Source organism: Triplophysa dalaica, chromosome 7, assembly GCF_015846415.1.
Source record: "Triplophysa dalaica isolate WHDGS20190420 chromosome 7, ASM1584641v1, whole genome shotgun sequence".
NCBI lineage: Eukaryota > Metazoa > Chordata > Actinopteri > Cypriniformes > Nemacheilidae > Triplophysa > Triplophysa dalaica.
This window is the reverse complement of record NC_079548.1, coordinates 21,656,357-21,765,704: the sequence shown is the minus strand read 5'-3', so window position 1 is coordinate 21,765,704 and position 109,348 is coordinate 21,656,357. Positions and strand designations below refer to the sequence as shown.

Below are 109,348 nucleotides of genomic sequence, written 5' to 3'. Positions count from 1 at the left end.
ATTTTTCGTAACGTCGACTTTCTAAAATGCTTTATGTACCATGACAACGCACAGTTAAGGCGAAATAATAGTATTACTAACGTATTAACAGTATTTTAAGAAAAAATAATATTTTATTTAATTGATGAGCAAAAGCACAACATGCATGTTGTCACACTGGGAGTTTTTATGAAAAGAGTTGTCACTCGCCACTGACAAACATCCTGCTCCAGTCGTGGTGGAGTTTGTTGTGGATCAGCGTCTTCTTCGTCATCAGACTCGGGCTCAAAATCGCCGCCATCTCTATCTACACATATAATATAAATGACATCCAACCACATGTAAACCGTAATCCTGTAATGATAGTAGTGGGGTTCCATTTGCGACAAATGATGAACGCGTTTGACCAATAACAACAGACTACACCATCTGACCAATTACATGACACAAGGTTAGCGGGTAGGCGGGGCCTAGACGGATGAATCGCCAAACGAATCATTTGAGAGTCAATAAGAAGTAAGGTACGAATAACTGCCTATTATTACGACATTATAGTGTTTAAACACATTGTATGTACATAAACTGGTTGGACACTCCATAAACCAAAGTAGGGACTAAAAAAAACATATGCTAGGTACTCTTTAATAAAAAAGTTATATATTAATAAATATAATATAAAAAAACTGAGATTCAATTCGAAATACTAAATTAGTACAAATAGTATAATATTAAATGAATAGCGAGATTAATAACAAATCATGTTGTAATGTTTGTAGACAGACGTTCGAGTGCGAAGAAACAAGAAAATAAAATGCGTTCATATTGAGTCTATTTAGTAATTTTACGTCTATTTTGAAACTCCGGAAAAAATATTTCTGATGTCTTACACATGACAAAACGTTTGGCAAACGCTACTGTAGACTCAGTTCGTGCAAAGAGTGGTACGTGTGTTCTTGTGGCAGGAAGGAGTGCGCAGAAAAAAATTGACCCAGAATGCACCGCTTCAGGCTGACAAGTGGATCCAAGATGGCGTAGAAAGTAAAGCTAGGTAAGTGCAGACTTCCTCCAACACCTTCCAACCGTTCACCTCTCACGCTCCTCATCTCTTTCTCCCCTCGATCCCTGCATCGACATGCCGCTGTCAGCTCGCGTATTACTCACAATTGAAGTCGAATAATCGCTGCGTTGTTTAGCACGATTAATGTGATAATCATAAGGCCCGACCGCAGTTGCGCTACACACTAGCTGCTAACGTTACATCTGATTGTGTATAACTGCGAAAATGATATCTCATCCGTGCTATTCATCGCCAGCACACGGACAGATATATCCGCTTAGGGTGAAACGATCTCATATATCATGGAGATTTGCGTACATGTCGCAGAATAATACGAATATGAGTGTCTGGGGGCGGCTGGAGCTCAAGGCCATGAGAGCCGCGATCACCGCTGCAGTCCTGATACACATAAAACGATTTAAGGCAACGCTAATGGCAATTGATTCACGATAATCGACATCATCGTCTCTCTCTGTGCGTACATGTAGTTTAAAACCGCGTGCTTTTGGCTAATATTGTGTAATATTTGTGTCGCTGTGACATGCTCGCACGCAGTTGTTGTTCTTTCTAGATGGACACAAGCTGGGTCTCAAAACCCAGTGAGCTTCTTCACTAAACCGCATTATCTAGATGCGTTTTAAAGGTTTGTATCGTACGTTTGGTCGAGCAGAGCTTTACATTTGTCACATATAACGTTATTTGAGTTAAATGTTCAGAATGCGCCAGTGATGTCCAGTAATGCTGTCTATGTAGGCGGCTGGCGAGGCTTTGAGACGCGGCCACACACTCGTACTCAGGCGGGACATCTATTATTAACTGACCCGTAATCCAAATATAGAGTGTTTATATATTTTACCGTGGCTCTGTTGCCTTGTTTGGTTTGCTGGATGTTAATTAGACATCGGTTTGATAGGACGATGTGTTATAATGTGATTTCTGTCACATTCACCCTGATGAAGAGAGGGAGATCGTGTGTGTGTGTTTCATAATAAACAAATATCGGTAATTTTATGGTAATTATTGAACACATTTATGTCTTTTCTTCTGTTTAATTTGTTGCGTTTTTAATGGGCACTGTCTTTAAAAAAAAAGAATGATAAGAGAAAACGTGTTTGAGGATGAGCTCATGTTCCTCACTGTTGTAACTAGTGTTTGGTAGAATGGTGGTGGTGTTCCCGGGCTTTGTTTTTTTTGTTAATTGTTGTACCAATTGTTTAACATTGCTAAAAATATTTATCCTTAAATTATGTAATGTTACATTTACATTTATACATTTGACAGGTGCTTACATTTAAAGAGACAGCTCACCCCAGCATAAACAATCTGTCGTCATTTACTCACCCTCATGTCAGCCTCCAAACTTTGTCTTTCTTTCTCCTGCAGAACACAAAGACATGAAGACTTTGTTTTCAAAATGAGAGAACTCTGTTGATTTTATTTTCAATTTTTATTGTGTTTGTTAGCTGTGTTTTGTTGTTCTGGCTCAAAGTGTTACTTCACCCAAAAATAAAAATTCTGTCATCATTTACTCACCTACGAGTTGTTCCAAATGTGTGTAAATTTTGTTGTTCTGATCAACACCGAGAAAGATATTTGGAAGAATGGTTGTAACCAAACAGATCTTGCCCCCAATTGATTTCCATAGTAGGAAAAATATCGTTAACATTTTTTGTCATGTTGAACCAAGAAGACATTTTGAAGAATTTACTAAAGCAAACAGTTCTGGGGCACTTTTGACAACCATTGATCTTTCCTACCATGGTAGTCAATGGGTGTTGAGAACCGTTTGGTTATAAGCATCCTTCCAAATATCTTTCTCTGTGTTCAGCAGAACAAACACATTTATACACATTTGGAACAATTGCAGGTGAGTAAATAATGACAGAATTTTCATTTTGGGTGAAGTATCCCTTTAAATCAAAACAAACCAACTTCAGTTTGATTGATATTAATTGGAATGCACAATAAAAAACATGATTTTTGAAAAATATAAAAACGTTGTAGATTCATTTTGGAAATAAACTCTCCATATTTTGAGGAACATTGATAGCCAAACAACATTAGCCTCCATTGGCTTCCATTGCATGGATACAAAACAAACTAAGAGATTTCTCAAAATATATTCTCTGTTTCAAAGTAGGAAGAGTCATATACAGGTTTTGAACAACATGGGGGTTAATAAATGTTGACAGTACTTTCATTGGTGTGTAAACTATCCTTTTAAGGCATACATTTTTTTTCAGTGTGTGTGTTTCCGGGGAATCAAAGTCAAACCGACAGCCACTAATGCAATGCTCTACAAAAAGAGCTACACCAACCTGCATTCTAGGGATGCACCCATTATTCGGCCACTGAAAATTTTCGGCCCAAAAGTGCATTTTCGGTTTCGGCCGAAAGACTTCTATCACCGAAACAAAACGGCCTAAATGTTGTGATGATACAAACAGATACTGCTCCTTTGATGCGTCTGTAGCGGACGTTATTCCTTTAATCGCAGCACTAAAGCGTCTCCTAAATTGCATTCACCCTCAGGGCTCTAGAGTGCGACCAATATTCCTTTAAGTGTGTGAACCAGAGGTCGCGTAATCCCCAAAAGTCTTTGTCATTGACAGATTTTTTTTACCAGTGACGGAAAAATCTGATGGTCGCCCGTCATTCTGGCAGATTACAATGAGGGCAATTTGTAAACACCCGTTTCCCTTCAGCAGGATATGCACGTGAAGCTACCTACGTGTCGTTGTCATTTGTACTGACTAGTCATGTGATGCGATTTGGGAAAACCCGTCGGATGTCACGCTGGGACGCGGGAAAGACAGTTCACCTATCAAAGTAAACCACATAACATGAAGAATGAATAAGTATTAATGCACATTTTCCGCCAGTCCTGTGTAAACTATGGCATGCAAAGTTGTTTTATACAATGTTTTCTTGAGATGACAGAGCCCCCCATATACAGCACCAGGAGTTATGCCCGCTCCACTGCTCACGCGAGCCGGACCGCAATCGCAAAATATACAAGAGATGATCAAAAGTCCAGACACTATGCACATGATAAGCAGCGTAAAACTTGCTTCACTGCTTATTAGTTGATGTCCGTAATGTTTCCTAGTGTTGTAAGAATGGCAGAGCTCTCGTTCTTTAAGTGTGCGCAGCACCATTTTCCTTACTTTCGTTTTATTCCAACGGTTTTGTACAGTAATTTTATAGACTTCAACACTAGGAAATGTTTTTTTTACTAAATTGTTATTAGAGTAAGTCTCTTAACACTGTAAAGTGTTTTTTAATTGTGATATTGGACTGTTGGGCTTTTATTTGCATAACTTAACTTTAAACACGTTTTTCTCCAAATTCCCTTCCTGAACATCATAGCGCTTCAGATGACAGAATAAATTGGTTATTCTATTCTTACGCTACTTATTATCAACTTTGCACATCTGCAATTCTTGGTGCATTTGTTGTTGTTAAAGTTCTACAGTTAACATATGGGCTATGGGAGTCTTTGTTTTGATACACTATTATGATGTTTAAGGCCTACAGAGAAAATATTGTTGTATCTTTAAGCAGTTGCACTTGTTCTGAATGCACTTTCTTGTAGTAGTCCTACAGAGATTTTTTTTTTTAAATACACTTTACCTAAATGCACTTTGTTTTCATGAGAGAACATTTAATTGTACAACTTTTCAGCAGGCCAGTAGACCTGTACATTATTATTTAATATACACATTAGTGGGGTCAAGTTAAACATCTTAGTTTAATTTTATTTTATACTGTGCATTGTTGCAATGTGCTGAATAAATATTTGCATAATTTGTAATTGATTTATTCTTTGAAACTTTACTATTTATGCAATTGCAATGCCTTGATTTTATTAAAGTTAGTACACAGTCATAGCCATAAATGCAAGGGTACTAATAATTGGCATAATTTCTTTCGGTGTTTCGGTTTTCGGCCTTGGTTTCCTCTTTTTCGGTTTCGGCCAAGAATTTTCCTTTCGGTGCATCCCTATTGCATTCATTTAACTAATTAGCATATTTAGCCTTTAAGTCATAATCAAAGATTGTTCAAACGTGTCTGTCAACATAAAATCGTCACCTTTTACATTAGTGTAGAAACACAAACAAACTGCATTGCTGGTGTATAAGAGTTGATCCTGGAGTGTGAGAGGCGTTACACTGTTTGGATGTTTCACAGTGGGTTGGAAATTGTTGCAGTTGGATTATGATTTTTGGAGCGTTCTTTCACCGCCGATTCCCAAATAATGTGGAAAATGTGTTTGCAGCAGCCTTGGCTAACTCAGTCCAGCTGGATGTTCCAGCTGTGACCTAATTGTATTAGTGAGGGACATATAACTCCACAATAGAACATGATCTCCTCAACCAGTGTCCATCTGATTATGTGTAATTAAAAGAAATCAAGTTTTATATGCTCAGAAATTCAATGTGTTGGTTTTTCAGGTATATGAAGAGAAGTTTGCTTGGTTCAAGGAGTTCACCCTCGAAATGAAAGTTCTGTCATCATTTACTCATGGTCTTGTCATTTCTAACCTGTATGACTTTCTTTCTTCTGCAGAACACAAAAGAAGATATTTTGAAGAATGTTGTTAACAGCCCCAAATTCACTTGCATTGTTTATCAGTAGAAATGAATGGGGTCCAGTGCTGTTCCGTAAACAACATTTTTCAAAATATAATTTTATGTTCTAGAGAAAAAGAAAGTCATACACGTTTGAAATGACTAGAGGCCGTGTAAATTATGGAATTTTGGATGAACTTTCCCTTTAACCACTCCTGAACACTTTTGTGTTGATCTTTAAAGGGATACTTCACCAAAAATGAAAATTCTGTCATCCTTTACTCACCGTAGAGTTGTTCCAAATCTGTATCAATTTCTTTGTTCTGATGAACACAGAGAAAGATATTTGGAAGAATGCTTATAACCAGACAAATTTTGCACCCCATTGACTCCCATAGTAGGAAAAATTACTTTATTTGTTACTTGTTCTGTTGAACAGAGATGACGACTGTAACAAATCTCAATAAAAGGGAAGGAAGGAGACGGGAACCGGCAGACATTTAAACAAACATTTAATAAAGTAATAATAGCCGGCGGCCCCTCACGGACGACCGCCGGCGCAATAACATTAACATAAACATAAATACAAATACAAACACAAGTTCGGGCCCGGTCCTCTCTCTTCGACGGTCCGGTCGCTCGTTCCTTTTATGCTCCCATCTCCTACGTGATTCGAGGCCGGTGTGCGCACAGCTGGCGCTAATTCACAATTACTCACCGGACTCGAACCACGGTCTCGCCCCGCCTACTCTACTACATACCCCCATCACCCCTCACAGGCCGGGGGTACCCCCGCGACTGTGCAAGCTCCCTCCCCCTCCCTCGGGGGGGGGTGGGGTGGGGGGTATGCAGCGACGAGACGAGACAACGGAGACGGGAGCCCTCGGAGCGACCGGAAAGAGAGAGGGGAGAGAGGAAAAAAAAAAAAAAAAAAATCCGGTTCCCCGACATGCTGCCGCTCGTTCCTCAACCAGCCGGAGTACTCTCCTTCGCGGTGCCTTGCGGTGGCCCTGGGGCTTCGGTGGACGGCTCGACCGTCCGCCCCCTGGCGGCCGGCGGTGGCTCCTCCTTTATCCGGGAGTCGGGGCGGGTTCCCCGTCCCCTGTTCCTCCCCCTTGGGCGGACGGACGCAGGCTCCGGCCTCTGGCAGGCGGTGGCTCACCCGGCACTTCCGCCCCCTGCTCCTCCCCCTCGGGGGACGGACACAGGCTCCGGCCTCTGGCGGACGGCGGCAACCCCCCCGCTCCCACTTGGACGAAAGCCACCCCACCTCGACCCAGGGGCGCGGCAGCAAAGGTCGCCGTTCCACCGAAGTTTTGACGGTGGCCGCACTGTGCACTTCCGTTTCCCCAGAGCCACCGAACTCTCCGGCACCGCGAGGCCACTCGGCGGCGAGGACTCTCCGACAGCATGTCTCTCCTTCCTCCCGGGTTTCGGCACCAATGTAACAAATCTCAATAAAAGGGAAGGAAGGAGACGGGAACCGGCAGACATTTAAACAAACATTTAATAAAGTAATAATAGCCGGCGGCCCCTCACGGACGACCGCCGGCGCAATAACATTAACATAAACATAAATACAAATACAAACACAAGTTCGGGCCCGGTCCTCTCTCTTCGACGGTCCGGTCGCTCGTTCCTTTTATGCTCCCATCTCCTACGTGATTCGAGGCCGGTGTGCGCACAGCTGGCGCTAATTCACAATTACTCACCGGACTCGAACCACGGTCTCGCCCCGCCTACTCTACTACAACGACATTTAAATTATTCCTACTATTGGGTCAATGGGGGCCAATATCAGTTTGGTTACATGCATTGCTCAAAATATCTTTTATATATCATTATATCAAATATTTTTTTCTTTGTTCTATTGAACACAGAAGACGACATTCAGAAGAATGTAGGATTGACAACCATTGTATTTTTTCCTACTATGGGGTCAATGGGGGGAAATGTCTGATTATAACCATTTTTCCAAATATCTGTTCTGTGTTCATCAGAAAAAAGATATTTATATAGATTTGGAGCAACTGGAAGGTGAGTAAATGATGAGAGAATTTTCATTCTTATGTGAAGTATCCCTTTAATCATGAAATCAAAATGACCCTACTTATGTCTTAAATGAGTCATGACACAGAAGTAAATTAGGTTGCTATGTCCACCATATGCCAACTTTTTGTAAAAGGAAAAAAACATTAAAATGTGCAATAACTCTGTTTACAGATTGTTGTGTGATGAGGCGTCTAAACTGCTGTATGTTCTGTGACAGAAACTCTGTCCCAGAGTCATGGAGGACAGGAGGCCACAAAAGTCATGTGACGAGGCCATCGGATCATTAGTGAGGCAGGAGTATGAGGCGGCAGTGGCCCACAGCACAGATGCCCTGCTGGCTTTGGGGCCCAGGACCCCGACCTCCGGCACGGCCCTCCTTTACAAGCGTGCGCTGCTCTACCGTATAGCAGCTCGACTGCAGCTGGTGAGATGTCTGTTTTTTTGAAGATCTTTATAATGCTTAGTATGGCTTCTGTATTAGATATTACATGCCTAACACGCAATATTTGTGTCAGCTTCCTATTTGATAAAATTCTTTGGTTTGGGAAGAAAATCTTGCCAGCATTTAAACATTTTGCAATAATGAACTTGTACTTGATTTCATTTTACAGAAGGACTACGACCAGGCTGATGAAGACTGCAAGCATGGTGAGATAAAACATTTCTTTATTTACCTCAGTCTGCAGTTAAAGAGACAGTTCACCCCTCAATAAAAATTCTGTCATCCTTTTTTTCCCCTCATTCACTTCAAAACTTGCATGTGACTCCCATTCTTCTGAGGAACACAAAATATGATATTCAGAAAAATTTCTGTGGTTTTGGTCCATACAATTGAAGCCAATGGGGTCAGTTACCCACATTTTCCCAAAAGGTCCTCTCTTGTGTTCTTCAGAACAAAGAAAGTCATACAGGTTTGAAATGTCATCGGTGTTTTCTTTCAATTGTTGTATGACAAGTGTGAACGCTATTAAAAGAGGAGGAAAACTACAATATCATATCCAACATGTAAAAAATGCTATTGATGATATTGGCCATCGTTTTGTAACATCCTTGTGTTTAGTTGATGAAATGCTCTCATGCAGAACCATTCTTCTTATTAAACAGAAGAGGATTGTGGGACACCTTCTGTGTATGTGGGCTGGTTTGATCTGTGCGGGTGTGTTTTGTAGTGTTTGCTGAGGACCTGGGGGCAGGAGAAGGCAGTTTTAGGGCGGGGCTTCAGAACCTGCTGCTGGACGGAAGCTTACAGGAAGTGTGCAGTGTTCTCTCTAAAGCGCTCTATGGAGAACCGCTGGTAATTCAACCCACATTTTGTTTCCATACAAGTTTGATTAATTGCACTGGAAGTGTTCCCCGAGCACATAAGGATGTGTACCACCGATTTCATCATGCTTCTCTGCTGTATTTAGCTTTGATCTAATGTTTTTTTTGGCATTTTTCTTAGTTTTATTGCAGTACAATTGAAAACATGCCATTGTATTTTTATAAACAACATTTGTCTTATGAACTTTAAGCTTAAGATCAGATTTTGTTCTTGCTTTCAAACGGCTGTACAAAACATGTGCTTTTCCTAGAATGGCATCATGACTAAAGACATGACACGACTGAAGAGGCTGCTCTCAGAGATAGAGGTCAGTTTGTGTTTCTATGAGTGTGTTGTATTTTCATTTCTCAGTGTGTGAAACAGTGGTGTGGCCCTTGACTTTAAACCACTTTTCCAGATTCTCCATCTGTAGCCTTCACCCCAGCTTTCATACTTGTTCCAGATCATTTGTGTTTTTGCATATGATTCACAGAGCTTTTCTCAATCGCAGGGCGTGAGGAGTAAAATGGCATCAGAGATGCCTGTAGAGACTGAGGAGGGTAAATTCCTCTCCTCTTTCACAATATATGCAATATATCTACATTCATCTGTGACATTTTAGCTCTTTTGTGCGCTGATGTGTTCTCTCTCTTCCTCTTTTTTTCTGTGTGGTGTTTAGATGTTGAGGAGGGCTGGAAGTTTCGTCCTCCTCCAAGAGGAGTCACCAGCAGTGAAGAGTACACGCTGTGTAAAAGGTAAAGCACCGAATGTAGCAGAACTCACAGACAGCACTGAAAGAACACAGAATATTGTTTAAAAGAGTAGTTCACTTTCAAAATAAATGTTGATGATCATTTACTCATCCCCATGTCATCCAAGATGTTTAAGTATCTGTTTCTTTAGTCGAAAAGAAATGAAGGTTTTTGATGAAAACATTCCAGGATTTTTCTCCATATAGTGGACTTCAATGGACTCCAAACAGTTAAGGGTCAAAATGACAGTTTCAGTGCAGCTTTAAAACGGCTTTAAACGATACCAGATGGGTCTTATCTAGCGAAACGAACTGTCATTTTCTAAAAAACTAAAAATGTTTATGCTTTATAAACACAAATGCTCGCCTTGCTCTGTTCTGCGTGGCACGTTCATGACTCCATGTAATGCGTATTTACGTGGAAAACTTGCATGTTCAGCTTGTAAAATCCTGAAATGTTTTCATCAAAACTTTGAAAGAGAAAATACTCCTTTAATCGGTTATTTATGTCATGTATATTGTATTTAGATGTGACTGTATAATTATGACCAGTTCTTAATAATACTCCTATTAACGATTCCTGTTTATTGTTGCAATAATTGAATAATTGACTCATGCAATCTCAGATGCCTATGACTTTGTTTCTTCAACTAAACTCAAAATAATCTTAATTCTTTTGTAAAGAGACCCATGACTTCTATAAAGTCTGTGTATGATCCAAGATGTTGAAACTCCACCACATACAGTATACACTTACAGGGATTGATAATAAAGTCCCCGTGGACCGCAATTTTTTTTGTCGCATTTCCTAGTGAAATGGAAATTCGAATGAGAAAAATGGGTGTGGCTTTCGTATTTCTCTGCAATTTGATTGGATGCAAAAAAACACCCATTGCATTTTGAAATCAGCAGCTTTATTACCAAGTATGTTTACACACACACACACAAGGAATTTGACTTGACGACAGGATCTCAGTGCAGACAAAGGTGCTCACATGGTGAAAATATAAATTAAGATAGAAAAAATTAGAATTAAATGAAAACAATAATACACCTGGCAAGCAGACTGAGAGTTAAAGGGGAGGAGTTAACAGATGCTCTGCCCACGCCGTCTAACTTGAATCATTTAAGATGTATTAGAGCAGCGGTTCTCAACCCTGGTCCTCGCGCCCACCGCTCTGCATGTTTTTTGAATCTCTTTTGTTTAACACACCTGATTTAAAGGACCAGGATTGAGAACCGCTGTATTAGAGGATCGAAGTGCATTTTCAGATTTTAGTGCACATGAATTTTAAAAAGAGAAGTACCAACATTGATAAACTATCTACAATAAACGGTGCAATATTTCATGAAAAAGTAGGCATTGTTACTTTTCATTTCACTGGGACTTTAAAGTAATCCAAAAAATGCCGCATAAATTGTATATTTATGATTTTTTTTTTCTTTGTATTTTTCTTATATTACATTTAACCCTTTTTAACCGGACGTGTCAACGCAGTATTCATTTTACCAGAATTCTTTAACCATTGGGCTATAAAAAAAATTGAATCGTTTCTAAAATTAGACATACAGTGCTTTTTTAACATATTGCGGTATTGTCTTGCGTTCTGTCTAGTGGTGGGCATAGATACAATTTTTTTATCTAGATTAATCTAGATTAAAATGGCTCATTTGAATTCTGCCGAAGGCATTCAGAATATGTGTGCTACCCAAATAATGACTAAAAGTAAGTCTTTGAGAACGGGTTTCTCAAACCAGGTGGCGCATTAGACCAGGGGCTCATCTCCTGTTTCCAAAATGCATCACAAACTGCTTGAGAAAGCTGTTCTACTATGATAATTGGTGATGAAAATTATATTATGTTCAATAAGATGAACTTGTGTTTACTTCCGCATTAGCTAAGGGATGATTTGTGTTTAGGTGGTACTTGAGACTGGAAGAGCTCCTACAGTACATTTACATTTAGTCATTTAGCAGACGCTTTTATCCAAAGCGACTTACAAAGAGTGAGGGAGCAACAAGCGATATGTCATACAGGAGCCATAATACATTAGATCTCAATACAAAGTTACTGGTTTCAACTAAGGCTGGACCACTACCTGTTGAGAGAAAGTGTTTTTTTTAAACCAATTCCGCATTGCACAAGGTGCAAACAACCTTAGTCTTGTCGATGTTTCCATTGGGAAGCTTCTTAAAAATAAATATTCCCTGAAGCAAACCCGGCGGCTTCATAGCTGCATCCATGTTAGCACGTCACGTTTGATGCGGTAATTTCACAGTAACGTTATGTTGTGTTCAGACCAAACGCGAATGGCGTGTTAAGCGTGAGTGATTTATATGATAATGCAAAGAGCCAATAGACCTACCTGCTGCGCGAATCGCGCGAATGAAGCCCTGGTTATGAGATGATGAGGTGGCTTCTGCTTCCGTGAATGACGCGAATCACGCGAGTTGAAAAATCTCGTTCTCGCCCCGTACAGTGCAGTTAAACTGGTATACATCCGCGCTAAATCAAGGTATCAAGGTGAAAGTCATAATAGCTTGCGTAGTATAGACCCAGCTCCCAACCCAACTTTGAGAATAGATTAACCCACCACTAGTTCTGTCAGCCAATCGCTACCGTTGTCGTGGAGCGCGCTAATAAAATTAGCAAACAAAACATGACAAAGAGAGGAGATACGCAACAGAAGAGGAAATTGGGATGATTTTTGAGAATGAAACGTGTGATGTGGGCCTGTGCTTGCAATTACACAGAACTGCTTCAGACACCACCCCATTTAAGTGAATAGGGCAAAAAAAATACACCCGGAGAACAGGGGTAAAAATGGCACATGAAAGAAAACTATGTACGAGTGACACAAAAAATACTTTTATGCTTGTACTACAGTATATTTTTATAAGTCTGAAGTGCTGGATTCTTTAGTTTTTTGAGAATTTCTTGATAAAAATCATTGTTTCAATTTTCATATATTTGTCTGTTTAAAGGTTCAGTTTGTAAGAATTTTGCAGTAAAATATCCAAAAACCACTAGGCTAGTGTTGTATATTTTGTTCAGCTGTGTACTTAAAAGTATAAATAGAATTTAAAGGTACTTTAATTTTATTTGTTTGCTTTATAAAAAAAAATCCCTTTTACATGATGGCATTGACATGATGACATGAACCTATTTTTGCTTTAGGTTCTAAAGGGTTAATGTTGTTTATATTAAACGTCACATTTCATTATCATATGTATTCATTTGAAATATTTACCTCGCAGGTTTCTGGAGCACAAGCGTGCAGATCTTTAAATCCTATGCCGTGTGTTGAATGTGTTCAGGTTTTTGGAGCAGGGTCTGTGTCGGTACGGGGCTCAGTGCACATCGGCTCACTCGCAGGAGGAGCTGACGGAGTGGCAGCAGCGTTACGCCTCTCGACTCATCCGCCTCAAACAGCAGCAAGACGGGAAACATTTCACAGAGAACTACATGGAGGCGCTCATTGAGAAATGGATCAACTCCCTCACGCCAGAGAGAGTGGTACAGTCCTCTTTAAACACTGAATGTCTACACCCTTCTCTAGACAAGCACTATAATATCTTTATAGATGGATATTATATTTACAATTTTGTGATGCGCTTCATCTTTCAAATGTTCACTGGAGCTGTGAGCGCCACACTTTTATCGTGGCTAAAAGCGTTATTAGTTTATGCGGAAAGAAATGAATATCCTGCAGACACACGTTAAATGAAAGCCTAATGAATGAATGCACTTTTCTTTGCGTAATCTGACATCATTATTGTCTCCGGTGTCAAAGCTTGCCAGTCAATGTGACAGTCAAAAGCGTATTTTTAGTCAAACGATAAGCTATAGCCAGTCCTGTGTAGTCAATATTGTCAGAAGTGGTCAGCAGTGAGACATGCCAGATGTTCCTGCTCTTGTATTGATTTGGATGGTTTGTGGTGTCTTTCAGATGAATGACTGTGTGGACGGGGTTACTGTGAACCACAGCTCAGACCTCTCAATTACTGTCAACAGCAAGAAATCATCTCACTCCTGGACGTTCAACCTCTTCTGCAAGGTCTGGGAAATCTCCATACAGGACACATCTCATGGCCAGCATAACTGATCTGTTTGAATCTGATCTGACGATGAAATGCCTTTGATTTATATTCACACGGAAAATCTTTCCGTTACACAGTAGAAATATATGTAAACTCACAAAAATAAAGTTTTTATATATCTTTTTTACATCTAATTTACTAAATATCATCATGGACCACGATCCTTACTTAATAACCTAATGATTTTTGGCCTAGATGAAGAATCGATCATTTTGACCCATACAATGTATTTTTGGCTTTTACTAAAAAAAATTCCTGTGCTATTTAAGACTGGTTTTGTGATTCAGGGTCACAAATAGCATGTGCTTTGAATGTCATGTTGATTTTAAGCCCGATTGCTTGAGGTCTTGCAGCAATAACTTGGTTACAAACATGGTTTGTTTTGTCCCGAACAGCCGGTTCGTACACTACACCGCATCGCTCTGCTTTATGACGCCAATCGACCTCACTTCTCCATTGCGGCAGTCTCGGCCGGGGACGCGTCCACCCAGGTGCCCCAGGAGGTGGCTGAGGGGGGCTGTCAGGAGTGGAGCGCAGCCGGCCTGGTGCAGAACGGCATGGACCACTGCGTGTACACCGTGGTGGTCTCCTTCACCACGGAGATCTTCGGTACGTTTCGGCAGACCGTGGTGTTTGATTTCGGATCGGAACCCGTGCTCATGCATCGAGTGATGGTGGACGCTGCCTGCATTGAAGGTAGGGTGTTTTTTTTTACTTTTGCTTTTCGAGTTCTTATTAAACGAGATGTTTGGAATTTTGTGACTCGATTTGAAGCAAAAAATCTGGACTGCTCTTTAAATGAATTAATGCAGATGGTGATTTTTGTTGTCATGCTCCGAATTTTATTGATCCAATTGAAAACTACTAAACAAAATGTTTTTGTAATATTACAGTTTTTTTAATGGGAAATACTATTGATGACACAAATGTATTTTAAGATTAGTAGAAAGTAGTCCGCGTGACACATGTATTACATTCAGTATCAACTATTCATCACTTTCTATTACCCATAATGCCATAGATCTGGAGCATCTGATGCAAGCGCGGCAGCAGCTTCTGATGACGGCCAAGCGCTGGGACTCGTTGTGTAAAACCATTGTTGAGTTTGTCCCGAATGAGAACATGGAGCTTGAACGCAGTCTTCTGACCCGATATCAGATCCCGCTATCTGCCGATCAGCTCTTCACCCAGTCTGTCATGGACAAAACCCTCACCAGAGAAAACTATCAGTCCCGCTTCCACGACCTGCTCTACATCGAGGAGATCGCTCAGTATAAAGAAGTCAGCAAGTAAGTTTGATGTTTGCATGGAAGTCTGGTACACAAACCTGGGGACATATTACAGAAATGTTCTTATCTTCGGTCTAAATTAAGGATTTTCGTATTACATAAGCCAAAAAGTTTATTCAGGATAGTTATTTTATCTCTAGCTAGGACATCTTAAATCGTTACATTATGTTCAACAATCTACTCTCAGGTCTGTTTCCAAGCAACAGAGAATGTGCGAGCTGCTGCTGTGATGTAATATGCGATTAAAACACAAACTTATCATCATTTCTATTTCTATGCGGCAGAAAAAGAAGTTTAAATGGGCTGTGTAGAATATTTAGCTGGAGTCTGTAATTGTTTTGTTGTTGAGCTGTAGCACATCATCTTTAAAGAGTACCTAGCATATGTTTTTTGGTTTATGGAGTGTCCAACAACAAGTTTATGTACATACAATGTGTTTAAACACTATAATGTCGTAATAATAGGCAGTTATTCGTACCTTACTTCTTGACTGACTCTCAAATGATTTGTTCGGTGATTCATCCGTCTAGGCCCCACCTACCCGCTAACCTTGTGTCATGTGATTGGTCAGATGGTGTGTCTGTTGTTATTGGTCAAACGCGTTCATCATTTGTCGCAAATGGAACCCCACTACCATCATTACAGGATTACGGTTTGCATGTGGTTGGATGTCATTTATGTCAATACGTTAGTAATGCTATTATTTCGTCTTAACTGAGCGTTGTCATGGTACATAGAGCATTTCAGAAAGTTGACGTTATGAAACATTATTGTAGTATCACTCAAATATATCTATATAGGTGCATGTTCGGCAAATGTGTCAAAATGCAAAGTTAATAGCCAGATAAACAAACTGTAACACCCCAGAAATAACGGTACATGCTAATGTTAGCGTTATATGCATTAGCTAAACACAGACATAAGGTACAAAAATATTTCTAGAAGTTGAGACAAAAATGAATAGACACACTTACAGGTTGTGATTCGGTGGAGCTAACAGGTCCAAATAGAGTTGGTATTGCCCCCTCTTTAAGGATAGTCGTTTCACATATCCTGCATTGAACACGCCAAGATTATTAAAGCAATCTTCTGTGAAATGACGCACGCACAGTTAAAACCTGGGGTTATACTCCTTTTGGTATCTTTAAAAATATAAAGCGTGCATTCATGTTCACGTTGAGTGATCACAGAAATAAGTTTATAGTTTGTTTTTATATATTGTTGGATGACACAGATACACCAACGAATCTGAACGAATGTGAGTGATTTACTGTAGAATTAAAAGATGATCCCAATAGTAATTCCAACCCTAACATTAAGACGATAGCAGATGATGCTTCTGTTATACCCCTTTCCTATCATGTTGATAAATGTAAATAGGTGGTTGTTTAAGTGAAAAGGGCTCATATCTTCACAAAATGCCATCCCTAGGTTTGGCCAAAGTCCTTTATTCATCACAAGGCATGATTTATCCCTCCATGTCTTTGTTTTCAGTCATCATGTATGTAGCCAAAATAAGTGAAATTACATGCTGTTTAAACAATTCGTGCTATATTTTAAGGATGTTAAGTTGATGATGTAATCAAACAGCAACTAAATAAACCTGATGTTTATAATTCATTACTGTTTGTTACCACTAGAGGTCATTGTGTTCTTGCAAGTGTGTGTTTTCTTGGATCGTGTTACCATAACTACAGAGGTTTGAAACGGAGGTGTTGGTCGAACAAGAGAGAGTTCCCAAAAAATAGAAATTCTGGCATCATTTATTCACCCTCATGTCATTTAAAACCTTTATATACGAGTCTTTCTTTACACAATTTATTTTGAAAAATGTCTCTGTGGTTTTGGTCCATCAGTGGTTCATTACATTACATTAAGTCATTTAGCAGATGCTTTTATCCAAAGCGACATACAGATGAGGGAAACAATGGAAGCAATTGGAACAACAAAAGGACAACAAAAAGCATAAGTGCAATGAAAAAAAGCTGGCCTTATATAACCCAACACAGTACACAGAGCTACGTTTTTTTTTTTGTAGAAAAGAGATAGAAGTCAGAACTGATCAGTCAGGTGTTGATGGAAGAGATGTGTTTTCAGACGATTCTTAAAGATGGCTACAGAATACAGTGATGTTTGGTTACCAACGTTCTTCAATATATGTTCATTTAAGTTCTGAAGAGGAAAGTAAGTCATACAGGTTTTAAATGACATCAGGTTAAATAATGATACCAGACCAAAAATTATAATTCTGTCATCATTTCACACCCTCAGATTCTTCAGAACCTGCACACATTTCAATGTTTTGTCGAACAGGAAGAAAGATATTTAGAATAATGTCATATCTCGCCCCCATTGACTCCCATAGTATTTAATTCCCTACTATGCGAGTCCAGATCAGAAGAGAGTTCAGAATTTTTTCCAAATATCTTGCTGCGTGTTCAGCAAAAGAAAAACGAAATTGATACAGGTTTGGAACAATCTGAGGGTGAGTACATGATGACCGAATTTTTGGTTGAACTGTCTCTTTAAGGGAACCATTCCTTTAACCAATTAGGTTAGACATTCCTTAATGCACGTGTGTGCAAGTCAGTTTTGAGTTTCCTAAAACAACTTCTTTTCCTCACAGATTCAACATCAAAGTAAACCTGCAGCTGGTGAACAGCTTTATGTTGACTGGCATTTCTGGCGGTGCGAAGTACGCTCAGAACGGACAACTGTTTGCACGCTTTAAACTGACAGAGACATTGTCTGAAGACACTCTGGCCGGCAGACTTGTCATGACAAAGGTCCACTCCGTCCTGCTCCTGCCTGTCTTTAAGGAGCGAATGGGTCAGAACCAGCCGTCAGGAGCCAAGGAGCGTGTGTACGAGGCCGTGATCGAGGAAAAGACAAAAGACTACATCTTTCTACGGGTCTGTAAGAACTGCTGTGAGGAGCTGGGTCTTGTCGCGGATCAGGAGATGCAGGTATGATACATCATTTAAAGAAACAGTTCACTGAAATAAAAAACAGGAAATCTGTCATTTTCGTGCTTTTATTCCAATTCCAAAGTCGTATTACTTTCATTTTACGAGAAGATGTTAGTCGAAATGTTGAAAGAAATTTGTTTGTTGCATTACGTTGAAAGTGAATTGGGACTGGAGCTGTGAAATTCAAGAAAAATCAAGCATCAGGCCACTTAATATCAGGTTAACACCAAAGACTGATCGCAAAATCCTTTTTTTTCATGTCATTTCACTGCTATAGCGGGGATCTAGACTGCGACCAAAATGCTTGCGAATGCGATCGTTTTTTTATAACAGGGCCGGTTGAATTTCACATTGGTGAGTGCGTAAAATACATTTTTGCCCCGTCAAAGATTTATTTGAACATTTAATGTGATTTATGAGTGGTGAAGGTTGGAAGACAGAATCCATGTTTTATGTGTCGCATTCAGAGAATATTTTAGTTGAATTTCAGCTGCGTGTGAATGTGCTCAAAAACCTTTTCTTTTTTCTTCCCTGACAAGTGTTCCACACATGCAGCTGACATAATGGAAAAATCCTATCAAGTGAAGTGTTTTTCTTGTTAACTTCTATCTTTTGAGATGTCCTAACAGCTGTGCAAAAAAATGAACTTTGCATCAATGTCCGCCAATGTCCGATTCACGCATAATGACTCATTTGAACCGATTCAACTCATAGTTCAAACAGTGAATCAGTCAATCACTCGAAAACACATCAGAACACAAGCGTGCTTGCTTAGACCATTTAACGGGAGTGGTTAGTCATATTTAGTGTTTAAAGTTTATTTATGACAATGTGTATTAAAGAACATATATAAAAATTTAGTTCTGAGTTACTTCTCAGTTTGGAGCTAGCTAATTTAAATTTATGTGGTAAAAATTACAGCTTTTTGCATAGAGGACAATAAAGGAGGTTTCTGAAGAGTTCATGGCCAATATATAACTTGAATATAAAACCAAATAATAACAACTGTATGAAATAACAAATACAAAGTTTCTTTGCATTTATTGGGCTCGCAAGTGTTAAAGCGCATAAGTGACCCTGGATCACAAAAGCAGTCTTAAGTAGCACGGGAACATTTTAAGTAAAATACAAAAATACATAGTATGAGTCAAAATTATTGATTTTTCATTTATGCCAAAAATTATTAGGGTATTAAGTAAATATCCTTATATAATATACTTATGTTCCATGAAGATATTTAGAAAATTTCCTACCTTAAATATATTTTTGTGAGTGGTTGCCCTTTAACAGTGCCTCTGATTAACAACTTCAAAGGAGATTTTCTCAATATTTTGATATTTTGCACTCTCAGATTCTTGAGCTTTAAACTGTCGTATCTCAGCCAGATATTGTTTTATTCTAACAACTCATACATCAATAGACATCTTAGTTATTTAGCTTTCAGATTATGTAAAATTCTCAATTTCGGTAAATTTTCCCATAAGACTGGTTTTGTTCTCTGACCGATACCGATTTTTTGAAATCAGGCCAGCCGGTATGTTTGGCCAATTTTCTTTTTTCCACCTTCATCTCATTAAGTAATAAGAAGTGATACAAAATATTGAGAAAAATTGAGAAAGAGCGTTCATTGCAGGGTACATGATAGTAATAATACATTGAACAACACTTTTAAGCACCTTCTCAAACCGTTCTGAAGGATGCTTTTTATTTATGTTTGTTGGCAGACACTGCTATTAGTCAAATAGTCATAATTGAAGTTAAAAATAAAATACAAAAATTGCTCCTATTACTCAGCCTTAACTACAACCCATAATTTAGTTATATTAAGGTTTTCGCCTTTCTCTAGCCAGGAAAAAAAACGATATTGTTGTTGAATACTTTTAAACAGCCGCAAAAGACCGCATACGGTCATAATGTGTAAACAAGGGTACACAACAAGTCAGGATTAAACTTTGTCTGAAGACTTAAAAGTTTGGTTTAATGACGAAAAACCAAGCAAGCAGAACGTTTTCTCTCCATAACACTTAACCATAACACAGTGTGTCCCACGGCTGTCATAGCAGAAAACAAACTGCTTCCCTCTATGTTTATCTGCCCCGGTCGCATTAATTTGTAAATTGTGTGCACTTATTTCGTTCATTTGAAAGTTCGACCAAAACGCATCTTAATACCAAGGATGAACAGGGTCTGACCCATAGACCTCTACATATAATGAAAGTGAATTGGGACTGGTGTTGTCAAGCAAAAGAAAAAATAACTTGCGTGCTATACTCCAAGCTATAACTGTGAAATGATATGCAAAAAGCATGTTGTGTTCAGTCTTTGGCACTTAACTGATATAAAGTGGCCTGATGATTGACATTTGGAATAATTTTAGAAAACATTCTTTTTTTTTGAGAGCTCCAGTACCCATTCACTTACATGAAATCATGCTAAATTTGCTTGTTTGTTTTCTAGAAAAAACGACATATTTTGGAATGTCACAGCTTAATAAGCAAATTGTCATTTTGGGGGTGAACTGACTCTTCTAAATAAACAGCCCTTATGGTAAAATAGTGAAAGGTTGAAGTCATATTTAGTATGTGAACAATGAGGTGTGCAAGACTGTTTTCCATTGGTTGCCTACAGCTTTGTTTTCTCGTAACAGAGAGAATTCATGACAGGGAATTGGATTAAGCAGCCTTCACACAGTTTACCGTCGTAAATTGAATTGCCTTGGCAGAAACCCCAGGGTCTTTTTGTCATGCTGTCAACCTGCCAGCTGCCCCACAAAGAGTGGGATTTGACCCAAATTACCCCTTTTACCCAACCTTGCAGATCCTTTTTATCACCGTACCCTCCACCATAACACACACACACTCGTCATTGTATTCTAATAGTGTTGAATCCTTTTGTCTCGTGGAATCCCTGTGTGGGCTCGGGGCTTCTTCACTGCCGGCGATACATTCTAATGACTCCTTAGTTGATAATAATGTCATCCCTAACGTTACAAGGATAGAATATGAAATAAGCCGGTGGTTGGATGATAATGCATTTATTCCCACAGCTGTGTTAAAGGACCAAAAAAGTAACCCTTTTCTCCTTTTTCAAAAGGCATCCTTTATTTTCTCTGATGTGGTTTTAAGCCGAGTGTGTTTGTAACACTAGCGTTTGTGTGTATGAAGGTGGAGCTGCAGTTTCAGCTGAACAGACTTCCTCTGTGTGAGATGCACTACGCTCTGGATCGCATCCGAGATAACAGCATCCTGTTCCCAGATGTCAGCCTCACTCCCACAATTCCCTGGAGTCCCAACAGGTACGCTCACCCCTGAATCAGTTCAGCCACAGATGCACACACCTAGACGTCTGCTTTAGTTGTTTGTTGGAGTCTTCCAAGTAGAGAGCCAAAGTGCTCAATGATGTCGTCCAATGAACAAAATACATGCATCATAACTTAACTTTCATTATTTCTTTTAAAACATAAACTGACCTCCAGTAATGAAATGGACCAATCACAGTTGTTGAGGGCGTTGTGTAGATGCAACATTGATTTTGTTGCTTGTATGTTTAATGCAGAACCACTGAACGTTTGCATGGCTTTATAGCACTATTTTCTCTGCTTAAAATCATCAAAAATGTCACGTGACTTGTGAATATCATCCACTCTAGTGTCGATTCTGTATTTCTTTCAGTCAGCGTGTGCGTTCTCGTGCTCCGTGTTTCCGCAGGCAGTGGGACGAGCAGCTGGATCCCCGTCTGAACACCAAACAGAAAGAGGCTATTCTGGCCATCACCACCCCCCTCTCCATCAGCCTCCCTCCGGTGCTCATCATCGGACCCTACGGCACGGGCAAGACTTTCACACTGGCCCAGGCTGTCAAACACATCCTCAAACAGCCCGACACACGGTGAGAAGCAGTGCACGCTTCAAACACAGGACAGATTGGTTTGTTTTTGTTGCTTTCTGATGAACACGGAGAAAGATATTTGGAAGAATGGTTGGAACCATACATTTCTTGATTTATTGATTTATTTAGTGTGTTCTGTTGAACACAAACGAAGATATTTTTAAGAACGTAGGACAGCAAGACGTTCAGGGGCACTTTTGACAACCATTGTATTATTTTACCTACTATGGGAGTCAATGGTGGTCAAGAACAGTTGAATGGTCCAAATATCAGGAACAAAAACATTTATACAGATTTGGAACAGGCAATGTCAATGATGACAATCATTTTTGGGTGAAGTGTCCCTTTAAGGAGAGAATTGAAACTTATCACATGTGGAGGTCGGCAGCTTAACATACATTTTCTTGTTTCGTCTTCCTGTTTTTTTTATGTCTGGTTGTCGTGGACCTTGTATAACAGACTGCTTTTGTTGTATCTTATTTGTATGTCACTTTGGATAAAAGCGTTTGCGAAATGACCAAATGTGCATGTAACTCGGGACATTCATTTTATAGTCTTTTTACGATCAGCGTTATCGAACTTCTGTTCAAAACATTTGCTGCCTTTTGTTCCGATTTAATTTTGAGTTAAAAGAGATCAGAGTTATCTTCATCTCTGTACCGTTAGGTTGATAGTTTGTTTTCTTTGTTTCAGAGTTTTGATCTGTACCCATTCAAACAGTGCTGCGGATCTCTACATTAAAGATTATCTTCATCCATACGTGGAGGCCGGCAATCCACACGCACGACCTCTCAGGTAACCCGCCATCTGCTGAAAATCACATGACCTGATGATTTAAGCCTTTCTTTTGCATGTGATGTGACATCCGGGCTTCCATTAAAGGTGCAGTAAGTGATGTCTGAGAAATGCTGTTGATGTTTAAAATCTATTACCAAACACATGCCTGTCTTTATTGCTCCGCCCCATTAAAATAGCTAACACTTGTTCTCAGTCAGAGATTGTTATCGAAAACTTGCACAAACAAGCTCAGAATTGTCACACTGCGTGTGTCTGTCCAGGGTTTACTTCAGGAACCGCTGGGTAAAGACGGTACACCCGCTGGTTCAACAGTACTGCCTGATCTCCGGCGCCTACTTCACCTTCCAGATGCCCACGAGACAGGACGTGGAGCGCCACCGTGTGGTGGTGGTGACGCTCAGCACGTCCCAGTACCTCTGCCAGCTTGACCTGGAGCCAGGTGAGAGCATGCGCCATGCCGAACTTCACCGTTTTTTCTTTTTCCTGCTCTCAGCATGCTTAAGGCAATTCTTGCAGCTTGTCTTTATATCTGCACACATCTGATTAAAACAAAAAAGACAGGACAGAACGGTGGCGCAGCTGGACGCGGCTGCTTTAAATTCCTCATGCAGGAGACGTGCAACAGTTTATTAGGAGAGGCTAATTTCCTACTCCTGTGTGTCTGCATACGGGATCATCTGTTGCTAAGAGACCCGGCTCGCCTGTCGAACACGCTCAACATCATTACGCCCAGTGCAGTCTTTTTTATTTCGCCTCCCACCCCTTATTATCTGTTCATTTAAAGTCATTATTGCTGATTTCTGGCCTGATGTGTTTTTTTGTGGGGAGTGTGGTGGTGCTTGTTTGGTTAAATAACGGAAACCTTTCAGTATCTGCTGTCTCAGATGCGTGTTCGCATGTTTGGCTTTTTTACTCTTTGATTTTTGTCTGATGGCTGATGTAATGGTGGTGTGTAATGCCATTTAATGAAGGGGAAGGATAAACTAACAACATTTTCAAAAGAAGCCGAACACACAGGGCACACAATATTTATGTTTTATGTACTATTGTGACTAGGCTGCCAACAGATATTGCAACTAATGCAAACAAAATGAATCAAACTTTCAAACTCTTGGGAAAACTAGTCACACATTGTTATCGGGGGGAACCAAAAGCTAAATAAAATTTTGTAACGCTGGAAAAATGTTATTCACAATAATAAATGTATATCAGAGAACATTTATATTATTGATGTCAATTGTTTTTTTTATGGGATTAATCGCTATTAATTGCACATAACATCAATGTTTTTAAATATACTTTTACATACTAATTATTTCACATTTAATATCCCAATTAATCTAGAAACAACCGATTTCTTGAACAGCATCGTTTTATGACTGAAAGCCAACATTCTGATATTAGTACTGTTACTTATGTCTCTATTAAATTTAATATTTTGTATTTATTTTAACATGAATTATTGCCATTTAACAGCTCTCATGTCTAAAGGGAGGAAAGATACAGAACTTGAATGAAGTTTTCACACACTTTACCTTATTTAATGCTAAATTCTAAATTAAATACAGAATTAAAGCTACAAAACCAACAAATTCCTCTTCCTCCAAGCAGATCTGACGCCACTCCCATTTTCACAACTCTTTGCATTCATTTAAGATTTTATTTTACACGTTGAAGTGTGTGCTTACGAAAATGCTCAACAAAACGTGCTTTCTGACATAATCTTGTGTGTTTTTGTTGTATTCATGCACGAAAGAAAACTTAATACTGATGATGTGTGTGCTGTCTGACAGAGATTCACTGACGCAGCATTTAGCCCATGACTGTGTACACTAGACTGGACATCGCATTGCGTTTTGGGAGTCGCCAACACTGAATGTGTCAAACCAACCGTTTCAAATTGCACTTAACATGTGTAAGAGGGTGATTAATTAATGTAACGCTAGACAAAGGATGACAAAAAAACAGACCCTGAGTTAAATATTTTTAGCCTGTTAATCAGATATGATTAATCGCGTGTCTTAACACGTTAACGTCGACAGCCCTAATTTATCTAAAATATTTATGAGAATATAGCAGCCCTTATCATGTGTATATCCGAAAGTCTATATGTGTATGTATCTATGAGTTACATCTGTCAGTCACACACGTGTGTACGGGACCTTTCCTTCACCATCTAATGCAGGTCTTAGTGTTAATGGATCCTGTGTGTGTGTGTGTTTATCTATTATTAATAGAAGCAGGCTCTGTGAAGCTTCACGTAATGAATATTTCATTCCTGCGTGTGTGTTTCCAAAGGGATCTTCACACATATCCTGTTGGACGAGGCAGCTCAAGCCATGGAGTGCGAGACCATCATGCCACTGGCGCTGGCCACTAAGAGCACCCGTGTGGTGCTGGCAGGAGATCACATGCAGGTACCAGAATGATGATGACGTCAGGGGAAAATATTTTTGTCATAAGATCTACACCTAAAGAAATCATACTTTTTATGGGCTGATCCAAGATTGATTGTTAAAGTCCATGTGAACCGGAAGTTGCGATCATTTTTGTTTTTGTATTTTGAGGCATTTTCAAGTGCAATGTAATTTCTAATGATAAAAATGGTGGGCGTGGCTTTCGTCTTTTTCTGCGATTTGATGGGATGTAGAAAGACAGCTGTTGCATTTTGAAATGGCACTTGCAGCAGACTGACAGTTGAAGGGGAGGAGTTAACGGATGCTCCGCCCAAGCTGTCTAACATGCAACGTTTAAGATGAATTTTCATTACAGGAAGAAAGTGCATTTTCAGTGTGAATGAGCCTTTACATCTTTTCAAACCTCAAATCACGTCAAAGGAAGCACTTAAAGTAGAGAGAGAGAGCAAACTATATCAGCATATTAAAGGGATACTTAACCCCCAAAAAATTCTGTCAGCATTCACTCACCTTCGAGTTGTTCCAAATCTGTATAAATGTGTTTGTTCTGATGAACACAGAGAAAGATATTTGGAAAAACGGTTATAACCAGACAGATTTTGCCCCCCATTGAATACCGTAGTAGGAAAAATTACTTTATCATTTTTTTGTTCTGTTGAACACAAAAGACATTTTGAAGAATGTAGGACAGCAAACAGTTCTGGGGCACTTCAAATCACTTTTATTGTCACGTCACCAAAAGCACTTGTGGCGTAGTGAATGAAAAGCTTGGGTGCTTGCCCCAGACAGTGCAGACAACATTAGACTACTGTTGTATTTTTTCCTACTATGGGGGCAAAATCTGTCTGGTTATACGCATTCTTCCAAATATCTTTCTCTGTGTTCATCAGAACAAAGACATTTATACACATGTGGATAGGGATGGGTACCGAAACTCGGTACCTTATCGGTCCCGGTGTTAAATTATGAAAGACCGAAGTATCGATAAGCTCTGACGTTAACGGTTCTGCTGTCGGTACTGGAGAAATTAAGAAAAACATTTCCTATTTATTATTGATAAATAAACGTTACCTAGCATATTTTAACTGACCAACCATTTCTAATTTGCGATTATATTTAAGACATTTTCCTGCATTTTCGTTATTCGCAATCTCGCACGCGAAATGTCCGTCAGTCCCACACTACACAAACTCGCGCGCGATCTTTCGTGTTGTGCGTGCACGAGCTCTGTGTAGTGTGGGACTGACGGATATTTCGCGTGCGAGATTGCGAATAACGAAAATGCAGGAAAATGCACGACACTAAAGTTCGCGCTTAATAGAGTGACGATTGCGGAGAGAATCAAACGGTCTAAATTATGGTTACATTTCACTCGAGTGGATGCAAACAATGCTCGTTGCAACAAGTGAAACAAGATTTTTGCTTGAAAGAGCGGAAACACAATTAATCTGGCGAAACATCTTTCAAAAGTGCATTCTGTGCAGACAGATAAATGCAAAGATTTCGACAACCTAGTTACTAGTTCATCATCCATGTTCTGAGGTACGTATGCTAGCCTAGCACCGACATAAACATTGCATAAGGTTTCTTTAAATTAGTATGTAATAATTTAATAAACACACATTACATTAAAGAATAGCCTACATATAAATGTTTGGAGGTTTTTTTTGCAGTAGCCTAAATAAATCTTAAACATAGAAAATGCTTTCACAGTACTGCATTTAAAATGGATGAATAATAGTAAATTATGCTTAAGAAATTATAAAGCAGAGCTTACCTAAAAATTAATTTGTAGTGATGAAATACATAAACTTTTGTGTGTGTGTGTACGTTGCAAGAGTTTCCAAACCTGTATAATTTTAAGCCCAAACATGTTACACTGCACAACCAGGACAAGACCATGATTTGAAACGACATCTCATCTGATATCAAGGATTTGAATGTATAAAGTGTCTAAGGCATGAACCTGAGAGGGCCTGTTGCTGATGCATGTGCATGTGCTACACTACACACATCGTCACAAAAGAGAAGTTCTCCAGCCACAACACATCACTGGAATACCATTTCTTTATTATTAAACAACAACAAAAACACAAACAAACTTAGGCCCCCATGCATTTTTATTTTAATTCTCTATGAATAATAGGCGGGTATCAGTCATCTTTTACATGCATTAAGATATGTTAAGTGATTAAAGAATGTTTTAAAAAGTGAAAACAACTCCAGCTTTAGTTTTATCTTTGATAAAAAACACAACAAAAAGTACCGATAAGAGTACCGTTAAAGTACCGGATCGATAAGTGGAACCGATAAAAGTAGTAATACCGTTAAAACCTTAACGATACCCATCCCTACATGTGGAACAACTCGAAGGTGAGTAATTGATGACAGAATGTTCATTTTTGGGTGAAGTATCACTTTAACGGGGGATCAGAAGTGGACCTGTCACTGGTGAGCTCAGGCCATGATCAGAGCAACAGACTTTTTACGCTGTCACTTTCGGTCTATCCGCGCTGCCCTCGCTCTCCAGACTGTGTCATATTAGCCTCTGACTCGGCCCAACCGGCGCTGGCCGACTGGAACCAATGGGCATCTAATTAAATGCCCTTTAGATAGAAAACTCATCACCCCCCCACACACACACTTCCTGCTGTATTAATAATTAATCTGTGCACGGTGGCTTAGTGGTTAGCACGTTCGCCTCACACCTCCAAGGTTGGGGGTTCGATTCCCGCTTCCGACTTGTGTGTGTGGAGTTTGCATGTTCTCCCCGTGCCTCGGGGGTTTCCTCCGGGTACTCCGGTTTCCTCCCCTGGTCCAAAGACATGCATGGTAGGTTGATTGGCATCTCTGGAAAAATTGTCCGTAGGGTGTGAGTGTGTGTGTGAGTGAATGAATGAGTGTGTGTGTGTGCCCTGCGATGGGTTGGCACTCCATCCAGGGTGTATCCTGCCTTGATGCCCGATGACTCCTGAGATAGGCGCAGGCTCCCCGTGACCCGAGGTAGTTCGGATAAGCGGTAGAAAATGGATGGATGGATGGAATAATTGTGAGGAAGAGGTTCACTGACGTGGGCTGTTCTAGGGGGGTGCTGGTTTCTAGAGAGTGGGGTAGCAGATGGCTGAAGAGCCGTACTCAAAATTGCAAAGAAAATTACATTTTGTGCACTTGAAAGCATTTGAGAAATAGTTGAAGTAAGAAAAGTTCAGACTTTCAAGCCTACTGCTGTGTTTAATATCAGTTAATACATGAGATTCAAGCACTAGTTTATGAAATGTTCATTTGAGAGAGAGAGAGAGAGAGAGTTGCCTCAACTCCTGTTGACTCCAACGGAACAGTTTTTTCACCACAACGGCGGTTCATTCAGCCTCGCAATAGTTCCAGGACGTTACTAGTGATGCACGGAGCTGCTGCAAAACAGACCAATTGTAACATTTCAGCCATTTAAAGACGTCATTTAATGAATAAAAAAAGAAAATAAAGCATTTATAAAGAAGATATAACTTCCTGGAACTATCTGAAGGCTCCATGAATCACGTGACGCCTAAAAATGTTTAACTTCAGTTGACACGACTCTATCAAGTGTCCACGCCTTTAAATTATGCAGAATTTTAAGGTTTAATATGATTTAAACAGATGAGGTTTTTTTTATCAAATAAAAATGTTCAACCCCCTCACAGTTGTCATTAAGGGCAAAATTAGCTATAGAGACCAAAATCATTTTTTGTACCAAGCTGTTCTCTGCTATAAAGTTGTGCATTTTAACATGAGGCTCAATGAGATTCTTCTTTCTTTTGGAGCCAGCCTCTAGCGGCCAGTCTCTAGCGGAAGTCACTTCCATGTTGGTTTCACGAGAGAGACCGGAAGGATTACTGCTCTGGACAGACCACTGAGCTCTGCAAAAGCACAATTTAAAAGAATAATAAGAGTTATCTGTGATCCGTATGCATCCTGTACTGTGTTCCAGTCCAATCTGTGTTGCATCTATATGTGTACATCTATGATAAATACAGTGAGATTCTTTCCGTCCGCTGATGTTAAACGTGCCATGTGTCTCCTGTGTCCCGCAGCTCAGTCCGTTTGTGTACAGCGAGTTTGCGCGTGAGCGGAATCTTCACGTGTCTCTGCTGGACCGGCTGTACGAGCATTACCCCTCCGAGTACCCCTGCAGGATCCTGCTGTGTGAAAACTACCGCTCTCATGAGGCAATCATCAAGTAGGTGTGAACATTTTCACAGCACTCGTCCTGTGGAGAGATACGTTCAAACACACAAAACATAAACGGCTCCGACACAATTACTCTGGGTGTCGTAGGTTATACCAAAAACATTGTCTCAAAATTCTTATTTTTAAAGGCGGGGTGTCCGATTTCCAAATTACTCTCAAGGTGCACAGTGCACAGAATGGACATTAGTCGAGCCGAGCGCTAACGAAAGCGAAAGACGGGGGTAGGATTGTGTCTGTTTTTGTGATTTGAATATCATCAACGGCTATGAGAAATCTGACATCCCGCCATTAAAATGTTTGAGCCAATGAAACGGTTCAGAATGAAATCGATCACATTAACATCTTGATATTAAAATCACGGTCTAATATTCATTGAAATGGGATGTCACATTGAGAAATTGAAGTCACTGTAATTTCGTAAAATGTGCCATTGGTACATACTAAACCCTACTGAAGAAAGGCGGGATGGACAAACTGTGTTCGCTGATTGAACATTTTTTTATGGTTTCATTGAGTTAAACAGAAACTGACCCGGCGCACAACACGTTCAGTGTCGTCTGTAAGATATTGGCTGTAATTCTCCTCTCTGAAGAGCCCGCAGCGGGGTGTTATGGGATTGAGATCTGACAGAAGATGTCTTGAAGCCGCAGGGGGCATGTTGACACTAGTGCTGGGGCTCAGTAAATTGAGTGCCGGTCTGATTCGGAGGGATCCGGGCATTATTTGCACCCCCCATCCTCATGCCTCCTGGTGTTTCTAACACTTCAGAAGTTAGACAAACTGCCCTTGATTGGGTGTCACAATGTTAATTAAAGTGGATATGAGCATTTTCGGCGTCAGAATTGACACGGCATCTGATTTTATTGTATCGGTTTACATAAATTTGCATATATATGTTGCCGTTTGATGAAAGTTTGAGTGACTGACGTCCAATTGAAACTATTTAATTAATAAGATGCCTATTTCAAGAGCACCAGTCATGTAGATGTGTCGGCCATCTTGGAACAGTCCACTAACGTCACTCACAGTTTTCTAGAATACCCCAGTACTAAGCTGCGCAACCAGGGCTGTGAAAACCATAGGGATTTAAATGACTGAAAAGTGGGATAACTAACTAAATGTTTGAGTTTACACAACAATAAATATGTTTTCATAATCCTACAGTCAGCTTGTTCTTGAGTGTTGGCGGACGACCTACGTATAGAGGCCCATAGAAACAGATACTAATGTGGCATCTAGTGATTTATATCAATGGTTTCATCTCGTTTTATGGTTACGCCATGTTTGATCTGTAGATTCACTCGAAGCGATCCATAACATTTCTTACAGCAGTTACACTGAGAAATGTACCTACAGTTTAGAGTTCATGCGTTTATGTCGTTGAATGAGGGATTTTCTGTCTGACTGCAGCTATACGTCTGAGCTCTTCTACGATGGCAAACTGATGGCCAGCGGGAAACAGCCGCCCCATAAAGACTTCTACCCTCTCACCTTCTTCACCGCTCGCGGAGAGGATGTGCAAGAGAAGAACAGCACGGCTTACTACAACAATGCTGAGGTTTGACTTTTACCTCAGATACGTCTTTCGCAGTGTTTCAATAATATAAACAAGTACTGACCAAAGACAAAATGATCCATGACAATCTGTTTCTTTTTGAAGGTTGTTTTTAACAAAAGCAAGCCATTCAGGATTTCAATCAGTGGCTTGATCAAACTTGCTTGATCAGCGTTTGAGATAAAAACACATTTTTCATGTTTTATCACTGCATCAATGTTTTATCACTGTACCAAACCAAAACAGCACAGCTGTTTCATTTACAAGTCAAATAGATTAGGTGTGAACGTACATTATTTCTCGTGGGCTGTTCAGATCATGGAGAATCTAATGTGTTATTTTGCCCTCGTGCAGGTGTTTGAGATAGTCGAGCGTGTGGAGGAGATGAGGAAAAAGTGGCCGGTGGCTTGGGGAAAGTTGGACGAGGGGAGCATCGGGGTGGTCTCGCCTTACGCTGACCAAGTCTTCCGCATCCGTGCCGAACTGCGTAAAAAGAGGATGCCAGAGGTCAGCGTGGAGAGAGTGCTCAACGTGCAGGGTGAGTAATGGGGGTTGACCGATTGGTCTTTAGGATCAGATTGGTTATTCTCACTCTTTAAAGGGATATTTCTGCCATGTTTTACTCGCCCTCAAGGCTTAGATAACTAAAGGTACTCATTGATCGCTCGCTGATCATTACCGTCTGATAATCACTTCAAATAGCTTGATCGCTCAGCGGTCAGTATAACGGCCGATCAAAAGACACAAAATGTGCAGACCGTAGGATTGTTCAACTGGCGTGCAATCTCCTATCGAATTAACCCCCGAAAATTGCAGATTTACCAAAACTAGACGCAGTGTGTATGGAACCGAACTCAATAACTGTGTTCATGACGTATCTTAACACCCATCAGAGATGTGTTTTCATCTTTATGTGAGGTGGTAGAAAACAGCAGAAGTCTTTGCTTTCGGGGCCAATTTTAGCTGCTTTCACAAGCCCCTCGCTTCAGCGTTGCCAGATATTCATAGAAAAAACAGCAAACAAAGGCAAGTCCAAGATATATATTTTAAAAATACAAAAAAAATATTTTATAAGACCCAAAAATCTCTTATATCTGCAACTGACCGTTTTTAACACTTTTTAATCCAAGACCAAACAACTAACATAAAAGTGCTTAAATATAAATGAACATGGCAGCACTGCAAAAGAGCTCTCCAACAAAACACAGCACATCTGTCTGAGCTCCTTGAGTTTAATTGATGGGCAAAGCGAATCTTAACTTAAAAATAACAGATACCAAACGGTTTATATTCTTACAGATGCGAGACGCTAGAACATTGCCATGGTTACTAGTGTGTCCGTCACATGGAAGTATTAAGGCATTCACTCCCACATTTAAATAAAAATCAGACTTAAAGGAAAAAAAAAGTTAGAAAAAATTAGCTCATCGCACCACTTCTTGCAGCTGCTTAAATGATCCAGTCAGGTTTGGCGCATCAGAAAATGCTGAATATTAATGATCATAACGTAAGGAAAGTGGAACATATAAGGGCTGGGCAGTATGACCAAGCTTAATATAACAGTGTTTTTCAGATTTATGCCGATTTTCTGGTACATGGCGGAATTTTTTAACCACATTTTCTACTGATTGAGAGATGAAATAGTGCTGTTGATAGATTTCATATCCCCTTTTATACTGTCATGGTGAACGTATCACCTATCATAACTTCAAAGTTTAGACTTCTATAGCATGCGAAGGTAACTTGCGTACTTAATATTTAAGCAAATAAATAGGGAACAGGGCTCAAAATTAACTTTTTTTCATGTAACTACTGGTGCTCCTGACTACAAGAGTGATGGTCATCCACCCAAAAATTAAGTTAAGTAGTTAAAAACAAAATCAGAAGAGCTTTATTTTAGAAGAGCAGAATAGTAACAATTGTACCATTATAACATGCATGTGATGTCTGTTGTGTTTTACATGGTCACAATGGCTTCATGATTTCCTGAAATCATATTTTTTAATAATAAAACAAAGGCTTAAATAAGATAAGTGGGAGGAAAGCGATGGCATCACGCTGTCAATCCTCCTTACTGACCCTTATTTCTCATCATAGCATATAGAGAAACAGTTCAAACTAATAACACATCATATTATAGGCTTATATTGAGCAGATATGAGGAAACACGATCGTTTTTTGAAAATGTTTGTTCGTGAGTATATTTAATATAACGTGACGCACAGCAATTCCTTTAAACTAAACTCGCTGTAAAGTAAAGTAATAACTCGTGTTTATTTGTGTCTCTACCGATGTTGTTTTAAGTCATTTTTAAGTCAACATTAACTGTGTTTATTTTTCTAATCCACATTACTTTGCACTCTTTCCATCTGTAGGCAAGCAGTTCCGTGTGCTATTCCTGAGCACCGTTCGCACCCGCCACACCTGCAAACACAAGCAGACGGCCATCAAGAGAAAAGAGCAACTGGTGGAGGACTCCACAGAAGATCTGGACTACGGCTTTCTGTCCAATTACAAGCTGCTCAACACAGCCATCACACGAGCACAGTCCCTGGTGGCCGTGGTGGGAGACCCCATAGCGCTCTGCTCGGTGGGACGCTGCAGGTACTCGGATTCAGTTTTGTATTTTCAGTCTAATATCAAAATAAAATGTTAGGTTTTACATGACTAGGTATAGAATAAGGCTTGTTGCTCACTGCTGTCTGGTTGTGGCGAGTACCTGAGTTGTCAGAGTTCCCATGATGCACAGCTGTCGTCCCTGGTCTAATGCGTTCCTCACGCGTGGATGCTTCAGACGCCACGTCCGCAGCACAGACGTCAAATCATTTGGAAGCTCTCTTCAGGGTTTCTGTTTGATAGACGTGTGACGCTAATGAACTCGCACCCTCTTAACAACAGCACACTGTTATTTCATTATGATTGTGGTTTGCTATTGGCGCTGATGTACCAGTTTTATTCTGATTCATTAGATGTCATTTCATTTGAGTCTGAGGCAGATCCTACTTGATTTTACTTGCACAGGTGTAATGAATGGCTTCAGAAGACCATATAAACAGTAAATATGTTCAGATTTACATTCAATTTTCATCTCATTAAGGAATAATGTTCATTGAATCCGCTTTTATGCAGAATGACACTGGTAGTGTGGAACACATCTAGTGTATATCACCACTCACAGACTGTATTTGCCTTGCATTATTCATTAATGCGTTTTTTTATTTATATAAAAACGCGTCTACTGTGCATAGCAAGTAGAACCAAATGACCTACAACCAAATGATTTTTCCAAACTGTGCAATCATTTTAATATCTCATATGTCTACTGTTGGTTTAAAGCATAAAACATTTTTATTGATATCAACTAGACGCCAAGTGGTAAATTAAACATGTAGAGTAAGATCATAAAGAGGTTAATAGAGATTCTAGTTTCTTTCCATTTTGGCTAATTTAGTGTGACATGCAACAAAAAATATATCAAATAGTAGAATGTAACCGTTTCACTTTCTGCATAAAAAAATAGTAGGCAAATAATGCCGTTCTGACCAAAACCAAGTTTGATCTTAACAACATAAACAAACTTTGCCGCTACACATTCACAAACAATAGAGTGTCTATAGATTATTTTTTTAAACAATCTAAGAAACCAAGAAGAAGCATAAGTTGGCTAAACTTGTCTCTCCAATATTTAGATTTGAGACTGCGATAACAACCTCAACCACTAGACGTCAATGTAATATGTGCATTTACTCATCACGTCTTGTAGCAGGTCTTCGATCAGGTTATGGCAGTGTGTATTGCTGTTAGGCAGGGTTAGGCTTTCTGTCTGTCTGTTTTGTGTCTTGTTTGTTTGTTTGTTTGTGTTGACTCCCTCCGAGAGCTGCCTGTCACTTCACCAGCAGCCTGCTGCTCCGCCGGCTCTATCCTCCCTAGCTGCAGCTCCCTTGTCGCTATGGAGACAGACTCGCATCAACCAATCGCTACAGCCTGGCCATAGGAAATGTCAAGCCGAAGGGCCTGGCAATTATGTTTGTGTGTGTGTGTGTGTGTGTGTACCAGCGCTCAGTAATCCTGATGTTACTCTTATGACACACCTAATGATCAAATCACACTATGATATCTTTGATTCATCCTTTCATTTCAAATGTTTATTTCACAAGATGTGACTAATTCACAGTTCAACCTCGCAAACGCAAGCCATGTTTCATAAATGATATTGGTGAAGCGTTCTCTCAGTTTAATACACTGTTACAACTATGAGAAACCCATGATAAGTTGATGTTCCAACAAAGTGTAAAAACTAGGTTTTAAAAATTGTTAAGAGAATAACAGTAACAATAACTGTATCCACTTTTGTCTCCTTAAAGTCTGGTTTTTACGTTTCGGTAGCCTATAAAAACTTCTTTAGTTTGTTTACTGTACACCTTGTCACACAGCAGCTTTTAGACATTGTTCTATTTTTGGTATAATTCAGAAGCCGGCAATAGAAAGTCAATGGAAAGGGTTGGATTGTTTTCCCCTACGGTGTGGGCGTGGCCTAAATTCGCTTTGTGTCTTTGGAGTCCAGTAGAGATGACTTATTATTGTTGCCAAACCCCGGAAGCAAGTTAGCATTTTAAGTCTATGTTTTTTTTTTAATGTGTTTTCGATAAATCGCCTGAAATAAGATCTGTAGCTAACAAAAATATTTTCACTTTTTAATCTATGATATGAGACACACCAGTTGTAACCCGTTCATGGTGTTTGAAAGCTTTATAGTGTCGAAGGTTAGTAACAAGTTGCTAAAAGCGACTACTACCTTTGGCGAGACGTTAGAAGTCATTGCGCATATAAACCTCACAAATAATGCGACATGGGCACAAATCTCTCAAAACATAGATGCGGATTTATTCACAAAGTAATTGCTTACCAGGGAACATGTTTTTAAAAATGTATGATAAGGTTGTCGGAGGCTTGGTGGCGGTAATGTTCATATCTAGCGACCTTAAGTATAGTCTGCTTATGGCCTCGTGTAAGCTTTTAACTTCTGCTGATTGTATTTCGGCTTCAAAAGTAGAAAATATTGTATTTATCTGTAAAGATTATCTTGACTAACAAATGTTCATGATGTTTACACGTTTTGTCGGCCACAGATTTTATTCTTTGCGAACTTCCAAAGGTCTATGGGGAAAGCCGCGCGCTCTTCCGGGTTAGCCTACAGAAATACCTCATCTTTGAGCCACTCCATTGCTTTCACGTTTAATACTTTACAATAGAAAACTTTTATTTAGTTTCACTCATTTTAATTGATGTTTATTTCTGCAGTGAAAACATAAAAATGGGAAAATAAAATCGTACAAAAACAAGGAAAAGTATCAAATGCATTGTGTTTTAAAATACACTGTATTGTTCAGAATGAAAAAGAGGTACATTAGCGATACTAAAATAGGATCACCGTAAAAGCTAATGGGCATATCTGTAACTAAATCATTCAAAATATAACATCTTGTCTTTTGGAGTTTTGTGGTAAACGGATGCAAGCAGGACGTGTTCTTGTCAGGTTTTTGTGCGATTCACCTGTGACTGAAGACTGCCGTTACTTGCCTGTTGTCTACAATCTGTTTTGCATGTAATTGAGTCTGTCACTGTATCTTCAGCTTGTCAAGTCGTGATCAAGCTCTCGATTAGTTCAATCAGTTCTGCTTCCTCAAGGTCTCGTCACATTATCTGAAATGACTTCTGCTGTCTAATGGGAGGCGGCATTGGAAACCATCACTTGCCAACACTATTGCAAGCACTAACTCAACTTGATGTCTTTTGGTGTCTGCCGCTGATATCGCCGCCTGTGTTGCTGGTGAAATTGTGAGATGTGAGCGTTTTTAACACTGCTGGCATCAGGACAGATTGAAGTAGATTCTGTGGTCGGGTTGTTGCTATAGAGATTTGCACGGTGGGTTGACAGCACAGTATTAAGCGTGTTCAGCTTTAACATGTTGCCAGTTAATTTCAACCCTAAAAATGTTTATTATTTTGGATCAATTGTACAGATTAATCATCTCCAACTGTAATGAGTTCAGCAGATGTGCCAGATGCTTTCTTGTAATAGACTGAGACATCAACCAGGCTGATTTATATGCCAATATTGGGCTCTTTCAAACTGTTGGCATTGGCTGATAGCGGTATCCACTTTGACAATTAACTTTGTTGTTTACCCTCGTGTAAACAACAGCCATTATCATTGTCGACAGATAGTAAGCATTCACGTATCAAGGGAAGATCGCAACGTGAATTACTGAATATGTTGCATATGTGAATGATGCTGTTATACCAAAATAAAGCACATGTGTCTGTTCATTGCAATATTCTGGTTTTCTGCTTTGAAGACTGGGAAACACTTATTTTATATAGTTTAAAAATCTGCCAATGGGTTGAGGAAAATAAACTTGAATTTAGTTTTACTTTTTACTTCTCACCCCATTGGCAGATTCTTGCCTGTGTAAAACAAGTCCTTTAATGTCCCTAATTCTTATATTTTCCCTAATTCTAAATATCTTATTTTAATTTTCTTGTCAAGAAAATAAAGATATTTTTACTAGAAAACGAGACAGAAATGCTTAGTTAGAATCTCCGTGCAGAACTATTTGGTTACAGACATTCTTCAAAATATCTCCTTTTGTGTTTATTGCAATTTTTGGGTGAACTATGCCTTGAAGTTTGTTGCCTCGTATTACATAAACTTGGGATAAAAAAACATCACGGTCTTAAATCCGCAGTTTAGAAGATGGGTCTTATAAGTGTGATATTAAAGTGGGCTCTCTGTGGCCCAATGTCCTAGAATTGTCAAAGGCCCAGTGAAAAACTCATATCTGTGGACCACTAATACTGTCTGCACCATAAGGTTCATAAGTGAACCTTAAACTAAACAACTTCTTCCAGCTTAAAGAGATACAACACAACCTCTCTTTGGCCTTTTTTCAGAGGCAGAGATCAGCTGCTAAATTACATGTTGATTCATTGAGTCTCTCCAGCAGTGTGTGGTCTGAGATTGATGTCACCAGAGATGTGGATTGAGAATTTTCTCGTCCGAGTTGATGTGGATGATATATGGCTCTTAGCGAAACGATCTGTAATATTTTTGTACATTTCATGTGTCAGTTTGGGTCTTTGCTGGTCACGCATGTGATCAGATTTGGTTCTTGACGTGTGTTTCTCAGCTTGATGTGCGACATTTATTTTTGGAATTCATTTGTAACTCAATAAATTGATGTGCAGTGGCGCACAAGTTTTTTTCACTCTTGACCGAGTCTGTAAAATATGTGAATACAATTGACGTCTCACTTTGTTTTACAAGTGTTTTACTTGTCTGCACTTGTGTACTTGCTGTATTAATAATGCATTTTTTTCTTCATAAGGGAAACGATTTGGGTGAAATTCTCTGTGCTTGTCCGTGTTTTGGGGATTGATTTAACTTTTTTATTTTTCTGTCTTCATTTGGCTACAAATGTGTATGACAGTGAAACACAAAGATGATATTTTGAGAAATGTCTTAGTGTTCAAACAGTGGAAGTCAATGTGGTCAAGCGTTGTTTTGTTATCAGTGTTCTTCAAGTGTTCATCTTTTTTTGTGTTCTACGGAAGAAAGAAAGTCGGACAGGTTTGAAATAACATGTGGGTGAATATATGACGTAAGAATTTTCATTTTGGGTGAACTATCACTTTAAGAGGCAGGGGTAGAAGCCCCTCCCACAACTAAAAGACCTATATATCTTAGGGTGTGAATCATTGTATGCTTAATAGTTGGCAAAAAATGTAGGTTTGTTAGTAGTCTGTAGTGTAAGAAAGAATAGCCTACAGCTTGAGAGACTAAAGTTGCACGTAAGAAGTTTTCCCAATACTGTTTGTATAATGCTGCAGTTAAAACCTACCCAGAATCCCCCACCCGAACCCACTCCTTTCACACCCCACGTCATATTATCATATCCTCGGATGACAGCCATTGGGCATCACAAATCTGCTTATGGCTGCTTGTCTTTGTTAAAATACTAAGTGATTATGAAGAGTGGTTTTGTTCACACTATTTCTCACTGGGCCGGCTGTATAGTTTTATCAGATTTTGTGTTTTAAGAGATTTAATGTGGCTTAGTTTAGATTTGGGCTATTGATGATTATTAGTCACAAATAATGTTAAAGGTTCTGATGAAGTAGTTTATTTTTGTCTTTTGTGACGCTAAAAAGAATACTTTTGTGTTTTTATTCTTAGTTGAGCAAGGCTTACTAGATTTGCTTTTGCAGGCACAAGGAAATCGTTATATTTATTTTTGTTATGAAAGGCTTGTACTGTTAAGATGCTCAGTCCTTTAAACAACACTTTTTGTAAGAAGTCAACTAAAAACATAACAGCTGAGTTATTGTACATTTTAATGTAGTTTTATTCATATTTCAAATTTGCTTTAAATTTTTTATTCGTTCAAATTTTAGTTAATTTTATTTCATTAATTTTTTTTGTATCTTTTTTTTATGTGCTTTTGTTATGTCATTTATTTTCAATATTCAATTTTATTATTCGTTAATTTTATTATTTATTCCAGTTTAAATTTAGTTTTCATTTATTTCCAGGAACAATTTTAGTGGTTTAAAGGGATATTTCACCCAAAATAAACTTTTTCGTGACCTTATGTTTTCTGCAGAACACAAAAGATATTTTGAAGAAAGTTTTCAGTAGGGATGAGCGAGTACAGCATTATCTGTATCTGTATCTGTATCTGTTAACCATATGAATTATCTGTATCCGTATCTGTACTCGGACTGGGCGGGGCCTAACCAGGAAGTGGGCGGGATTTAACCCGGAAATTGGGTCGGGTTGTCTTGAGATGGGCGGGGCATTAACCGGTATGTTATTTTAAGCATGCAATTGATATGGGTTGATCAGAAATTGTTATATTTAATGCTGATTAGAAAAATATTTACATGACAGCATCACCATTGAGCTTCAGACCTAACCCCACGTTTACCAAACTCTACTGGTTAATAAGTAAGTACTACAACAAACCTGAAGCTGAAGAAACCCTAAACGTTAACGGAAAAGACCCGAGAACCTGAGTGACTGAGGGAGAGACGGAGAGAGAGAGAGCTGCGGACACAGTCAGCAACACAATACATCTGTATGTGTGTAGGGGAGGGGCGCTGTGACTACCACAGAACGCAGACACAGTCAGCTACCCAATGAGGATTTTTATTCAATCCGAGCACAGATATTCACTCGTATTACTCGCATAATACTCGTACTCGGCAAAAGTGCTTTATCCGTACCGGATACTCGTTTCAGCAGAGTTTCCGGCTCAACTCTAGTTTTCAGTTTAATTTGATTGAATATTTGGTTTTGGTTTTCTGAGCAAACGATAAATATCGTAAAGTTTCCCCTGATTTACAGAAGATGCCCACTAAAATGTCATTTAGTGTAAAAATATTGCCGGGTATATTTACAACAAAAATCAATTTATGACTTATTTAAAGACTAATTACTTTTACCCCAAATTCTACTTAATTTGTAATTAATTTTTTTTGCAATTTGCCACAATCCTAGGTTTTCCCCTCTTGTCAATAAGAATTGTTTACTCCATTAAAGCACAATAAAATGTACATATAAAAGAATAAGGGATCATCTTACAAGTCAGAATAAGCATGTTGTTTTGAAATATTGTGTTACACTGAATGATAAAGTACAATTATTTCAACCAAATTTTGGCATTTTATCCTCAAAAAACTTATTTGAAACCATAAAGTAGACATTTTATATAAACATTTAATATGCTTTCTATGGTTTTTGTACCTTTCTTTTTCTTTCCTTCACATCTTTGACACTTTGCTCGCTGATGCCCGCTCTTTTGAGAACAACCCACTCAGGTTTGGTGTCTATGTAAAGCTTAGAATTCTGCTTGCGTGTTTATCTTCCCTCCACAACTTCATAACAGCCATAAGCCAATAGAGAGCTTTTAAAACAAACCTGTTTCCTCTGAGCAGCTACAGCGCCTGTGATTAACAACTTAAAAGGTGATTTTTTTTCAATATCAAGATTTTTTTGCACCCTCAGATTCCAGATGTTTATATAGTTGAATCTCGACCAAACATTGTCCCATCCTAATAAACCGTACATCAGTAGAATGCTTATTTATTTGTCTTTCAGATGGTGTAAAATCTCAATTTTGTAGCGTCCACAACTGGAAAACAATACTAGTTCCTTGCAAGCACTGTTGATGCAGGAAACAAACTTCTTTCCATTTATATATTGAAACTGCATGTAGTAGCACATTGTGTTTAATGATGTTATGCCGACTGCGCTCTAAATCTCTGCATCTCTTCGGTCCATTACAGAAAGTTCTGGGAGACCTTCATCTCCATATGTCATGAAAACCAGAGTCTACACGGCATCACTTTTGAACAGATTAAGATCCAGCTGGAGGCCCTGGAGCTGAAGAAGACCTATGTGCTCAACCCACTGGCGCCCGAGTTCATCCCCCGCGCCCTGCGCTCGCACCATCTACAGGGTCCCGGCAAGCATCAGCACTCCCCACCAAAGGTAAGAGCCTCCCACCTGTTCCTCCCTCTGTTTCTCAGTTGGCCCACACTACCAAATGGAGAATATATCAACGTTACATCACCAGTGGTGTTTTGACTTTTATTTTGAGTTGTGCTCTCAATGATACTACAGCAGATCTTTTAAAAGCACCTTTAGGCCTCCTCATAATAGAAAGATATTCTCGGTGCTCCAGACGGGACAGTTTTAGCACTCCGTTTGTCTGTCGAGTCCCCGCCGAGGATGTGGCGGTCAGATACGGTCGAGTTTTGATGTGACGCGCTATGACAATCTCTCACAATCTCTCTCTGACATTAATAAAAGGGTTTGATTCTCCGAAGCAGCAGAGAGTATCCGTCTAAACGCTAGCAAGGTCTCGCATCCTCAAACAAAATAGTACACCAATCAATCATCAGTGCAGAAGGGAGAAAGGTAGACTTGTCATAATAGATGAGTGAAGGCTCGCTTTTTGTTCTTTCATTTTTTTTGTCTGTTTTTAACTAACCTGTTTCGTTTGCTCTTTCATTGTTCAAGTATAAATAGGAACTGGCTGTTTGACTCACAGAATCGGTCGAAAATATCTGTCCTGATAACTCAAATCAAATGGAAATAAATTCTGTTCTGCAAAAACGATTCTAATGAATAATTTTAATTATTTGATTAAAATACTTCAGCATAGGCCGAAAAACAAACTACATAACACATGACGGCAATATCTTTTGGTAAAAATGTGACTAATGTTGCAATGCGAAGTGAAATGTTATGCTCCAAAAAAGTTTGTAAAGACAAAATATGAACCAGATCTATTTTTCAGGCTTTGTAAAATTCAATAATATTGGATTTTTGGTTCCTTTTCTAAGAAAAACGTGTCTGGATGTCATGGGCGTCATGCGTTAACAGAAAGTGTAGATGATTATGGAGCATTGATGTGATTTGTGGTTCTTCTAAACCACAAAAGCCGCCTTTTCTGTTTGAGGTTATTTGATGCGACGATTAGCTCAGCATTGCCATGGCGACGGCCTACTTTTGTGACCAAAAAGCCTTTGTGAATGGGTGACTAGTGCTGTACACTGAGAGAAATGACGTTGATCGCAGTCCTGAACCTTTTGTCCTACACATGTTGTAGAAACTTCACACAATAGGCGTTACGTTATGGTCATCTCTCGTGCATAATCACAGACATCAGTTTCGTCCGTCTCTCGACAGGTGCATCCCCATTTTTTGTATGTGTCATTTCAAAGGTATTATACGGAATGACGCTCATCACACGCTATTGAAACGGCATGCGTGATTATGCGCTATCGGCAGTCGGTTTTGCGAGCATTCGCCGTCACCTCCGAGCAGTGTCGCTCGCAGACGCCAGGACTCAGGCCAGCAGAACGGCTGAATCGCCCGTTGATACCGTCTGTGTGCCGTTCTGGAAAGCACTCAAACCACATTGATCTGTTTTCAAAAGGGCCGAATTCCAGTCGACGGCGTCAGTGCGCTCTGATTTGGACGATTTTGGCAAGCAGGATTTTTCTCTGCAAGTCCAGATGCATTTCAGGCTGAGAGAACGTGAGCGTGTTCCACCTAAATGCATTTTTTCCAGTTCTTGCTGCGACTTTCTTAAAATTGCCCCCTTAACCGACCCTCTGCTCTCATTTGTCTCGAGCTTCAACCGCGTGGACCCAACACCCCTGCACCCACGTATCAAGAACGTCACGGATGAGCTCTGCCTGACCATGCTGAAGTAAAGTACTGTAACCGTTTGGACAAATCAGTGCCACCTCACAGCAATATTCAAGCGACGAGAAAGCATGACCCCTTAAACCACAGGCTATAGCTGTGAAACTACGGCCCAGGTTCACAGACAAGGCTTAATGCTAGTCCCAGACTAAAATGAATGTTTCAGCGGTCTAAAGAAAGGGATAATGTAAAGGCAGCTGGTTGTTATCACAGAAATAAGCCCCGATAGTGCTATCAGGACCCGGAGAGAAGCAGAGGGTCTTGTATCGCACTGAAGGGACTTATTTCAGCTGCTTGTACATAATCCCCCTTATTACACGGCTACTTGCCACATGAGAAAAAACTGGACATGAAATGTGAATTTGAAATATTATATATGCTAATTTTTACCAAATGCAGACCTTCTGTGTGGAAAAGCCGTTTAGTTTCGGTTTTAAGGTGAGAAACGACGTTCAAATGTCACGAACAGGCAAATTGGTTTAATCATTTGCAAATATAATGTCATTTATGTAATTTAAAGACATATTTATATTTAATATTTCAAAAGACCTGTCAAAATGATTTGCACTATCCCGTTTACCGTGTGATCTTAATTTTGAGCGGTTGTTATTTGGGAATAACGAACCTGCAAATGTCACGACAGGCCAGTCAGAATCAAGCATTCCAATGAGCCGTGTAATAACTGAATATAACTTGCCCTCACATATCTTAAAATAATCAGTGTCATTTTTTTGTCTCAAGATGGACACCAGTAATGTATTCTTCTTAGGCATTTTTTTAAAAGCGACATAAATATCTTAATTCATATAAGGCATAGTCCTGGTGTAAACTACGAAGAGTCTGTGAAACAGGGCCTAGATGTGTAAGACACAAACGCCTTCATCCTCCAGCACTGATTCACTCGAACCCTTCTCTTCCTCTCCTCCGCAGGCGAAAGTACAGTTGGCCAATCACACGGAGCCGTTCCCCCCTGAAGGCTTTGGTAAGACTCTCTCTTTGACCGCTTCCTCTTGAAGGCATGAACATTTTCACACATTTGTCAGGCACTTCCTTATAAAGCAAGTCTGCTGCCATTTTGTGTTTTGTAGCTTTGAGGTGCTACTGTCAGGATACCTCGAACGAATGGTTTACGCAAAAAAAAAAAAATCTGTTTGCACCCCTCTCATGCCATTGCATGTTATCGAGCGCAACAGGATATTAAATGTTCGGTTGTCCGTTGTGCAGCTAATCCACAAGAGTTTTCTGCTAAACACACAGACTGCAAAAAAACTTTCTTGCTTAGTATTTTTGTCTTGTTTTCCAGTACAAAAAAAAAAAATGTTGAATCAAGATGCATTTTCTGGATGAGCGAAATGACCAGTCCTGTTTTTATAAACAAAATATGATAGTTCAGTGAATTTGTGCTTAAACCAGCAAAAAAATCATCCAATCTCGATTTTCTTAGTCGTCCATTTCAAGATATTTTTTCTTACCCCATTGGCAGATTTTTTTGCTTGTTTAAAGCACACATTCACTGAAATTTCATAATTTTTGTCTTTAACAAGACCTACATTCTTAGGTCATTTTGCCTTATCAATATAATGCATCTTGAATCAAGAAATTCTTGCCATTTATACTGGAAAACAAGACAAAAATACTAAATAAGTCAATTTTTGCAGTGCAGGTGACCTCTTCAGTCAATCCGCGGGAGTGCCGATTTAAAATTTCTACCATTATTGACTAATAATTCCAAAAATATGTCTTAATTTCATTAGTCCATATATAACAAGCAATAGAAGCAGGAGGGCAGCAAATAAAATAAGCAACATCCACACCATTTCACCTGCCATGGCAGACAACAAATGAATAAGACATCGCTATATATTGCAATTTTGAAATAGCAATACATAAAAAACATAAAAAGATTGCAATATTGGCGGCACTTTTTTTATGCCTTCGACCTCTGATGGGCACTTTGGGGATATTATTGGTGTGATTTGACGGGGCTGCCTGGAGGAATCGAGGTCATTAGTTTGTAAAGCAGCGCTTGGCTGGATGTCATCGCCAAGCGAAAAGCGCCACAGGGTGTGTGGAGAGAGAGAGAGAGAGAGAGAGAGAGAGAGCCAGATGAGATCACTGAAGTGTATCTAGCTTCCTTCCAGTCTCACTGCTTGTCCAATCAAAACGCACTCTCGTCGATAATGTGCGGCAGCAGCGCCAATTCTCTCTGAATTACTTCCTTAGATTGCCCTCTGTGTCCGGCCAAATGACTTGAGCCAGGTGTGTGCGTGTGTGTGTGCTGTACAGTGCACATGAGGACGTTTCAGAGGTGGTTGTTGTGCGAGTTTACCAGTGGTTCAATCTGAAGCGGGGTTGACCCTGAAATTAGGTATAGATTGGGTCATATCAGGGTGTAGAGTTCCACACTCGAGCGTCAAGTATAGGTTCTGGCCCCATATACTGATCTATTGTAAAAGCTTTTCGCAGACCTGAGTGTGAAGTTTTGTGTATAGGTCATAGAAGCGCTTTATTTGAACTTTGTTTCTTTTTGTCAAAGTAAATATGTCATTATGGTTAAAGTACATCACAATTACTCTTATATTGAGCAAAGCACCAGTAAACCTTTATTTTACAGTCCTGTTTCCCATGTACACACAGAGTACTTATTTCAGTAAATATAATAACTAGGTACACATTAAGTGGTTTTGTGTCCATACAGTGGAAGTCAATGGGGGCCAATGATTTCACCAGATATTCTTCGAAATATCTACTATTATCATCGCTAAATAAATCCCAATGCATTTGTTTATTTCCATTATTACGGTTTCAGTTCATGTTTCTCTTTACCTTCAGTTCAGCCCAGTTCTGCTGTGTTGATGGGAAATTCCATTCAGGCATTCACCCCGCCGGGGGCAGGAGCTCCCACCTCGGGTAAATCCCCCAGTCCTGTCCAGAGAATCGACCCTGGAGCCAGTATCCTATATGTGCCTGCTGTGTACGGGGGCAATGTGGTCATGCCCATGCCTCTTCCTGTAAGTTCAGGACAAATTCCTGTAAGTTGTTGAACTGACCACATGTTTCTTAAAGACATAGATCTGTTTCCTTCTGATTTCAAAAAAAGCATCTCATTGAATAAACTGTTTGACTTTCTGTCTCTCCAGTTGCCGTGGCCCGGCTATCAGAGTCGCTTTGCTATGGATCCTCGCATCATGAGTCATCAGGCTGCCATGGCTGCGTACTTGCGACCGGCAGCCAATCGAACCTCACCTGTGCTGTATGGATTCGGTCATCCGTCTCCTCTGGGCCTAAACCAGCAGGCCAACACTGATAAAGAGCTTCTACAGGAGCCCAGCGGCAACGGTATCACACACACATCATTTTCTGTTTGACATTGGTGCTTTGGCTGATTTCCCTTGTTCGTTTTTAAAACGTTTGCTTTAAAAGTATTTGAACCCGTTGAACGCGGTTTGGGTTGGTCGTACGGTGCTGTAGGTGCGGCTCTACTTTTGGGTGTTCTGATTTTCCGTTTTTCTTTAGGGAAAATGGATATTAATGGAAAAGCGGAGAATTGCAGGCTGCTGACACCTGAGAGGAAAGCCCCTGAGCTGAAAGGAAAACAGGTACCATCTATCTGTCTGTTTCCAGATCTATTCATTTGTATCCTGTGTCGTTCCTTGTTTAACCTTAAATAAATCAACTCCTCTCCTTGTAACGTGGACCATTCAGCATTAAACGCTCTAAACATCTCGCTCGTTCACACTCTCGATAAGTGTCGTGTGTCGGTAGTGATTAGACTTTTTGCTCTCCTCAGGGAGACCCGGAGTCGGCGCAGAACAAGAGTCCCGAGCCCCAGTCCAGTGTGGGCTTCCCTGCCAGCCGTCTCGTGCGCAAAGACCCACAGACCCAGAGGGCCCTAAACTTCCATCTGGGGCCCCCGCATCCCGCTTTCCCCTCTCATCACCCGAACAACCAGTTCCCACAGCAGTACGGACTTTCCAGAGCCCCTCTCCGTATGCAGACCCCCATCCATCCCCAGCCCTCCTCTTTCCCCCCTTCATTCTTCGGCGGACCTCCGATGGCACACCGTGGACTTCAGTCACCAGTCATGGAGGGTTTGAAGGGCGAGGGCTCGATGGGAGCCATTCCAGGAGGTGTCTCTGAGGATCTGAAGGGTGTGGTGAGAGGTCTGCCTCCACAGACACACCAGCAGCCTCTGCGTCTCAACAGCTTCGGAGAGGAGAGTTTAGACTCTCTGCTGGGTGATACTCTGGGTAGGTACACACATGTCTGCTGTCTTGCAGTAATGAATCTTCTCCAACAGCTGTAATGGGCCGGACTGGCAAGTTTTGATATTGGCCTTTAGGTTGAGTCCGTGTTCCGGACATTGAATTATTTTGAATTTAGAAAATCAAAAAGACCTTTAGAAGATTTGAATCGTCTCTAAATATTGTGGTTTGTGTGTTTTTGTTTTGATTTCTCGCTTTTGTTCCTATTCTATTGATTATATTTGTAGCTACTATCGATATTGCACTTAACATTTGGTGTGAACAGGCTTTATTGCTTCAAATCATGACATTACCATACAGTTCTACCATTGACCATGTTTACTTGCGAATCAATAATGCGATTATTATATCCGTGAATGTTTTATAATTCTGACTGTTTGCTATAATGCACAGCACAAACCGTGATCTCAGATGTTTGTGCGGCTGGGTATTGTTTTATTACATATAGGGCTGTGATGGTGGCCGTGACAACCATACCACCGCGGTAGTAAAGTGCGATGACGGTGGTCAGCTGCCACCGACGGTAGTGCACGTCATAGTGACAAATATAAGTATAATAAAACGATAGTTGCGATCACCAGCCTTTCAGTTGTAGATGGTTTCATTTAAAATATTTTACATTAAAATACGTCATGTGGACGTTTACATAGGTAGTCGCATTATGAGGTTGCATGTAAACATAGTCAAAGAAATGCCTTCGTCCTTGCAAATGTGTTTGTCTACTCAAGTTCTCTTAGGTCTTGGCATTTTCTCAACATTCTTGTGTTGTGTTTGTCACAGACGGTCAGGTATCCTCAGGGCTGGATGCTCTGGGCCAGCATCAGCATCATGCTCGTGTGGGTCAGTGGGGTGAACACACCCCCTTCATGCAGCCTGCAGTCCCTCCCTTCCCTCTGCCACAGCAGTTGGCTCATCTCGGCCAGCCGGGTGTGCGGCTCCCCCAGCAGCTTCTCCGAGCCGGCTGGGGCCTCGGACCATCTGCGGAAGAAGAGCAAAGACCTGCCATGGCCAGGTGAAAAGAGACCCTTTAACTGTCTTCCTGAACAATATTTCATTATTTCTCTCCAAGTAAAACACATTGCCGGTGTCAATCATCGGCTAATATGCTAATGATTTGTTTATTCATCTGTGTTGACTTCTCTCTTCAGATATCCCAGTCTGTTGCGCGAGATGCTCCCCCAGGAGCATTATGAGCAGCGCGAGCCGGCCGAAATGCCCCCTCCGCAGTCTCGTCTCCTTCAGTATCGTCAAGTCCAGCCCCGAAGCCCCGGGGACCTGCCCTCGCCCTCCTCATCCAACGCTCCCAACCACAGCTCATTCTCCGCTCCGCCCTCATACCCAGACACCAGCCGAGAGCTGCCCATGGGCGGCCAGCCCTTCCAACAGCACCAGGCCTTCAACCAGGCATCCTTCTCCATGCCACCCGAGCACACAGCGGGTCCTCTTCCGGTGAAGTACCTCCTCCAGGAGGCCCACTGGCCTCACCCCAGTCTGCCCCAGAGCCATGTGCTGGGCCACGGCTTGCCCTACGGTCTGCAGGCGATGGCACACAGACAGGAGCAGGGCCCGCTCACGCAGGTCCAACACCAGCAGCAGAAACAGCAGCTCCAGGCCCCGCAGAGCAACCTGCACAGTGTAGAAGAGGTGAGGGGTTCAGACCGAACCGGGCTTTACCAGAGCCGTTGAAAAACAGAGTTGCGACACAATTTGATATCGCCGCTGCAGGTGGTTCACGGAGCTCTCAATTGTGACCCAACGCTCACTCTGTTTGAATGGGTTTAAGCGTGAGAGACAGTTGTTAAATGTATAATAACATTTTGTCTGATGAGACGTGTTAATCTGTTTTGTGTGTGTTTAATTTGACTAGGAAGAATGCATAGTGTGCAATACATTAGCGGTATGCATACATCCATCTGTTTCTTATGCTTCTATGATCATGAGTACATACCGATGTTAAATTATGTTAAGACATTCACGTAAAAATCTAAAGTAATTTATAATCAATGATAGCAAGTAAATGCACCACAAAGAAGGTTGAAAATGAACAAGACAAACAATTTCAGACAGTAAGTGATTTTATTATATAGTTTATGCAGGGAGAGAGTAGATAACATTTTATTAAATGAGGAGTCTATATAGAAACCCATTCAACCACTATACAGACACAGAAAAGCCATTTTTATTTAGCGAGGTCGTAACTCGGTTTTCAAGGGCTCTGAACGGAGACTGCACTCCCATTGGTTGACGTCAAATTATGTCAAGGCTCATTTATATTAGGTTAGATTGAAGGGACGATTCGCCCACATATGAAAAACCCTCATGTCATCCCGTATTTTAATCTTATTATGCGATCAATGGCTTGTGTTTCCTTGGAAACAAACCTATCTGTACACTGTATTTAAATACGGCGGCATTTGGATCTCATTGATTCCAGCAGGTTATTTTATTTTATTTTGTCAAAATAATTCTCATTCTGTTTCTCAGTATGAACCACGGGGTCCCGGGCGGCCTCTGTACCAGAGAAGAATCTCCTCCAGCTCCCCCCAGCCGTATCCGGATAGCCTGGACCCTCAGGACCACCCCACACCCTCCTACAGATACCCCACAGCAGATTTATGGCTAGGCAACAGCGGTCCCGGCCCGGGCTCTGCTCCTCTCCACAACATTCCATGTAACGGAGCGAGCCACCTCGTCCCCCACAGGGATGTTTTAGGTGCGCCTTTTTAGGTGTTAAAAGGACAGTTCATGCAAAAAAACATCAACCTTATGTCATTCATGACCTGTATATAAATAAGAAATTTTGAGATATGTCTTAGTGATTTTGTTAATACAATGGAAGTCAATTATTGTCAGTGGGGTTTGTTTGTCGTGATCTTTTAATAGATCATCATGGTCTGGGGGACCTAACCCTAACTAAACCTGCTCGATTTAGTTTGCAATATATCAAGAATCAAACATAAAAATGGCATTTATACTATACATTAATTATACAATAAATAAATTATGCACAAAATAAAAAAGAAGAGAAGAAAATGTGCCACAAAATGCTTTAATATCATATATATGCATGTAGTGCTGAATTAATATTGACTCGTGCTTCTTGTCCCTCAGTTTCAAAGGCAATGAGCGTCGCAGATGAACACGTCAAGCCCGAGCGTCTCCCGCAGTCACCTCACCCCGCTAGCACCGCAGCCCTCCAGCACCACGGACAGTTCCCACCCCTCATGCCCAGCAAACAAACCCCGCCAGATCCAGGAGGGGGCAACACCAGTCCCGGGGGCCCGCAGAGGCCAGGCAACTCCAAGCCCCCCACCATGTCCTATGCCAGCGCCCTCCGAGCCCCTCCAAAGCCCCGCCCGGTGCCCGAGCAGGTCAAGAAGAACAGCGACCCCATCTCTCTGTTACAGGAACTTAGCATAGGCAGTTCAAACAGTAGCAATGGCTATTACACGTATTTTAAATAAGTCAATATATATGAACTATATACACCCGATAAAAAGAAAACGATTGAAAAAAATAGTATAACGATCCAAAAAAACACAATAAAAATGTATTTTGATTTTGTGGAATAGTTAGACAATTTGCGTTTTATTATTTTTTACTCGCTTTAGTACTAGTTGGTTCTTTTACAGTTTGGCATCTGTGATTTTACAAACCGAATCAGCATATATATATATATATATATGCATAAATATATCATGAAAACCAAAACATTTTGGGAAAAAATCAATAACAAAAAAAAGATTTATGAGAAAAAGATTTTTAAAAACACCATGAATTGGTTGACCACTGAGCTGCCCGTCTCTCCTGTAATTTCATCTGCCCTCATTGCATCCACTCCCAGAAGTGAAACCTGTTGAAGTGATTTTTCCCAGCTGGCATTTTTTTATGATGTTTAGTTCTTGATCATTATTGGTGTGTTTTCTTGTGCTTGCAGCTGAGTGGTGAATCGACTCGGATCAAAAATATTATAAAAAGTTGTATAGATGTAGACAGACTTTTCTCAGCCCTGTACATATGAATAAATGATTACATGAGATCAAGAGTGTGTTCGACTAATTCCTCTACTGACACGCATGAACAGAAGCTCAAAACCTAGAATGGTTTATTTCAGGTCAAATGAGCCATACGAATATTTTGTAGGTTTACAAAGACATGTAAAAGAGGCTTTAAAGTCCCTGTGAAATTAAAAATAACTTTTTTTTTCATGAAATTTTGCAGAGTTCACAGTAAACCATTTTTCGATTTGGGGTATTTATTTATTTATTTTGAATTCATGATCTCATAATCTTCAGTTAAAATTTGAAAATGCACTTCTGCCCTGAAGTGACTATCCATCCCAAATGATGTAAATTAGACTGCTTGGGCGGACCATCTGTTAACTCCTCACCTTCAACTATCAGTCTGCTGCCAGATTCATTTCCAATAAAATGGATCAGAATCCAAAAGCCGTTTTTCCACATCCAATCAATTCGCAGTAAAAAAAACAAAGCCTCGCCCACTACTTTTCTCCTTTGAAATTTATTTTCACTAGTAAAGGCGTCAAAATACGGAGGTAAAAATGAACGAAACTTCACGGGAACTTTAACAAAGCAGATTAATTTGCAGGTATTTGATTTGCACAGAAAACATTAATGAGAAATGCAAAGAATCCAAAAAAAAAATGTTTTTCCAAGCCTGAGAATGTTTTTGTTTTGTGACCAGGGTGACATGCTATTGCTTCATTTCCTTGTAAATGAGTTAAGCCCCCGTGAGGAATAGCTTATCTGATGAGAGATGTTGGTGATGCTTTAAAATGTATCGCTGTTGTAACACTGCAATTTATTTACATCACCATTCTCATGCGAAAACAGCTTCATCTATACACAACCGCAACATTCATCAGTCGCAATGTTGAACTTTACTATTGTTTGAATAATGACCTGTTATTTCTCATTTTTATTTTTTGGGCAAAACATTCTGCAGTAGATTCAACACTAAACAGCATTTTGTTCAAAATGTATGTAACAATATAGAAGAATCAAAAATGTCCTCATGTCACAGTCCAAAATACTGGTGCACAGGGCAAAACAACAAAGAGTAAATATTCGACAGTATACTGTACACAAATAGCAAAACCATTTTGAAGCTGCTTATGTATGTAGTAGAGTAGGCGGGGCGAGACCGTGGTTCGAGTCCGGTGAGTAATTGTGAATTAGCGCCAGCTGTGCGCACACCGGGCTCGAATCACGTAGGAGATGGGAGCATAAAAGGAACGAGCGACCGGACCGTCGAGGAGAGAGGACCGGGCCCGAACTTATGTTATGTTTGTATTTATATTATGTTTTGTTCGCCGGCGGTCGTCCGTGAGGGGCCGCCGGCTGTTATATTACTTTATTAAATGTTTAAATGTTTGCCGGTTCCCGCCTCCTTCCTTCCATTTTATGGAGATGTGTTACAATGTAATACACTGATGTGAATCTACAGACCTCAAAGAATCAAAACTGCTCTTTTGTGGCTTTCAATCCATATCTGATTTGAACTTTATATTTAACAGCACAGTTAAAATTATGATATAAACTATTAGCAGATACTGTATATGCATTTAAATAGGACCAAATCTACATATTAATCTTTGCAGTAATGTCTACAAGTATTCTGTACAATACATTGATTATATAACAATAGCAATCTCCTCGCCCTAAATAGCAAGAAATAAATATTTTAAATATTTGCATATCTTTGCCTCTGACTGGTTTGGTGGCAAATCATGATTTAGTCAGGCAGTGGTGTAAATGACAGGGCATTGGCTTTAAAAAAGGAAAGAAGAAAATGTCCAAAGTCCTGTTCCCTGTAAGGAGGAAATTATTCTTAGAGGATAACTGTTTCATATTTTAACTGTTTTATAAATGTAGAGGTAAATCATTATAACCATTCATATTACATGGTTTAAAATTCCTTAAAAGTATAAATCTGTGCTACTTATACTGTTAATTCAAAAATAAAAAATTGCTCTATCATGACTTTTTCAGAAATTCACACTGTATTTTTTATATTATAAAGACTCTAAGTGTACATTCTAAGCCTTCATCTATTATTCATAAGCGCAAATGAACAATACTGCAAAACGTACAAAAGTGATGTTATAGATGCTTAACATGTAACTTAAGTACTTAGACGTCATTGTCAATGCTTAAGTGAATTAAAAGTATTAATGCATCTCTATCATCATCTATCAATGCACCTCGTCTCCATTGGCAGTGTACTAGTCTATGGGCTCCGGCTCGGCATCCATGCAGGTCTCCCAGGGGTTTCTGGGCATGTGCGGCATGGAGATGATGAGCAGGCAGAGACCGCTCAGGAAGAGAAGAGTGAAGGCAGCGCAGGCGCAGGTGAATGACCACGAGTAGTAGTACTCGATCCATATGGTCTCATCGCTGTCAACCATGCGCTTGACCGACTGCCTCATGACCTCCACGGAGATGACGATGCACAGGCCTGTGAGGATGAGGAAGGTCACGGAGGTCAAACGCAGAGAAAAGATGGTGGTTTTGTGGCCGACGTCTGGGGTTTCTAGACTATCGATTCACCTGCGCTAAATTACACTGCCTGTATGTCCTTGAACAGGTATAAATGCTCCAATGCTGGTTTTGACCTACAACTGGTTTAGCTATTGGTATATTAGCTGACAAATATAAGTTATGATCACTTAAAGTCCCAGTAAAATGGGCATGCAGCATGAAATTTGCAGCGTTTATAGTAAATAGTTTATCAATGTGGGTCATTCTCTTTTTAAAATTCTTGAGCCCTCATAATCTTTAGTTAAAATCTGAAATGCACTTCCTTCCTGTAATGACTATCCATCTTAAATGACGTATGTTAGACTGCTTGGGCGGAGCATCAGTTAACCCCTCCCCTTCAACTTTCAGTCTGGCAGAGAAAGGCGAAAGCCACGCCCACCATTTTTTCTCATTAGAAATTCCATTTCACTCGGAAATGCGTCAAAACACGTAAGCAAAAACGATCGCAACTTTTGTTTTCCGGGTTTTGCAAGCATCGAAAAACGGTACCAACGTAATACAAACACAATGTTGAGGCAGTTTGTAAGTATTTTATAAATATCATGTAGGTTTTTGAATGGTCTGTTTGCACCTCGTGATGTTTAGGTTTAGGGGTGGAGCTTCATTCTTGCTTTTATCCTAATAATCATATACTGGTTTTGATCCATATCATAAATCCATATAAAATCAGAAAGTAGTTATGTTTTCTTGTGAGATCAGTCTTTTTTGGAGATGTACTATCAGGGCCGGCCCAAGCCTTACGGGGCCCTAAGCAGAATTTTATTTGGGGGTCCCCCTGTGCCCCAATACTGTCGACTATTAATTCAAATCAATTCAAGTTTATTTATATAGCGCTTTTCACAATGTGCATTGTTCCAAAGCAGCTGTACAGGGGCAAACAGGAAAAACAGAAAGTTAAAACACAGCACAGTGCATGGTATTTATAGAACGAGCAAGATCATTCTAATACATAATATCTAATTAATAAATAAATAAATAAATGCAGTCTCCCGATGAGCAAAAAAACACTTCCCTGGAATGTTTGATTATTTGCACGCACACTTTAAACCTAACACACCAAATTCTTTTAGTTGTAGATATGTTTGGGGTGTAGGAATGTCATGTGAACAAGATCACAAAAACCTTGCATTACGTCAATTGTGATTGTCAAGACATGTGATGATTTCATTCAAAGATTACATTTTAAAATACGTTTTATTTTAACCACACCCCCTTGTACAGCCACACAGCCATTGAGGGTGATTTCATCTTTTTTAATTTAGAGTATTTTGACAAACAACACAGAAAAAATTGTGGGTACAGCCCTGTGTGAGAAAATGGATGTGTGTCGTGAATATATCACCAAAAAATTAATTTCATGTGCTCTTGGGGGCCCCCTAGTGACGGCGTGGACCTTAACAGCTGCTTAGTTCGCTTATAGGGAGGGCCGGCTCTGTGTACTATGGTGTTCTCTAAAGCAACAGTTTGTTAAGACTGCCCACTATTGAAAATAATGTAAGTGTCTCATAACATGTCCTTCACTTCATAGCGTCTTCAACTGAACATACATTTAAACACACAAGTCTTAATCTTTGCTTAAATGTGTCGACTTACCTGCAAAAGCGAAGAACATACCAGCTGGTCTCAGCAGGTAGTCTCTGCTCTTCCCAAAAGCCCCCAGGAGGCAGAGACTGCCCAGAGTCATGAAGGCCAGACTGAAGATGGCTATGGCAGCAGCTGAGATGTTGTACTCTGACAGAGGAGAATCAAAGACCACATCTTTATGAACCATAGCCAACTTCTGTTACTATATAATAAAATCTTATCCTGTGATAAAAGATATTCGTTTGACATTTTAAATCTGTTATAAATGTTATGTTGGTTGTATTTTGTTCAAATGTTTGTGGAGTGATAAACTGAATCAGTGAACCAGCGTTTGACCAGCTGATCATCTGAAGTGGTCTATAGTTTTACAAAATCTAAATGTTTGTGCACATATGCACTCAAGTATTGTTCAAGTATTATACTATTTAAATTGCTTATGATGACGTAAAATATATGTTGGGTATAAATGCAGTTATAATTAAACCATACACATTTGATAAAATCTAAAATATATAGTTCTGTGACACCTGCTAATAATAATTATGTCCAACAATCATCAAATCAAATAAGATAAATATCAAATGTACTTTTTTGTATTTTAAGAAACAATATTTCCCTTTTAAGGTCTGGTACTTGGCTGGACTGAAGGGGGGCTTCAGAAATTGTTTGGAAACAATTTCTCTAGTTATATACTCATAGTTCAATGCATGCATAAAAAAATTCTGTGATTAAATTGACAGATCATTATGGATATAAAAGTAAAACATTTGATTTTCTTTTCATCATCATCTGGACTTTTTGGAGGGCCCGCGGAAAATCTGGCGAGAAATTCCCCCTTCAGGACTTATGTTGACTGTAACCTCATGACAGTATTACTATGCTGATATGCTAAGACTTATTGTGCGACCTTGTAGGAAGGTTCCATAGTTCACGAGCAAGCAATATAATAAAAAGAGCAGAACACCAGCTAATAACTTATAAGTAATAGTTAAGGGCTCAAATGGGTTAAGACATTTTGGGGGGGATACCAACGCAATCTGTGTTTATTGTCAGAAAACTGTGCTCCCACTGTAAGAATTTTCTGTTAGATTTAACATTTACATTTACATTTAGTCATTTGGCAGACACTTTTATCCAAAGCGACTTACAGTGCACTTATTACAGGGACAATCCCCCTGGAGCAACATGGAGTAAAGTGTCTTGCTCAAGGACACACTGGTGGTGGCTGCTGGGATCAAACCAGCAACCTTTGATTTACCAGTTCAGTGGTTTAACCCACTAGACCACCATTTAACACAGATGCTTTAACACACGCCAAATGTTTTATCAGGTTTTCTTTAACGTTCATCCTCTGTCAACTAGGCTGTAAATCCTGATGAAATAAACAATAGAAATATTCATGGTTTACATTACTAATAGCATAATGGACCATCTGCTGTTTATATAACAAGTAGAACATTGCTGAATGTAGTGTGTTTTGGGTCTTGATCCAGTAGGATTTCATAAGGTTTGATTGGATCCTGTCCGCCAGATAACATCCCACCATTAAAACCCAACAAGTCACCATTATAGCTTCTATTCAAAGTAAAACTATTCCCATTATTACCATAATCCATTCACATTCCTGTGACGGTTTACATTGTTTATGGTTTAAAAGTTTCTTGAAAATGTTTAATCAGACCTGCAGACGCATGTATTCAGAATCATGCTATATCCTTTGAGAATTACTTTATCAGAACTCTTAATTAAGATAATCTGTTTAATCAGTCTGAACTCCAGACTAATGTTGCATTTAACAAGGGATTCATTAACAATAAAGACAGATCAATACCCTACTGTGGACGACTATTGACATTTTAGCACGCAAGCGTGATGGCGGAAACGGCTGACAACCAAGCATTCAAGCAAGGCTTCATGTCTCATTGCATTCAGCACTTTATCCTATTCGGATAAAGGTTTATTTCTTATAACTCAATGGCCGAACTGGAGCGTGAAATAGCCAAGATGCTGTCCGCTCAAAGGCCAATAGCTCAATGTGGTTGCAAGATTGCACTGCGAGAGGTCAAGAGATGCGCCTCTGGCCTGAAGAATGAGACACTATCTCAAAAAACATTTATGAATAATAAATAAATTAACTGAATTTTACATTACATTTCTAAAATTATATAATAAAATAAATATAATAAAACTATAAATTTAAAAATTAAACATTATTTAATTATTTAAGAATACAAAAATTATACTGAGTCAAAATAAAAAAACATCAGAACTTCAGGAAAATCTCTCGAGCCTCTGATCAATAACTTTTTCCTCTGGGGTGTACAGTATTACCTATTAAAGTGTGCTATTAATTGACCTTATTTTTAAATTGTTCATTATAGAATTACTAGAAATATTTGAGGGTTTTATGTGCGTCTAAATCCTTTTTCTTGATTCAAATATCTGCACGAACATATTTCTACTCTAAACAGATCTCGAAGCATATTTTTCGGCCCAGTTCCTCTTACGCCTGTTTGGTCTAAATTGAAACCCTCTGCAACCTCCACCCATGATATCAAGGAAGTAAACCATACCTTTCTGAGTCTTCACTTCAAAAACTTCGGCCTCCTCCCCTGATGTGAAGTGTTTGAAGTAGGAGCAGTTCTTCACTGAAAAAAGAGATGAAAACAGTGATTGTAGACGAGGGTTGCAGATGCCGACGTATTCTGTCGATACGATGCTTTTAAACTACCAATGAGGCCGCTTGACATTTCCTCCGGAGACCGTGGGCTCTCGACAACAAGCAAAGCATTTGTGTGCGTCCATGAGATGGATTGTGAATTCTTAATTACACGCCGAGGGCATAAATCTGTGATTACATTTCTGTTATTTGCTGTTATTAACAACAAAACCCTGTTTTAAGGTATCTATGTGCGCAAATTGTTTGCATGTTTTTTGGCGAGTGAGACAAATTAGCCTGTGAAATTTGTTCATCTATTCCGCCTCCACTCACACAACAAAATTACACTTCGTGTCGCGCATTGCAACATCCGCCCTTCAAGGGGCACTTTAATTAAACCTTTCCTCAGGTTACACACCCACAACGTTACAAAACGACCACCTGTCTGAGACCTTTGTCCTGTATCTGCAAGACCGAATGGAAAAGTTATGCAATAGTTCACACTGTAGACACCTCTTCTTTAGATTAAACTCCTAAAGCAAGCACGCCATCTTCCGCACCGGGAGAAACAGAGGAGCTGTTTGTTACGCTGGACCCAGAATCTCCACCAGGGTGGGGGGAGGTGGGAGACCTACAGTATCTATGGGTTACCTAGCAACAGACCGGTCTTAGCTTTGTTAGTAAAAGGCATACTGACAGCGGCTAGGGAATGGGATGCATCTGAGCTTTGCTGCTTTAGACTGTGATTTACTATTCCTGTCAAAGGCCCTTAGCGCAGGCTGTTTTGGATGAGTTCATCTCACAAATGGCCTTGGAGAGCCTTTAACTGCCCTGTATGGGGTAGTTGTTTGCATCGCAAGCCCTCCCTTCCTGATGCGAAGCTTGATTCAATTGTGTTTTGGTGGCCCTTTTGGCCGTGAGTGGGCAATGTCTCCAGAGCCGAATCTTTTCTTGTCCTCTTCACCTGTTTTTGCTTCTGTGGGCTTGTCAGAGTCCTTCATCAGCCTGACAGCAATATGCAAGGACGGACTGATCATGAATCAGACCCTGATAAAAAGGCTGCTCTTGACAAATCTGTCATTACTTCACCCGGCACAAATAAGAGGCGAGACCTGTGTCTTGCATCTTGTTTGGCGTGTAGGCCGACCTGCTTTTCAGCGTGACTGAATCTAAGGCTCAAAATGAGTTCTGTGGCACCATCGAGCAAAAAGAAGAGACAAAAATAACGATTTGGTGCGTAGCATTGACCTTGCAGGTTGGTTAATGGAAGCACTTATTTCATGGAGGAGGTCGATTGCTGGGTTGCTGTCATAATAGTTTCTCAGATCTTGATTAAAACTCCCTATTGCACTCCACTATGCTGGACCAGTAGTCGGAGGGAGAGTTCCAAACTCTGTCGGGTGACTGTGTTGTTTTTACTCTAAATACGAAACAGTGGATCAAGACCGTCCTCTTTTGTCCACTTGCAAAGTGACCGTCAAGTTCTGGGTCAATGTGAGAGGAGGACACATTTAACGCTGCTGACCCACTAAAGGTGCCCATATTTGGGTCACACAAGGGGAGAGACTTTCTCTGGGGCCTTCGTGCCTCTACAGGAGTTTTGCTGCCTAACTGAGATGAAGCCATGACGTTACAAGGCTATTAAATGAATGCTTCAACCAAAGAATGTAGAGTCTGTCATGATTTCCTCACCCTTGTGTTGTTTCAATGCAGTTTGTCTTACTTCCAAGAAATTAAGATGTTCAAACTACTTTTGTCAAAGAAATGAATGCATTCCAATCATAGATTTGTTGTTATCCAACGTCAAGTTTAAACAAGCGCATGTGTGAATGAGATCTTCAGCAGTGGATAAGGATATTCCCATCCCAATAAGAGGATGAGGGTAAATTATTCCCTTGACAATTGCATCCTGTATCAGAATCACTCTCTGGTTTCATTTTCAACTGGTGCCGTGCCAACTGCGATTTTAACATAATGAACTCCACTGAGATGTTCTCCAGTCATTTTAACAAACTTGTGTCTTCAATGAGTGTGAAACGCTAGATTCCCTTGAAGAACCTGCAGAGTCTCGCCAACACTCAAAGCTTCCCCTCCCTAAGACTCAGGTCTGGGATTGAAGCCAAGCATCATTGAGCAGGAACAGAACGGCTTTAACGCTAATGTTTTGGCTCACGGCTTCGTTTATGCAGTTCAAAAGGCTTTCCAAATCTAGCCACTCCCCAGGCCATTCTAGGCTAGCCAGAACTGGGCCAGACCGGGTCTCGTGAGATGTCCTTTTGAAAGGTTGAGCACCGTGAGGTGTCTGCGGATCCTCTAGGGTTAGACGTTTACTGACCCATTCCAACTCGAATTCTCCCGCTGGGGCTGGAGTATCTGTAAGAGTCTGCCAAGACTGCAATCAACCATCTTGACTGAACTGCTTATCTCCAATGATCTCAAGTAAAAGCTGCAGGGTTCAGTTTGAGCAAATGCAAACAGTGCTGAAACTGTGAAGTGTGATAGATTTCAACACATCACTTGAAATGTTTGAAGGACAGATTTCATTTATTTTGTTAAGTCTGGTGCAGTTGGCAGTTGATTCTGGTTTTATGACTGAAAATGATTTTCTGACCAGTATGTTACATGATTTTTAGCTCAGTATGAAACTGAATACAACCCTAAGAGCACTGGAGATTTTTTCTTGTTTTTCTTTTCTTGCCGTGAAGTGTCTCACACACAAATCTTGGTCATTTTTCAAGTTTTTTTCAAAGGCTATACCAATGTTGGCAACCAGCGACTTCTACAGAAGTTCTCATTGTGGGTGCCTCGTACTTGAACCTGAACACCTTTCCATAAAATTATGACACTTGCAAATTGTGTAAGTCCCACCCACCACATCGAAGCATCTATAAGCTGGTCCATGAACATGTAGATGGCCCATGGGCGTGCTGTTAAAGATTACATTATTGATGACCTCATTAAGAGGCCAATATATTGTCAGTCCAGATATGGAAAAAATCAAGGGTTCATTAACCCAAAAAATTAACAATCTGTTGTCATTTACTAAGGGGATGTTACTCCAAACCAGTGTGACTGTCTTCTGTGAAACACTTAAGAATGTTGACATTTTATGCATACACAAGTGAATTAGCATTGAATCTCTCATTGAGTCATACAGGTTGGGCACAACATAATAGAGGACATCATGAATATTCTAATTGAATATAACTCTTACAAACCCAAACCCAGTTATAGGGGATACAACACAGGGCAAATTGAGCACATAGATCAGTGTTCTTCAAACAAATATTGAAGTGATGTCAGATTGGGCTGTTAAAGGAACGTTCACACTTTTTTTGGAAATATGGTCATTTTCCAACTCCCCAAGAGATTATTACAGTTTTATTTCCCCAAAAAATTGGAATGTTCCTTTAAACTTCAAACAGATTTTTTTATCCAGTGTGAGGAACAGAAATGGCATCTGTGTTAGTTTTTCTCAACCCTGGTCCTCGAGGACCCCTTCCAGAAAAATGTTAGATGTCTGCCTATATAAAACAACTGATTCAACACCTGAGCCCTGCTCCAAAGGCAGTTAGTTTGTTAATCAGTCTCCCCAATAAACACACTAACTAGCTGCTGAGTTGAATTAGGGGTTTTATATAGGACACACATAGGATATCCAGGCGACATCTGAAACATTCTGGAGGGGGGTCCTCGAGGACCAGGGTTGAAAAACACTGACTTAGATGACATTTCTGTTCCTCATTCTGTTAAACTAATCCTGTTTGAAGTTTTACAGCCCAATGTGACATCACTACAATATTTTGTACAATGTTTCATATAATTTTGTTCAAGAAACGTGGTCAAAACAGGTTACATGTGATAAAGATAGGTTGAAAACCCACCTTCAGTAATGAGACGACCGCAATTTTGGAAATGAAAAAACTCACACATTGTCACATGACCTAATCCAGATATTCAGTAGATGTCACTTAGGGACTTCATGAGTAAAGTCTGAGATAAAGCTTTAAAAAAGACTTTTCCAGGTCAGCACTGGTGTTTGTGTCATTGTGGGTTCTTATGTAAAAACCCAACCACCTTCTGATTATGTTTCAAAACTCCATTCCATTTTCTACCGCTTATCCGAACTACCTCGGGTCACGGGGAGCCTGCGCCTATCTCAGGAGTCATCGGGCATCAAGGCAGTTGCGGAATGTTCAATGTTGCGGAAGAGGGAAGCTCTCCTTAGACGTTCACGGGAACACGTGCTGGCTGTCAGGAAGTGAGTCTCCATTTATCCCCACAGCTCTAATAAATAAAGGACGCACAATACTGCTTCTTACAGAACCCTACATCACACAGGTGACAGCCTGGATCCAATTACCTATTAACTCAATTTGTCTTAGTTTTATGTCTTATATTAACTCTCTCATCCATCAGTCATAATAATCTGACATTGATCATGGTCATGACCTAAGAGTCTAAAAATTTAAGCATTTCTTCAGCACACATTTGATGGTCAAATGTCTGGAATGCAAGACACTGAAAGATATGATCTGTCTGTAGATTCTATAGGTCTTCATCAAGCTACTGGTAAATTGCATTTACCTTTTTGCTCTCTTATCTTCTAAATCTATCTGACCTGGGGCACGTGAGAAAAATGAGGCTGATTTCTCCCAAGTGTACTGTAAAGAAGTCAAGTTATTCACCATCTCCCACAGGTAGATACAGTTCACCCGCATTTTTTCAATCCACAACCTCATAAATTACCTTAACCGATCTATTTCCACCTTATACAACCCTGTGATATCACAAACACACAAATCAACGCCTGTTCTTTTCATTATCAGGGTGCCCATTGACCTCACTTAGCAACTTAATGACACAAGACTTTGTAAAGATTGTAAAGATTAATCTTCAAATGAGGAACAGTGTGACATTTCATGCAAGGCTACTGTGGGGAGACATCAGCTCACTTTGATTCCTATGCCCCATGAAAGACTTTGATCATCTTCTTGGCTTCCAAGACTTCCCAATTTCCATCAACAAACTTACAGCAAGATGAATGAGGTGCTCTTCCAAAAAGTCCTTGTGGACGTCTATGCCTAGGGGCTACACAAGGCGTAAAGTCTGGTAACGGCTAAAGGTAGCTTGATTTAAACTTCCTTACCTCCTGGCAGGCTGATAGGGCCACAGCCTTTGCCCTGAGGATCTTCCTCCGCGATGAAGATGCTCTTCTTACACAGCCTCCAGAGCCCGAAGTGGGCCGCTTCACAGGTAGTGTTGAGGTGCTCCACCCTGGGACTCAGCACCGCCCAGTGGTCCGTCACCACCGCCGCCAACATGGAAGAGATGCCTACCAGAATAACCAGAAAGGTGATCTTCATCTTGGTCTTCTTGTCCTCCAGCATGGTGACCGTTGGAGATAAGCTAGATGCGAGTTTGAAGGTGTCCTTGAACCCTTGAACTTTGGCTTTTGTTTATACGAGTTCTAGCTGGAAGAAGGGAAATAGTAAAGTCAACCAGGAAATCACACTGTCTCTTCACTTCAGCTCGCTGTCCACAAACCTCTGCTTCTGCCTGGAAAAAGAGGCTAGATAATAGTGCCCTAGTTTTCTCTCTCTCTCCCTCCCAGAACGACATTTAGTATGGTGGGCTGTGCCTTTAGAATACTGCCTTCACCATGTAGACTGAGAAAAAGGGTATTAACTAACATCCTAAAACTGCCGCTCCCACTGGAAGACACTGAAATAGAAAAATGATAATTTAGCACCACATTTGACATGCCATAGGATGCAGGTGTGAGGACACGGATGGGGAGCTTTCAGAACTGGTTTGTGATGACTTTCTACCAGGGATGCTTTGATGCCATTTTTTAAAGACAGAGTGTAAGTACCAATATGTTTTTTTTGGTACACTGACACCGTTACAAACACCGATGCCTGTACCTATATCTTCCAAGCACAACACACTGAAACCAATAACTCTGCCTCAAAGCTCAATATGAAAAATACAATTTTATGTGCTTCTCACAAACTTTCAAAGCACAAATTTCAGTTAGTCTGTCAGGTATTTCACGTGAGGTAGTTGTCTTTGGTGTCGGTGTATCTGTGTGAGTACGAGTGCGAGTACATCAGCTTGGTAACGGGTTCATTCCTACTTTTTACTAATTCAAGTAGTTTCATATATCAAGAAAATGTACAAACACAATCACTTAAACCTTTTATCCTGTGGGGTATTTCCAGAAACATTAGATGAAAGTAATATTCAGTATTTTATAATGAAATTTACATTTCATGTTGTTTCATTTCATGTATTAAACTTTACATTTAACACTTTTTGTAAACTGGTTTAATTTATTTTTATTCATTTCACAATTCAGCCATAGATAGGCTTTGTGCTGAATATCTCTTCCTGCCTCTCCAGTTCAACATCTTGTAGCATGAGGGCAAGTCCTGAAAATGAACTATGGCTTTATAAATACATGAATACAAAACATATTTACATAAATGCTCCGCATTTTAATTTATGAATTGAAAAAAAAATGAAGCAGGAAAACTAGTAACGCTAAATAGCAGATACACTTTATACATCATTTTACTTCTCCGATGATTTGATTGTGATGACTTTGATTAATTTATCCTGTGCCTTGCTTTTCTCAGGCAGTTTAATTATTTCCTGCTTGATCCACGAGGCTCATGGGAAATTTCCTTTTATTAGTAGATGATCTACTTTCCTCCAGTCAGTGAATGTGAGTGAGTGCCTACACTGCCAAATATCCTCACTGAGGTTTTACATGTAAATGCATTTACATTTAAAAAATCCATTTTGCAGACAATTTATCCAAAGTGACTTGCATTGCATTATACTACATATTTGTTTCTGGCTATATGTGCAGTCCTCTGGGATCGAACCCATGACCTTGATGTTGTTACCGCCATGCTCTGAACACTGAGCCACATGAAAGATTCTCCTTTTCATTGCGAACTGTAATTTACAAATCTTAATATTCATCCTGTTTCTAAATCATAATAGAAATGATGTTTTCTTATGAATTCTAAGTGATTTTTTATAATAAATGTAAGTATATCTATGCAGGCAGTAATGGGGTGGTACCGCTGGGTATAGACCTCTTCGGTAGAAGTAAACAACGCTTGTCCAGAAGAACTTTCTCTTTCAGTTTTTTTGACACGACTAGTGTAATAAAGTGGTCACCAGGAAGGGAATCACAGAAAACGAACTTAATGTGATGGTTCACGTCCAAAAAGGTTTCCATGATCTTCAAAGGTCATACTAGAAGCTGTACCCCTCATGATTTTTTTGTGTATTCACACAGCTGATCCAGTGAGTGTAAATAACGCTAATGTCCCTCATTCTGCAATGTTAAAGCTAACGTTACATATACCCGACCATCTAAGTCTGATCTTTTTATAAAACACTGTGGGCCACTTTTCAGGACTCTGGCCCAGTCTCTTGTAGCTTTAAGTATTTACACAAAATACAAAGATGACACACAGAAAAAAAATAAAACATTTATAGCTAAAAACAGATACACTCTGCTTTTGTATGTTGTGTACACAGAGTCATTGAGATGGAGGGTTCATCCACAGGCTGATGGTAGCTAGGATACAGCAGAGATTCAGATGATGGGCAGAGGTTCCACGTCGCTGTGGTTTCAAACAGCCCCTCATGCATCAGTGTTTCAGAGATTTATAAATGAAAAGCACCACTTATGATTCTTTCATAACAACAGGCATGTGTTGGGGCCACTATTTATGAGCCAATTTTTATTCTCGATTACTGTTCAACACTGAAAAATGATTATGTGCCATAGTAGATTTTATGAAATGAAATTATTAAAATATACTTAATAGAATTATGTTCCTGTTTTTAACAAAAAAATAGTTAAATAAAGGTAAAACGCAAAACTTGGGAACGAAATCTACTAATTTTGATTGTTAAAATCATTATAATTGTTACTATTTAAACTGGTCAAATTAACAACACAATTTCTTCTGAATGTATAGCTGATGAAAATGTCCCTGGAATGAGAAAAATATATATAGTGCAGGGCTTTTGTCCTCTGAGAATTGATGGGCTATTGGTAGTTGGATGCCTGGTCATTAGACAGCAGTGTTATTTACTAAAATTTATACTTTAAATACATCTTTGTTTATCAAAATCAAATCAAACATTTACCTAAAAATAAAAGATAAAAATTGAAATGTTCCCTCAGAAATAAACTGACATAAGTTTAAGGCACTACAATTATAAATAAATTAATTAATCTCATATAGGCAAGCAACATAAAAAATGAAGAAATAACAAAATTGCTAAATACGTTACTAAAATTAACAAAATTCATATAACGAAAAATCTAAAAATAAAGCTAATTTAAAACATTAACAAAACTACAATTAAACCAAGAACACTAACTCTGTCTCACCTCGCATCATGCAGAACATATCTAGTTTTGATTAAAGGTTTTGAAAGCACATGAATTAAAAGGATTATTATCTTAACGGATATATCATTTAAAAAACACTGAAATGTTTAATAAAACCAATATATATACTATATATACGAATTGTCATTGTTTGAATGTCATGGTGACTTTAAAGGAAGGTAAGTCAAATATGTGCATTCTTACTTCTATCAGGAATGCATAGGCAGTTAAACTAGTAAAGCATTTCAGATCTACATCTCATAGGTTCTGTTTGAAGGGCAAAATGAAATGAAATTTAAGGACCCATTCATTGTATTTTGGCAATTTGATGCATATTGGACTGAAACAGGATATTTACGTAGAAAGAACCAGGGCAGGCCTTGATGCTATCTGTCAGGAACGATTTTATCATGAAAGTGAGTCAGCTATAACAGATTGAAGGCAGGTTAGGAGTTGAAGAGCAAGAAAGAGGGTTTAGCGACAAAAGATGACAGATGACAAACATTAAGGATAACTAATTACAATGATTTTCACACAGCTCATGGGAATGCTTGATTCTGATTGGCCGGTCGCGACATCTGCAGGTTCGTTATTCCCAGATAACAACCGCTCAAAACTAATAACACATTGTCACCCGGATGCAGCAAATCATCAAATATTAACTGTAAATATTTCTTTTAATAACATATATGACATTATATTTACAAATGATTAAACCAAATTGCCTGTTCGTGACATTTGAATGCCGTTTCTTACCTAAAAACTGAAAGTAAACGGCTTTTCCTGACAGAAGGTCTGCATTCAGTAAAATTTAGCTAATAAAAAATTTCAAATTCACATTTTATGTACAGTTTTTTCTCATGTGGCAAGTAGCCGTGTAATAAGCTAGATAATGTACAAGTAGCTGGCTGTTAGCGCGAAATAACCCCCTTCAATCTGATGCAAGACCCTCTGCTTCTCGTCGCATCCTGATCACTCTTGCGTGCCTTATTTCTGCGAGAACAAACGGCTGCCTGTACATTATCCCTTACATAATGAAAAAAAATCATGAAATATGGAGAGGTTTAAAAAGGACAGCGGCAACATATGTCTTCATATTTCAGACTATAGTCTGCCGTTTCCTGGTGTGTATTTTTACATCTTACCGTGGGGTAAAGTTGAAAGAATTTTGCTTATCAGCTGTTATTTGGTCCATGTGTGCTCATTTGATCAGCTCCCTACTATGGTACAGTTTTGTCACATATGGGCGCTGATATTTGTGGGTCACAAGGAACAGCTTATCTATCAGATGAGTCGCTCACAATCAGCATCAGCACCACAGCATCTTCCCCTCTCTCTGACACTGTTGTATGGCACAGCTGGGGGTCTTACCAGCTGATCTCCAATCAGACGTACAGCTCACCCGCTCCTGTGGAACACTGCACTGAGCGTGTCACAAATACATGACGTTCGTAAAACGAAATCAATCTCATTCTGTCTCCAGCATTCATTTAGCTTCACTGAAATCAAAATAAACAGCGAACAATTGGATTCTTTTAAATGCATTAGCGCCCAAATAGGAAGACAATGGTGATTGGTTTCAGATTTTATGCAGAGCAGAAGAAGGAGGTGTACCCGCTTCCTAATGACAGGCAATATTATTCATGCTAAATCAGATTACCAGTGCCCTCGGGCCAAACTCCATAAAGGTCACTGAAAATAGATCTGTCGCATACCGAATCGGTTTGTACCATCCTACATTACTTTCAATCTGTGCCACAGACTGGACGGGCAGTAATGCGGCAGAGCCGGCTGATAAGACCATTCAAATGGACTAATTTCTTAATACAGAGTAAACAGGGTGTTAATAGGGGCATTAGAGAGCATGGCCATGGCCAAGGTCATAGACACCTGGCGCCATAATAACCCTGAAGAATACAGATTTCACTTTAAATTTTTAACATTTGCCTTGCTTTTTATGTCGTTCCATTCTGTGACAATCTTAAATAAGAGCACATTGGTCTATTTATGTGAAACTCAAATAAGGTTTTCATCATTTTTACATCATCTGAAGATTAGGCAGTATTTGCTTGTGCAAAGATTGCTTTCTGAGGTGTTTTGCGTGCTTTCTAAATCCTTGGTATGTGGTTGCTAAAGTGCTCAGAGTGGTTGCTATGGTATTCTGATTGATGGGGAAATCATCGCTTACTGGCTCAGGTCACAAGAGTCCACCTTCAGGTTTCTGTGATGTTCTGGAGATATGACTCAGGTACCTCCTACTCTATGATTTATCAGCTGTGTACAATTCATCCACTCATTGCTAAAAAAGGACTAGCAGCATGAACTCTCCATAACCATGAACAATGCTAACCATTGTTTAATTTGGTTAAAACTAATATTTTATTAAATTGTATTAAAGATAGTGCAGTAATGTTGTGCAGGAGGTATACAACTCAGTTCAAGTAAAAAACGTTTGTTTGAGATCAAAAGCAATCCGTGTTTGTAGATATTTTTTGTTGAATAAGCCACCTGCAATCTTTCAGCTGATATCACTTCAATGCACAAATCTTTCAACCCCGTAATACATGGCATTGGAAGGTCTGACTCACTCACTATGCAGAAGTGAGTGGAATATTTTTTTATTATAAAGGGGTCATATGGTGTAAAATCGTGTTTTTCTGTGTCTTAGATGTGTTGGCCATAAATGTATTCGACTCGTAAAATTTCAAAAATGAAATTGACGGAAACAAAAGATGTAGGGCTGGGTGATGCATATCACGATTCATGCTAATTGTACATGTTTATATCAATTTTGAAATAATGTGTTTTATGCACAGCTCAACTATGGCTCTTTGATCAATAGGAAGAACTGCTCAATCTAAAATCAAGATGGGATAGAGTCGTTTATAACGTACATTTGAGAACACTATTCAAACATAATCACTACTTTATGATCAGTGTTGGATGTAACTAGTTACTAAGTAATTAGTTACTGTTATTTAATTACTTTCCCCTTAAAAAAGTAAAGTAAGGGATTACTCTTATTTTTTTGTAATTTAATTACAGTTACTTTGGATGTAATTGAAATAAATACTGTGTAATGTTTGTAATAGTGGAGTTGACATTAAAATTCAAAGTCTAACTTTAAAACGATCGTATTAATGTAACTTTCTCACTTTAGTCAGTTAATAAGAGTACTTTATGTAGTTTCTAGTAATATACCCAACACCGTTTATTATCATGAAAATACCTGTAAAGGTTTGAAGAACAGCGACAGAATATGACCATTGGCATTTCCTGGAACTAATCATTCTTCTTCTGTTTCCAATATTCAGAATGCCCTGTGGCTTGCAGATGTGGCGCCACGTAACCGTTATTCATTGAGAAACTGAGAGCATAAGAACAGCACGATATATCGCCCAGCCCTAAAAAGATGCTTTCTATCTAAAAGCGAATGCTCACCCAGACCTGCCTGAAACACCTTGTCTGTACAATTGCTCTGGAACCTGATGTTCCAAATATGCTAAGAGGAGTTACATTTCTGTCACACGCTTGCAGTATTCCACCAATCACTACACACTGTTTAACTGGCCAATCATAGCACACCTCACTTTTCAGAGCCATGAGCTTTGTTAAAAATCCAGGCGTTTCAGAGAGGCGGAGCAAAGAGGAGATACAAACATGCACGGTATGTGGAAAATACAGCGTTTTTAAACCTTAAATCATGTATACACATCTAAAACAAACAATAATATTTGTTTTAGCCGTGTCATATGACCCCTTTAATAACACCTCATCTAGGTGTTAAAACATTAGGCTTGTCAATGTATGTAAAAATGCTCAAAATCTGGTTAAAATTTGGACTGTCACACATCTGTTGAGCAGTTTTATTTCTTTTAAAAATATCGGAATGAAATTCAAACACACGTTTGGAAGGTGTTTTCCCATCTATTATGTAACCATTCCTGTGCAGACCACTCCGTAAGATGTAAACAAAGCTGGTTCAATTCTGGCCCTGAAGCATTTAACACTACAAACGTTTGAAATTACAGTATAACTATCCGAACATTTATACCCAAATAAAAAAAATTAAATACATGAGCGAGACAACATACCCCTGTTTACTTTATTTATGTGAGCAACAATATGTCGACATCATCTGTGGTACAGAGAAATACTGAGATCAACATTATTAAATCAAGAAAATGGCTAAATGCTTTCCATGAACAGAGAGTACATAACAGGTATTTATAGTGTTTGATGCTTGGCAGTAAGATCCATCTGTTAATAATACTGTTAAAAGCACACAAAGTTAATGGGGTAAAGAAAAAACATGCAAACATTAACACCTACCGCTCTACAGAGAGCTGTGGCTGAAAGCTCAGGTCATAATGGCTTTGCTAAGAAAAGGTGTGGCAGTAAATGCTTTCAATAAGTCACACGCCTACCAGATATATACAGTTAGCTGTTTCATGGATTTGAAAGCGCGGAAAATGAAGTCTTCCGCGAAAACTGACTTTCCACAAAGGACCTGGGACACGGGACGGAGTGAAACAAAGGAGGGTAGAAAGTTATGATGTCAACTCCAGGCGTAAGGCTCTGGTGAGGGTAAGACACTTTCAATGGTCTTCTAAATGGCTGGATCGGCCACACTGATGTCTCAAATGCTGCTTTCCTCTAGATATTTATCAGCTGTCTGTGCGATGTTTCTCTGGGCTGACCGACTCCAAAAATGGTCTTTCATTTCCAGATGTCTGACATTTCTCAGCATTTATCCTTTTATCAGTGGACTCACACAATGTCAGATCCCCAGTGGTGGTCCATTCAAATGCAACACGGCCGTCACTCAAATTCTCGAGAAGGCGTGGCTATGTTTAACCCACATTCAGACAAATACCAAGAAGAGGTTGAACCTATGCAACATCACTCTTTGACACATTCACAAAGGGAGGAAACAATACTGCCTGGTTAACTACTAACTGTTGATTGTTGACCACAATAGTCACATGTCAATGTGTTGAGTCCTGTGGATCTGCCCTCCTGAAGAGACCAAGGTGATCACATGTTTCTTGGACGATGGTCCCCGGAATAAGACACTAATGTCTCCAACAGACTTTGTATCAACAACCTTATGATGATGCTCTTATTGTGCATTATTTACGCTTTATGCTAAAGAAAATAATTCATCAATTACTCACATTGTATCTAACACAAACTTCTGTTGTATACGTGACCTCACCAAAATCATTTAACCCGTGTATGGTGTCCATGTGTTTGTTGCTAAGCCAATATTTACGTCTCTAACACATTATTCAGCTTTTAAAGCAATACAAACAAAAAACGTTTTACAATGTTCTTTACAGATGTTACATAGACTGCATATATGGTCAATATGTGTCATTTACATTAGTTAATGCCGAATGTATTCAACTGAATATAGATAACTATGTGTTCAGAGGTGTATAAAGTTGTTTTTATGAGATTCTTCTATCTACATTCACCGCGGGTCCCCTTTCCATGGAATTTGCTATGTTGTTTCTTCAGTAAAGGAAAAACTGCTTTACAGAGCGAGATTCGCAAACATGTTATCTCCTTCTGCAAAGAAGCAAGAATGTGATGACACTTTCCTGTAGCTCAGTGGTAAGAGCGGTTGTGGGATCGATCCCAGGGGATTGCAAATGCCTATGTAAAAAACGTATAGGATAATGCAATGTAAGTAACTTTGGATAAAAGCATCTGCCAAATGCCTAAATGTAAATGTAAATGTCACCTTTGTCCTGTGAAAGCCACCGTAGTGCTTCAAAAGGGAGGGAGTGAGTCGTTGGTTGCAATTCGCTACCTTACCTTATGATTAGGTGTAAAGACTTGTAGCTTAAATAAATAAAAATTGCTGTTTTTATAAACATTAAAAGTGCATCCCATACACCTGAGTACCACACAAGGGTTAACTTTCAGTCAATGACTTCCAGCAAGTAGGGCAGAGCCTCCACAACAGCCTGTAAACTAACATCAGGGTTTGTTTCCATTCAGATATAAAACAGATAAAATTCCTGTCTAACTGTATGACCTGCTTTACTCTGAAATATTTCTCATTACAGAGGTATCATTGGTTGCCAATACCGATTTATGTAAAGCAAGAATGGTGCTTTAAAAGGTTCTTCGATGCCATAGAAGAACCTTTTTGTTCCATAAAGAACCTTTTACTAGGGATGCATGATAAATTATCGGCTTTATCCGTACCGATAAATGGTCATTTTTAATGATATCGGTATCAGATAATAAAATGATAGCCGATAAACCACTAGTTAAACCGCTTCGGCTGCATTCTGCTCTCAGTTAAAACCCAGTACAGTACTGTCTTCGTGTCATGATCATTTACTTACTGCTGTTAGCAAAACATTGTTGATGTAGGTAGGCCTACATTATGTAGATATTTACGAATGTATAAATTATTGGAACAAAAGCATATTTTTTGAATCAGACTGCTGTTGGAATGCTTTCTGTTTTGAGACCTGTTAGACTAGTGGCGATTTAGAAAAAAACTTTTTTGGCCTTCTCTAGAAGAATGTCTATAATTTGATTATTTAATAAAAATTATAGCAGAAAAGTTTAAAAGTTAAATAATTTTTATCCAGTGTAAAGTAGGTTTGGTACATGATTTTCAGAGGGGAAAAGAGAATTCATGATTTTTAACCTTGTTTTCTGCAGTGAATGTTTCTAATTAAAGCAGGTGTGTCCACTTTTTTAGCCTTTTTTTTCAGTCTCAGAAAATGTCATATTGATACTAAGATACTATATATCGGCCAATATTTTGATTATCGGCTTCTAATGTAAAAGAATTATCGTTTACTGTTATCGGCCAAAATGTACTTATCGGTTATTTTAATACAGTTTGACGAGCTAGTTCTTCTTCGCTGTAAAAATAATATTGACCGCCTTAAATTGCAACCAAATTGAGTGCAGTTTGTAATGGAAAGTAAACAGTAAGTTTGTTAAATAATATATTAGATTGAATATCAGATTGAAATTACAGTTTGATTGCACTTCAAAATTTAAGGCAGCAAAAATGTTGTTTGATATTTAAAGTCAAGTACTGTATGCAATGTATAATTTCAATTTAACTTATATAGCGAATTGTTTCTTTGTTTGCAAAAAAACTATTAAAATGTAAATGCCAAGTTAACACAACACAAATGTTTTTGTCATCTTAACTAAAAAATTTAAGGCAGCGAGGTAACAAATGTGATTAAGTTGAATCAACTCATTGATAAGTTAAAATAACAAAGATATTTGTTGTTTGAACTAGAAAATAATACTTAAGTCAACTTGGAAAAATCATTACAAAGACTAATTTTTAAAGGTGGACTCTACTTTGAACACAACAAGAAATTTATTGTTAACTTAACATCATATTTTAAGGCAGCGGGGTAAAAAAATGTATTGACTTAATTCAACAAATTGTTTTTTACAGTGTACCTTTAACATCTAAAGAAACTTTCTGTTTCACAAAATGTACTTTGCGGTGAAAATGGGTTCTTCAGATTATAAAAAAATAAGAAAGAGATGGTTCTCCAAAGAACCTTTGACTAAATGTTTCTTTGTGGAACCAATAATGGTTCTTCTATGGCATTGCTGTGAGGAACCTTTTAAGCACCTTTATTTTTTCTTTAGTGTTCCTTCGTCAACAACTTTCACCAAAATATTGGTCAACCAGCTACACCAGCAAGAAGCAGCATAAACCAGAGTACACAGACATGGAAAATTCACACTGGTCTAAACTGTTCTTTTTCAGCAGGGTGTACACTAACAATCGGTGAATCCCTTTTCCAGTGAACATTTACAGATTAAATTTGGCAGCCAAAATATGGGACACAAGAAGATCAAACCAGTGGATCTACGACACAAAAAGCCAAAGGCGTGTATTATTAAGTGGATACGTCTGAGGATCACTTACAGCACCTTTAACTAATACTCCTACAGTAGTTTTACAACAACACAAACCGAGAAACTCTGCAGCAGTTTGAAAGTGGCTCTAGAGTAAGTGTGAGCACTGCCAAGCTGATAGGCACAATGAGGACTAGACAACTATGGCTACAAACAACAGGACACTTGAAAAGACGTTCAGTATTCAACTCGGGTTCGAGCTAAAACCACTTGGAGGGGAAGGCTTCAGCTGTGAGCCAACATTAGCACCAAACAATTCATAAGTAATTTTCATATCAGTATACATTAAGAGTATGGCACTGTACTGACAAACGAACTGACAATCGATTTTTTTTATCGACAGTCATTGAGTGGCTTATACCAAGTTCAAATGCTGTATTGTTTGAAGACGGTTCGCTTCACATCTTGTCTCAAAGAGTCTCTGAGAATTTCCAACTTCTCCAAAGATTCCCAACATTCTCCAAAACACACACCAGCAATCCAAAACCAAATCTGTTTTTAATAACACAGTGCTTCTCCTTCACCAACGGGACGTCCCATTTGTTGACTGGCGGCACCAATGAGAATCCTTTCCTCCGGCATCTGTCACAGGCCACCGACCCCAGCTGGCTATCCATATCAAACGGTCGTATCACTACCTGCTCCAAATTGTAGCCTCATACGGGCGTCGTCCTCCTGTTGACACCGTCATTAAGGTCTTTGGAGTAGCAGTTGTGCACTTGGAGGAATCCAGAATCATGGTCAGGGCTGTACGAGCTGTCCGTCCCTGATTTGAGGGGATCTCTTGTCAACGTGTACATGTTAATCTCTCCTAAAGGAGCTGAGCTCATCAACTTGAGTCCCATGGGCGACACCTCGCGAGAAGCTTCCGAGGAACGAGAGCTGGAGCGCGAGTGCCGTCTGCGGTAGCGGTAACTGGGCATCCGGGAATACGGAGAAGGAGAAGAGGTAGACTTGATGAACTCTCGGTGTGCTTTGAAACGTACTTCTTTGTTCTTCTCGATGTAGATGTTGACAGCAAGAACGGCCACGGCCTCGGCCACGATGAACGAGAGCGCGCCGAAGTAGAAAGACCACCCATAGTTATTCTGGTTCTTCTTGTCCTCGTCCCGCTTGTCGCTGGGGTCTCCGGCGTTGCTGGAGATGTAGACGATTATGCCGATGATGTTGCTCAGACCTGCCGGACAAAAAACAGAGCGGAGAAGACTGAGAACAACTTGCGTGTCTTGTTCATTTATTCTAACCTAGAAAGACATTCGACTAACATTTGGCACGTTAAACAGATCTTAATCTCAAAAAACAAGAATGGTGTTTGATAGAACATCAAATACAAAATCATGAGGTGCAGAGAATGTGAAGGGTGTGACTGTTTTCATTTAAATAAGTATTTGATTTGATTTTTAAATAAGCCTGGACTTAAGTAATAATGTTTGTGTTATACTGGCTTGGTTAGATAACCTGATCGGACTGTCCAGTCACGTTGTCTGTTGAATTTTGTGACCCAAACCCAAACCAAGACCATATTAGATCGGCTTTAGTGTTTAACCCAAGACTATTTACTAATTAACTGATAAACAACTTTGTACAGTTTAATATGTTGCAATAAAATAAGTAATAAAATTGTTGTACCAACTCTTTACTTTTTGTTGGAAGTCAGTTGAACTTTAACCATAGTTAAACTATAGTAACCATAGTTTTAATTGTAGTAAAATCATAATAACCATAATAGTAATTACAATATATTTTCACAAACAACAAGAATTTAACCATCTATAGTTAAAGGGGTCCGGTTTGGTCTATTTTTCAAAGTCTTTATTATGTTTATGCTAAACAATAGGTGTTCACGTTTCGATTTTAAAAAATGATTTATTTATAAAATATTTCACCTGTGTTTTACACCGTAATGTCGATTCTCAGAAAACAGGCCTAGTTCTAGGAATTCCCTCCTACCAAAAGCCTCTGAATGGTCAAAATGAGCCAGTCTTTTGTGATTGGTCTACCGCTTAGAGTGTGTTATGAGATGTCCTGCCGGTTACCCTATCCATGTTCCAGGGGGCAGGGTCAATGTAAACTTGTGGATTCATGATGTCACTAACCCAGGTAAACGTTTGCGGTAATCCCAACGAGCCATTGATTGTAATCTCATTGTGGAAAATATCGTAACTTTCTGTGAACTTTGAGTGTTTCGACTGCTCAAACAACTATACTACTTACTAACTAAATGTAAAGAAGTACAATTCCACATTTATAACAATGTTTTTTGTTCTATTTTACAATATAGTATAGTGAACTGGAAGATCACATACCTGCTGCCACGAACAGTATCCCAGCGCTCAGTAATATGCTGTTCCTCTTGCTGTAGATACGGCCCACCCCTACACACAGACCCCCCAGCATCAGTAGAACGGTACAGAGGATGGGGAAAACACTGGAGGCACGCACGATACCTGCGCACAAACATATTTTCACTCACTCCAAGCTTGAATGCTATCCCCCCAAAAAAACGTTCATGTTGAGAACCAATAAAGGCCCATTCAAAATAAGGATGATGATAACCAGGGCTTAATTTCACCTCATTTGACGGATCCCGCTCCGCAAACAAATGTTCGTGCTGACCTGTTGCATGCACGTAATTATATGTATAAAAATTATAATGGAAATAACTATTTTATTGTGTTTACGACAAAGCAGTGAAGTTGCTGCGATTGCTGGAATATTATGTGTGCGCGTAAAGTGACAGAGCATTCGCTTAAGCTGTTACTTAAAACTGCAGAAACAACTTAAAAACGCTGAGACTATGAGTACATCAGTCTTTAAACGTTGATGCTCTTCTGAAATGTGGGATGTGGTTTTCTGACACGTTGCATGCTTGGCATTATACAGTATATTGAAGGGAAATTATCTTGATGTACACTTCAGAGAGATATATTTGTGTTGTTGGCCAAAGTTTTATTAAATGCTGTGAAGCAACGCAGATGAAAAAGGATTTAGGCAGAATTTTTCCTGAAGATACTGTAAGTTCACTCACGTAAGAGATATTCAGAGCTGTCTGTGTCATAATCATTATCATCAGGGAAATGGTTGATTCTGTAACAACTTCCTTTGTTGAGACCTGAAAAATAAAGGAAGTCAAGATTAGTTTCATTGAGACATGATCTATAAGAAACACCCGATGTGGCACAGATGAGACACAACAAAGAGCATCATCATTGGCATCCGGCATATAGCAGCATCTTCCAAATTTGCTCCGGTCATCTGAAACCCTCACAATGATAAAAAAATTCTGTGAATTCTTAACAGGAACATGTTGAACGCTCTACCCTTAAAAGAGCCTTTACACTTTGCTTTGCTTTTATGTTAACCAATGGTATATGACTTTGTAATCATTGGCTGGATATTACAAAGCCGCATTACCTACAACAATATGCTTTTGTAGTTATCTGTTTTTTGTTAGTTTCAGCCTCAGCCATCACACCCACAGGCCGTAGTCTGAACGTCTGATGTGTAACACACACAACATTAGAAACAACTTCAGTATTACCAAAGTCATGGTTGCAGATCGGAGACATAGGTTTTCTAGAAGACATACTTGCAAGGGCTTCACATTTTCACCCACCTAAACATGACACTAAACAACCAACGGTGATCTGTTTCTTCACTTGTCAGACAGCCGTTACTTAGCCAATGAAAGGTCGGCTATGCAAGTCTAGGTTTGCTTTGCAATTGTTTTGTATTTATTTTGAGGGATAAGGATTTCTATCTCTTGAATACTGTGCACAACACAGTCATAGACGTGTGTTGAGAAAGAGAATAGGGTTAAATGAAGCTTGGTTTCACTTCAAGCGAGGTAATAAAGACTCCCGTTACACATCAATCTTCAAGTTTTCTTGTCTAGTCATTGTATTAAAAAACAGTAAATGAATGATTATATATTAAATATTATTAGGATTTACATAAATACCCTATTCTGTGAGAAACCTTACACCGTTTCTACATCCAGCGCAAGGTGACACGACAAAAGATATTAGAAACGGATTAGAAATCAGAGCTTATAGCCCAGTGGTTAGTGGTCCCAGTTATGGCGCTGTTACGCTCCGGGCGACCCGAGTTTGAGTCCCAGCCCGTGGTCCTTTCCTGATCCCTCCACTTCACTTCCTGTCCTCACTCTCCTACTGCCCAAACTAAGGCAAATGGCCAAAAATAAATCTTAAATAAAAGAAAAAGAAAAAGAAACGCAATATAACACATTATACTTTAAAATTGTGTGCACACCGGATGCAGCGCGACGCAATGTTACAAACCCATGTAAAACAAGCAGGTTGTCATGTCGCGTCATGCCTATCGCTTCCAGTGTAGACAAAGTGTTAGATACAGATATAATGGTATATATACATTTATTTTGCAGTCCTGTTCTTCACATAAAGTTCTATATGTGCTATGTACTCACTGTGTAATTGTATACAGCAAGTACCAACTCTATAAACTATCTATGACCCTAAACCTGACAGTAACCCATATCAAGTACATATTTGTTATGTGAGTACACTATAAGTGTAAATGAAGAGTTTGTTTCCAAATTGAGATAACTGAGCTAAAAAAATCTAAATTAAAATTTTATTGGGGGAGTTACAATGTAAAACTTTACTGCAATTCCGCAGCAGGTTTGCCAGTAACTTCCTTTAGATTTAGTGTACAATTTAGTTTTAAGTACAATCTTACCTAATTTATATATTTTTCTTTCATAAAACAAGACTAAATCTCTTGGGTCACTTTTCTTGTTATGTAAATGTATCGTAATTCAAGAAGTATTAAATACTTTTACAGAAAACAAGAGTAAGATGCTTAGGAAGAAGGTCTTTTCGTAGTGTTGCTGTACTGCCAGTCTCTCATTGCTCTTTTTGAATGTCAAAAGTCAGTGTGTTCATTTTGATTAAGTAATTGAAAACAGTACTAATTGGAAAGTAAATTAAGTAGTAATTAAATCTACAAACTTGCTGCAAAAACTACAGCAACGTTTAACAGTGTAACTGTATTTCTTTAGTTATTATGGCTTGACATTAATTGTAATGCACAATGAACATTTCATGAGTTATCTCATTTCGGAACCAAACTCTACAAATATTGTCAACTATACATTTGGCAAACATTAAGTTGGATGATAAATATCATATAATATTACATACAAACTGTATGTATGTCTACTCTACTTCTGAAACCTCGGATATCTCAACAATTTCTTTGTTTTTCAGGAAATGCAAAAAACACAGTGCTTTTTAAATGATTAAATATTGTGCTGTCAAAGTTGACAAGCACTGTTTATAAGTTTTTATTAGTTAGATTTTGACAAAACCCAGAAGCAAACATAAAGGCTTACTAATGATTTATGTCAAAAAATAAAAATCACGGAATATGGAGAACAGCAGTGACCATAACATCATGGAGACTCTTATGTGAGCTGTTTGGACAGCTACACGATATTCAAAATAAACTACATAAACCCCTTCAGATTAACCTGGCATTGTGGTGGTGAGTTTTGCTTGAGCAAGCATTTCCTAGAGAAAATGTAAAAGATTTCACTGCGACACATGTGAAAATATATCAGGGCTGCTGGGCCTTGGTAAAACCAGTCTTTATTCTTTCAATTCAATGATAACCCCTCATGCTGCAACCTTGGAACCATCTGAAGAATTTAGCTTCCACAATGAGATAACTCAGTTGAATTTTTTTTTATTGTGCATTCAAATTAATATCAATCCAATTGCAGTTTGATTTAAGCCGTAATTAAGATACAGCTAACTGACACAATAAAAACATGTTTACATAATAAAAACATGACAGAGTTATCTCACATTGGAACCAAACTCTTCATCTTCTCACATCCACCAGTGTACCAGAACTTCAACAAACCACCCAAACTGCTTTTAACAGGTTATTTGAGAACTTTCCTAAATGTGTACATTGAGCGCGATGTGTCATAGAAGATGCTCTCAGTCTTTTGATATGTGGGTGGTGGGTTAACGCCCCGGCGATTGAAGTGTACCTGGACTCATAACGACAAAATAAAAGACTTTGCTTGACTGACACGGATATGCATGCAAGAGGGAGCGAGGAGAAAGCGAGCGTTCGCTCCCTCCGGCCTCCCAGGAGGTATCAATGAGCATGTCTCCTCCATGGCAACCTCAGGTCTGATCCAACAATCTTATTTCAATAATGTCTCCAAGGATGCCTTTGACATCTTCATTGTTGTTTAATACAGCAGACAGCCATGCTCTACTCTCCCTGTGCCAAAAGGTCCCTCTTGTCCCCCGAACTCACATCCCCGCCGGGCAGATTCAGCGCGCTGAGGAAACAGCTGTCACATTCCACTCCTCATGTCGCCTCAAGGATTCGTTTTGTTATAATTGTGAATCGGGGTGGGGAGCCAATCGTTCGCCTCGTTGATGTATTCAACCAATCACTGCTTTGGATGTTAGGGCAGATTTTTGCCCTCCCTTGTCATCACAATTCTGTCAGTAATTCTGGCTATTAAACCAGTGAAGTACACAGTGAAGAAAACACTCACTACCTATTAACTTATTAATAGTGTTTAGGCCATGTATCATCAAATGTGATGCCACTATCTCAGGTTTAGTATTGAACATGGCAAACTTTTACATTTATTTATAAAAATATGTGTCCTATGTTAAACAATTTCAACATAACATAATATCTTAAAGACTAGAGGCTAATATCATTGCCATATTACCTTGCAATGGGATGTTTTGACTAGAAAAGCACAGAATATTTTGGGCCGATATTTGTTTAACAAACAAATATTGGTTGATTCCGATACCGATACTGGTAATTGCATACAGTACTATACAATTGTAGCTAGTTTTTCAGCATTCAATTAATTTTTCTGAACATGAATTGGATCCATTTAGGTTCTAAGAGAGGCACAAGTGTAAATGTGCCTTAATGTAAGTTTAGATAAAAATATAATAAGATAACATAACAATCTTCAAAGGTGATATTTGCTAACCAATATTTTATTTTATTAAGAACATTTACTCAAATTTGACTTAAAATGGATCATTTCTTTTATAAAATTTAAATAAAGTCTGTGCTGTTGCTATTTACATTAAATTTTTTGCTCAGAGAAAAAAATAGGATATTCAGACGTCCAACTCATTAATAAACCAGGGACCTATGAAATCTTTTTTATTTTCTCCCAACTTCCTTTACAAAATGCACATCTGCCTTTATTTTTCTGGATTTTTTGTTTTATTTTTTGTGTGTTGTACATCTTGGTTAATATGGACCAGTTTCTTAAATCATATGTTTTTTTCTTTTGCTGTTTTATGTCTACTTATATTTAATTATTAGTCTTATAATTTTTTCAAAAACAGTCTGTTATATGGTTAACTGGACTTTTATTTTGACAACTTGCTGCAAAGTTTGACAGCAGCTTCACTCAAACGGTTAAATGCTCATGAGGTCAACTTTGTAAGAGAAGCACTGATTCACTTTATGTGTTCGTGTCCACCAGATGCTAAAAAGTCCCATACACAAAACCACACCACTCATTCACATGTAGAACTAGCAGATTGCATATTTACAATTTGAATTTCATTAGCTGTTTATTATCGTTTTCCAGATAAAACAAGTGGTACAACAATACAGCCCGGATAAGAGCCTGTGTGGACCTTCAGGACCCATGACAAGAAACTGCATTTCTGTTTGGAAAACATGTAATTTGATCACGACACGAGAATCGATTTTGTAGCTCATCACCAGCAGCAGCTGCTTTTAATGAAAAACATATGCTTATTGAAACCAAAAGAGTTTTCCATTAGACATGAAACAGTTATGAGGTTTATAAGGTGAGCGGAGAGAAGGCACGTGGCGATGAGAAGACACTTCAAATCCTCCACTAACAAACACAATGATAAGCATACGGCTATTAACTACTAAATGCTCCAAGTCTGAATGATTTAAGAGGAATTGATCAAGCATACATTTGGCAGATGCTTCTATCTAAATCAATGTGGATATCAACAGATCTGTTCTCTGAGAATCACATGACTTGTGCTACCAGCTTCAGGAGCACTATAAAATATTTGATTGTTTTTTATATGCAACTATTTAACACACAACTTACTGAGTTACCCAGAGTGTACTGAGTAGTGTAAAGCTCTGCCTGGATTTACTGATATTGTACAAAGCCAAAGTTTGGTTTGTATTTCATTTTATTTCTTGATTATAATTTGGCTCCTTGATATGACTTTCAACTAAGCAACGAGGCCAGACTTGCGCAGACTATACTTACATCTCTTGTCAGTTAAAGCGATACTTCAACCAAAAAATAAAATTCTTTCATCATTGACTCACCCTCAAGTGGTTTCAAATCTGTATAAATGTGTTTGTTCTGATGAACGCAGAGAACGATATTTTGAAAAATGTTAGCAAATGACATGGCAGGAAAAATTGTTATATTGTTTTTTCTTCTTCTGTTGAACACAAAATGTGATATTTTGAAGAATTAAGGAAATAAAACAGTTCTTGGGCAACTTAAATTTTTCCAACTATGGTAGTCAATGATGTCTCAAAAATGTCAGTTGCTAACATTTTTCCATCTTTCTTTGTGTTTATCGAACTTGACAACGACTTGAGAGTGAGTCATTCATGACAGAATTTAGTAATTTAAGTAATTGTTGAGTGGAGCATCCCTTTAAGCTGGAATCTGTAACTCTTGCATCTATATCACCATCTCTGTTTAAAACATGAATTTGCAGGTTACTTATTCTTATGTGTATCAAAGTGTCTGACATTTGCCATGAAATCATACCAGACAGCTCTTTATTATACGCTTATACTGTTGTGAATCATGATAAGCTTTCAACACATCAAGAGTCCTCTCATTTCTGGAATCAACAAATGTTTTTACGTTGAAGATCATGAAAATGACAAAAGACATTTTTAGAAGGTATGGTTGTAAATGAACAGATTTTACATTTACAGTTAGTCATTTAGCAGATTTTTGAAAGATTTTATGACCAGTGATATCCGTGTTTAGCCTTTGCACGCATGTATGATGTAATCTGCCTCATCAAAGCTCACCGTCACTTACATCAGTGAAAAATGTGTGCCTCTTAAAATTATATTTGATTTAAAAACATATGTCAAGCATTTTGTCCTGTCTGTGCCTCTTTTTTCCGTTTACGGACAATGACAAGAAGCAACAGATTTATCTATTTTTAAACATTGGCCACGTTACCATAGCGATTTCAGACATATTGTTTCCAAGCAACAGCATTAAATGCAAGAAAAACATGAATGAAGGAAGAGATTTAAAAGGAGAATCGCCGGTCTGATTACACCTTTCTGTCCATTCAAGAAACTCATCAAAAGAATGTCAAAAGAGAGAAATGGAAAACATTTTTCAGTTCTTTTTAAATGGATGTCAAGTTAGAGAGAGCCTCTGAACTCCAATGAAAGGATTTCAACGAGTTGTTCTGGATGGTGGAACATCATTTTTATTGCTCAAATGATTCTCTTTCCTTAAATGGTATTTACAGGCATTCTCGGGTTGGGTTTCATTAAGTAATCTACTTCATCTCTCCTAACATTCCTTTGGGGAAATAAAACTGACACATGTGTTAATCATGTGAGTTTACAGATTTGATTTGTTAAAATGTAAATGTCAACATAATTTGATTTCACATATGAAATGTACTTTGATTTTAGCCTCTATTGACACATCTGGGAACATTGTTATTATCTTTTTTTAAACTCCAAAAATACCCAAGTGAGATGAGTGGAGATACAAATTTAGTTAACAAAAGATTGATCTCATGAATTAGCTCATGGCCTTTGAAAAACCAGGAGAGGAAGGGTTATTTAAGGGTTAACGTAAAAGTGATGTTGGTTAACTCGAGTGTCTCCAGGCAAGTTAAAGTCCATTTGCTCACCAGTTACACACACTTGAACTAAATCCCAGTCAAAAATGCATTAAGCATCTGTATTTTGACTTCACTTGGGGTGAGGAACAAAAGCTTCCCAACCAAGCCTCTCGGTCTCCATCGCGCAATACCGACAATAATGAACTTTCTTCTCTCTTTCTCTCTCTTTAAACAAAGCATACAAAAGCCCGTTACCTTCAATACAGCAGATCCTCCAAAGCCCGGAGTGCGTGAGATCTCCGCGGACTTTCTTGGGTTGCGTCTGCGTCTCGTCCGACGTGCTGTTGGTGGCGTTACAGATATAAGCCCGAGAATAAAGCCAATAGTCGGTCCCGATGGCGATGCTCATCAAACTAAAAGCCAAAAAAGCCCCGATAGTGGCCAGCAGCATCTGAACTCCACGGTCACGCCAAGCCATGGCCACTCATATTAGTAACAACAGCGACAATAATCCACGCGCCGCTCAAGCGCAGGAGCGCGTCATGTTTTGGGTACCATTTGCGCTCCTTTGTTCAGATCTGATCATCGCATCCCGCGTGTCAGGAAACTTGAGCGCATCTCCTCCACATGTTGCTGTTTATATACCGAGCCCCTCTGAGCTCACCCATCACGTTTACTTTAAGCTTTATGTGGGGTTTTGGCCATCACCGTGTCCGTTTGCCATAACCAATCCCCTCTTTTCCAAACTCAGATGGCTTTGATTTAGGATTGCGATGTTACGACCCCACCTTCAGCCACACTAACCAATGAGAAACTTACGTGGGCTTAAGAAGAAAATGATGCGCTCCTCTCCTTCATGATGGGAAACATTTTTATTGAGCCTCAAAGAAACCAAGAGTGAAAAGGAAACATACTGAATTGCAAACGCAGGTTACTCGACACATGAATTATAAGCACCAAATGCATGTTTTCACGAAATATTTCTATTCAGATGATGTTGTGGCCGTACAATTTTGCTAGGCGTCCCTGAAAATCATATAACCAGTTAGGACACGTATAAAACATTAGATATATAGCTTAAACCTGTCTTAATCAGTCGGAATGATCTAACATGTGTCATAAATAGGCACTGATGGTAAATACTTCATTGTCTTGCCAAATATTTAGCTGTTAATGCCATACATAAAATAAATGTTTGGATTCATTTGAAACGATTGCAATCACCTGGAGTAACTGGCACACAACCTTTGGAATCCCTATGCTGCATACTAATAAAGGATATTAACATTAGCCTACTGTAGAATTCCACCACTTAAAAAGTTGGAAATCACTTATTTCATATTTTCGGCCACAGATCAGATCTCACTGATAAATGCATCTTCATTATTCAGCTAATGCATACTCTTTACATTCATTACCATACTTGAATCTAATGTGTGTGCACATCATTATACAGAAACATGTCCATGTCTGTTTGTGTATTTAAAATATTTATCTCCAGATTAGAATACCCTGTAAAAGTACTAAGGGGTATTATGGCACCATCATAAAATGAAAAAAAAAATCCTTTAGTAGCCTAAAAATATGTTAACTAATGAACTCACAGTAAACATGAAAAATGTACTGTTTCGCAAAGTAAAAGTTATGAATTAACTGTTAACACATTTACAAATCGTCATGAAGTAGGAATATTTTTAGTTCAGTTAGCTAAGTTAAAACACGAAAAAACAAGTCAATATTAAAACCTACAGTAAAAAAACTTCAAAATGACAGTGACATATTTCCACTTCCAACGGGAACACTTTCGCTGGTCATCCCCGATCTTCAGCCTCCGCCAAGTTAGCAAACCGGTGATTCTTATTTTTCAAATGCTTCGTTAATGACCTCTTCCAAAGATACAGTCAACTCAACTCTGAGGACTGTCCTATTGGAGCTGGACCACAGAACCATGTCCGGCTGCAGGTTGGTCGCTGCGATTTCCAAGCGGAAAGTAAATCTGTGGTTTATATCAACTCGCATTTCCCAATCCCTGGTTATACTCAGCAGTCCTGAATCTGGGGTTAAGTGCTGGGCCCGCAGTTTCTGCCCTCCCAAATAAAGGGTTGCCTTTTTAGCGAGTTAGCCTTGGCGTCTTGGGGGATGGCCAAAGGATCCTCCTATCTCTAAGAATCTGTCGATTTCTTTTTGTCTCCTGGACTTAGGTCGGCCAGTCATCTCCTTCTGTGACCTTGGGTTCTTGCATTTCACTCCAAATCTCTCCTCCCCATAGGTGTAGATGATCCCCCATTTCTGCACTTTACTTTCAACATCTCCTTTTTGGCCTGCTCAAAGCTGGACGAGATCTGAGTCAATGGTTTCCCATTCTTTGTTGCAGGATTGAGGCCAATATATCTGAGGTCTTCTTCCTTCCATTTTCCTTTCTACTGCTTGCTGCGGCTGGGTAGCCTCCGGGTGGCTGACTGCTGGTAAGTTTATGCTCGGTTGGGCTTCGTCTGGGGTTCTGATACCCTGTGGTGCTTATCCTGCCACTGGGCTTTACCCGATTTACACTACCTCTTGTGAAGAATTGGTCAATGCCCCTCATAATGCTCTCTTGGGCCTTGATGGATTTTAAGACCGCTCTCTGATGTTACCTTTGTCCCGCCGGAAATGCATATCTGTAGTTTCTGTCCTGTTGCTGTGCTGCTGTGCTGATCTCTTGGTTCTTTGTCATTTCCATTCCGAGGTCGGTTGCCATGTGATCCGCCGATGATTCATCTTGCGCTCTCGCAGACTCCAGGGGTATTCTTTCTCTTGTGTTTTTCGAAGCCTTAGATGGGTGGACACATTATGCTTATTGTAACGGATCCCGTCAACATGGGTAGCTAGCCCATGTCTGCCCCCGTGGGGTCTATTGCCTCCTGCCCGCAGTCTCTCCAGGCTATAACTAGGTCATCCCTGGTTGTAACCTGCCCTCTCACAGTCACTGGTTTTAACCAGATTATTCTGATTCGCTTAGTAAGTAACTTTGCTTATGTGAGCCTAACTCTCAAGCCTGTGAGAAAACGAGCCGTTCAGATTTCGCTCCCTTTCTTACGTAGGTAGCCATTATTATTATAATATTACTGCCCCTTTTTCTGAATGTGTCCACTCATGGCCCTGCAGCCATTTTTTTTCCCCTTGTGAATTAGTTCCGACACCATGGCAAAAGTAATCAAAGCAGAGCAGAGCAAAGAATGCAAACCCCAGGACCCGGTCGCGGGTCTCACTCCCGAAAGCAGTTGTGACCAGACCAACAGGGACCATAGCGCTAGCGCCTTCGCAAATGTCCCCGTGGGAAACAGGTATTCTTATATAAAACAATGTTTGGTGTTTAAAGACCAGACACAGCGTCATTCGCTTTATGTGACCCTTCTTTCTTGACTCGTCGTTGGAAGCACAGGCTCACAGCCCTGGCTAAATTTCTGCTGAAAAGAGGGCGGAGACTAGCAGCTCATTTGCACTTAAGGAAACACACACTAAAAAAAACAGCGCGATTCTCCTCGCATACAAAACTGGGCAATTAAAACATGGTATAATAAGAGATATGTGGTGCACTTTGAGCTAAACAATTCACAGACACATTCTGTGGACTACTATGATTTATATTACATTTGTGTAAATGTTGACAAAATAAAAGACATAGCTAAAACCAAACCTCCGAGTGTGTCTGAAGAATTTGTATCAACCATCACCCAAAAAGAAAAGCTAGAGTGTTTTTCTCCTGTAAGTCAGGAAGATTTAATTAAACTTATTGCAACATCCAAACCGACAACATGCTTATTAGACCCCATTCCGACTACCTTATTAAAAGAGCTACTACCTGTTGCAATTGAGCCCATTTGTAACATTATTAACCCGTCAATTAGTCTAGGACATGTCCCAGTACCCTTTAAGCTGGCTGTAATTAAGCCTCTTAATTACAAAAAAAAAAAACTCAGTCCCCAACGAACTTATAAGCTATAGACCGATTTCAAATATCCCGTACTTGTCTAAAATACTAGAAAAAGTAGTGTCAACTCAACTTTGTACCTTCCTACAAAATAATGACATGCACGAAAAGTTTCAGTCTGGCTTCAGACAGCATCATAGCACTGAAACTGCGCTCGTTAGAATTACAAATGACCTTCTTATTGCATCAGATAAAGGTAACATCTCACTCTTAGTCCTGCTTGACCTTAGTGCTGCTTTCGATACTGTAGACCATAAAATTCCCACTAGATCGTTTACACAATTATATCTGTATTCAGTGACAGGCACTACAATGGTTCAGATCTTACTTAACAGACAGATATCAATATGTCCATATAAGTGGGAAATCGTCAAATCTCACGCAAGTAAATTATGGATTACCTCAGGGATCGGTTTTAGGACCCTTGCTTTTCTCCATATACATGCTGCCCCTCGGCAACATTATTAGAAAACATGGAATTAGCTTCCACTGTTATGCAGATGATACTCAGCTATATATCTCATCAAGACCAGATGATTCCTTCAAGCTATCCAAACTGGCAGAGTGCATCGAGGACATAAAACATTGGATGACTAGTAATTTCCTCCTTTTAAACTCTAGCAAAACTGAAACATTACTTATAGCACCAAAAACACGTAAACAGAACATCTCCGATTACAGCCTGCAAATTGAAAGCTGCACTGTTACTCCAACAAATACAGTTAAAGAGCTAGGCGTTATATTAGACGGCAACCTGTCATTTAAAAATCACATCTCAAATATCACAAAAACAGCCTTCTTCCACCTTAGAAATGTTGCCAATAACGAAATATTTTATGAGTTGCTGACTCAGAAAAGCTTATTCATGCATTTGTTACCTCAAGACTTGACTATTGTAATGCTCTACTTAGTGGTTGTCCTGTATCATCAATAAACAAACTACAGTTAGTTCAGAATGCAGCTGCCAGAGTTCTTACAAGGTCAAGAAAATACGATCACATAACCCCAGTTTTTATCGCTTCACCGGCTACCCATTAAGTATCGTACTGATTTTAAAATTATTTTAATTACTTACAAAGCTTTAAATGGTTCAGCCCCTAGTTACTTAACTGAGCTTTTATCACATTACAACCCATCACGCTCTCTACAATCTCAAAACTCAGGACTTTTGACAACACCTAGAATAACAAAATCCACTAAAGGGGGAGGAGCTTTCTCATACGTAGCACCTAAACTCTGGAATAGCCTTCCTGATACTATTCGAGGGTCAGACACACTCTCCCAATTTAAAGATTAAATTAGATTAAAGACACATCTTTTCAGCCAAGCTTTCACTTAATGCACAGTTATAATTATTCTCCTTCTGCCTTCGCCTCGGGATGCCCATCCCGAGGTAGGAAGAAATTCCGTCAGGTCCAGATGATCGACATATGCCCATCCCATCTAGAGATTACACCTGCTACAGCTGCAGACTGACTGGCCATTCCAGCTCCATCTAAGGCAATTCCACCACCCACCCAAGAGAAATACGACCATCGGACCATCCCAGCTCAGACCACTACATACCCAACCAAGAGCAAAGACGGACTTGTCACATTTATTCTGAAGTTACACTTGGTATTTAATGCCAAATTTACGTCACACGTCAGTAGTTTGAAGTTATAGCTGCATTCGGTGGCCCTGATTGGAGGTTGTTGGGTGGGTGTTTGTGGGGAGTGGCGAGGCTAGTTGGTTGTGGGGATTCATCTGCTGGGGCTGTGTGGGTCCGGTTGGCCTTGATTTGCGGTCGTTGTCGGACAACAGAGGAATAAAGCTACAACATGCCATTACTATTTTCCCTGGTTGTTCCTCTGTTTTTCTGGTGTCGATCGTGGAGTGGGACAAAGTTGAACCTGCAGGGTTTTGGTTGAGTGTGACTTTCTGGGTTGCAGATGGTGGGCTCTCCCTCTTCCTCGTGGATATTTGCTCGGTGGCTTTGGGTCGGGGTCACTGAGTGCAGCTATGACACGTAAGAGGGGATCTGGCCCTCATGGCTGAGCCTGGTTTCTCCCGAGGTTTTTTTCTAAACGATTTTTTTTATTTTGCTGTATGTTCATTTTATAAAGGTCCAGTAGTTCGGCGCATTTAAAGAAACCCTATGTTACATTGACATCTAGCGGTTGAGCTTGGTACCACAGTCAAAATTCAAAATATTGGAGAGACAATTTCAGCCAAGTTACTTACGGTTGTTCTCGGGTTCTTTTGATTGTTCTCAGAAATAATCTACAGGCACTCTGTTGTTTGTGATGTGTACTGGAAGTTAAATTGGGGGTCACAAAAGTGTGCATGCAAATTAACGTTTGTTTTATGTTGTTTCGATGGAACTTTCTAATATTTAACACTGGAGGTCAATCGGTTATAACATAATTCTTAGCAATGTCATTTATACAACACTGTCATATAAAACACGGCTCTTTGAATCATCTGTGTTCAAAGTGCTCTGAAGGACAAATCAAACAGTTTCTCATTGGGAGACATTAAAAAGCGACTGTTTACTGAGTTTATGTCAAGCACCTGATAGATCTGTTCTTCTTCTATCCAGTCCAACCGGACCCTCAAAGCAAAACCATTAGTCAGTCTCTCCAGGGAGACACAGAGATTACAACAGCAAGCAGTTATCTTCACACATCTCAAACAAAAATTGCACTATTGAACAAGGAAGAGGCTAAATCCATTAGCGATATGAATGTTTCTAAGGGATCGTAATAAAGACGTAAAGGGGCAGGTGTGGTGTTTTATATGAGATTGTAGTTTATCTTTGAAATTTACAGTGTAATAAGTTGGAGGAGGGGCTGTAAGAAAATCAGCCTGAGCCCCAGATGAGCGTGTGATCAGCTCAGCAGATCGATGGAGGATGTGTGGCTGAAATCAGCTCTGAACACTCAGACTGCAGCTCCACTGATTGCTCTGGTGAACATGAACACAGAACCTCATCGATACAAGTTAATGAAATGGATCTATTCACAGATACCCGTGACTCTAACTCAAACTAGAAAGGAAAAAGACAGAAAAACAGGTGTACGTGGAGTACCCTGTAATGGGTAATTTAGGTACCTATATGTGCACAACCATTCAAAAGTTAAGGGTTAAGGGTGACTGAAATGTTTCTCGTGATTTTATGGAATGGCTTTTGCTTATATATTGGAAAGTACTTCTTTTGACATAAATATAATTCAGCTAATATGTTCGATCCTTTCATTAGAAAACTATAATTTTAATAAAAATTGAATGGATGAATAGTGAATAAGAGTGCAGAATAGAGGTGAATTCTTGAAAGGGATAATTCACTAAAAAATGAAAACTGTCATGATTTACTCACCCTAAAGTTGTTCTTAATCTGTTTACAATTCTTTGTTCCGATGAACACAAAGAAAAATATTTGAGAAAATGTTGGATATCTGGGGCACCAGACTTCCAGAAATAAAAATGATAATTATAGATATTATTTATTTATTTTATTTGTTCTGTTGAACAGAAAATAAAATATTTTGAAGAATTTAGGAAAATCTGGGGTACCGTTGATAACCATTTTAATAGTTTTTATTTTTGAGTGAACTATCACTTTAAGACCTCAAGAAGCTGCTTGGCGATAAATTCTCAGTGACTTTGACACTGAAGATGATCAAATATATCAGTTTTAATTTCTTTTGCACACTAAATTCTGGCCTATGCTGGGTTGTTTCAGCCCATTATTGAGTCAAATACAGCTGAAACATTTTCTGGTTGAATTTAACTCAGCGGCTGGGATCCAACACTGGGTTCAGAAACCAACATATTTTAGAGTGCTGATTTTTTAATAGTAATGTAAATTTTACCATCATGTTTTTAAGCCAAAAATGATGCTTTCACTAACAACAAAGAAATTAAACGTTGTAACATTTAAAAAATACAAACCATTATCAATAGGTAATGAAATGGTATATATCATACCATCATAATGTGGTGTTGTAGGATGCCAATGGTTCTGTGAAAGGATTTGCTGCGTCTGCTAAGTGATTTTACGCACATAAGGTAATCGCACACCTCTCCTCAACCAGCCACAGATCTTTAATGCTTACATAAGTGAGCACCACTATTCGATTAAATCCAAAAGTAGACGTCTGCAACACAAACTCCGATATGCTGTATCATTGTCCTCATTTCATCTTTCGTACAACATAGTAAGAGACATCCCATGTGTTTTAACAGCTGTATACTGATGTATGATGTGCAAATGAAAGCACTTGAGATTGTATTGCTGTGAATGCGAGCGTGGCACCGGAAGAGAGGCGGGTGTGATAAAAGTCTGAAAGCGTGATGCTAACACCAATTAAAACTGCAGGTTGAGCGTGTTGATCTGAGAGGAGAGAGCTCATTGTCTGACAGCCAGGACAAACACAACAAAGGTCAACACTTTATAGTGCCCTTTATAGCGTTATTTTTAGAAAGCGCCTTGCATTTGATGAAACCTTGAGAAAAGATCTCAGAGTCAGAACTACATGTGTCTAGGCATCAGTTATATTGATATTAAACATATTCAATATACAATGGCCTCAAAAATGTATATGGAATCACTTGAAACAAAGAGGCGTTTGCAAACAAATGATGCTGGATGTCATTTCTTGGATTCTTCAATTACTGTTCTAACATGTGTCATTTGAAAACTTCATTAACTGCTTTCCTGTAGCTCAGTGGTAAGAGCATGGCACTAATGGGTTCAATCCCAGGGGTTTACATGTACTTAGGAACCAATGTGTAGCATAATGCAATGTAAGTCTCTTGGGATAAAAGCGTCTGCCGAATGGGTAAAGGAAAATAATCTCTGTTTGCGTAAAAATACATTTTCTTTTAAATATTCATCTTTATCTTTAAAATAAATTCCATCCATCCATCCATTTTCTACCGCTTATCCGGGGCCGGGTCGCGGGGGCAGCAGTCTAACCAGGGATGCCCAGACTTCCCTCTCCCTAGACACTTCCTCCAGCTCTTCCGGGGGGACACCGAGGCGTTCCCAGGCCAGCTGGGAGACATAGTCCCTCCAGCGTGTCCTAGGTCTTCCCCGGGGTCTTCTCCCGGTGGGACATGCCCGGAACACCTTACCGGGAAGGCGTCCAGGGGGCATCCGGAAAAGATGCCCGAGCCACCTCAGCTGGCCCCTCTCGATGTGGAGGAGCAGCGGATCTACTCTGAGCTCCTCCCGAGTGACCGAGCTTCTCACCCTATCTCTAAGGGATCGCCCGGCCACCCTGCGCAGAAAGCTCATTTCGGCCGCCTGTATCCGGGATCTTGTCCTTTCGGTAGGTGAGAGTGAGAGTAGGAACGTAGATTGACCGGTAAATCGAGAGCTTTACCGGTTTTTTTTCCGGAGCTTTTTGCGGCTCAGCTCCTTCTTCACCACGACAGACCGGTACAGCTACTGCATTACTGCAGAAGCTGCACCGATCCGTCTGTCAATCTCCTGCTCCATCCATCCCTCACTCGTGAACAAGACCCCCAGATACTTGAACTCCTCCACTTGAGGCAGGAACTCTCCACCTACATGAAGTGAGCAAGCCACCCTTTTCCGGCTGAGAACCATGGCCTTAGATTTGGAGGTGCTGATTCTCATCCCAGCCGCTTCACACTCGGCTGCAAACCGTCCCAGTGCATGCTGAAGGTCCTGGTCTGATGGGGCCAGCACGATGATCATCCGCAAAGAGCAGAGATGCAATCGTGTGGTCCCCAAACCCGACGCCCTCCGGCCCCTGGCTGCGCCTAGAAATTCTGTCCATAAAAATTATGAACAGAACCGGCGACAAAGGGCAGCCCTGCCGGAGTCCAACATGCACCGGGAAAAAGTCTGACTTACTGCCGGCAATGCGAACCAAGCTCCTGCTCCGGTCGTACAGGGACCGGATGGCCCTTAGCAAAGGGTCCCGAATCCCATACTCCCGGAGCACCCTCCACAAGATGTCGCGAGGGACACAGTCGAATGCCTTCTCCAAATCCACAAAACACATGTGGATTGGTTGGGCAAACTCCCATGAACCCTCCAGCACCCTGAAGAGGGTATAGAGCTGGTCCAGTGTTCCACGACCGGGACGGAAACCACACTGTTCCTCCTGAATCCGAGGTTCTACTATCGGCCGGATTCTCCTCTCCAGTACCCTGGCATAGACTTTCCCGGGGAGGTTGAGAAGTGTGATCCCCCGGTAGTTGGAGCACACCCTCCGGTCCCCCTTCTTAAAAAGAGGGACCACCACCCCGGTCTGCCAGTCCAAGGGCACTGTCTCCGACCGCCACGCGATGCTGCAGAGGCGTGTCAGCCAAGACAGCCCCACAACATCCAGAGACTTGAGGTACTCAGGACGGATCTCATCCACCCCCGGTGCCCTGCCACCGAGGAGTTTCTTGACTACCTCGGTGACTTCATCCCGGGTAATGGGCGAGTCTGCCTCTGAGCCCTCGGCCTCTGCTTCCTCAATGGAAGACGTGACGGCGGGATTGAGGAGATCCTCGAAGTATTCCTTCCACCGCCCGATGATATCCCCGGTCGAGGTCAACAGCTGCCCCCCTCCACTGTAAACAGCGTTGGTGGGGCATTGCTTCCCCCTCCGGAGGCGTCGGACGGTTTGCCAGAATCTCTTCGAGGCCGACCGATAGTCTTTCTCCATGGCCTCGCCAAACTCCTCCCAGGCCCGAGTTTTTGCCTCCCCAACCACCCGGGCTGCAGTCCGCTTGGCCTGTCGGTACCTGTCAGCTGCCTCGGGAGTCCCACAAGCCAGCCAGGCCCGATAGGACTCCTTCTTCAGCCTGACGGCATCCCTTACTTCCGGTGTCCACCACCGGGTTCGGGGATTGCCGCCTCGACAGGCACCGGAGACCTTACGGCCACAGCTCCGAGTGGCTGCGTTGACAATGGAGGTGGAGAACATGGTCCACTCGGACTCAATATCTCCAGACTCCCTCGGGATCTGGTCGAAGCTCTGCCGGAGGTGGGAGTTGAAGATCTCTCTGACAGGCGATTCGGCCAAACGTTCCCAACAGACCCTCACAGTACGTTTGGGTCTGCCGAGTCTGTCCAGCTTCCTCCCCCGCCATCGGATCCAACTCACCACCAGGTGGTGATCGGTTGACAGCTCCGCCCCTCTCTTCATCCGAGTGTCCAAGACATATGGCCGTAGGTCAGATGAAACAACAACAAAGTCGATCATTGACCTCCGGCCAAGGGTGTCCTGGTGCCATGTGCACTGATGGAAACCCTTATGCTTGAACATGGTGTTCGTTATGGCCAAACTGTAACTAGCACAGAAGTCCACCACTCGGGTTCAGATCAGGGGGGCCGTTCTTCCCAATCACGCCCCTCCAGGTGTCACTGTCGCTGCCCACGTGGGCGTTGAAGTCATCCAGCAGAACGACGGAGTCCCCAGTCGGGGCGCTTTCCAGCACCCCTCCCAGAGACTCCAAGAAGGCCGGGTACTCTACACTGCCATTTGGCCCATAGGCGCAAACGACAGTGAGAGACCTATCCCCGACCCGGAGGCGCAGGGAAGCGACCCTCTCGTTCACCGGGGTAAACTCCAACACATGGCGGCTGAGCTGGGGGGCTATAAGCAAACCCACACCAGCCCGCCGCCTCTCACCCTTGGCAACTCCAGAGTGGTAAAGAGTCCATCCTCCCTCGAGGAGTGTGGTTCCAGAGCCCAAGCTGTGCGTAGAGGTGATCCCGACTATCTCTAGTCGGAATCTCTGAACCTCACGCACAAGCTCCGGCTCCTTCCCCGTCAGAGAGGTGACGTTCCATGTCCCTAGAGCTAGATTCCGCGTCCAGGGATCGGGTTGTCGAGGCCCCCGCCTTCGACTACCACCCAATCCACTTTGCACCGGCCCCTTACGGTCCCTCCTGTAGGTGGTGAATCCACGGGAGGGTGGCCCCACGTCGCTCCTTCGGGCTGAGCCCGGCCGGACCCCATGGGGGAAGGTCCGACAACCAGGCGCTCGCATACGAGCCCCAACCCCGGGCCTGGCTCCAGGGTGGGGCCCCGGCTGCGCCATACCGGGCGACGTCACGGTCCTCGAAATTGTAGTCATCATATGGGTTTTTTGAAAATAAATTCCATTTGTGATATGTGCTGTATACGCATTATATTATATAGACTCAGTCTTCACTCACACCGTGTCTGCACCGGCGCGACACGACCGGTGTAGACCGGTGTAGATATTAAAAAGGCATTAGAACCCATTATAATTTACAATTTTGCCCACACTGTAAGACAAAGGCATTAAGAACAAGCAGGTTGTAATGTCGCGTCCGGTGTAGATACGGTGTTAGGAAATGATTATGCAGTGTAATGGTTTGTTTGTGGTACACGTTCACATCACTTTATAAAAATTCTCTATCATGGTCATCTTTACATCATAAGAGAAAACGGCCCACTGCAGTGTTTGACAAGTTACTCTGAATAAGTAATGAATTACTAGTTACTAATGACATAATCAATAGTGTAATTAGATTACTGTACAAATGACTCTCTCCAAAACATATTTATTTACTTCTTACTAAATACTTTCTATATCCTACATCAAGCTTGATTAGTTAAGTGATTCTAGGATAGACATGAAACGGCTCTTCTAATTAATTTAGTGAAATAATAGATAACTACATTAAGTAGTATTTTTAACTGACCAAAGTATTACAGTTGTGAGAATTATACATTAAAGAATTCATGTTAAAGTTAGACTTTGTATTGTAATGTAAATTCCACTATTGCACACACATATATTACACAAAGTATTTAGTTTAATTAAATCTTAAGTAACTAATTAAATTACAGAGAAAATCAGAGTAATCCCTTACTTTACTTTTTCAAGGGAAAGTAATTAAATTACAGTAACCAATTACGTAGAAACTAATTACACCCAACACTACCCACAGGTTATTTACTATAGTTGTATTACCTTCTTATTTTGCTTACATTTGACCTTTTACACAAAGTTTTACTTTTTGCCTAAATTTTGTTAAAAACTATAATAATTTGTTCTATAAATATGGTTGGTATACTGCAAAGAGTAAAATGAAGATAAATTATGTTTTTGTTCTCCTGCCTGCAGTCCTGTATGTCAAAAGCTGTGACTTGTGCAAAGCTGTCAAAAATCTCAAAGGCGTTTATTCCAGTTGCAATAAAAAAAGAAAATCACTACTGTGTGTGTGTTTTCACTCAATTCTCTCTCAAGAAAAGCTGAATGATTTACTCATTTAGATTCATAGAAGAAAGTTAATGTAGTGTGAATCAGCATTATTGACACAGGGTTGATATACAGTGAGGAAAATAAGTATTTGAACACCCTGCTACTTTGCATGTTCTCCGACTTAGAAATCATGGAGGGGTCTGAAATTGTCATCGTAGGTGCATGTTCACTGGGAGAGACATGGCAAGGCAAGGCAAGGCAATTTTATTTATATAGCACATTTCATACACAGTGGCAATTCAAAGTGCTTTACATAGAAGAAATTAAAATAATAAAAAGAAATAAGAGTAATTAAAACAGTTTATAAAAGTAAAATACAATACAGTACAGACAGTCGGACGAACATTGGCACAGTGCTCATTCATTAAATGCATAGCTAAACAGATGCGTTTTGAGTCTGGATTTGAAAGTGACTATTGTAGGAGCACATCTGATCTCCTCTGGAAGCTGGTTCCAGCTGCGGCTGGCATAATAGCTAAAAGCAGATTCGCCATGCTTTGAGTGAACCCTTGGTATTTCTAGCTGATATGATCCTAGTGATCTGAGTGATCTGTTGGGTTTATATTCATTGAGCATATCTGCAATGTATTGAGGTCCTAGGCCATTGAATGATTTATATACCAGTAATAATACTTTAAAATCAATCCTAAATTTAACTGGGAGCCAGTGTAAAGACCTGAGGACTGGTGTGATATGTTCATATTTTCTAGTTCTGCTCAGAATCCTGGCGGCAGCGTTCTGTATGAGCTGCAACTGTCTAATGGTCTTTTTGGAAAGGCCAGTGAGGAGTCCGTTACAGTAATCCACCCTGCTGGTGATGAAAGCATGAACAAGTTTCTCTAAGTCTTGTCTGGAAACAAAGCATCTAATTCTTGCAATATTTTTCAGATGGTAGTATGCTGATTTGGTTATTGCTTTGACATGACTACTGAAACTAAGGTCTGACTCTAGTGTCACACCAAGATTCCTGACTTGATTTTTAATTGTTTGACCCCTAGAGTGAAGGTATGCGTTCACCTTGAGAACTTCATCTTTGTTTCCAAATGCAATTGCTTCAGTTTTGTCTTTGTTTAATTGAAGAAAGTTTTGACACATCCAATTGTTGACTTCATCGATGCATTGGCACAGGGAGTCAATGGGGCTGTAATCGTTAGGCGATAGAGCTAAGTAGATCTGTGTGTCGTCTGCATAGCTGTGGTAAGCAATCTAAAAACAAATCCAGAATTCAGAATGTATGATTTTTTAACTATTTATTTATATGATACAGCTGCAAATAAGTATTTGAACACCTGAGAAAATCAATGTTAATATTTGGTACAGTAGCCTTTGTTTGCAATTACAGAGGTCAAACTTTTCCTGTAGTTTTTCACCAGGTTTGCACACACTGCAGGAGGGATTTTGGCCCACTCCTCCACACAGATCTTCTCTAGATCAGTCAGGTTTCTATCCTGTCGCTGAGAAACACTGAGTTTGAGCTCCCTCCAAAGATTCTCTATTGGGTTTAGGTCTGGAGACTGGCTAGGCCACGGCAGAACCTTGATATGCTTCTTACAGAGTCACTCCTTGGTTATCCTGGCTGTGTGCTTCGGGTCATTGTCATGTTGGAAGACCCAGCCTCGACCCATCTTCAATGCTCTAACTGAGGGAAGGTTGTTCCCCAAAATATCGCAATACATGGCCCCGGTCATCCTCTCCTTAATACAGTGCAGTCGCCCTGTCCCATGTGCAGAAAAACACCCCCAAAGCATGATGCTACCACCCCCATGCTTCACAGTAGGGATTGTGTTCTTGGGATGGTACTTATCATTCTTCTTCCTCCAAACACGTTGAGTGTAATTATGACCAAAAAGTTCTATTTTGGTCTCATCTGACCACATGACTTTCTCCAATGACTCCTCTGGATCATCCAAATGGTCATTGGCAAACTTAGGACGGGCCTGGACATGTGATGGTTTAAGCAGGGGAACCTTCCGTGCCATGCATGATTTCAAACCATGACGTCTTAGTGTATTACCAACAGTAACCTTGGAAACGGTGGTCCCAGCTCTTTTCAGGTCATTGACCAGCTCCTCCTGTGTAGTTCTGGGCTGATTTCTCACCTTTCTTAGGATCATTGAGACCCCACGAGGTGAGATCTTGCATGGAGCCCCAGTCCGAGGGAGATTGACAGTCATGTTTAGCTTCTTCCATTTTCTAATGATTGCTCCAACAGTGGACCTATTTTCACCAAGCTGCTCGGCAATTTCCCCGTAGCCCTTTCCAGCCTTGTGGAAGTGTACAATTTTGTCTCTAGTGTCTTTGGACAGCTCTTTGGTCTTGGCCATGTTAGTAGTTGGATTCTTACTGATTGTATGGGGTGGACAGGTGTCTTTATGCAGCTAACGACCTCAAACAGATGGATCTGATTTAGGATAATAAATGGAGTGGAGGTGGACATTTTAAAGGCAGACTAACAGGTCTTTGAGGGTCAGAATTCTAGCTGATAGACAGGTGTTCAAATACTTATTTGCAGCTGTATCATACAAATAAATAGTTAAAAAAATCAAACATTTTGATTTATGGATTTTTTAGATTATGTCTCTGACAGTGGATATGCACCTACGATGACAATTTCAGACCCCTCCATGATTTCTAAGTGGGAGAACATGCAAAATAGCAGGGCGTTCAAATACTTATTTTCCTCACTGTATCTAATAGCACTAAATCCAAACGCTAATTCCTTTCTTAAGGGGAATAAAATGCTTGTAGCCATATGTTTATAAACTTAAGTTACAGCTTAGTATACACTCCTAAAAAATAAGGGTGCGAAAAGGGTTCTTCATAGCGATTGCCATAGAAGAACCATTTTTGGTTCGGCAAAGAAGCATTCAGTCAAAGGTTCTTTAAAGAACCATCTCTTCCAACCTTTTGATAATCTGAAGAACCTTGTCCGCCAAAAAGAACCTTTTGTGAAACAGTAAGTATCTTTTCATGTTGAAGATGCTTTATGGAACCATTTAGAAGAAAAGGTTGTTCTATGGCATCGTGAAGCACCTTTTTTTAGTGTAGGAATTAACGTTTCAGTTCACTTTCTTTTAGCTAAAATCTTTGTGTACACAACTGGAGTGTTTAAGGGATCGTATGATGTTTTTGGCAATGCAACCATCAAAGATACTCAACCCCTCAAATAATGTTCCTGTAGTTACAGTATTTGGTTTCTTTACCTCAACCGATAGATAGATAGACAGACAAATAAAATGTTGGAACTTGAATGCATCACATTTTGTTTCGGATCAAATAATCTGCCAAATGTCATGTTATATAATTAAATAATTGAACTGAATCCAATCCAAATTGTGATAACTTCCATGACCAACATGAGCTGATCCAGATACACAATGATTGCTTCATTCGGTCTTTATAGTGACATTTGTGTTGTATGAATTCCATCCTCTGTGCACAACAGACCTGAGAGCTGTGAAATTACAATGATTTTGCCTACAGGGAGATCTCAAATCAGCCAGCTGGAGTTTTCCTGAGGAACACGATGCCACCTGCAGGACATATGAACTATTACAGTCCACAGTGTCACTTCTGCACCTATAACAGGTGTGCATGTCATCACTGTAAAACATGGTATTTTTACCGAATTTCTACATATTTTCAAATGTCAAACAGTATTGTACAGCAAAAAATATATGTCAGGTGTGAAGTATGAGAAAATGTACTTTACAAAAATGGTATTGTACAGTTTTTTTCATTCGCTCCAGAAAATATTAACTTCCAAAATATTACAGATTTTAAAGAATTTTTTTTTTCAAATTGAAATATTAATATAAAGCTCTGGGCAAGAGGCATGTATTAGATAAAAAAAATGGTTTTTGTGTACATTTTGGCTTAACGGACAAGTTCCTACGTTGAAGGAGAGACAGCAAATATCTATGGCAGACAATTTTATCTACATTTGTGGCTTGTTTCAAAACCAATAATGAGTGACAAGACACCTTTTGCAACCAAACATGGAATATCCTCGTTTCTTATATGTATTTTAGAAGTTACTGCTCTACTAATAAAATCAACAGTTTGTTTATTTTGTTCTCTCAAAGAACAACATTATTGCCTATAAAGCTGCGTTTCTCTTGTCTAACCCTCAAAAACAGCAATCGCTTCACACTACAGTACATCTAATTTTATCTAAAAATAATAACACAAACATTAAATCCCCAGTGAAAACATTTAATAGATTTTAAGAAAAAGACGCTACAAAGTATCACCCCTCATACATACCAGTAGGTCCTTTGGCTCACATTTCAAACGCTTCAACCTAACGTAATATAATAACAACACACATTTTCTAGTACAGCATTCTTTTAGGCACAAGGCGGGAGAGGGAGTTGTATTCCAGTATCATTACCCTAAAATCTGTTCCAAATGCTCTCTCTGTTCGAAAGTGTTTGCAGTTATGACCCTGACCTGGGATCAGTTTCAGATCGACTCCAGTTAAATCAGCATCAACGACATTATCATATTAACTGGAACACCCATTATGACCAAGCTCAGATTGAATTCTGGGAAATGACTTTTTGTTTTGCAGGGACCGATCTCAGGTGTCCATTTACATTTGGTCTACAATGATGTCACACCACCATTTCCCTTTTATTATATATTGATGTATCTTTAACTGGAGCACGGCCCTTACTGATCTCACAGTTCCGGTCAATGTAGTAACGCATATGCGCAGTTGAAGTGGCCCAGGTTCTGGCAGGACTTGAGCCAGCGCTGTACGTTTGGAGGTGCAGAGGTGCCGTTGTTAACTTGCAGGACGCAGCAGGCAGACATGATGTCAGCGAGAGAGAACTCCTGGCCCAGAAGCCAGGGTGAACGGCCCAGAGCCCCGTTAAGCGACCGCAGCACGGCCGCCTGTTCTTTACCGCTCCCTTCGGCCAGCTGGAACACCGCCGTATCGATCCAGCTGTCCATCTGCGTGGCGAGAACGGGGTCCTGGGGTTCAGCACCCAAGAGCCGGTAGAGGAAGCGTGCGACGTTGGCCTCTCCCTCGATGGGGCACATGTTCTGTGTGTTAAACTTCATCTGCAGTTTTGACACTGAACAGAGACACATGGGCACAGTGATTTAGCATTTGTGTGTGTGCTGTAATGGCTCTCTTTATTTAAAAGCGGGCTGTCTCACCATCTTTCCATATGAGAGTGAAGCCAAGCTCAAAACGATGGCGAGTGTAGCTGTCTGTGTGCCGCGGTCCCAAGCAGGACAGCAGCGTAGGGGGCACGGAGGTCACGGAGGAGTGCACGTGCACGGCAGACAGCACCCGATACCGCTGGCACAGCAGACTGTGAAGAACCAGCAGAGACAGGGGAGGATTGGAGGGGTTCGCGTTAATTACGATGTCCCTCAGGGCACCCAGATCCTGCAAGACAAAACGTACAATACAAATAAAAAAAGGAAGTTCATTGCTGATCAAATCAATTTGATCATAACAAGCTTGCTGTCTTTAACTCAAACTTGACCGACCAGTTTAACACGAACAGGGCTGAATGAAGGGTGGAGGATGAACAATTGTTTTCAGTAGAAAAACCCATATGATTTAAGGATTACTCTTAAATGTTCTGCTTATTGTTTAAGTGAACGTACGTTTTTTTTTGAGTAAGTGATGATGATGATATAATACTGTAAACTGTATGAACAGCAGCTCACCTTGCCCAGTAAGCAGTCCAGGTCTGCTGTACCCTTAAACACTGTTGCCGAAACCCCTTGTGAGAGTGTTGTGGCATCCAGGTCAGCATCAGGTGTGGTCACGGTCTTTGTGAGACCATCAACCGTTGCCTTCAGTTCATAAAGTCTTTTCAAGATGTCATCCTGTCGAGCCTCCAGCACCTTCACAGTAGGATCTACTTCCCCGTTCTGGTGAAACACAATTTTAAAAATTGCTGCGTGGCATCACTCCTGAATATGCAGTTTAACGAAACAAATCAACACAGGGCTGTGTTAAACAGACTGCAATAGACTGCATGAGATGCTCAATTTACCATATTGTCATATTTTAAATAAGAGACATCCCCTTTCTTGTGTGCCTGACAAAACTGCCGTGTAAGTTATAACTTAAAAAGATCACACCTGGAGAGAACTGGATGTTTTATATCAGATAGCCAAATATGCCTCATATGGGCCAACCTCTCATTCTAGAGCTCATAGTAATACCAAGAGCAGATATGCAGCTGTCAATCATAGAACACATGCACATTGCTCCATTGAATCAGACAGCTTGACATTAGCCGTGTGTACTACTGAGTGTGTTTCTTTTGTGTATTTAAGTTTTCTGAAAGGTTTATATGTTGTGTTTGAATGTATACATTTACTTTTTAGATCAGATAAGTAAGACGATTACCTGGAACGCGTGCTCGCCGCAGCTCGTTCCCTGCGCGTGGACATTCGGTAACTTGTACATGCACGTTGGTAAATCAATCTTTATTTCACCGGGACTCACGGGTTTTACCTGATACATGGACATGACGACGAACGATAACTTCACTCCGGTGCCAAAATAAAAGCACGGAATCCGGACGCGTTTGTCGATTTCTCGACAGTCCGTCAAGAGGCTAGCTGGAGCTGAGCAGGAAAAGGCCGGAATGCGTCACTTCCTGTGTGTTTTTACATTTTTATTAAAGAACACGATTTATTATTAAGAATACGATGATATAACAACAATGAAAATAGCAACTTAAGTAAAATGAATGATACAAATACATTCACATAAAAATAATAATAATAATAATGAATAATAAAAACATTTAAATAAAATGACGCGCTATTTAAAATACATTTACAAAACGTCAACTATTGTAAAATAAAACAAAAATAACATTAATACTTTATCATGCATTTTATCTTAGATAAAAACGAACTAAAATATGCTTTATTTATTAAATAAAATGAAGGGCTTTTGTTCTATGACATATATTACTTCCGGTGAAAGTGAAAGTCCATAAGAAGTTTTTTTTTTTAATTCTCAATAATCTTTAAATATAAATATTTTTGTTGAAAAGTATTTTGCAAACTGTTTGAAGTTCAATAGATATACGTAGAGTACTTTTTTAAAACGTCTTCACAAAGTGTCATTTTTTACTCAGCAGTCTTCTACTAACACTACCCGTCTTCCTCATCGAACACACCTTTTTGATCGTGACGATCAAAACATTAAAATAACTCAATGCACATGCGAAATACGGAGAACATGTTTATATGTGCATTATATCCTGTTCTACATGGTTTTCCTTACATGCGTATTACTATAATGTGTCCACCAGAGAGCAGCATGATACTATTATAGTACAAGGCAAATTCAGCTCAAATTACATTTAGTTGATAGATTACAACAATTTAAATGCAAATTGTATATTTATCTGATTGGTATGTTTACATATACATCCTTTTATGTACTAAGGAATCAAGTGGGTGGGGTTAAAGTTAGATTTGGCCTGTGTTTTCTTTGAACTAAATTAACAACCATAAACTGTTGACATTAGTACAATCCTCAATAATACATTCATGCCTTTCTTGCATCAGTATGATCTTTATTAACTTTAAGTTCAATTTTCGACCAACAAGCACTTGAGTTTGCCTGGGTGTGTCTGCAATGTGTTCATTCATGTAAATTATTGAGTCTCAGAGTGTTAATACGGAGCTTGGAGTTCACTCTTGTGTGCAGTGTATCTTCAGTGTGTGTTTGTGTGTGCGTGCGTGTGTGTGCAGCATTTCTCTGCTCAGGGACAGTGTCTGTGTTCCGTCAGCACACCTGTGATCTTCTGCTACACAAGCCTTGCGTTTGCTCATTTACTGCTGAGCCCAGTGATCTGCCACAGCGTGTGTGTACAGTATGTGTTTGTGTGTGATATGAGGAACTGTGTTCATGTGTTTTGGAGTTGCCGAGGTTAACCTCAAAGGGGTCGCAACACAGCAAACCCCCAAGTGTAAACACACAACACAGTAATATATTCACAAGAAGATATTCTTAAGAGTACTGCTTACAACATTGGACCCCAATCGACTTCCGTTGTATGGACATTTCTCGAAATATCTTCTTTTGTGTTCTACTTAATGCAAGTCTAAATGCTTATTTTTTTTCATTCATCAGAAAAAAAGTGTGCTTGATAAGAAAGGTAATAGCACGGTGTGGAAGTTTCTGGCTGAAGGGTTTGGCCTTAAAAATAAGTATTAGCAATAGTGATAGTGATTCTTGCCTTAGCAAACACCACCAATGCAGGAATAATTACACGGGCGAATGACAAAACCATTGGTTAAAGCTACAACACGTCGTGTAAGCAGATAAGGCCGGTCCATTTGCCTTGTGTCCTCCGTCTGTTCACAAACAGCACAGTCTCTCTGTCAGCAGAAAGGAAGGAGAGGGAACGACAGAGAGACATTTAATTACAACGCGCAATTGAGTTTGGTGTCCCGACAGCTTGTTACGCTTTAATAATTCACACTTTGGTGAAGATGTGACGAGAGCGTCGTGCAGAACCATGTTGGGTAACGCGAAGATCAAGTCAGATGGTGAACCTGAGCCACGATGAAACCCAACAGCGACTCTTCTAATGATGCAGAAACACGAGCACAGATGGGAAATGATGATCGGCAGGGTCCCGAGAACCGCAGGGTTCTGTGTCGTGTGTGTGAGGATTTGACAGGGCCTGAACTTTGCTCGCTAGCCGGGAACCTCGGATGAACGGGGAGCCATCGCATGTATCATGTTAACGCGTGTCCGGCTGTTCAAGAGCGTCGCATATACTGTTTAATATTGACCGGTACTGAATGTCCACTTTAGTCATGGTTGCTTGGGAAGAGCATTCAGGGGTTGCGAAGTCTCTCGCCTAGCCGTCCGACGTCATGCGCGGCTCTGCGTGAGTTTGAATGCCTTGCATGAATGAAGCCTTCCCGAACATTTGAATGATCTTTCATTGTCAAATGAAGCTTTCCCCAATATTTGAATGCCTCAAGAAAATGAATGAGCTGCCGAACCAAAAAGGTACAGAGGAAGTGAACTTGAACGTGAACTTGCTCGAACAAAGGCCAGACAAAGCACAGGAATGAAATGAGGATTTATATTTACAGTACTGCAGGATTAAAGTGCATTGAAAACAACAAACGAGAGGAATAGGAAATGAAAAAATAGGAAGTCAGAGTTTTGTGTAGAACTAAAAACATAGAACTAAGGACTTCAAAACCAAAGCACAAACAATACCAAGTCAAACAAAATATACACTTTCATACAGTACTGTGAGGAAATCAAACATTTTGAAGTGAAATACAAAGTATTCAATTAAGTGGAATCTGCAAATTCAAATTATATTTTTGTCAAAGATGTTTTTCGGTTGGTTCAGCAGTGATAGATTTTGTTAAGTGAGTGATGTTCTTGGGTCAACTTCACTCTGGACCCTGGGGAGGTTTAACACTCATTCAAATCATTATGTCAGATTTGAGAGTTAAGTTTACAGTTCATGTGAAGCTTATACAGCGAGGGTATAGGTGCTTATAGACAGTTGTTATTCATAAGTTTGGGTTTGGCCTTTTTCTACAAAAATGTTGTTCCAGGGATAACGAAGTATGTTTGTATCTCTTGGTAAAATCAGTTTTTTTATTGGATGTATAAAGAGTTTTGTAAAGGTAGCAATGTAATCCGAATGTCGCCCGAAACAAGCTTACTTAGCTTTTGGGCCAAGTAGTTTATCCACATGTCTTTAGAGTTATCCTTTTAACCATATACCATAGTACTTGCCATAGTTCAACTATAGTAAGTACTTCACTGTGTTATTTACTGTGAAGTCTCATATCTTTTAAGTTAAAGGGCAAAGGGATAGTTCAGCCAAAAATTCAAATTCTGTCATCATGGGAGATGGTGGTCTAGTGGGTTAAGCCACTGAACTGGTAAAGCAAAGGTTGCTGGTTCGATCCCAGCAGCCACCACCATTGTGTCCTTGAGCAAGACACTTTACTCCATGTTGCTCCAGGGAGATTGTCCCTGTAATAAGTGCACTGTAAGTCGCTTTGGATAAAAGCGTCTGCCAAATGACTAAATGTAAATGTAAATGTAAATTTACTACAACCTCAGATTGTGCTAAACCTATATGCGTGTGGGGAAAGACAAAGGAAGATACAAAGGAAGAAACCAAACAGCTCTCATCCCCTTATGTCTCCCATAGAGTTTATTTTCCCTACTATGGGAGTAAATTGGGGATGAGATCTGTTTGGTTACTGACATTCTTGCAAATATCTTCCTTTGTATTCAGCAGAAAAAAATGAATGTATCCAGGTTTGAAACAATACTCATACGTCCAAGCAACAGTTATAATTAGAGGATAAAGAAAAGTGGAAGCACATGGCACGTTTCCAAGTTATCATTTGTCATTAGCAATAAATACAGCATTGTAACTTACATTGAGGTATTATCGTACAGTGAGATTTTGATATTGTAACATCCTTACTAAATACCACAAACAGCCCAAAGTAACGACAACAAAAGCAGCATATGTAATGCCAGTTAACACTATTTATTGATATTCACACGTTGCAGGGCATGCTGGGAACATTCGAATGTATAATTGTTAAATATAATCGTTAACATGTTGATAACAGTCATCTTACTCAGTATACACAAAAAAGTAGATGTACTACTATTTAAAACAACAAACTATTTAAAACAATTATTTTTGTTAAATTTCTTTGAGTGGCTGTGCTATACACTCACCTAAAGGATTTTTAGGAACACCATACTAATACTGTGTTTGACCCCCTTTCGCCTTCAGAACTGACTTAATTCTACGTGGCATTGATTCAACAAGGTGCTGAAAGTATTCTTTAGAAATGTTGGCCCATATTGATAGGATAGCATCTTGCAGTTGATGGAGATTTATGAGATGCATGAAGCTCCCGTTCCACCACATCCCAAAGATGCTCTATTGGGTTGAGATCTGGTGACTGTGGGGGCCATTTTAGTACAGTGAACTCATTGTCATGTTCAAGAAACCAATTTGAAGTGATTCGAGCTTTGTGACATGGTGCATTATCCTGCTGGAAGTAGCCGTCAGAGGATGGGTACATGGTGGTCATAAAGGGATGGACATAGTCAGAAACAATTCTCAGGTAGGCTGTGGCATTTAAACGATGGCCAATTGGCACTAAGGGGCCTAAAGTGTGCCAAGAAAACACCCCCCACACCATTACACCACCACCATAATTGCATTAATGAGAAATTGAACAGGTGTTCCTAATAATCCTTTAGGTGAGTATATGTCTCAAAAGTATGTTGGCTCTTGTAATACAGTAAGATTCATTCATTTTTTAATGAAGCTTCAGTGTCCAAATCCTTTCTAGAGTATTTGCTTACTAGCTCTGGAGTAGATGATGTCTGCCGTTCTTTGACACAAGGGTCACGCTGTTCTGTAGTTGGCACAAAAACGTAAACTATATCAGAGCTGATGTCATTCTCAACCTTGGCTGAGATTTCTCATAAAGTACGAGTGCCAGTATGAAACCCTACGCACAGATTAAACAATAGCAGCTGACTCGCTGGACAGAGGCCCACCCTGCATTATACATGAACCCCATCTTC

General features: G+C 39.9%; 4 protein-coding genes across 11 annotated transcripts; 1 reads left to right on the top strand and 3 right to left on the bottom strand.

The window, feature by feature from the left end:
• The first annotated feature begins 941 nt into the window (after positions 1-941).
• helz (helicase with zinc finger) lies at positions 942-51,541 on the top strand. Of its 7 annotated transcripts, none has more exons than XM_056752031.1 (31): positions 942-1,027; positions 7,877-8,083; positions 8,271-8,307; positions 8,829-8,953; positions 9,234-9,290; positions 9,456-9,522; positions 9,642-9,717; positions 13,032-13,230; positions 13,664-13,771; positions 14,210-14,510; positions 14,836-15,103; positions 17,730-18,069; positions 21,237-21,367; positions 21,744-21,959; positions 22,653-22,754; positions 23,018-23,196; positions 25,056-25,174; positions 29,245-29,390; positions 30,812-30,959; positions 31,311-31,494; positions 33,332-33,560; positions 41,304-41,508; positions 44,164-44,215; positions 46,066-46,265; positions 46,374-46,572; positions 46,750-46,832; positions 47,024-47,483; positions 48,279-48,510; positions 48,647-49,142; positions 49,983-50,211; positions 50,610-51,541. In XM_056752031.1, the coding sequence occupies exons 2-31, from the start codon at positions 7,895-7,897 to the stop codon at positions 50,960-50,962; spliced, it is 5,730 nt and encodes a 1,909-aa protein (XP_056608009.1). In that variant the 5' UTR covers positions 942-1,027; positions 7,877-7,894; the 3' UTR covers positions 50,963-51,541. The 7 variants fall into 7 exon arrangements, with proteins under 7 accessions (XP_056608009.1, XP_056608008.1, XP_056608013.1 ...); XM_056752030.1 differs by having other exon boundaries at positions 989-1,027; positions 7,831-8,083; XM_056752035.1 differs by lacking the exon at positions 942-1,027 and having other exon boundaries at positions 7,831-8,083; positions 9,474-9,522; positions 21,780-21,959.
• A 120-nt stretch (positions 51,542-51,661) lies between these two features.
• Positions 51,662-63,836, bottom strand: cacng1b (calcium channel, voltage-dependent, gamma subunit 1b). Of its 2 annotated transcripts, XM_056752039.1 has the most exons (5): positions 63,451-63,836; positions 58,216-58,290; positions 55,652-55,789; positions 53,722-53,975; positions 51,662-53,328 (listed from the first exon to the last, which is right to left on the bottom strand). In XM_056752039.1, exons 1-4 carry the CDS (start codon positions 63,689-63,691, stop codon positions 53,743-53,745), a joined length of 687 nt encoding a protein of 228 aa, XP_056608017.1. In that variant the 5' UTR covers positions 63,692-63,836; the 3' UTR covers positions 51,662-53,328; positions 53,722-53,742. The 2 variants fall into 2 exon arrangements, with proteins under 2 accessions (XP_056608017.1, XP_056608016.1); XM_056752038.1 differs by having other exon boundaries at positions 51,662-53,975.
• A 6,994-nt stretch (positions 63,837-70,830) lies between these two features.
• cacng4b (calcium channel, voltage-dependent, gamma subunit 4b) lies at positions 70,831-85,224 on the bottom strand. Its single transcript, XM_056754049.1, has 4 exons — positions 84,786-85,224; positions 77,678-77,761; positions 76,956-77,096; positions 70,831-75,826 (listed from the first exon to the last, which is right to left on the bottom strand). The coding sequence occupies exons 1-4, from the start codon at positions 85,006-85,008 to the stop codon at positions 75,306-75,308; spliced, it is 969 nt and encodes a 322-aa protein (XP_056610027.1). The 5' UTR covers positions 85,009-85,224; the 3' UTR covers positions 70,831-75,305.
• Positions 85,225-101,947: 16,723 nt separating this feature from the next.
• On the bottom strand, positions 101,948-104,361 carry aimp2 (aminoacyl tRNA synthetase complex interacting multifunctional protein 2). The gene is made up of 4 exons (XM_056753030.1): positions 104,129-104,361; positions 103,438-103,644; positions 102,916-103,150; positions 101,948-102,830 (listed from the first exon to the last, which is right to left on the bottom strand). The coding sequence occupies exons 1-4, from the start codon at positions 104,249-104,251 to the stop codon at positions 102,442-102,444; spliced, it is 954 nt and encodes a 317-aa protein (XP_056609008.1). The 5' UTR covers positions 104,252-104,361; the 3' UTR covers positions 101,948-102,441.
• Between the last annotated feature and the right edge of the window lie 4,987 nt (positions 104,362-109,348).

What these genes read in the sequence shown, in the direction of transcription:
- cacng4b (XM_056754049.1), bottom strand. Translation starts at nt 85,008, where the DNA reads ATGGCTTGGCGTGACCGTGGAGTTCAGATGCTGCTGGCCACTATCGGG. An exon ending in GAGGATCTGCTGTATTGAAG is followed by an intron (nt 77,762 to 84,785) that starts GTAACGGGCTTT and finishes TTTATTTTTCAG; the next exon opens with GTCTCAACAAAGGAAGTTGT. An exon ending in CAGCTCTGAATATCTCTTAC is followed by an intron (nt 77,097 to 77,677) that starts GTGAGTGAACTT and finishes GTTTGTGCGCAG; the next exon opens with GTATCGTGCGTGCCTCCAGT.
- helz (XM_056752031.1), top strand. Translation starts at nt 7,895, where the DNA reads ATGGAGGACAGGAGGCCACAAAAGTCATGTGACGAGGCCATCGGATCA. An exon ending in GGCTGCTCTCAGAGATAGAG is followed by an intron (nt 9,291 to 9,455) that starts GTCAGTTTGTGT and finishes TATGATTCACAG; the next exon opens with AGCTTTTCTCAATCGCAGGG. An exon ending in ACCTGCACAGTGTAGAAGAG is followed by an intron (nt 49,143 to 49,982) that starts GTGAGGGGTTCA and finishes TCTGTTTCTCAG; the next exon opens with TATGAACCACGGGGTCCCGG.
- aimp2 (XM_056753030.1), bottom strand. Translation starts at nt 104,251, where the DNA reads ATGTCCATGTATCAGGTAAAACCCGTGAGTCCCGGTGAAATAAAGATT. An exon ending in GCGGCGAGCACGCGTTCCAG is followed by an intron (nt 103,645 to 104,128) that starts GTAATCGTCTTA and finishes GTGTTTCACCAG; the next exon opens with AACGGGGAAGTAGATCCTAC. An exon ending in TGGACTGCTTACTGGGCAAG is followed by an intron (nt 103,151 to 103,437) that starts GTGAGCTGCTGT and finishes TTTGTCTTGCAG; the next exon opens with GATCTGGGTGCCCTGAGGGA.
- cacng1b (XM_056752038.1), bottom strand. Translation starts at nt 63,691, where the DNA reads ATGCTGGAGGACAAGAAGACCAAGATGAAGATCACCTTTCTGGTTATT. An exon ending in CCCTATCAGCCTGCCAGGAG is followed by an intron (nt 58,291 to 63,450) that starts GTAAGGAAGTTT and finishes CTCTTTTTTCAG; the next exon opens with TGAAGAACTGCTCCTACTTC. An exon ending in TATGTTCTTCGCTTTTGCAG is followed by an intron (nt 53,976 to 55,651) that starts GTAAGTCGACAC and finishes TCATCCTCACAG; the next exon opens with GCCTGTGCATCGTCATCTCC.